This window comes from Salminus brasiliensis, chromosome 23 (genome assembly GCF_030463535.1).
Source record: "Salminus brasiliensis chromosome 23, fSalBra1.hap2, whole genome shotgun sequence".
In the NCBI taxonomy this organism is placed as follows: Eukaryota; Metazoa; Chordata; class Actinopteri; order Characiformes; family Bryconidae; genus Salminus; species Salminus brasiliensis.
Window position 1 is genome coordinate 25,282,543 of NC_132900.1, and position 144,179 is coordinate 25,426,721.

The 144,179-nt window shown below is 41.7% G+C and overlaps 4 protein-coding genes across 6 annotated transcripts; 2 read left to right on the forward strand and 2 right to left on the reverse strand.

Annotated features, from left to right (window-relative positions):
• Positions 1–15,260: 15,260 nt before the first annotated feature.
• LOC140545800 (alpha-(1,3)-fucosyltransferase 4-like) lies at positions 15,261–17,632 on the reverse strand. Its single transcript, XM_072668780.1, has one exon. The coding sequence runs from the start codon at positions 16,994–16,996 to the stop codon at positions 15,734–15,736; it is 1,263 nt and encodes a 420-aa protein (XP_072524881.1). The 5' UTR covers positions 16,997–17,632; the 3' UTR covers positions 15,261–15,733.
• A 4,213-nt stretch (positions 17,633–21,845) lies between these two features.
• ankrd49 (ankyrin repeat domain 49) lies at positions 21,846–29,840 on the reverse strand. The gene is made up of 3 exons (XM_072668816.1): positions 29,779–29,840; positions 27,401–27,632; positions 21,846–22,459 (listed from the first exon to the last, which is right to left on the reverse strand). Exons 2-3 carry the CDS (start codon positions 27,620–27,622, stop codon positions 22,007–22,009), a joined length of 675 nt encoding a protein of 224 aa, XP_072524917.1. The 5' UTR covers positions 27,623–27,632; positions 29,779–29,840; the 3' UTR covers positions 21,846–22,006.
• Positions 29,841–29,960: 120 nt separating this feature from the next.
• Positions 29,961–116,450, forward strand: mre11a (MRE11 homolog A, double strand break repair nuclease). Of its 3 annotated transcripts, none has more exons than XM_072668609.1 (20): positions 29,961–29,995; positions 31,037–31,116; positions 33,044–33,176; positions 36,056–36,216; positions 36,561–36,648; positions 40,615–40,756; positions 53,066–53,180; positions 62,000–62,185; positions 67,802–67,973; positions 73,434–73,514; positions 73,740–73,869; positions 75,195–75,298; positions 81,209–81,382; positions 88,728–88,787; positions 89,525–89,726; positions 97,914–97,994; positions 102,356–102,417; positions 113,249–113,313; positions 114,790–114,877; positions 116,119–116,450. In XM_072668609.1, exons 2-20 carry the CDS (start codon positions 31,094–31,096, stop codon positions 116,164–116,166), a joined length of 2,115 nt encoding a protein of 704 aa, XP_072524710.1. In that variant the 5' UTR covers positions 29,961–29,995; positions 31,037–31,093; the 3' UTR covers positions 116,167–116,450. The 3 variants fall into 3 exon arrangements, with proteins under 3 accessions (XP_072524710.1, XP_072524711.1, XP_072524709.1); XM_072668610.1 differs by lacking the exon at positions 29,961–29,995 and adding an exon at positions 30,007–30,197; XM_072668608.1 differs by lacking the exon at positions 29,961–29,995 and adding an exon at positions 30,007–30,193.
• Positions 116,451–124,050: 7,600 nt separating this feature from the next.
• LOC140545876 (G-protein coupled receptor 83-like) lies at positions 124,051–140,635 on the forward strand. The gene is made up of 4 exons (XM_072668904.1): positions 124,051–124,553; positions 125,743–125,868; positions 128,090–128,223; positions 129,263–140,635. Exons 1-4 carry the CDS (start codon positions 124,107–124,109, stop codon positions 129,924–129,926), a joined length of 1,371 nt encoding a protein of 456 aa, XP_072525005.1. The 5' UTR covers positions 124,051–124,106; the 3' UTR covers positions 129,927–140,635.
• The last annotated feature ends 3,544 nt before the right edge of the window (positions 140,636–144,179 follow it).

Consider the following 144,179-nt stretch of genomic DNA (forward strand, 5'->3'; position numbering starts at 1 on the left):
TCCCTCCCTCGCTCTCTCTCCCCCTTGATGTTTGCATCCGTCTGTCTCCTAATCTCTGTCACACACACTGATTCCCATCTTTCTATCTTTAAAGGAGAGACAGAAAACTTACCCAATGATGATGACGATAACAATGACTGTGACGACGATGGTGATTATGATGAAGATGGTGATGGTGATCAGTAACAGGAGCAGGCTTTCGGTGTTTAAGTTTTACAGTCTTTGTATAAACTCTTTGAGAGCAACTCAGTCTGTGGATCCACACTAGTCTGTGTGTGTGTGTGTGTGTGTGTGTGACGCCAAAGTGCCGCAAAATATGTGCCTCTGTTCTGACATGCCAAGTTCAACATGCACTCTCTTTCCCTCTCTCTCTCTCTCTCTCTCTCTCTCTCTTTCTCCCTCTCTCTCTTTCTGCCCAGACATGCTAGGATCAGCACCACACAATCAAAAGGCCTTGGAATGAGAAAACAAGAGGATAAGAGGGTGTGTATGAGTGAGAGAGAGAGAGAGAGAGGGACAGACAAAGGGGAAGAGATTGAAAATTAGGGAGAAAGAGGGAGAGAGACACAAAGAGAGAGAGAGAGAGAGAGAGAGAGACAGAGAGAGAGAGAGAGGAAGGACAAATCCTTTGCACGTAATCAACAACATGAAAGATAGAGTGGTGTTTGTTACTTAAGTAGAGCCACCCGCTCAACACAACCTCTCCCACTGACAGACAGGTGCACGTTGATTACCTAGGACAGAAAATCAGTGCCTCAGGAAACTGATCTGACAGTGAATCCACTAAGAAAACAAGTATGAAGAGCTGTTTATGCAATCAGGAAAAAATCCATAAAATAGTCATCATAATTACAATCAGATGTACAGTTTGCGATAGTGCTATTATTCTGTTATTACACTGTTATTGCTCCCATAGCTCTCACTGTGCTGTGATTGCTCCCGTTGCACTGTTATTGTTCCCATTGCTCCCACTGTGCTGTGATTGCTCCCCTTGCACTGTTATTGCTCCCATAGCTCCCACTGTGCTGTTATTGCTCCCATTGCACTGTTATAGCTCCCACTGTGCTGTTATAGCTCCCACTGTGCTGTTATAGCTCCTATTGCACTGTTATAGCTCCCACTGTGCTGTTATAGCTCACACTGTGCTATTATAGCTCCTATTGCACTGTTATAGCTCCCACAGCACTGTTATAGCTCCCACTGTGCTGTTATAGCTCCCACTGTGCTGTTATAGCTCCTATTGCACTGTTATAGTTCCCACTGTGCTGTTAAAGCCCACACTGTGCTATTATAGCTCCTATTGCACTGTTATAGTTCCCAATGTGCTGTTATAGCTCCTATTGCAATGTTATAGCTCCCACTGTGCTGTTATAGCTCCCACAGCACTGTTATAGCTCCCACAGCACTGTTATAGCTCCCACTGTGCTGTTGAAGCCCACACTGTGCTATTATAGCTCCTATTGCACTATAATAGTTCACACTGTGCTGTTATAGCTCATATTCCACTGTTATAGTTCCCACTGTGCTGTTATTGCTCCTATTGCAATGTTATAGCTCCCACAGCACTGTTATTGCTCCCACTGTGTTTTTATTTCTCCCATTGCACGGTTATTGCTTCTATTGCACTGTTATTGCTCCTATTGCACTGTTATTGCTCCTACAGCACTGTTATTGCTCCCACTGTGCTGTTACTGCTCCCATTGTGCTGTGACTGCTCCCCTTGCACTGTTATTGCTCCCATAGCTCTCACTGTGCTGTAATTGTTCTGCTTATAGTGCTTACAGTGCAATTGTTCTGTTATTGCTCCTACAGCACTGTTATTGCTCCCACTGTGCTGTTATAGCTCCCACTGTGCTGTTATAGCTCCTATTGCACTTATTGCTCCTACAGCACTGCTATAGCTCCCACTGTGCTGTTATAGCTCCTATTGCACTGTTATAGCTCCCACTGTGCTGTTATTGCTCCTATTGCACAGTTATAGCTCCCACTGTGCTGTTATTGCTCCTATTGCACAGTTATAGCGCACACTGTGCTGTTATTGCTCCTATTGCACTGTTATTGTTATTTCTCCTGTTGTGCTGTTACTGCACTGTTATTTCTCCCATTGCATTTCTCATATTTGAACCAGATACTAAATTCTTGACTAGGACAATATATATCAGTACTGCTCGATTCTGCATCTATGAGTTCTACATGTGCCTGTTATAAAACTGCTAACCTTCATAGCCCTGCATGGCCTTCAGATAGAGAGAGAGAGACACAGAGAGAGACCTAAAATTGTTGTTTTTTTATTTGGTGACGTGAAATGTACTCTTCACATGGGTTCCATCTTTTCTCTACTCACCAAATGACCAACTGTGTGCATGTCTGTGAGTGACATTTACTAAAGCAGTAATCAGCCCATCAGGGGAGTAATTATTGTCCTTTTCCTCCACAGGCCGCTCGTGCTTGATTTACTCCACTCAGAAAACTGAGCAGCAGAGCATTATACAAGGAACTGAAGGTGTGTGTGTGTGTGTGTGTGTGTGTGTGTGTGTGTGTGTGTGTGTGGCTGCATGTAGGTGTGTATGTGTCAGGCCTGCCCCTGTTCTGTCATGTCTGCCTCTTTTCTGTTGCCATGTGCTTCCAAGCACATGACTCTGTTTGTGTCTTGTCAGTTTTAGCCCCACCTGTTCATTAGCGCCTCCAAGCTCATCACACCGTAACAGAAAAACCAGACCTTGAAAATGGACATAGAAGGTAATCCTTTGGCTTGTTGCGCCATATGGCGGACCCCTTTTCCTGGCCAGCCTGTATGCTATACTAGGGAGGTAAAGGAGACCTCCACGATTTCAGGCCATAAGAATCGGTGACGGCGAAGCCCCCAGGTCTCATCACAGAAAAAGGCCCCCTTTAAGAAGTGGGGAAGATTTTGGGGGCGCGATTAGGCTTGATGCGGTTAGCCTTGAGCCTCTAGGCAGGAGGGGCAAGACTAACAGGGCTAATACCTGCGTCCCTTGGACCAAAGGAGCCCAAGGTCCTGCCTACCCCAAGGCCAGCGGTGCCCACCGCCTCTGCTCCAGTGTCAGCGATGCCAACCGCCTCTGTTCCTGTGATGAATGTGCCCACCACTCCTGTGATGACGGTTCCGGTCTCGTCTGTCTCAGGTCGTGCACCACGGCCTTTGCCCAGGCTGGCACCTCGGACTGCACCTCAGTCTTTTGCCAGTCCTGGGCCTAACTCTATGTTTATACCAATGTCTGTCCCTGTTCTGGTCCCTGTTTCTGGTTTTGGTTTGGTTCCTGTCACTGTCTTGGTTCTGGTACCTCTGTCCAGTCCTGTCGAGTCTCCAGTTATGTCTCATATCCAGTCCCCATTCATGTCCAGTGTCAAGCCCCATGTCCGGCCTTCTGTCCAGTCCTCTGTCCAGTCTTGTGTCTAGTCATCAGTTTTGCCCAGTGTCCAGTCCTGTGTTTAGTCCTGTGTCCAGTCTTGTCTAAAGTTTCCTGTCCAGTCCCAGCTCCAACCATCTGGCCATGTTTCGCCTCCTATCCAGTCTCGTGTTCAGTCTCCTGTCATCTCTCAGGTCCTGTCTAACTTCTTGTCCTGTCTCCAGTCTCCTGTTTCGTCTTTTGTCTGGCCCCCAGTTCGGGCACTCTCTGTGTGTATATATGCAAAATAAAATAAATATAAATAGAGCACTATTAATAATACAAAAATAATAAATAACTAATATTTATATAAGTGCAGTCTGTGTGTACAAATACAGTCTGTATATACAAAATGTAAATGATATACAAATAGGATATGTGTAAACATACAGAATTTAAATACATATAATACAATAAACACAAATACAGTCTGTGTATAAATACAGCATTTATGTAAACATAAATACAGTCTGTGTATAAATACAGAAACACACACTCTACTCCTTTCAGTGCTGTTGAAAAAGCATCCCAGGCGTCTCCTCATAAAGCTGCTTCAAAGAGCACCAAGAGTATAAAAATCTGCATGAAGATGGCGGGGTGGGGGGGCTGCTGAGAGAGCTAAACTAAAAGATAGCTTGGATTGAAGTCAGAGTGTGTTTCTTTAAAGCTTTAATGTATTCAGATCCCTGTTCCACTGTAAAATAAGGATAATCCTTCGTGTGTAGGTGTGTCCAAACTTCTGAGCGGTACTGTACGTGTTCATCCTCTCTCAGAGGAACATTTTTAGCTGCCCTGGAATTTGCTGGGCTCCCACCCTTTAACCGTAATTACACAGCAGATCCGGGTCTGCTCACACACATCCCTAGTTCTGCTCCAATGTGTGTGTTGTTTCCCAATGTTCTTAGTTTTGGCAGGTCAAGTTATGTTCTGAGACGTAGAGCAGCAGAACGTCTCTGGGATGTTCTGAAGTGAGTTGGCCACTTAAAAATCATCAGACACTGATCTGAACTGTGGTCACTGTTTAGCCTCACACTGATCTGCAGTGTCTTGTTGTGTAGAGCGTTCGCCAGTGAGTGAAGGGAGATTGGCCTACACCAATCAGAGGGCCCATACCCTACATTTTTCTGGTTACCCTCTGAGCTGCACTTGGATATATGTAGCAGAGATAGCCATTATTCATTTATAGTTCTCAACAAAAACACCTGGATTGGTAAATCAGTGCTAAATGATGGTAAATGAGGTGAGCTGGTGATGGAATTGAAAACATCCACGCTGTGCTGGCTGGGCTGGGTTGTGCCCAGGAGAAATCTAGAACCAGGCTTTGTTCTCCAAACTAGCTCACAAGATCTCACCCACTTTCGTCAACATGATAAATTCCCTTTCCTTTGTACTGTATTTATGTTTAGCTGCATCTGTTCTATCTATCTGTGTGATCTGGAGCTTCTCTTATTGCTGAAAGAAAGAGTTTTAAACAATATGCTTAGGTGCCTAAAGCTTTATTCAGGTTGAATATAAAAATAATACATTTAATGTATATTAAAAAGTAATACATTTAATAATACAAGTGTTTTGTTTACAGTAAAAGACTGAGGAAAAAAATAGATGCACTGTTAACCAATTTCAAACCTTAACATCTATTGCACCAAACTTCTCTAGTCCTATCCCTTCATTCCTTATCGACTTAAAAACTGACAGAATGACTCTGGGTTAATGCTAGACTTGACCACTGCCCAATATCCAAGGCTCTGACATCCTTCAACACAGAGGTCAGGAAGTCAACCATTATATAAAGTATAAATGTACACCCTAAAGAATGTAGCCTGGAAGGAATGACTACACACTGGTTATTAGTGAAGGGGTGGGGACACGTCCAATATGCAAATAGATGATACCAGGAGCCAATAATAAAATGCACCGAAGCCACTGTGTATTATTAAAACAGCAGAGCTGACTCAGTTCCATGTACTTGTTGAGGAACATCAACTTGTGGGAACTAATTGTAATGCAAAACAGCTAGAAATGTTGGCATGCATATAAATTGTACAGAATATTTCTGTTAACCACACAGAGCAAGAAAATTTAGCATTGGAATAATGTATTTTTTTCAGAAAGGAGATGAAAATGAGTGTTTTGGCTGATATATATACTGTTACAGAAACTGTATTCAACCTTTTTAGCATTTACAGTGTATTACTGTCATGATTTGACAGTTTCACCTTAAAATGTACAGACATTATTTACAGTAGGTTGCATTTCGTTCGACCAGTGCAGGCTAAAATACACTACTTATGACTTTGGTGGGAATTGGCAGGGGTACACTGCTGTAGACTTAATAGATATGTAAATACTTTCATTTTTCATTATTTTAGAATAAGACTTTTTATTTATTTTTTTAACTTACGAATAACAGAGGAGTTAAAATCAATGTTAAAATCATGTTGACATCAAACTCCAATGTTAGACAGATGTGAAATTTTGATTACTTAGCACCATGATGTAAAATCAACAGCATATCAACATCTAACAATGTTAGAATTTCACACTGTGTGGATGTTAACATCATTGTGTTTAGCAGGTGTTGAGTTTTGGTCACTACACCTCACAACTAAAGTTTGGTTACTCAACTTCACAGCTTAAAACTAACAAAATATCAACATCAGCTGATGTTGGCATTAGACGTTGTCCTAACACTGAATTTTGGTCATCTGATTTCACCAGCTACATTCACCCAGATGGACAATGGTGGTTAGCTGGGAAAATAGACAATGCAATGGTTAATGCTTATTTTTCCTTTAAAAGACACAGTTTTCCATATTATGTCATGATCATATTTGGTCAAATTGAATGTGCAGAAATGTGCAACTTGAATCTGGTGTCGAAAGGCAACTGTACAAAATGTACTCTTTTGATCTTAAAGAATGAAATTATGGTCTGTAAACACTGACATTATTGTTTAAGTGTTCATCTTTAGGTCAAAGCAGTTTAGAGCTGGACTTCTATGGACTTGGGTTTTTGCTGCTCTGGAAGTGAGGGATCTTGGCGCCCCCTGTTGGTGCTAAAGAAGGAAAAAAGTGATTGGGGCTAAAGTGGCATAAGAGTTCCTGAAGAGTGTCAGGCAGGGAACATTTATCTAACTACATATATATATATATATATATATATATATATATATATATATATATATATATTTCTCTCCACGTTTCTTTTAGATTGGTTCTGGTTGGATTATCAGTGGTGTAGATAATCTTCTCTTTTGACCAGCAATCACCACTTCTGAACTAAGTAATAACTAAGTTATTATTTCTAAATAATAACTTTATCAGAACCTCATTCTTTGGTTCTTTGGTTCGTTTTTTATAGCTTTTTACTCAGTATAAAACCTATAAGTTGTACAGGTGACCATAATACAATATTGTTTTGCATTTATCTGCCACCACAATTGTTTTACATTATTAAACAGTGGTGGCAGTGGGGCTCAGCGGTTAGAGTGCCGGGATATCGATAACAGTGTTGTGGGTTCGATTCCCAGGCTTGGCATTTAAACATCTGAACAGAAATTTCAAACTTCAAAGCTGAGTATAAACTTCGGAATAGTGATTTTAAACTTTTGAATGTTGATTTTAAACTTCTGAATGTTGATTTCAAACTTCTGAATTGTGATTTCAAACTTTTGAAGGTGACTCCAAACTTCTGAATGTTGATTTTTTCAAATTCTGAATGTTGATTTTTTCAACTTCTGAATGGTGATTTCAAACATCTGAATTGTGAATTCAAACTTCTGAATTGTGATTTCAAACTTCTGAATGGTCATTCCTGACATTTGAAGGTGATTTAAGACTTCTGAATGGTAATTTCAAACACCTGAATTGTGAATTCAAACTTATATATAATAAATAGTGAGTATAAACTTCAGAACAGTGATTTCAAACTTTTGAATGGTGATTCCTGACTTTTGAAGGTAACTCCAAACTTCTGAATGGTGATTTTTAAAAGTCTGAACAGAAATTCCAAACTTCAAAGGTAAGTATAAACGTTGAAATTGTATATTATTGTATAAATTGTATAAACTTCGGAACAGTGATTTCAAACTTTTGAAGGTGACTCTGAACTTCTAACGGACCAACAAAACATACTTGGCTGCTGGTTGAACATTATGTTTTGAACATAATTCAGGACGTACTGCTTAGCTACACTATTTTGAGCTATTCTGATTGTAAATTGTTATTCTAAGAATTAGGATGTAGGCTCTAGCGTACCCAGAAGCAGCTCCAGATGAAAGCTGGTCTCAGGCAAAACATCACTCAGCCAAAACAAACCCTCCTGTTCCACAACGCAGCGAGGCCTGCTAGCCAGCAGTCACACGCCACACCAAATCAATGTTCTCGGCGTGAGGACACGCTGGGCCAGCTGTGAAACAAATTTTAAGCCCTTTTAAACTGACCAGTCAGGCATGCTCTGAAGCACAATGCACTGTTCTGAATCCTTCTCACTGCAGAATCCTTCTTGTTGTGAAGGCTGGTTGAATTATGAAGATGTCTGTGGGGTGTTCTTCTTACCTACAGCATACTTCAGTCCGCGTTTATAGATTTCAGTATGTCATACAGTGACAGAAATCACATCAGCAAGTCTATGAGAAATTATTGAAGACCTCCTCACGATTTGAAGAGTGTGTTCAGACATGCAGTTAGCACCACTGGTGGGCTGTGAGCTTTCATTGAGTCTTCAGCTTCAGTGCAGAAGTACCTCCAAGGGGGTAAATAATACAGTCAGTGGAGTTCACCTACTGTTTTGATCACAGCCATAAAAATAAACCTCACATTCATATTCTTATTCATATTCCGAGACTTTAAAGCTGGCTGTAAGTTACAGAATCCACACATACACACACTTGGCTTTTACTCCATAAGGTCCCTCCAGGGCAGTTAAATCCCACAGAAGCCCAGCGACCTCGAAAAAGAGCAACGGCCTGATAGTCTTCTATGCTTTGATAATAAAGTGCAGATTATGTATGAGTGCAGACACTGATAGTGGTCCTGCAGGCCAGGACTGACCCAAATGCACTTTCTCATAGCTTCTGGTCATGCATTGACTGACCATAAAATGAAACGTGGTCACAGATAGCAAAGCTTAAAGGGCTTTCTTTTTTCATTCTCTGAAGTCTGTTATAGATTTGTGTGGTTTAATCTTTCTCTAATCCTGTTTTGTCCTTTAAAGTACAAACCGGATTCCAAAAAAGTTGGGACACTAAACAAATTGTGAATAAAAACTGAATGCAATGATGTGGAGATGGCAAATGTCAATATTTTATTCGTAATAGAACATAGATGACAGATCAAAAGTTTCATCTGAGTAAATGTAACATTTTAAAGGAGAAATATGTTGATTCAAAATTTCATGGCGTCAACAAATCCCAAAAAAGTTGGGACAAGGCCATTGTGTGGCATCCCCCCTTCTTCTTACACACTCAACAGACGTCTGGGTACAGAGGAGACCAGTTTCTCAAGTTTAGAAATAGGAATGCTCTCCCATTCATGTCTAATACAGGCCTCTAACTGTTCAATCGTCTTGGGCCTTCTTTGTCGCACCTTCCTCTTTATGATGCGCCAAATGTTCTCTATAGGTGAAAGATCTGGACTGCAGGCTGGCCCTTTCAGTACCCGGATCCTTCTTCTACGTAGCCATGATGTTGTGATTGCTGTGATGTGGTCTGGCATTATCTTGTTCAAAAATGCAGGGTTTTCCCTGAAAGAGATGACGTCTAGATGGGAGCATATGTTGTTCTAGAACCTGAACATAGTTCTCTGCATTAATGGTGCCTTTCCAGACATGCAAGCTGCCCATGCCACAAGCACTCATGCAACCCCATACCATCAGTGATGCAGGCTTCTGAACGGAGCGTTGATAACAACTTGGGTTATCCTTGTCCTCTCTGGTCCGGATGACATGGCGTCCCAGTGTTTCATAAAGAACTTCAAATCGTGACTCATCTGACCACAGAACAGTCTTCCATTTTGCCACACTCCATTTTAAAAGACCCCTGGCCCAGTGCAAACGTCTGAGCTTGTGGAGCTTGCTTAGAAATGGCTTCCTCTTTGCACTGTAGAGTTTCAGCTGGCAACGGCGGACGGCACGTTGGATTGTGTTCACTGACAATGATTTCTGGAAGTATTCCTGAGCCCATTCTGTTATTTCCTTGACAGTGGCATTCCTGTTTGAGGTGCAGTGACGTTTAAGGGCCCGGAGATCACGAGCATCCAGTAGAGTTTTACGGCCTTGACCCTTACGCACAGCGATTGTTCCCGATATCTTTCTGCGCAACAATGGTGGAATTGGTGATCCTCTTGCCATCTTGGCTTTAGAGAGACACTGACACTCTGAGAAGCTCTTTTTATACCCAATCATGTTGTCAATTGACCTAATTAGTGTTAATTGGTCTTTCAGCTGTTCGTTATATGCTCAGTTTCCTTTTTCCAGCCACTTATTGCTACTTGTTATTTGTTGACGCCATGGAATTTTGAATCAACATATTTCTCCTTTAAAATGTTACATTTACTCAGATGAAACTTTTGATCTGTCATCTATGTTCTATTACGAATAAAATATTGACATTTGCCATCTCCACATCATTGCATTCAGTTTTTATTCACAATTTGTTCCCAACTTTTTTGGAATCTGGTTTGTAGAGTATAGTTGAATTTTAATACAAAAAAAAATAAAAAATCAACAGACAAATAAATGATTATTGTATGTTTATTGTGTCCCAGAAAATGGTATAGGAGCATCTCTAAACCTTTCCACACCAGGATATACCAGCAACACCCAAGCAACCACCTGACATACCATGGCAACCACCAGCCAGCCCTCTAGCAACTGAATGTAGGATATATATTATAGGAACCACCTTGCAATACCCTAGCAGTCATTTTCAATACTACAGCAACCGCATAGCAACAGCCAGTTACCCATTCACCAACCTACAAGTACCTAAGCAATGACCAGGAACACTACTGTAACCACCTAACAATGCCCCAGCAACCACATGGAACAAAATACACTGTGTGTCCAAATGTTTGTGGACAGCCCTTCTAATGAATGCATTTAGCTACTTTAAGTTGCATACATTGCTGACACAGATGTGCAAATGCATGCACACACACACAGCTTATCTAGTCCCTGTAGAACAATCCTGCCAATAAAATAGGACTCTTGGAAGCAGATAAATAAATGCCAGGCATGGGCTAGAAGGTTGTAAAGCCACCCAGCATTGAGCCATGGAGCAGTGGAACTGTGTGCTCTGGAATGATGGTGCTCCATTCAGTACTTTTGGGATGAGTTGGGAGGTTGGGGATAAGGTAGGGTGATCAGCATCCAGCATCCTGTTCTCACTTATTCTCTTGCCATTGAATGCAATCAAATCCTCACAGCAATGCTTCACAATTCAGGAGAAAGACTTCCTGGGACAGTAGAGAGAGCTACTCTCTAGAATAAGATTTCGGAAGCTATCCCAATACTTTTGTCCATATAGTGTAGCAAATGCCTAGAAACCCTCTAGCAACCATGAAAGATGCCATCATAACCACATAGCAATACTATAACAGTCACCATAAATACCATATAAACCACAGAATAACACCCTAGCAACCACCCAGAATAACAAATTTATCTTAGATTTATCTTCAAAAATTTTAGAAACCAGCAAGGACTTTAAAGCAACTACCTAGGCACACCGGCGCATGTCCTTATAGCCCAATATCTTATTAACCACCTTGGATACCCTAGCAGCCCCAGAAAACACAGATCCTAGTAACAATTTGGTAACAAAATGTTAGCTACATTAGCCTCATACGTCCAGTGTGCCAGTTAACTGGTCCACAGTGGTTTGTCAATTACTCTGTACCACTCAGCAAAATCGCAGTCCCCCTCTGGCATCAATGGCCCATGGGGCACCACTGTTAATGCCGATGGGAGTGGTCAATCTCAGCACACTTTCACTACGATGGCTCTAGCACATTCTGCAAAGTTAACAGTTTCCAAGATGCTATCCACCTTCGCCCACTGTCACAGTCATATCAGAATATTATGACCACCCCCTGGTTGCTGGATGTGATTTTACTGATGACCAAAAGGGCATGGTAATAGGGTACCAGACGAAGGGTGGTAGCATCTCAGAAATGTTGATGGGACGTTCTAGAGCCGGCGTAGTGAAGCAGAGAATCAATTTCTCACACAGTTAGTGCCTCCCAATGGCATAACAGTGGTGCCCCCACCCCCAGCATTGAGCTGTGAAGTAGAACTGTGTTCTCTGGAATGAGGGATGGTGCTCCATCCAGTACTTTTGGGACGAGTTGGTGATCATGCAACATCCTTACCTCGCTAACAGTGTGCCAGCGAGTGTATTCGTCTCCGCCATCAATCATCAGCTGAAATTTAACTCTCGCTGGAATCGTATGGCCTCAGATGTTTACCTGCATGAAGAGCCTGTCGTTCATACTTTAGAGCTGAAGAACTAAAAAGGGGGATAGAGGGGAGGCTTTAAGTCATAGAAAACCTTCAAATGTCTTTTATGGGAAACTTACATTCAAACGTATTGAGCTAGAAAGTTCCTTCCGTTTTCATGTAACTGTTACACCTGTGTCTGTGTGTGTGTCATACGTGATGGACGTTTTGATTGTGGCTTGATGAAAGATATGATGCGCTTTCACTTTGACTAGATAATTAGGAACCACTTAACTCCAATTTGCATATGCAGAAACGCTGCAAATGCAGAAGATGGAGAGCACACGTGGCTTTACATTTGCAAATGAGCACAGCCCTGTCTCAATGTGACTGAACATGTGCGTAATTACAGGACAGGAAACAACATTCCACACACGGAGAGACCACACATGTGTCCCGTGTGTAGTGTATACATACTGTATAGGTATCTATATGTAAGAATGATGATAATAATGTAATATGACCCTATAAGTGCCATTATTTAATGGTGAAATGTATGTGGAAGTACCTATATGTGATAATATGCCCCAGAATATAATGACCACCCTTGGCTCAGATGACATCAGCGAGACTTCGTGACATGGACTGTATTAGGTGACGGAAGGTGTTATAGAGGTGTTATGGAGGTTAACTGGTCCACACGTCAATTGCTACGTACCACTCGGCAGAATTGTCACCACCCTCTGCCTTCAATAGCCTGTTGGGCATCACTGTTCAGCTGCTGGGAAGCACTCAATGTGCGACAGGTCCATCCTTGGTACACCTTCACTCGGCGGTTCTAGAACATTCCACAAAGTTAGCAGTTTCTGAGATGCTACCACCCTGCTCCCACTGTCACAGTCACATCCGAATAGTATGACCTCCCCTGATTTGCAAGGACTTCTGCCTGAGATGCAGATGCATACTGCATGTATAAATAATAAATAAATGAACGAGCACACCAGTCAGTTGTAGCAGAGGGCAAAACGATCGTCATGGGCAAAGGATGCGATTTGATTGATGTCCAAATGAGCATTATAATAGGGTACCAGGTCAAGGGTGGTAGCATCTCGAAAACTGCTAACTTTGTGGGATGTTCAAAGTTAGCCAAAGAGCCATCGTAGTGAAGGTGTCCCGAGGATGGACCTCTCGCACACTGAATGCCTCCCATTGGCATAACAGTGGTGTTCCCTTAGCAGTGAGCTGTGGAGCAGTGGAACTGTGTTCTCTGGAATCCAGAATACAATACTTTTAGGGATTTTTGGGATTTGGGAATGAGGTGGGGTGATGATCATCCCACATGCTAACCTCACTAACACTGTTGTCACTAAATGCAATCGAATCCTCACAGCCATCCTTCAAAATCCAGTAGAAAGCCTTACCTGGACAGTAGAGACAGTTACTCCTGATTTTAGAAAAAAACAATGAATGAGCAGGTGTCCCAATACTTTTGTCCAAACACAGGTTCTGTCGCTCTCTGATGGCAGAGCATGTGATGTACAGATAGCAAACCCATAGTGCACATACACACACAGACACACACACCACCATTACTGTACTCTAACCAGCCTTTGTAATTAAAGTCTACTAAGAAATGAAAGGCTCATAGAATTTTTGGCCTCTGAAGATGGTAGATCTGTGAAGATGTGCTGAAAGATCAGACAGTATCGGCCCACGCAATAATTTACTGAACTCACAGACACAGACATACACACACACACACACACACACACACACACTCACACAGAGAGATGATGAAAACACCATTCAGTAAATAAACATGTTCACAGCATTTTATACAGCACTCAGTGTAACCTTATCTCAGTGTATTGCTTTAACCTCTCAAACACACTCAGGCTTTGTCAAGTGTGTGTGAGCGTGTGAACCTACAGAATCAAATCAATATTGTGATATCTAGGGGTCAATTGTTTTATAAACAATCAAACTGAATCATAGTGACTATAACTGAATTGTTAACTTAAGAATCAACCCGAGTCGTGACATTTCTGACTGAATTATTTCCAGAAGAATGGAATCAAATCATGGTGACCTTTCGTCTGAATCTTTTTTTTTTTTAATTAATCAGAACAATTTTCTAAAGAACTGAACTGAATTGTGTTGACATTTCAGAATGAATCATTTCCTAAAGAACTAAACCTGAATTAGGGTAACATTTCTGACTGAATCATTTCATACTGAATTGAACTAAATTGTGGTGACATTTCTGATTGAGTCAATGACCAAATAATAATAACGATGATTCAAAATTGTGGTGAGAAAACACAGGACAGAAAACAAGGTTATGCTTTCTGAAGAATCAAATTAAGACTGTGGTGACATTTCAGACTGAATCAGTTCCTGAAGAATGGAGCTGAATCATGGTGACATTTCTGATTCAGTTTCCTAAAGAACTAAATTAAACCATGGGGACCAATACTTTTTTTAAATGACTCAACTGGATTGTTGTGACTTTTCAAATCTTTTGAATCTTGGACACATTTCTGATTAAATCATTTCGTATAGAATTTAATTGAATCATGGTAACATTTCTGATTGAATCAATGACCAAATAACTGATGATTCAAACTGAGTGAGAAAACACAGGGCAGAAAACGAGATTCTGCTTTCTGAAGAATCAGATTGAACAGTCTACATTTGAGATTTCATGAAATGTTGAATCATTTACCAAAGAATTATTATTAAATTGATTCAACATGAGACTTCCATCCCTCATATTTCTACAGATGGTCTGCTCTGGGAAGAGGAACAGATCTGTGAGCATAATGGGTCTGATTCATCATCCCAGCCTCCAGTAACAGCCTGACATGACTTTTGTTTCCTGTCCAATTACGGCAATCTGAGATCATTACCATTACACGTGAAAGACTGCAGAGTCTGGAAATGGGAAATTAAAGGTGTTTTTACACTCTAATTATGGCTCTCAACAGCTTTCTCTCTCTCTCTCTTTCGATTTTAACAAATAAATAACCAGTAAATGAAACACTACCTAATGTAGTTGGAGATTGCACTACCTGATCATTTCTCAGACACTATCGGACGTTTCATTAACATTCTAGGAGAGATGCATGACGTAGCCTGGTATGCCAAGTCCTTTAAAGGGATACTTTGGCAACACATCTAATTTACACACTTCTGTTCTTTGTTCATATTCAGAGGAATTTCACCAATTTTTAAAAATTCTCTGCATAATTAAATGTCTATGATGTTAACCAGTCTAGAGCAACGTACCAGGTCAGAATTGTTTACAGTGGTGGTGAATAAAACCATATGATTATGATTATAAAAACTTTTTTTTTTTTTTTTTACCATAGATTTGTATTAAATTTGAAGTTTAAAATGCTTTTAAAATATTATGTCATTAAAATTATTATTAATTAAATGGGATGTTGTGCGGCACAAAAAAAGTCCCCCAAAATTAATTTCTTTAGTCAGATTAGCCACAATTGTACCATCATCAACACTCCATATATAGATGAGGAAGTGTCGGTTCACTGGAGGGTTTGGATGGTAAACATAATGGCTATATTTGTAGTCATGGCTGGTTATTCTCACTACTACACTTCACTACAGCAGGATTTCTGCTGATCATTTGAGTTAGATTGTGATAGAGTCCTCATACTGGTCTTGTAGTACAATTTCCCTGCATAGCATTTAGCTGGTTAGCTGGCCCAGGCCTTAAAACAGGGAAGGACAGCAGTACTTCAGGGCACAAACCTGTCGACTCCAGTTGAACTGCACCGATTTGCACAACTGAGATGTTCATAACTTCGTATTCCTGTAAATCCAGCCTAAAAGGTCCCATAGCGACTGTTCCACATGTCCACACGTCAAGACTGGAACCAGAATTCTAAGTGCTGAATTGTTTTCCGCTGCTTGCGGCTGGCTTTTACAGCCCGACAGGCAGCACAGTAATGCTCTGCCCAGAATGAGGTCACATGCACACTATAATCACGCCTCCAGGCCAGGTAGCGGCGATACTGAGCTGGGTTTCGGTCCAGGTACATGAGGTAGGCGGCGAGGGCCCGGGGTGATTTGAAGTCGTGGACGTGGATGAAAGCATCCGGAGGCAGGAAGCGCTCGTAGTTCTCCCGCGATGGCCCCAGCACCACAGGCACAGCGCCGGACTGCAAGGCGTTTCGCCACAGTTTCTCAGTGATGTAGTCCGTGTGGAGGGAGTTTTCGAATGCCAGGTAGAATTTGTAGCCGGAGATGGTCTGGTGCATGCTGTCGTTAATCAGACTGAGCGCCCGGCGGCCGTAGATGTCCACCCGGATATACCGGCGAAGCCTCCAGTAGAACTGGACCCTCTCTTGCTCCTCGCTCCAGTTGCTGATCACCCAGGCAACCATCGCCCGCCGCCTGCGGACTGTCCGCACAGGAGAGGCATTGTTGCCATGAAGACTGCTTTCATTGCCGTGATGATCCACTGCAAGGTTGATGGAATTGCCATGGCGATCCACCGAGGCATGGATCTCATTTCTCCCATTGCTGTTGCCATTGCGATCCACCGGAAAGTGGTCTTCGATGCTACGACGACCATTGCCATTGCCATGCTGATCGATCGGAGGGAATACAATATTGCTGTGGCGACGGCGCTGGAGGTATCCATAGGGCAGGAAGATGTCAGAGCCCAAGCGATAGGACATGGTCAGGTTGAAAAGTCCATCCAGACCGTCCAGCCAGGGTGAGTGTGAGGGCGACTCGAAGTTCATCCAGATCCATTTCTGCCCCTCAGGCCGCGGAGGCTTCGGGAGCGCGTCCGGCTCGCTCACCAGGTCACGGTGGTGCACGATTACTGCATCGGCATGCTCGTACTCATGCCTGTCCAGCGTCAGCATGCACCCGCGTATGCCGTAGCTCGTGTAGCAGTCTGGGAGCGTGTGTGCTTTACCGAACGGAGGCCACCACATGAGGAGCAGGGTCACACGTGGTTCTGAGTATGAGTCTGGATCCGAGTTCAGCTGCGTGACCGGTGCGAGAGCACGTGGCACGGCGAGAACGAGCAACAAGAATGCGGGAATGAGCAGCACAAGGATGCGCAGTTGCTTCCTGCGCACTCTCCTGCTCACGGAAAGGGAGGAAACTGCCATAAATCCAAACACAGCCTTCTCAAGTTCTCCGCCAACGTCTTCCTTATTGCACCTTTAATTCCCTAAAAGTCATCCTGCACCAAAAATACTCCAAAACTGCTCCAGCAATCCTTGTCCTCTACCTTCTACCGTCCCACACAATACCCTGAACACTCCATTCTTGCAGTGTTTCGTTGATATACAGTCTCTCCATTTGTTGACACTCCTTTAATTCCCCCTGTCTTATCTTCAAAGTCCTATATTGCACCTTCAAGCATTACTCTTCATGGTTCCTCTTCTTGGAGCCATCCCACAGTTCTTAATACCCACAACCTTCCTCTCTTGCAGTCTTCCTTTCCTCCTATCCCTCCTCTAATACCCCCAACACCACAGTCTTCCTTCTACAAAATCCAAAAGCAGCACAGTCTTCGTCTGCTTCTTGCCCTGAGCTCCGTGAGAAAGGCCACACACACTCCGGAGTACTCTGCGTTTTCGCTGGACTTCACACCCTCTTCAGTCCTTGGCATTCGCAGTACCTGCAGAACCAGTTCTTCCATTGCTCTTTCAGTCTTGTTCCTCTCACTATATAGTGAACTGAGCTCAGCTAAACGTCCCGCTCAGCCACTCTATCTAGCCTGTTTACTCTCCCTCCACAAACTCCTCAACGTGGCAGAAGCGCCTGCAGAGCTGCAGCCTAAAGGCTCCTTTGTTTACTCTCTGCTCGGCCACAGCAGTGGGCAAGAAGAGGGAGGTTCCGTATCACGCTCAATGAGCCTGGCTTCACCGCACAACTGCTGGGCCAAAGTTACACAGTTAGTGAATACACTTTCATGAATGTGAGGGGACTCGGCTCCCTCGTCCAGCTGTGCTATTAAAGCCGTAGTTCATGCTAACGCTGCTAGAAATAAACAAAAACATCTGCTGCTTACAAATGATGTTGCTACTACAGAATCAACCCATTCATCCAACCGCAAAAGTTCAGTTAAAGGAGCATTATGCAAGAACTGGCATTTCTTGCTCCTGGGCTCCTTCTCGCAAATTCCTCTGACATCACTGGCGTTTGAACTTGTGTTGTGTACCTACTGGCATTGGAAATCTGGTGTGCAATATATTGTTGGCCTGACATTTTTCTACCCTTTATCCTCTGGGATTACTGGGCACGAGGCAGGAATACTCCTTGGACAGGGCCAACAGTTCATCAAAGGGTACCACAAACCCCCACCGCTGGTTCACACACTCACACCTAGGGGCAGTTTAGCACAGCTGGTTCACCTACACTTATAAAAATAAAGGTGTCACAAAGGGTTCTTTGAGCATTCATGGTGGGTGGGGGAGGTTGCAGTTATGGCCAATCTAAGGTCCTGTGATACTAAGACCGTTAGAGTAGTGGAGCCCAGTGTCATATCTTTTCATGGGGCCCAAAATCCCTGGAATACCCCTGGATTCCACAGAAGAACCGCTTTTGGGTCCATAAAGATCCATGTATGTAAAAGAGATTCGTGAGTGTGGAGAACCTTTCAACCTTTCAATCAGGTAAAGCTATTAAAGGTTCTTCCCACTCACCTGTCAGATCTTTCACAAACATGGTTCTGTTTGGTTCTGTAAGGAACAAAACATGGATCTACAGTGGCCTCTCAAAGAACCCTTTGTAACCCCATACACCATATGGTGGGAGGGCGGATTTGAGAGGTATGAAGAGAAAGCAGGAGTACCCACAGGAACACCATGCAGACACAAGGAGCATACATCAAACTCCCTACTGACAGAAACCAAAGCGAGAATTGAACCCATAACACCAGCTGCCCTTTTCAGCACTCACTACCTCCATGCTCTTTTTTTGTGGATTGTTATTGCAGTAATACTCATTGGTTATGATATATTACTTGCTAGACACACAGTTGGACTGAAATGGCACCCTAGAGCATAACTAATCAAAATCTAGTCTCATAGGTTCAATTGTGAACTTTAAATGTGTTACATGAGGCACATTACTTTCATCTTCTCATGGCAAAAAGTGCATAAAATATTAGTACAAATATAGAATAGAAAAATAGACTTAAAAAAAGAAGAAGTTGGACTAGGTGTCTGGACATGTCCTTGCAGGTACCACGCTGGTGAGAAGCAAGGGTCTTCGAAAGCTACAGTTCACCGTTAGTGCAACTGTGTAGACAATGTGCAGGCTCCTATCCTTTCCTTTTTGAAAATCTAGTTTAAGACCCTGTGGGGCCTCTGATGGCTTCAGGCTGTGAGACACTGCAGTTCAGCTGTTGTCCTTGACTAAAGGCCCTTAAAGTGCAACACAATCCCAGTGACAGCAGGCTGTCAGTGAGCGTGCACTTTCCCCGGGCGCTGTAGAGGAACACTGCACACATACACACACATTTGGGTGGTTTTCCACTTCCAAACAATAGCCCCTCAGTCCAGGCTGGAGGAAATGGATTCATAGCACTCTCTCTGTGGTTTGCAGGAAAGCTACACTGGCTAAAAAAGGTGTAGTAAATACATTAAAGGTTGTGTGTTTCATTTCTGCTTCATCAAATCTATCTATCTATCTATATTTATCTCTCACTTTCCCTCTATCTATCTATCTATATTTATCTCTCACTTTCCCTCTATCTATCTATCTATATTTATCTCTCACTTTCCCTCTATCTGTCTATCTATATATATGTTTGTCCTTGGACAGCGACATTCATATATTCTGAACATATAGGGGGCTCTAAGCGATGTTGTCTTGACTTCAACACACTGGAACTTGATATTAGGGCAAATGACCAGTTCCATTATTGAGTATCTATTGATTTGATATATATTTGTCAGAGGTAGCCTGTAGCTTGTGGGTCGTAGCTAAAAGTAAAATGATTACTACTTTAAATAAGTGAGAATGTCTAGAAATAGGTGGAATAACTGATGATATTCAGGTTAGATGCTTTGACTCCCTCAATGAAGTTTACATACACTATATAAAAAGACACATATGCATTTTTTCCTCACTGTCTGAAATAAAATCAGAATAAACTTTTCCCATTTTAGGTCAATTAGGATTCCCAAAATTATTTCTATTTACTAAACGTCATAATAATGAGAGAGGGATTTAATGATAATGCCATGTCTTTGGAAGCTTCTGAAAGCCAGAATAAAGTTTGCAAATGCACACAGGGACAAAGACCTTCATTTTAGGAGACATGTCCTGTGGTCTGATGAAATTATAATTGAACTGTTTGGTCATAATGACCATTGTTACGTTTGGAGAAAAAGGGGGAAGCTTTCAAGCCTGAGAACACCATCCCAACTGTGAAACACAGGGGTGGTAGCATCATGTTGTGGGGTTGTTTTGCTGCAGGAGGGACTGGTGCACTTCACAAAATAGAGCATCATGAGGAAAGAACATTATGTGGAAATACTGAAGCAACATTTTAAGACATCAGCCAGGAAGTTAAAGCTTTGGGGTAAATGGGTCTTCCAAATGAGCAATGACCTGAAGCACACTACCAAACTGGTTACCAAGTGGCTTAAGAAGAACAAAGTCAATGTTTTGGAGTGATCATCACAAAGCCCTGATCTCAATCCTATTGAACACTTATGGGCAAAGCTGAGAAGGCATGTGTGAGCAAGGTGGCCTACAAACATGGCTCAATTACACCAGTTCTGTCAGGAGGAATGGGCCCAAAGTCCTGCCAACTATTGTGAGAAGCTTGTGGACGGATCTCCAGAACGTTTGTCCCAAGTCATACAGTTTAAGGGCAATGGAACCAAATACCAAATATTTATATATTTTTAAATAATGTGTGTATTGTTAAAAACTCCAGATCCCACCATAACAGATGCAAGTAAACCTAAATACAGTACCCACTTTTGAAGAAAGCATGTGAGATCTTGCGAGTTAGTTTGGAGAACAAAGCTTGGTTCCAGATTTCTCCTGAACGCCCCCAGACAGCACATGGATTTGTGCTTTTATTCCATCAGCAGCAGTTCACCTGGTTTAACATTTAATATCAAACACTGATTTACCAAAGCAGGTGTTTGCTGGATGAGAACTGTAAATAATGCTAGTGGTAAAAAGTGTGGAAGGAGACATGTGAATGAGTCGTTTCTTGTGTCACCAGAGAAACAGTGAATTCAAAATGGGCTCAGCTTCCATATATGGACTGTGGGAGTGAATGGTGCTTTCTTTTTATACAGTCTATTATTAACTACAGCTATTGCAATCACCTTGCAGGAGCGGAGCTTGTATGAGAGATTTGAAGCTCGGCTCATATCCATACATAACATCGCAATAATAATAGGAGCTTTAAAGCTCTAATTTCAACAGTTTTACAGTGCATAATCAGCTTGCTTAAGATCAGTGTTTCGCCCTGAAACAAAATGCTATTATTAATGTTGCCAAATAGAATTGCACGAATTGTTAAAATACTGCAAATATTAGCTTTTAAATGATAAAGCCTGATTAGTTGCCTGGCAGCCACTTTGAAGAGCGATAAGCCCTAGATCTGCTTAGTACCTCATGCCTCATATAAAGGCTAGTATAACAGAGGTGGAGTCCAGTGTTAAATATTTACATTACTTCTCCAACTGCACTCTGTTTTAGAGTCCTGCTCCTGATGTAACCACAGGATAAAGATCGATACACAAGTCTTTGTTCCTCTACTCCACCACAACTGATTCAGTTGACAAGCTGAATCCTTGACTAGGCGTTTTCTAACATGGATTAACAGTGCACACACTCCAAAACCAGGATCTGAAAACAATGCCCTGTTGTATACTTAATCATAAGTGTCTCCTCTGCTGAGTTAAAGCGCTAGTATGGCAAAAAACAAACATACCACATCCGAGATAAGGGGGAAAAGAAACCTCACAGATCTCTTGCTCATCCGTTTTCATTTAATCAGCTTAAATATTTATTTTTAATGTAATATATTCCAGGGTGTTCCACAGGGTTCAGCTCTAGGCCCATTTACATTTGAGATTAAATAGAGGTCCGTTTGTCCTAGCTCATTACACAGTCATGTCACATTCTCCAGAAACTCGACGTCAGTGAACGTTGTTACACGGTTCCGTCATTTCGAACAGGCTGTAGTGTGCACTCGTTCGGAGTGCGATGTCATAAGCAGCTTCCCCAGCGCTGTTCTTCAGTCCGACTCGCAGGGGGCGCTGTGACAGCAGCAGCTCCAAAGTCAGAGCTGCCGCAGGGTTTCCCGCCGCAAGCTGCAGGGGTGTGAGTCGACCCGACGTCATGGCGTTGACTTCTGCCCCCCGGCGCAGTAAACAGGACGCCACAGCAGTGTGCCCCCAGCGGGAGGCACTATGGAGCGGAGTCCAGCCGTCCACTGTCCGCGCGTGAAGCTCTGCCCCCGCATCCAGAAGAGCCGAAACCACAGATAAATGGCCGCTGTATGCCGCACGGTGAAGAGGGGTGTAGCTGTCGTCGTCGCGGCAATTGACCAGGGAAGGGTCGCCCTCAAGGAGGCGCTTCACTGTGGCAAGCTGCGAAGGGAAGATAATAGAATTATTAATATTGAAGAAGGTATCAATATGAGAGGGGAAAAAAGGGAATGAGTTCATATTCATACATTGATATGAAATCGATCTGAGATCATCAAGAAGATTTGCCTCACCAATTTAACATGCTATTGGACACCTTCCCCAAATTTACGTTCACCCAGAACCAGGCCCTAGTCAAAGCTGGTGAAACGGTAAAACGTAGGGCTGCAAAAAACATTGATTTTTGCATGCTTTGCTGAAGCGTCACAATATGTAAAATATAACATTATGTTTTGAGATACTGTACTAATTCTTACACACACAGTATATACAGTGTGTGTGTATATATATATATATATATATATATATATATATATATATATATATATATATATATATATATATATATATATATATATATATTGCTTTTACCCCCCCGTAAAAGGCCAATTGTGCACTCTCGGGCTCCGGCTGCTGATGGCAGGCAGCATGACCCCAGATTCGAATGCCAATGCCTCTGAGCCATGCAGTATTATATGCTTTGGTTGTGTGGTGGCAGACAGTGGCTCATTGTCTTCATTGTGTTGTGATTAAACCCAGACCGCTAGATAGCAGTGTCGTACTCCCCACTCTTCTCATTTTCGTTCCCTCAGATTTTATGCATTAGTGTGTTTTTATGCTGAATTTTCATAAAATTTTATTTGAAAAAAATTGCAACATATTGTCTTGCTTACAATACCGCTGTGTATTGAATGGTAACCCCTGTATCGTGATGCGCATCGTACCACCATCATGCCAAAACACAGTCCAAGTAAAACACCATGGCGACTAATCATGTTGTTGCTATTGGAGAGCAGCTCATCACCTCCAGATATGGCCAGTTATAGGAATACGGTTGCTATGTGAACCAGGCGTTGTGATCAAAGCTTTTCCTGTGCCACAGAAGGGTAGCCCAAACTCGATGCTGGGAAGCAAACAGAGGTCGATTCTCAACCTGGTCTTGTCTGCACTTGTCTTCCTGTGGACCTGTGAAACCGTCTACCTCAGTCGAAGCCCAAGTACTGCACCATTCCAAAGTTTACATCCAGCCAAGTACAGTCCGAATGCCCGGACGTGTTCTTGTTCTACTCGTGTTCTCGAGGGTGCATGAGGACATGACTTGTGTGGACTTGGCACAGCCAAATATCCCAGAATGCATTACGCACCATGCTGCTGTTCCAATTGCAGACTTCCCGTACAGCATCCTCCTGCTCTCGCGAGTCGAACTTGCCAAGTGGGTACTACTAACTACCCCAGTCTGAACTTGGTGTACTTTGTATTGAGAATCCCCCAGAGCCCTGTTCTGGGCTTAAAGCTAACGCCAGCTGATGCTAGCTTTTAGCATCCACTCCCTCAAAAACAAACTGGACAACCTCAGCTGCACCAAACTGGAGCTAAACACTATGAAGGGAAAGCAACGGCTTATTGTTTTTACTGGCAAGACTGGAGAAAGCCGAACCTGGCGAGCAGGGGCAAAGCTAAAAGCTTACCGACTACAATCTCTATAGGTTACTAACAGCACATCATGCTGAGAGGACATGATGAGAGGACAGCAACACTAGGGAATAATTACAGTCTTTTTGTTCTTTTTGTTAGTGTTACTATGTTATGTGGATTCCACGAGACATCGCTGGTGACAAAGCAGTCGATAAAAGCAGAGCGTATAATCTCTTTCCTATGCAAATAATCATGCACATCACAATCACATTTGTTATTTATATTATAATTATTGTTTATACTTCAAAGAACAACAAATGAACTATTTGGTGCCTTCAAATTGTTTTTATAAGGAATCAGCCTTCAACAGCATCACTTTAAGGTCACATTTGTAATCAATAATCACTGCCCACCATGTGCTTTATTAAAAACCGCTGCCTCTACAGCGAATCTCAAACTGAGTGGAGGCAAAAGGTAGGCGTTTCAATAACGGTGACAGTGTACAAAGGTCTAATAATATAAAGCTGCACTCATTACACTGTTGGCATAAAGAGTGAGAACCACCCTTTTAAGGGTCTCAGATCCTCCAAGTTTTAAGTCTCAAAGCTTTGCCAGCTTGGGATGAAAAGCTTAAGAGGTCCGCTGGAACTTGCTGACATTTAACATAATGATGGCTTCTCTCCTCTTCAGAGATTCTAAACAACAGCATCATCATCATTATTCCCAGGAGAAATCTTTTACTGCCATAAACCAGAAAAGCAACACCTCTAAATAGATTCCCTTGCTCGGATGTTAATGACATTTTAGATTAGTCACACACACACACACACACACACACACACACACACACACACACACACACACACACACACACACACACGTGTCCACTCCTAATTAGTGAAATCAGCCATTTCAGTAGATGTAAAGTTCAACACACAGCTTATATAATCTCCATAGAAAAGCCCTGGCTAATAAAACGAGATGCTCCGGAGCAGCCGTAAGCACATGAGCCTAAGGTTAATGTACCCAATGCCAGGCATGGGCTAGAGGGGTAGAAAACCCTCCAGCAATTTGGGATGAGTTGGAGTGGCAGACCTACATCACCCAATATCAGGACCAGACCTCATTGATGCCCTCGCGGGGCTGAAGTCCTCCTTTCAGCAATGTTCCAGCACCTTGTGTAAAGCCTTCCCAGAGCAGCAGACAATCCTGGCTAATATACCATGTATTTCAGGCAAAATGCTGAAGGAGCTGGTGTCTATTAGGGTTGGGCAATATAACAGGGATAACAGCTGTATTTAAACATTTGGTGGCATTTAAAAATTACAACGTGTCGATGTGTCAAATTTCGGTGTCTATCTAGTACACGGCCAAATAAGAGCATTCCCACATGGCGCTGTGGGTTCTCACTGACCGGTGACGTCATGCTCTGAAACAGGTGGGGAAAAAACAAGTCCACCCTACTTGTGAGTTTAGCAACGAGCTTAGTTTGATTAAAAGGGAGAGCAAGCAAACTTGGATCAACCAGTCTACTAAATGTGCCTGTAAACAAAAAACGAAAACACTCCGATATGAGGCTTTATCCTCTACAAGTGTGTATTTGAGCTTCAGTTAGTTGGACCACGGTCTGCGCTGCGGTGTTTAGCCTGATAGCTAGCAGCTAGTCCCCTAACAACAGCCGTCCCCAGTATCGGTCACTTCCGTGTAGTGCGCAGTGGGTCAACTTTTTTTTTTACGGCAAATAACATTGGCTTTTTTTTTTTACTGACAGTTTTCGAAAAAAAAAAAAAAAACAACATACAAAACACAAAAAATACAACAAAACAACAACAAAAAACATTGCAACCGAATCACACAATATACTGAATCTATGGCTGCTGTGATTATTTGATGTAATATAACTGGACAGTTCTTGTGTATACTATGAAATGTATTCCTGTGGGTGTCGCTGGTAAGAAAAATAAAAATAATAAATAAATGACTAACCTGCTGACCCCCTTCAGCTCATAGCTCATACCTAATAGCGGGTTGTACTGTTTTGTTTAAAAAAAAATACAAAAATACAATGACAAACACAAAATATTTGCTGAAGGCGACCTTAGAGACATTCCCATTGCACCTCAGTGAGCCCTATTTGCATGCATATCACATTACAGCAGTCTGCGCAGGGCCACACCCACACACACACACACACACACACACACACACACAGCAGAGCACAGCACAGTAGAGCGACTTCTCCAACTTGCTAGTTAGTGTACAGACAGACAGAAGCTCACCTGTGGATGCACAGCTTGCGTTAGCCACCCTCCAACCCTTCAGTTTCTGACCACTGAGCAACACTGCTGTGCCTGATGCACTATTACCAGCGCCACAAAAACACACTACAAAGAGCGCAACCATGTCAGTGTCATTGCTGTGCATAGAATATGTGAGTATGTAAGTGGCCCTCTGGTCAGAAACTGACCAGTGATGAAAGGGGTATAGGGAGGCTGATAAACATAGTGCAGCAACAGATGGAGCTACAGCCTGTCACTGTACATCTAGAGTTGCAATCACAATTGTTCAACCTACCCCAGGTTTATTAGCATTTACATTTACACATTACATTTACAAACTTTCAGCTTTTCAACCAATAAAACAAAGCCAGTCTAAGAATTATTCGCCCAGTTCATTACAAGCGTCTTTTGGACTTAGTAGAGCACCCTTTTACTGTTTAGACCTACCGCAAATGTGATAGCATAGCCAGACACCAGCTTCAGGCAGCGTTCCTGAGAAATCTTAGCCCATTCCTCATGGACAGTGGTCTCCAGTTCACCAATATTCTTGGTTTTGCTGCTGCAACTGCTTTCTTTTTCTAAAATTTTCGATGTTTTCACAGCCGACTGTGAGGCCACTCAAGAATCGTCCAGGACTTCTTCTGAAACCAAGCTAAGGTGGACTATGTTTGAGATCATTGTACTGTTGGACGGCCAAATGATGTCCAAGCTGCATCTCCCTGTTACCAACTTCCTGATACTTGATTGATACCAAGATTACCATATTACCATACCATGTGCAACCATGCAATGCCATGGCTCTCTAAAGCCAGAGCCGTCCATCCTGATGTAGAGCTTATAAGGTTCCGCCTCCTTCACAGGAATTCTGCAACTGATTTAAAAGGCACTAACAGGAACCTTCATCATCAAACTGACTCTCGAAGCTCAAAAAAAGCTAAAAAACAAGGTGTTATAGACTTTACCAGCATTCTGCAAAAAATTTGACCAAAACTACACTACAGTAGCCAAAAACTGACCCAGAGCACAGAAAGGTCAACTGTACTCCCTATCAGACAAAAACAGGTACTTCCAATGAAAGCACCTTCCTGGCAGTGCAATTTGGTTCCCGCTGCTTAATTTGCATGTATTAGTGTATCTGTGAACCGCGGCTGTGTGTTTGTGTCTGTGCGAGAAGATAAACATCACTTACTCTGTTCTTCTCCGCAGCCCAGAGCATCAGCTCTGCTGGACTGTCTTTCATTTGGAGCTCCTGCTGCTCGTACCATTCCTCACTGTGGTGGCCTTCGTCATCGTCGTAGTCATCATCCTCGCCCGTTTCCTCCTCCCAGGCGCTCTCCGTCCCCACTGGGATCATATGGCCATGAGTTTGCAGCAAGTCCAGCTGGTTGAAACCTTCTGGAAACTCCATCATCCACTTCACACTAAAAGAGGAACAAACACCCTCATCAGACACATTGCTGTGATTATGAGCGAGGAACTACTTTTTCCTTCCACCTTCTCCTTTTGCTTCACACCCACATGGTTATGTGGGATGCAGTGAATGCCCTATAATGGCAAGTAATCAAGTTACTTGACTGAACGGTCTGTTTATGTGGCAGTTTTAAATAGCATTGCCCATGTGTTTTTTTCACAACAACAATAATTCAAATAATAATAATAATAATAAAAACAACAACTAGCAGATCCATTACTGGAGAAACTGTGAGTGTGTTTGCAGCTAAGTGTTGCTGTGATTCAGTTGCCATACAGTTGGTCCAATAGCTCATCCAAAACAGCTAATAGAGCTGTGTCACAAACTTTTGGCTAAAATTGTGGTGGTCCCAAAAAAAATCTTGGGGGTCCCAAAAGTTTGTCCATGCACAGACAGTAATTAATTCTCTCCATTGCTCTTTGCACGTTCTCTCAGCTGGTATATGGGAGAGCTGCCCACTGTGACACACCATTTCTGATAAGTCCACCATTCATTCCTATGGGCAAAAACGTACGATCATTTTACAGAAAAACGGAAGGAAAATCGATTTAAACAGCATAAAGCATACAATTGTTCCACATTCGGTGGCTGTAGCTTGAAATATGTGACTTAGTTCAAAAGTTTACAGACACATTTCAATGCATTCCTATGGGACTGTTTTGGCCACATTTTTTCCCCTTACTGTACAAATACTGTTTCACAAGTCCAAAGGTTGTTTGCAAGCACACTATCAGACTTATATAGCACCTTTCACAGACCCAAGGTTGCTGTTCAATTGCAAGAGAAAAGAAAATCTAGTCAACAGTAGTGGTTTAGAGGGAGGGGAAGCATTCGGAGAAAAGAGGAGCAGGTAGAAAAAGAAGTGCAAGAGCGAACAGATGAAGCTAAAGAGTTCCAGCGAGAGAGAGCAAGAAACACTAACAGCAACACACCCTAATTTGTGAGATGGGGGATGTGGATGGAGTGGTTTAGGCAGAGAAGTAGGTGTGAGACCTTGCATGGCTTTGAAGGTTAGCAGATTTTTGTAATGGACATGTTCTGTTACCAGTAGCCAGTGCGACTGTTGAAGAGAGAGAGAGAGTTGCACCAGCTTAACCTGAAGGTCAGGAAGACATGTAGCAGGATCTCAGCATCTTTTAAAGTAAAGGTGTGAGTGTCTGTCACTGTCACTCTACTTACCAATCAGTGAGCACACACACACACACACACACAGAGCGGTGGGCAGCCAACTCCAGTGCCCAGGGAGCAGAGAGGGTGGAGGGCCTTGCCCAACAGTGGCAGCTTGCTGAGCCCTTGTATCAAACCCACAAGCTTGTCATCAATAGCCTGGAGCTCTAACCGCTCAGCCATCACTGTCCCCATAAGTCAGCATAAGGTGTCAGGCAATGTTGCCCAGATGTAAATACACTGGATTTAACGTGAGGTTCAAAGGTAAAATGGGTTCAAAGAGGACTCGGATGAAAGGACTGATGGAAGGACATCATTGCGTTTACCTTTGGAAAGGTAGTGCTTGACCAATATGAGTGCCTGCAATATGAATGGTGAATCCGAGAGTTGTCTGCATAATATTGAAATGATGATAAAAAAATAATAATAAAAAAAACAGGGGGCCAAGAACAGAGCCTTGGTGGCTACCCTGAGTAACAGGAGCAGTACTAAACTTGTGCCTCCCAATAGAAACGAATTGGCAGATATCTGTTTAATGGGATCTTAACCAGCATAGGATAGCACTAATCATAATGGCTCATACTGGTTTATGACTGATCGTATCACAGGCTGAAATTACTAAGAGTCCTACACTTTTTACAATGACAGCTCCACTTAAAAATATAGTCCAGATATTTTCTGCTAGAACAGAGAAGAAAAGAGAGAGAGAGAGAGAGAGAGGTAGCTAGCTAGCATTGCTGAAGCACTGTCTGTCATGCTGTGCTTGCTTTGAGAATACTGCTGTCATGCAAATAAGGATCAACAGCGAGGTAAACAAGCCTATTCAGCAAACAAAACAAGTTCGTGCGCTAAAAAATATAGTGCATAAAAAGCTAGGACACATATTCTGGATATAATATCTAGAACTCGAGCTCCAAATAAACACTTACCGCTCTCTAACACACTGCAGAAAACCTTCCTTACAGCTGCGTGGTTTCACAGCCCGGGCTCCCTTTTGGCGCTGACCGTGTTGGGAAATGTAGTTTCAGAACAGCTCGGTTTCAGCGGTGCGTTTTACAATGAAAACTACATTTCCCATCATGCACCTTGCGCTCCGACGAATTCCGGGGGAGGGAAATTTCACGTGTTCTCTCTGGTCACTCTGAGGTAAATGGAATTTTGGAAACGAGCTGTTTGTATCGTTATTACCTGAATTAGCAAACTTTACCTGCTAAATATGCAGCCGTGTGACCGAGCGGACTGCTTCCTGTTTATCTACGCTGTCCTACAATGTCTGAGTTAATGGGTGTTTACAGTGAGTTCTGCGAGATGTACCAGCTAATGGAGGTGTAAACAATCCGAGAAGTGTGTGAGCAGGAGTCACTGATTCAATTTTGTCGATATATCGATTGGATTGTGATTTGTGCATTCATCAGGTTTTACGTTATCTTTGGTTTAATAACTAAACTGCACTAAAACAGACAGCATGACTCATGTTGAAAATGCTAAACCTTGAAAACACTAATTATCATCTTCCAGATTTTGTAAACAGTGCTTTAAAAACACAGAAGGTAGAATCTGTATTACATGATGTCTGTATGATGTCTGTGATGTAAAAGAAAATGACTTTTTTTTAATCACTGTTCAATTTCTACACAAGGATCAAATGCATATAACCATTAGGGGATGCCTTACTAGCACTGCTATAGAAATCTGTGGTCATTCTAGCTGTATTCTGTTAGGCCCATATTAGCACCGCTGGGTCAAAGCTGGGTTTCTCTTTTACAGAAATAAATGAGATAAAAAAAGGAGCTTTTATGCAGTGTGTGTGATCTTTGCTTGTTGCATGGATTATTCATATTTTCACTGCTAAATGATCTAGAGGCATTAGGAGGAATATGCAGTCTGGACAGTATGTATAGGACAGGGAACTTGTGTTCAGTTGTGATCCTCCAGATTGTCATCGGTGGATCAATGAAATAGGGCAAAATGAGAAATGGGACATACTATGGCCATAAGGCAAACGTGCAAATAAAAGGGCCACAAGACCTGAAGTGAGCTAACAGATTAGGCCGTAGTTTATACATAGTCTGTAGTTAAGCGGTGTGTGTGAAGACTGTGAGTTTGAGCAGAACTACTTGAAGTAATGTTGTTGTTGTTGTTGATGATGATGTACACTGACACATTCTTTGAATTTTTCTTCTTTAGGTTATTTTAACATTTTAAAACTGGTTAGCTGATGACCTTTCTGCCCACCCTCTCAAGATGACCTCAGCTGGAAATACAATGTAAGTAACTCATAGAAGTTTCTGAGTGATTCACTGTAGATACTGAATAATACAGAGAACATAGTTCCTATTGGATATATAATAATTCCTATTAGGTACTAGAGTTGCAAAGGGGTGGAAAATTTCAGATAGATTTCCAGGAAAATTACCGGTAGTTTCCAATGGGAACTTTAGCTTGGGAACTTTGGAAATATTTCAAAATCTAAACTTTCCGTGGAAACTTTGGGAATTTATTGAAAATTAATAGAAAATATTGGATAATTTAAAGGAACTATATCATGCACTATTATCATGGAGACATGGAGCATATGCTGCTCATGCTGTACATGTGATTGAGGAATGAACAGTGCATGCAGGGGCTGTGGTCTCAATAGCCCTTCATTGTGTAATGTGCCATGTGCTGGGATAGAGGAGCAGCTTTGCTATTCAACTGGTTTGCTGTCATATGTAGTTATTTTAGCCAAGATTATACTTGTATTATACTGTATATTTTTAACCAACTATATATACGTTTTTCCCTTTGCTCTGAACATTCCCATTTAATTCAAATTAGATACTAAATAAATGAGTCGATACTGAATAATTTACTGTAGCTACTGATTAATTCACAGTGGAAACAAAATAATTCATAGTGGATACTGAAAAATACTTTCTAAATAACTTCACAATAATTACTGAATAGTAAGTTTTGAGATTAATAACTGAAGAAAGGTTTTGGGTTAATTAGGAAAATGAGCATTTTCTATGGCAAAAGTAAGTTACTGGATACTGAGTAATTCACAGTAAATATTGAATAATTCCTAGTGGTTACTGAATATTGCATAGTAAATACTTGATAAAGGATAGCTACTAAATAGTTCATAGTGAATACTGGAAAATTCATAACATATCTTGGATAATTCTTAGTGTGTGCTGATTTCATAGTGGATCCTAAATCAGTTAAATGAGTAATTGAAAACTGGGTATGTTATGGGTAAATAAAATAAATGAGCCTTTTTGTTGCAAAAGTAAGTTTTTTGCATTCCGCAGCACATTTGTGCCTTCACTTTTGAGGGACGGACGTTTAAAAAAACAAACAAACAAAAAAAAACACTAATTGATTACCTTTTGTATAGCTTTATATGTCGTCGCTGTCCAATAAAATACATGTATCTCAAAAATGGTGACTTTGCAGGAGAATAAATAAGAGATTATGGCAGGTAATTTTCCAAGATTCAAAACCCTGACGCTGGCCTGCAAAGCCAAGAATGGACTAGCCCCTCCAAACTTGAATACAATGTAACCAGTAACCTTCGAGCTTCAAGTGCTGCTCGGCTCGACTTGCCATCCTTTAAGATCCACAGAAGCAGGCACCCAGGCTTTTTTCTGTGGTGGAACAAACTTCCCCTGGGTGTCTGAATGGCAGAGTTGCTCGCTGTCTTCAAACGCAGACTAAAAACCCACCTCTTCCAAGAGTACTTGGGGGAAGTGTAGTGTAGAGTATTATGGTCTCCATATTAACTTCTGTATTTAGTAGAATCAAAGCTTAGAAGGATCTTCTGAATCCTAGCCGATTAAAACGAGCTAACAGTATTTGAGTAAACAGTGAAGCACTTTGGTAAGCCGCTCTGGATAAGAGCATCTGCTATTTGCTGTAAATGTAATTTAGAACGTTTTCTATAGGTCTATTCATCCAGAATTATTAACCCAGTGTACAAAGCAGCTACAAAGTTCCATGAAGAAAACTAAAAACGTGTAGTTCATGTAGAAAAAGGTTTCGGATTTGCACATGAGCCATTTATTGTGCCAGCTATGCAAATGTTTAAATTATGTATGTGAATGAATGTAATGTAAGTAAATGAGTAAAATACATAGGTTGAATGTTATCATGTGAGGGCTTCATAGCGATGCTCTTTTTGGTCTCAGACTCTGTGTCTATTTATTGCAGGGAGGATGAAGACACGTTTAAAATTCTCATTGCCACTGATATCCATCTGGGATACCTGGAGAAGGACGCTGTCAGGGGAAATGATACATTTGTGACGTTTGATGAGATAATGGCATATGCAAAGGAAAATGAGGTGAGATGTCTGCATGTCTACACAAACACTTATTTCAGAGTCTGAATAAGGTAGATGACGTTCCCGTGGTGCAGATATCGGTGTTTCAGTAAATAAGGAAAGCGAAAATAGATAGTAAAAAAAAAAAGCATCTGGATTCAGTCAGTATGTTTTCTTCATGACTGGTTTGAAACATCCATCCATTCCTTCAAGCTATTTGCTTTTCTGAATTTATTATTCCATAATTTCCATAATTGTTTTAAATTATTGTTTGATGAAACACTGTTAAAGTTACCCCATTCCAGAAGTGCATTTATTGACACTTAAGATGGCACAGTACCCTTACTGAAACTGAATTTATTTAGTTTGGAAACTCCTATAGATATAGGTATAGATGAGAAGGGGTGGGTAAACATGATTTACATGGGTATTTATGTGTATAAATGTGTACAGATGGGAATGCATGGGTATACATGGGAGTGGGTGAGTATATGTGCAGTTTAAACCAGTTTAGATACACTATATAAAAACACATGCATTTCTTCTCACTGTCTGACATGAAATCAGAATAACCTTTTTCAATTTAAGGTCAATTAGGATTCCCAAAATTATTTCTATTTGCTAAATTCCAAAATAATGAGAGAGGGAATTTTGAAGGCACTTTTTTTATTAGTCAAAAGTTTAAAATACAATAAGCTTAACATGCCTTTAAACAATTTGGGTCATTCCATATAATGATATCATGTCTTTGGAAGCTTCTGATAGGTTTATTGGCAACATCTGAGTTAATTAGAGACACACCTGTAGATGTAGTTTAAGGCACACCTGAAACACACTGCTTCTTTGTGTCATGGTAAAATCGAAAGAAATCGGCCAAGAGATCAGCAAGGGAATTGCACAAGTCTGGCTCATCCTTGGGTGCAGTTTCCAGATACCTGAAGGTGCCTCGTTCATCTGTACAAACAATTACACACAAGTACAAACAAGATCATCATACCGCTCAGGAAGGAGGTTCTGTATCTCAGAGATGAACATGCTTTGGTCTGAAATGTGCCCAAATCAACCCAAGAAGAGAAGCAAAAGACCTTGTGAAGATGCTGGCTAAAGCTGGTGAGAGTGGGTCATTATCCACAGTGAAACGAGTACTGTATCGAAATGGGCTAAAAGGCCACTCTGCCAGGACTCAGCCATTACCCCCAAATAAAAACATAAAAAAGCCAGAATAAAGTTTGCAAATGCACACAGAGACAAAGACCTTCATTTTTGGAGACATGTCCTGTGGTCTGACGAAACTATAATTGAACTGTTTGGTCATAATGACCATCGTTACGTTTGGAGGAAAAAGGGGGAAGCTTTCAAGCCTGAGAACACCATCCCAACTGTGAAACACGGGGGTGGCAGCATCATGTTGTGGGGTTGTTTTGCTGCAGGAGGGACTGGTGCACTTCACAAAATAGAGCATCATGAGGAAAGAACATTATGTGGAAATACTGAAGCAACATTTTAATACATCAGCCAGGAAGTTAAAGCTTTGGCGTAAATGGGTCTTCCAAATGAGCAATGACCTGCCAGGAAGTTAAAGCTTGGGCGTAAATGGGTCTTCCAAATGAGCAATGACCTGAAGCAAACTGCCAAACTGGTTACCAAGTGGCTTGAGAAGAACAACGTCAAGTTTTGGAGTGGCCATCACAAAGCCCTGATCTCAATCCTATTGAACACTTATGGGCAAAGCTGAAAAGGCATGTGTGAGCAAGGCGGCCTACAAACATGGCTCAGTTACACCAGTTCTGTCAGGAGGAATGGACCAAAAATCCTGCCAACTCTTGCATAGATTGGTATAGATGTGTAAAGATGGGAATGGGTGAGTATAAATTGGTATGGGTGGGAATAGCTTGGTGTAGGTATATGGTAATGGATGGAGGTTGATGGGTGTAAATAGGAATAGATTGGTATAGATAGGTATGAATAGGTATGGATGGGTATATATAGATGGGAATAGATGGATATAGATGGTACTGCATAGTTATAGTTGGGTCTGTGCCAGACAAACCCAAAACATCCTAAATTAACCTCCACCATATTTGACTATAGGTTTGGCTTTACCAAAAAGCTGTATTTTTTTCCCAGAAGAAGGATTTTGGCTTACTCACATACATTTTGGCAAACTGCAGTCTATCTTATTTTGTGACTCCGTGTCAGCAGTGGGGGTCCTTCTGGGTCTCCTGACATAGCATTTCATTTAATTCAAATGTCAGCGGATAATTTGTGCTGACACTGATGCACCCTGAGCCTGCAGGACTGCTTGAATTTCTTCGGAACTTGATTGGGACTGCTTATCCACCATCTGGACTATCCTGCGTTGCAGCCTTTCATCGTTCTTTCTCTTCCGTCCACGTCCAGGGGGATTAGCTACAGTGCCATGGGTTGTAAACGTCTTGATTATGCTGCGCACTGCCGACAAATGAACATCTAGATCTCTGGAGATGGACTTGTAACCTTAAGGTTGTTGATATTTTTCCACAATTTTGGTTCTCAGACAGTTCTCTTCTTCTCTTTCTGTTCTCCATGCTTAGTGTGGCGCACACAGACACCCAATGCAAAGATTTCCTTTTCCTCTATCTCTATCTATACCTTTTTATCTGGTTTCAGGTGAGATTTTATATTAGACACGCCTGTTACTTGCCACACATGCTTGAAACTAAGTTATTTACAAACAGTTTTGAATAGGTCCCAGGTTGAGTTTTGTGTGAAATTGTCAAATTTGCCTTTTTTCCCCATCCACCCCCTTAGGGGTGCCAACACTTTCGGCCATGACTGTACTGTATATTGCGTATATTACACCACACCAACCGACCAATGAATCTCTCTCTATCTAACACATCACCTTTTCTCCTTGCCAGGTGGATTTTGTGTTGCTAGGTGGGGATCTTTTCCATGACAACAAGCCGTCTCGGAAAGCCACGCACAGCTGTATGGAGATCATGCGGAAATACTGCATGGGTGACAAGCCAATCCTGTTCGACATCCTGAGTGACCAGGCAGTCAACTTTGGTAACAGCAGGTCAGCATTTCTTGACCCCTGCTTCCATGACGGTGAAGTTAGGAATCTCCTGATCTCAATCAGTATGCATATGGAAGCATATTTTAATATATGTAACATAAAGTTATATTTTACATAACCTGTAGCACTCAGCGTGCCTCTCAAAGTATAATGTTGCCCCCTTTGGTTCCTGTAGTGTATCACAGTCAGGTTTATATAAACATTACAAAGTAATGTAGAGGGCTCCCTGTGCCTTCTGTAAGCTATCGCAGTGTCAAATAGTGCGTCACAGTCTGTCAGGATGACAGTGTAAATCATAAGAAAATGAAATAATATATATTTAACTCTCTTGTCTTTTGGGTCAGGTTTCCGTGGGTGAACTACCAGGATGAAAACCTGAACATTTCCATCCCTATTTTCAGCGTGCATGGAAACCACGACGATCCGACCGGGGTAGGTAGAGAAAGACTGGTCTACATGTTTGTACACTACACATGTTAGCTGAGCTAGCTAAGCAAAGGCTTGCTTAGAGAGGGGCTACAGATTGTCATCCTGCTAACTATGCTAATGCTAACCAGCTCCTCTCTCCTGATTCATTAGCTTTTGTTGCCAGGCTGAAGATTTAACATTTACTGAATGACTGATTTTGAATCATGCACAGTGTTCACATAGTTCATCACCCCATGCGCAAACTGAACTTTATATTTGCTTGTTTTTTCTGGTTCGAAAATAACGTGGGATGAGCCACGTAAACCTAGAACCACCTTACGCTACCTTCAGCCCCCAATAATGCAGCGTATACTGCAGTAATATTTTGAGACAGTATGAAAAAAGTAGATAACACATATGGGAAAAACACGAGAGACGGTCAGAGAAGAAAGCGAGTCATGGAAAAGCTAATTCACTTGAGCAAAGTGGAGTGAAAACTGAGCTTTTATTGAAGAATGATCAGATTCCTACATATTTATTCTTACAACAAACTCCTGTCTCCCGCGTGCCGAGATTACAGTAATTATTAGAAGCGTTAATGTTGAGCCGCAGTACGAGGTGGGTTACCTTCTGTTTACAGGACATGGCTCCGAATCATAATGCATAAGTCCGATAAGTTAGACTTAATGATATTTCAGACCTGGAGGCTTGAGGATTATCTTTTTTTTTTCTAACTGGATCTTTGGATCTCTAGTCTAGCCTATATTTTTGTCACAGTAGGATTTTCCTCTTTGCATACCTCCAGTGTAAATCAAGCTTGTGCAGTCTCTGATGGTAGATGCCAATAACCCATTCCTTTTTTGGACTTTTATGTGTAATTCCATCACATATTATTTTTTTAACCATGACTGTAATTGCTGTAATGACAGACTGAGAGCTGCCCATACACAGCTTTCCAAACAGTGGTCTTTAGACATGCTCCCAGGGAGCTCTAGCTCTAACCCAAACCCTAACACGTCCCGTGCAGCCAATCAAGGACTTCTACAGGCAGTGAGTAGTTGGATCAGGATTAGGGGCTGGATTAGGGATCTAAAGCCTACAGAAAGGTAGGTCTCTAGGGCCAGGGTTAGAGATGGCTGCTGTAGAATGACTCTGAAAGCCCCTTTGTAAGGTGAATGTAGCCTGTGAAGCACTGTACTGAGGAAATGAGGCAGAGTTTGCTGTATAGCACGGTCAGACCAGGCTGTTGCCTCTGGGGTAAAACAAGGCGATTATGTGCAGTCCTGGTGTGAGAAAGAACATGTAATTCACCGAACAGCTCATCTTGACTAGCTATGGACATTATGTTGGCTGATGGAGCTGTTCCTCTATGTGCATTTTTTTCAGAAAGAAGAGGTCACGAAAACACCCACCCTTGTGTTTTCTGTTGGCGTACTGGGTTAAAGGGGAAGTCACAGTTTTTGTGTAGGACCTTAGCAACTCAGATTTCCTTACAGTGGTGATGAATGAAACCAGGTGCCGGTTTCCATGACTACAACTCAAATATAACCTTTTAATTTACCTTCAGAGTCCACCAATGAGCCTCCACGTGTCTTCTGAGAGTGATGGTAAAATAGTGCCGAATCTGGGGGGGGGGGGGGGGGGGATTATTTTTTTTTGTCGCACAACACCCTGCAGCATGTATCCCTCCACCATTTTTATGATATGTAATTTTTATAAATACATTTTAGACCCAAAGTCTTGTCAGATCTTGTATTCATGGCCATTTGGTGTAATGCTTTTCGGGGAGGGAGCTTTTAGGGTGGTGAACACTTCTGACCAAACCCACTCTAATTGACCTTGGGAGGGTGTTAAAGGCTGTTATGGTCTGGTACCCCCCTAAGGAGCCTTCCTGTTTTGCACCTTGTGCAGTATTGTGATGTACCATTAAAAACAGTAATTGTCCCATCATAATCAATTCATTGCTGGTCAAAAGTTTTAGAACACACACATTGTTTTTTCAGTAGTCCACTGGCAGTGTTGCAAGGCCCAGGCAAGCCTGCTTTACTGGCTTTGCCGTCTGAGCTATGATTTTTTTTTTTACTGACACTCCACCTGTCAAACATGCACCTCCAAGTTGAAACTGAGACTTGGTCCAGTGTTGAGCGGAGCTACAAGGTGTTATCATGTGAGATGTCACATGCTGGTGTGGATTTGAGTGTGTGAGACTCTCCCTTTTCAGTTTTCTGCAGTTTTCAAGAGTCTTTTATTGGTGTACGCAGCTGTACTTTCCACACTCTGGCTTTATTTGTCATTTCCCTAAAGGAAAGAGCTCCACTTATAATAGTTAGAATGCTCTATCTGTGTACCTTTGTTAAGTATATTTTAATAGATGTTATTATAGCAATCCAGAGGTGCAACAGTATCTAACTACTGCGGTAGAGAGTGCAGTAACGCTCTCTGTTGCAGCACTGCTTATATACAGACATAAATTTTCAAAGCTTAATTCACTTCCATTGCCAATGACTTGCTCCCTAAAAAAAGGGTGGCAGTTGGCAGTACTGATTATCTTTTCACCATTTGAGGTACAGTTTAAATATCAGTAAAAACTGGAAAAAAATTGGGTGTGTTCTGAAACTTTTGACCTGTGAGTTTGATCAGTGGACTTTTGAATGGAATTTTGAAGCAGTTTTTCAGAGCAGTCTTTTTTCTGACATTGCATCACAGTGACCAATAGTGTGATAAAAGTAAATATTTAATAGATTTTCTTTCCCTAGAAGACAGGAAGAAAAAAGAAAGAGAGAAGGAGCGCAATAGAGTGGCAGGGTTTTGAAACATGAGGTCTGAGCAGTGATTCCGACTGCAGCTTGAAATCAGTAATAAAAGCACTCGTAATAAAGCTGGTGTCGGGGCAGCACACTCAGAGATGATGTAGAACGGATTTTGTTGTAGTGTGAGTAATAAGCAGCTGGGCCGCTGTTTGCCTTCACTGTGGTTTTCAGACTTTATAGAATTGCTGTTGCGTGTTGAATAGAGAATTTGTCACCCAGGTGGAGGAGCTTCTTAAGAAGCTTCATTACTGTTTAATTCAGTTTAATTCAATTCAACTTTGTCCCATGAACCCCTTCCAAGAACCCACTCAAACCCTCCCCAGAATCGCTCCAGAGAACCCCACCCAAGAACCCCTCCCGAAAGCCCCTCCCAATCTCCCAAACAACCCCTCCCATGAACCCCTCCCTTGAACCCCTCCCATGAACCCCTCCCAACCCATCCCTCCCAACCCATCCGTCCCATGAACCCCTCCCATGAACCCCTCCCATGAACCCCTCCCATGAACCCACTCAAACCCTCCCCAGAATCGCTCCCAAGAACCCCTTCCAAGAACCCCTCCCAAGCCACCCCTCCCATGAACCCACTCAAACCCTCCCCAGAATTGCTCCAGAGAACCCCTCCAAAGAACCCCTCCAAAGAACCCCTCCCATGAACCCCTCCCATGAACCCACTCAAACCCTCCCCAGAATCGCTCCAGAGAACCCCTCCCAACCCACACCTCCCGAAAACCCCTCCCTCCCAAAAACCCCTCCCAAGAACTCCTCCCAACCCTCCCAAGAACCCCTCCCAAGCCACCCCTCCCATGAACCCACTCAAACCCTACCCAGAATCGCTCCAGAGAACCCCTCCAAAGAACCCCTACCAATCTCCCAACCCACCCCTCCCATGAACCCCTCCCATGAACCCCTCCCATGAACCCCTCCCATGAACCCCTCCCATGAACCCACTCAAACCCTCCAGAGAACCCCTCCAGAGAACCCCTCCAGAGAACCCCTCCCTCCCAAGAACCCCTCCCAAGAACCCCTCCCAAGAACCCCTCCCAATGGCTTTGTTACTAAAAGCTACTTTTTAAAAGCAGATTGCAATTCAAATTAAAAACTCAAAGTTTTTGTTTTTTTCAAAGTGTGTGTGTGTGTGTGTGTGTGTGTGTGTGTGTGTGTGTGTGTGTGTTCACCCCAGGCTGATGGACTCTGTGCTCTGGACCTGCTGAGCTGCGCTGGTTTGGTGAATCACTTTGGCCGTAGCCGTTCAGTGGAGAAGCTGGAGATTAGTCCAGTTCTGCTGCAGAAAGGAGGCACTAAGATCGCACTCTACGGCATTGGTGAGTCACTGCAGTCTTTTTTTAAGTGTTTGACCACAGAAAACCATAAAAATATTTGATACATAACATAAGATACCTTACAAATTTTGGATACCCCAGAAACACCAGATTTAACAGAGACCCAGGAGACAGCAGAAACACACTGGTACAACATAAACACTGGACACCACAGAGTACACTGCATACCTCAGAAACTATGGATGCTGCGTAAACACCGGATAGTTTTGGATGTTTTTTTTTTTATTAGAGCTTTTATTAGAGCTCTTCTTTGAACCAGACCAAGATAATCAGACAAGTTTTGAAAAATGAATATACCCTGACCCCCCATCACAATGTCATTTCCTCTGTGAGTATGATGTCATTGAAAAGGAATGAATCATCTCACACCTTCAGAAACTTCATATATGTCCATTTTGACACTGCTCACCTCTCCACCTCGCCTTCGATTCCATCAGACGCTAAGTCCAGAAAGTCAGACTGGGCGCCTTTGAAGTGTTCTGTGTGTCATTTCTTGTTAAACAAACACACGTAAGGACGTAGATGACCCTCAGAGAGCTGGAGGCTGCTCTTTAATCTCTACAGCAGATTCATGGACATCCAAACAACACAGTCTGAGTCACTGTGTTTTCCCCTCACTCTCTCTGTCACTCTCTCGGTCACTCTCTCTGTCACTCTCTCACTCCTTTCTTTCTTGACTTCAGGGACTAAACATGCTGGAGTAAATAAAGCACCCCATTTCTGCTGATTGCCCTGCAGGAATTGTAATAATGGCGAAGTAAACCAAGATTTTTACAATTACCCGACCTACTAGTTGGTTCTTGCATATAATTCTGGCAACACTGGGAGAGTGAGGACTGACACATGCCTCCTCTGACACATGTTCATCCAGCCACCACCTCTTTTCGAACCGCAGCTAATGCAGCATCACTGGGCAAACAACGTGCTGGGCAGGAGATGCCCGTGCCGGCCAGCATCATGTGCCATCAAGTTATGTGAGGGGCGAGTGAGCCATCTACCCACCTAGATCAAGGCCAGTTGTGCTCTCTCAGGCTCCGGCTGCTAAAGGCAGACAGCATGACCCAGGATTTGTACCTGCGATCCTCTGGCCATAGTAAAATAGGTGGACCATTTATTGCTGGTCCAGTTATTAAACTTTGTTGGACCATTTGGAGCCCCAATATTAGACTTATCCGACACATGCGCAGCCAGCCTCTTTTCAAACTGACAATACAATAAACACACTCGAAGGAAACTGCCCCAGACATCCAGCATCACAGCGAAGTGATGTGAGGAGAGAGTGTGCCATCTACCCACATGGAAGAGCAAGGCCAATTGTGCTCTCTGACTCCGGCTGCTGATAGCAGGCAGCATGACCCAAATTTCGAACCAGAGATCCATGGGTCGTAGTGGCATGGCATGGATCGGAGCTGTTGTTCCAGCGCCTCCCACAGGTAAACGTGGGAGCTGTGAAATGAAAAAAGGACTCATTGGACCTGGACCCCTTCTTCCATCACTCGAGATACATTTTCGATGCTTGTGTGTCCATTGTAGGTGACTGTGGACAGAGATCAGCATGTCCGCTCTGGTTGATCTGCGATCATGCAGCTTCAAACGCAGCAGGGGGCGAATGAATGCTGTCTTCTGTCCTAATCACCCAGGGGACGTCTTTCAGCCCACACTGGCAGCTTCTAAAGCCATAGTTGGGGGGAAAATGAAATCTCTTGTCCCGAGTGTAGTCAGTGAGCCAGTCAGGATGTGTTTGGTGCTTTTTTACTTTCACACTGGAGCTATAAGGCTTATGTAGGTAACAAAAACGGGACGATCACACCCTAAGGATTGTTAGCGCTATGGGGATTTGCCCTCCCTTTGCTCTCAAAACAGCCTTAATTCTTTATGCTGTGGACGTCTTTACCACTTTTCTAAGCAGGGGCAACAGGACTGTTTGGTGGGAGGGCTTAATAACCGTGGTATTTGCTGGCTTCGTATTTGGTTGGCTCCAAGATCCTGGGTCTTTTTATTTCAAGACAACAATAGTTCCACTGTAGCGCTCTTCAAGTACACTGACCATTACTGGGGAGACAAGTACACTATAGTGCACTGTAGCACAATAAAGTGGCTATGGGCCTCGTCCAATATCACTGCCGTGGCGTTAGCATGGCCTGGTGTTAGCGTGGCCTGGCTACCGGGCTTGTCCAGCATTGCTACCATAGTGTTAGTGTGGCCCGGCTACCGGGCTTGTCCAGCATTGCTACCATAGTGTTAGTGTGGCCCGGCTACCGGGCTTGTCCAGCATTGCTACCACGGTGTTAGCATGGCCCGGCTACCGGGCTTGTCTAGCATTGCTACCACAGTGTTAGCGTGGCCTGGCTACTGGGCTTGTCCAGCATTGTTAACATGGGGTTAGCATGGCCCGGCTACCGGGCTTGTCCAGCATTGCTACCATAGTGTTAGTGTGGCCCGGCTACCGGGCTTGTCCAGCATTGCTACCACGGTGTTAGCATGGCCCGGTTACCGGGCTTGTCAAACATTGCTACCACAGTGTTAGCGTGGCCTGGCTACTGGGCTTGTCCAGCATTGTTAACACAGGGTTAGCATGGCCCGGCTGCCGGGCTTGTCCAGCATTGCTACCACGGTTTTAGCGTGGCCTGGCTACTGGACTTGTCCAGCATTGCTACCACGGTTTTAGCGTGGCCTGGCTACTGGGCTTGTCCAGCATTAAAGGTGTTCCCATTGGATTCAGACCCTGTGACTAAAGAAGACTGAACTCATTAGAAGATGTTCCCATTAGACGATAAAGAGGTGCATTGTGGTCATTAAGGGATGCACGTGGTCAGCAACAGTACTCAAAATAGACTATGGCATTCAAGCCCAAAGTTTACCAAGACAACATTCCCCTCATCATCACACCACCTCCACCAGCCTGGACTGTTGACACAAGGCCGGTTGGGTCCATGGCATCATGCTGTTAGCCAGATTCTGATCCAACTAACTGTGGCTCAACGGAAGCTGAGATTCATCGGACCAAGCTATGTTTCTGCTTCAGTCTTCAACTGCCCAGTGTTGGTGAGCCTGTGGCCCCGCCAGCCTCAGCTTTCTGTTCTTGGCTGACAGAAGTGAAACCTTCTGCTGTTGTACTCTTGCTTGATGTAAGGATTCTTTGCCAGTTTGATGGTTCTCTTTTGAAGACAGGTTTCTTCATGGAGGACAGAAATGTGTGAAGAGCAAAGAGAGGATGGAAAATGGGTGCCTAAACGGAATTAATTTCGGCTGTTTGTGGCTCATGAACTCGCACAAATACCATAATAGCACTTACAGTATGTAATATGAAAAATGGGGATAATAGGCTCTTTAATACAGAATCTGAAAATGTATCACTTTACAGTCTCCACTCTCTTTTGTTAATGGAGTTTTTTTGTACATGTGGAAAATGTCACAATGTTCTTACAGTTAATGTGTTTTTGAACCTCCAGGTTGCTGCATGAGTCACTTAAGGTGTGTGTGTGCTTTAGTGGGTATATTAGCGGCATCTTTTTCTATTTATAACATCTGTTCTTACAGTATTGTTAATATACACTGTGTCCAAAAGTTTATGAACACACTTTCTACTTTCAGTTGCACCTATTGCTGACAGAGAAGGACACACACACACACACACACACACACACACACACACACACACACAAACACAGCTTTCACAGTCTACTCCCTGTAGAGACATATTGCCAATAGAATAGGGCTCTCGGGAGCAGATAAACAGGACCTAAAGTCTAAACTTAGCCCATAGTCTAATTTTTAGCCTATTCAAACTAGCTGAGGTTATCAGGTTGGGTAAACAGCAAAGCACTTTTGTAAGTCGCTCTGGATAAGAGCATCTGCTAAGTGCCTTAAATGTAAAAGTAAATGATCCTGTTGGAACCATGCCTAATGCCAGGTGTGGGCTAGAGGGTTGGAAAGCCCTCTGTGGAACAGTTTGCAACGATGGTTGGTGCTTCATCCAGTTTTGGGATGAGTTCCGACCTCTCTAATACTCTAATCCTCACAGCTCCTCCAAAATCTAGTAAAAAGCATTCTTCCCTGGGCAGTAGAGACAGGTGTGGAGGTGAGGAGGTGTCCCAATACATTTGTCCATTTAATGTAGAAACGCAGGTTTCTGTTATTTTGCTTTTTAAAAATGGCTATTATTAGAAATTCTTTCTCTTCCCATTTCAAGGCACCGTAACACTAACACTTGTCCTGATCCTAAGCTTTTGGTCAGCATTAGATTTTGCAATTTGTCAACTTGATGACCACCATTATGGCATTGAGGAGAATAAAACCATATGAAACACTGGAAAACCCTAAAAGGCTTATCTCAGTCAGCAGTGTAGAATGTCGTTAGGAAGAGAGAGAGAAGTGGGGACCACTTGTGACAGGTTATGGACCCAACCTTCCTACCTCTAAGCATCCAACCGGAGGGAGGGAGACATAAAGACATGGAGAGGAGAAGAGAGAAGAATAGATCAAACCAGCTAACGTTAAATTAGACAGGTTTTACAGTCGAAAGCAACATTCGCTCGCAATGTAACGTAAAGCCTGTTGCACACCAGACACGCTCCTCTGCACTATGCAGCGTCCAGAAATGCATTGTATTGTAATATATAATGCCTATTGTAATATATTCATGTAATGCTTGCACGCACGTCTGCTCCGGTACCACACCTCAAGACGCAGACGTCTCATTACGCAGAGCACTTTTCAATTTCTCAACATGCAGCTTTTTGGCAGTACTACTTTAAATTAAAGCCATATTGAGACCACAGAAAGCCTCAGTAGCTCACTTGTGCCTCGCAGTGATCATGGAGAAAGGCTGGCATTCTGGTAAACAAACAAATGCTAATGCCAGGTGACCTCAGCTAACCTCTCTGTCTTAGCCCTGTACAGCTTCAGCTCGCAACTTTCAGCTCAAAAACAGCCAGTTCACAGTGGGTGAAAGCTGCCAAGTTTATAAAATGCATCTTAGTAAATACAAACACAAAACAAAGTTATGTTTTGCAGACTAGTTTCAGTGTATTTCTACCAGAAGTCTCACTGGGGGCAGTAATTCCTAAATGTAATTGTGACAGATAATGACATGGGAACAAGGTTAGCGAGTTAAAACTGTCGTCAGCCCAGGTCTTGCAACATCAGGACAATAGGACTACTGATGTCCGGCAGCCCTAATCCGAGCCCAGTGATCTGCCTGCAGTGATCAGGCAGCGGTGAACTGGCCGCCAGTGGCCAGCAGCCCTGATCTGCCGCATTGACCCCGCTGATCTTGCCCAGAAATGTGGCTGCAGTGATCTGCTGCGATGATCACAGCGGTGAGCAGACTGCCCGTGCCTAGAAGCCTTGACCCGGCTGCAGTGATATGGGCCTAAGTTAAGTTGGCCTACCAGATCCGGCTTTAGCGGTCCTCTCGCAGCTCTCCAGCTGCTGGATCCGTCTGGATCCAGTGGTCAGGGCCAGATTTGCTTTGTGCTGCTTTGCTTTGCACAACTTTGCGCCTGGTCTTATATGTATGATGCAACAATCTTCTGATATTTGAGCATGCCTTTGTATAATAAAAGCCACCAGTTTGCTTAGTTTGGGTACACACCCTAACAGATTTTGAGATTGCAACCTGGGCCTCCAGGATTGGTTCATTATCTGGCTGGCCACGGTAGTGTTGAGAAAAGACTTCAAAAAGGAACAAAGCCTAGAGAGCTTATCTACAGGCAGAGACCCAGCATGCAGGCCCCAAAAAGTTCTGAGAAGTGGAATGATCAAGGGTTTTGTCCTTAGAAAGTGAAACTGACAAAAATGTGAGGGCTGCTCTGGCAACCAAAAGGGTGCCATGCGACAAAATAGAAGCGAGTAGCCTATTTAACATTGAAAAAAGTCCAGTTAGAAGGGTCAAGGGGAAGGATCTTAAAAGCATCAGTGATATCTGCCTTAGTAAGCAGCACACTGCTTGAGCCAAATAGCATCATCCACTGAGGCATAAAACAAGGAAAATAGCTTGGCCGGAATACATTTATTAACACTAGCAGTGCAATCAGAATGAGGCAAAGGCATGTCAAAAATCTAATGTTTTTTCCCCCAAAATATGCAATATAAAAATAATAAAATATACAACTGTATTAAAATGCATGTGGGTGTTTGCTTATTATCTGTACTAAAGAAAAAAAATAAGCCAACTGATAATCACCCATGCATGCACAGCTCCGCTCTGCCTCGGCCGCCCCTCGGCCACTGGCACCACGATCAAGCACACAGCGACAGATTTAGCCAGTCTCAATCCCCCTAAAAAAAATCTAAACTAAAATCAGCGGTGTGGGACAGCTTCTGAGACCCCCAAAACGGACGTGAGGACATAGAATGTGGACGTAAAGCTGCAGATCAAAGGAGGGAATACCTCAGACTTGTTCTCCCATCTATGAGAACACCCTCCCTCTGAGCAGATCAGAGTAGGTTTCCCGTTAATAACTGTCTTCCTCACAAAATGCATGAAATTTCCACTATAAAACCTCTCTCTGTTTCCTCCTGCTCAATCCACACGGTAAGCACCAGCAAAGGTGCTGAGTCATCCGAACGTATAGGCACGCTGGTGCTGGAAATCTTGTTCACATGGCTGTGAAATGTCCGTGTTGAGGCCCTTTCACATTGATTTGGATTTTTCCAGACCCAATGTGGAAGAAGCTGTTAAATCACGTGCGTTCATTTTCAAAATTTGATGTGCCAATTTTTTTTTTCTCTGTTAAATCTAGACTCTATAATGAGGATCATGTCAGAAATTATCCCTCTGTCTGCAGTATCTGGTTATTTCCCACTAACTTAGCAGTAGAACAGATGCTAACAACAGTAGTTGATCAGACACTGACCCAGGTTCAGTTTCTCAGATATTAAATATTTTTTCTGGTATATTTATACTTCCATAATTGTACTAAACACTAAATGCATGATCTTTACTTTTAATGTAAATTGTGGTATTAGTGCTTTTACTATTTCTATCATTTTTATTATTATTCTGTTCATTCTTAGCTAGCTGTGTAAAGACACTTCCTGACACTTCCTTCCACTTCCTTAGCCTACTGTCACACAGTTATATTCAAAGGGAATTACGTTAGATCCCTCATCTAAACAGGCCAAAGAATTAAATCATGCTGTAGCATATTTTACTGCCAAGGACATTATGCCTTTAAGAGCGGTGGAAAAACCTGGAAAATACTGTGATCCCACAATAACCGTGATACTGCGATATTTAATCGTGAAAATTTCAAGCCGTTGCAACCCTACTCTCTAGCGGAGCGCTTACAGGTTCAGCACCAGGGAGAGCGCCCAAGGACGTTGTGATCTGTCATTTCGTGCCTTTTGTCAGATTTTCCAATTTTAGTACCTTTTCGCAACCTCTCCGTGAAAAGGAAGGATCCTGGAAGAAACACTAGCAGAGTTGCAGGGTTCTAGAAAAAGTCCTGTTGGAAGTTGAGATGAACTTGTTTCGGAGCAACAGCGGAAGCAAAAGTATAGAAGTGCCCGATATCCAAAGAGAACTAGCTCATCTGTTAAGCATGGTGGTGGGAGTGTTATGACCTGAGCCTGTATCACTGCCACAGGTGCTGGTTCACCGATTTTCCCTGAAGATTTACTTGCGGAAGGCTGTAGCACAATGAATTCTGGGGAGTATAGTAATTTCTCACCAGCTCAACCTCAGGGAAAAGCTCATTGGGTGACACTTCATCCTACAGTAAGACAGTGGTCTCAAACCTCCTGCCAAAGCAACATGGCTGTGTATCACCACCAAAAATAGGAAACTGCTTCTCGGGTCAAGTCAGTCATCTGATGTAAATTCAGTCGAATGTGCCTTCCCTATGTCGGAGGAAGACCCTAGGAGCACTAGCCCCTGAAGCTTGTGGAAGTTCCATGTCATTTCTATATATCTATAAAGGCTTTATTAAAATTAGACCGGTGTGCACTTTGGGAGTTCAGAGGGAAATCCAATGGAAACGTGGCTTTGTCTCAGACATTCAAGGAGGGCACAGTAATGGAGTGAAAGGGACAGAATAGATGAAAGTGGAGAGAGGGAGTGATGTTCCTCCTCAGAAACCAGAAGTGATTCTTCTTTTTCTCTCTGTTCACAAAAGGCCTTATCCTGCCACATCTCCCTTGCTGCCTCATTATCTGACTGTCCACTGTGTTCAGTCAGTGGGCTCTCTCTCCTGTGGAGGTTTCGGTCCTGAGAAGTAGTAATAATGTGTTTGTGGAGGTGAGAGAAGTACAGGTAGGTAGTGTGATGATATTAGCGTGAGAGATTTCCCCTTTTGCCGGGTCACTGGTTGCCTTACCTTGGAGCACTTTTGGTAGGTACTGACCACTGCATATCGGAAACACTTCACAAGACCTGTCTGATGTTTGGGATAAGTTCTTACCCAGTTGCCTAGCTCTCATCATCTGGGCCTTGTTAGAGCCTTGTCAGTGACTGGAACATGCTGATTTTCAGCTTTTTTTTTTTTTTGGACCTTTAGTCTCAAATGAAATTTGCATACTGTACAATACGTCACTTTGTGAAATAGTGGTACACACACCTGCAATGGAGTGATTGTGGGAGCGATAAAAGAGGCTGCAAAGAGGCTAAAATAGCAAGAGTGCAGACTTAAAGTAAACCTGATCCACCCAATCAGACATTCCTGTGTATGTGGGCTATGTATTGACAAGAACCTGGTAATACAATATGTCTCATGATACAGGGGTTATTCGAATATATTAAGATTTTTAATTTATTTAACATTTTAGGAAGACTATCATAGTATAAAAACTAGGAATGCACCCATCCTTTTCTCTGTTCTGAAACAGATACATAAACTTTGATCTGCTACCACAGTGGATTTAATAAACCATATATCTCACCATGTAAAACTTGATGTTACTGTAACAAATGAACACAGATATACATTGTGCTGGACCATGGCACATTGTGAAGTTTGAATAGCAGCAGCTTCTTATATGTGGAAGACCAGCTTTGGCAGTGACGTCATTACCCCCTCCCTCTTGCTCTCGGTTCTCCTCCATTACAGTCGCAAGTTTTCAACCAAACAGTTCAGCTCTTGTATCTCTCCATAGCTGAAAAGCAGCAGAAACAGAAAAGCTGTGGCTTGTAAAAATGGCGACAGAAATTTACTAATATTAGTGAAAAAGTATGAAAAGTCTGCTGATTGTGGTTTTTGTAATCTGCTGATTGTGGCACTGATAAGTGTAAGTCTTGCTGTTATGATTATGTATGTGTTTACTCTGATCCTGAGTTATGAAGTCTATGTTATGAAGTCTTGTGGTGCGGGAATCGGGTTCAATGAAAAAATCTGCCTTATTATCCGATACCTGATCCAGCATTTATGTCAAAAGATTTCATACCATTGCAACCTTACTCTCTAGCAGAGTGCTTACACATTCAGCACCAGGGAGAGCGCCCATGGACGTTGGCTAAAGAAAGATGCCGTTACATTTGAGTCTCCTGATGGAACTCTTGCTAGAGCTTTCATTTCGTGCCTTTTGGCAGATTTCCCAATTTTAGTACCTTTTCACAACCATCTCCGTGGAGAGGAAGAATCCTGGAAGAAACACTAGCAGAGTCGCAGGCTTCTGGAAAAAGTCCTGTGGGAAGATGAGACCAAGATGAACTCTCAGAGCAATAGCAGAAGCAAAAGTATGGAGGCGCCCGATATCCAAAGCGAACTAGCTCATCTGTTAAGCATGGTGGTGGGAGTGTTATGACCTGAGCCTGTATCACTGCCACAGGTGCTGGTTCACCGATTTTTACTAAAGACTTACTTGCTAAAGGCTGTAGCACAATGAATTCTGGGGAGTATAGTAATTTCTCGTGATGAATAAATTGGCCTACTTAACCGATACCCGATCCAGCATTTATGTTAGAATGGGAACTAATATCCAATCCTAGAATCGGATCGGTGCATCCCCACTAAAAACGCAGTAAAAGAAAACTTTTTATCCATTCAGACCTGAAGACACCGTACAACCCTGCTATCTAGCATCCGGGCTGAATGAACCACTGTCTGCCACCAATCTTGTTCAATCGATTTTTTAAAAATCCATATTGAAGTTTTTGAGAAGTGATACATTACTGCACAATGAAATACCACAAAACTCTGGTGTATAAGGATTCTCTTACACCCTTACTTTCCACCCCCTACATTGCACAGCTGTTTTGCTGGTCCCTGAAAAGCTGAATATTGTTCTAAAAATATATATGGCCAGTGTTGATGTTTTGTTATTGCTGTAGAAACAAGAGGCAGCTGTGAGAGCAGAGTGTGTGGAGGAGAGAAGATGAGAAAAGGCAGACCTTGTGCAGTGGTGTGTGTTATGTGCTGGACAGGTTTGTTGTGGTTCCTCAGAAAATAGACTTTTTATTCCGCTCTATGAAACCCCAGCAGCCAGTGTGAAGAGGCTGTGAACATGCTTGTGGAAAGTAGCAGTGAGCCTAAAGCTTTCCGCGGTGCCTTTAGCGTTTGTGAGCACCATTAAAAACCTGTATTTTGGCAAAGTTTGGGCTTAGGTCAGTGACTGGGGATTAAAATCTGGAGTTTACTGATATCTAGTGAAAAGAAACTTAGTGGTCTGATGATTTTGGACACTTCCTGTACTCAAAACAGCGTTTGTCTGTGTCTGCCTGCACGTGTGCCTGTGTGTGAGAGCTGCCCTGCTCGCCCTCCTCCCCGCGCTGCTCTTTGGTAAACAGAGCAGGCTGCTTTACCTCACCCTTAAATCTTGAGCCCAACCAAAACCCTAAATCTTAGCATAACACTAAACTTATAAAGGGGAGCTGCATCCTGTTTACAACAAAGCTCTGAGCTCAAAGCTAAGTTAAAGTCGTCCTCGCACCCGAACTTTCCGCTCCACCTTAAATGACAACAGTTGCAGCAGACTCAAAAGGGAGCCCAGCCTCTTCTGGTCGATACCGGTTGGCACCACAAATGACCGAACAGCAAGATTAAAAATGGACAAAAAGCAGTAGAGAGTTATTAGTTGTGACATTAGTGATGAAAATGTGAGATAGATGTGAAAGTCCATACAGGTAAACAGTCATGTGCACAGCTATGCAGTGAGGTGAGCATTAACCAATGTGAAATAAGGTCACAAGTGAACACTGTCTAGGGTAGTTTTCGAAAAAACTGGGGCAGCTGAGGATCATGATCACGAGGATCACGAACTGGGTCGGAACATTAAAAGCAGATACTTGCTGATACTGGTGTTTTAAAGGTCTGTTGGTGTGTCTTATACTATGTCAGTTTAAAAAAATTATCAATAGATCGTCTTGCTTACAGTATCGCAATATATCTCAATATATTGAATCGCAACCGCTGTATCATATACACAGCCCCAGTTGTTCATTTGGTGATTCATTTATTTCATGTAAACCAAAAAAACCTGAACTCTACACTGTATGCCAAAAGTATGTGGACGCCTGACCATCACACCTATAGGGTTTTTGTTGGACATCCCCTTCCAAAACCGTGGGCATTAATATGAAGCTGTATGGAGTTACAGCCCCTGCTTTGCAGCCCCTGCCACATTTCTGGGAAGCTTGTTTACAAGATGTTGCTGTGTTTCTGTGGGAATTGATGATGCCTTCCTACATGTTCAACAAGATGATCTGGATCTCAATCAGCATTCCAGGTCATCCCGAAGGTGTTCAGTGGGGTTGAGGTCGGGACCCTGTGCAGACCACTGGAGTTCTTTCATCCCAGCCCAATCAAACAGCGCCCGTGTGGGACTATTTTCCACTCCAGGCTTTGCTTGCGAGTAGCGATGTGTCTCTATACCCTCTGAAGCAGAGGAGCAGATGATACATCCAGAAAATAGGCCAGCGAAGTAATATCTCCATGAGTGATTTATGCTAAGCATCTTTTAGTGAATGCATTGAAGAGCTCATGCATATTTAACACAGTAAGCTGAGGGTGTGATGAACTGTTCCCATGCTTGCAGTTATGCAACACCATTGTGAAGCTGAAGCTATGGGCAGTGTTTATGCCCATGGAGGCCTGTGGGAGGTGGTGTTGATGCTGTGTCTTTCCACACAGAAAAATGTTTATTTTTTCAAATATTTTTTAAACCCCAGACAAACTTGTATTTTTACTCTGGCGAATTATGTTTAGCTGTGTCTGAGAGCCATTTTTATTCATTTGCGGTTCATATTTTGTGTGAAGAAAGGCCTCTTTGTGCTGGCAGTACTGGTTAATAGAGTGAGTTCCTGTGAAGCGGCTGATTAAGGCTTTATTGAGTTTGGCTTCCTTTTTTTTTCAGGTTCTATCCCAGATGAGAGGCTGTACCGGATGTTTGTAAACAACCAGGTGACCATGCTTCGCCCACGAGAGGATGAAGAAAGCTGGTTCAATCTTTTTGTCATCCATCAAAACAGGTATATCCTTTTGTTTCTCCTTCTTTCTCTTCCCTTTCAGTTCATTTACATTTCTGTTCTGCTCCATTTTCTAATTTTCTTTTTATTTCCTTAGCTTATTCTTATTTCCAATCCTTTTTCGATCCCATCCTGTCCCATCCTTTCCTTTTCTGTACGTTTTATCCTATTATTTTTTGTTATGTCCCATCCTATCTTTTTCTTTCCTTTTCTTTACATTTTATCACACCATTTTCTGTTCTATCCCATCCTTTCCTTTCCTTTACGTTTTATCCTAGCGTATATTCCGTTCTGTCCCGTTCTATCCCATCCTGTCCTATCATTTCCTTTCCTTTCTTTACATTTTATCCTACCATATCCTATCCTATCCCGTCCTATTCCATCTTTCCTTTCTTTACTTTTTATCTTACCATATCCTGTTCTAACCCATCCTGTCCCATCATTTCCCTTCCTATTCTTTACCTTTACATTTACATTTACATTTACGGCATTTAGCAGACGCTCTTATCCAGAGTGACTTACAAAGTGCTTTGCTATTTACCCAAGAAACTCCTTAGCTAGTTAGAATAGACTAATAATACAAAAGATACCTCTAAGCTTAGACATTGCTAAACACAAAACAATAAGGCGACCATAGAACTATTCGTCCAAGTACTCTCTGAAGAGGTGGGTCTTCAGTCTGCGTTTGAAGCGAGCGACTCGGCCGTTCGGACACCCAGGGGCAGCTCGTTCCACCACTTTGGTGCCAGGACAGAAAAGAGCCTGGACGCTTGTCTTCCGCGGATTTTGAGGGATGGCGGGTCGAGCCGAGCCGTACTTGAAGCTCGAAGGGCTCTTGGTGCGGATCGGCTTTTGACCATTGCCATCAGATACGGAGGGGCTGGTCCGTTCTTGGCTTTGTAGGCCAGCGTCAGGGTTTTAAATCTGATGCGGGCAGCTACAGGAAGCCAGTGGAGAGAACGCAGCAGTGGAGTAACATGGCTGAATTTAGGGACATTGAAGACGACCCGTGCCGCTGCATTCTGGATGAGTTGCAGTAGTCAAGTCTGGAAGTGACGAGAGACTGCACAAGCACCTGGGTGGCTTCTCTAGAGAGGAAGGGTCGAATTCTCCGGATGTTGTACAGATGTTGTACATTTGATCCTACCAAATGCCGTTCTATCCCATCCTTTCCTTTCCTTTACATTTTATCCTACCATATATCCCGTTCTGTCCCGTCCTGTCACATCCGTTCCTTTCCCCTTTATCCTAGCATATCCCATTCTATCCTATTCGATCCCTTTCCTTTTTATTGTACCAATCTGCCCTATCCAATCCTATCCGTTTTTCCTTTTCTGTCCATTCCTTTTTTATCTGCTGTATCCCATTCCTTTTCTTTTTTGTGTTATCTTATTTCTCCTTGCCCCATCAATTCTTCTCCAATTCTTTACTGTATCCTCCTACTCTTCATTTCTATTCCTTTCCTTTGCTTTTTATTCTGTTCCTTTCCGTTCGTTTTATTTCATTGCATTTTTTATTCTACTGCATCCTTTCTTACCTTTCCTTTTTACTATATCTTATTCTACCCCAGCTCACCCATCCCTTCTTTTCTTATTCTACCCCAGCTCACCCCATCCCTTCTTTTCTTATTCTACCCCAGCTCACCCTATCCCTTCTTTTCCTATTTTACCCCAGCTCACCCTATCCCTTCTTTTCCTATTTTACCCCAGCTCACCCATCCCTTCTTTTCTTATTCTATCCCAGCTCACCCATCCCTTCTTTTCTTATTCTATCCCAGCTCACCCCATCCCTTCTTTTCCTATTTTACCCCAGCTCACCCATCCCTTCTTTTCTTATTCTATCCCAGCTCACCCCATCCCTTCTTTTCTTATTCTACCCCAGCTCACCCTATCCCTTCTTTTCTTATTCTATCCCAGCTCACCCCATCCCTTCTTTTCTTATTCTACCCCAGCTCACCCTATCCCTTCTTCTCTTATTCTATCCCAGCTCACCCCATCCCTTCTTTTCTTATTCTACCCCAGCTCACCCTATCCCTTCTTTTCCTATTTTACCCCAGCTCACCCTATCCCTTCTTTTCTTATTCTACCCCAGCTCACCCCATCCCTTCTTTTCTTATTCTACCCCAGCTCACCCTGTCCCTTCTTTTCTTATTCTACCCCAGCTCACCCTATCTCTTCTTTTCTTATTCTACCCCAGCTCACCCATCCCTTCTTTTCTTATTCTACCCCAGCTCACCCATCCCTTCTTTTCTTATTCTACCCCAGCTCACCCTATCCCTTCTTTTCTTATTCTACCCCAGCTCACCCTATCCCTTCTTTTCTTATTCTACCCCAGCTCACCCTATCCCTTCTTTTCTTATTCTACCCCAGCTCACCCCATTCCTTCTTTTCTTATTCTACCCCAGCTCACCCATCCCTTCTTTTCTTATTTTACCCCAGCTCACCCCATCCCTTCTTTTCTTATTTTACCCCAGCTCACCCCATCCCTTCTTTTCTTATTCTACCCCAGCTCACCCCATCCCTTCTTTTCTTATTCTATCCCAGCTCACCCTATCCCTTCTTTTCTTATTCTATCCCAGCTCACCCCATCCCTTCTTTTCTTATTCTACCCCAGCTCACCCTATCCCTTCTTTTCCTATTTTACCCCAGCTCACCCCATCCCTTCTTTTCTTATTCTACCCCAGCTCACCCCATCCCTTCTTTTCTTATTCTACCCCAGCTCACCCTATCCCTTCTTTTCCTATTTTACCCCAGCTCACCCTATCCCTTCTTTTCTTATTCTACCCCAGCTCACCCCATGCCTTCTTTTCTTATTCTACCCCAGCTCACCCTATCCCTTCTTTTCTTATTTTACCCCAGCTCACCCTATCCCTTCTTTTCTTATTCTACCCCAGCTCACCCTATCCCTTCTTTTCTTATTCTACCCCAGCTCACCCCATCCCTTCTTTTCTTATTCTACCCCAGCTCACCCCATCCCTTCTTTTCTTATTCTACCCCAGCTCACCCTATCCCTTCTTTTCTTATTCTACCCCAGCTCACCCCATCCCTTCTTTTCTTATTCTACCCCAGCTCACCCATCCCTTCTTTTCTTATTCTACCCCAGCTCACCCATCCCTTCTTTTCTTATTCTACCCCAGCTCACCCTATCCCTTCTTTTCTTATTCTATCCCAGCTCACCCCATCCCTTCTTTTCTTATTCTACCCCAGCTCACCCTGTCCCTTCTTTTCTTATTCTACCCCAGCTCACCCATCCCTTCTTTTCTTATTCTACCCCAGCTCACCCTATCCCTTCTTTTCTTATTCTACCCCAGCTCACCCTATCCCTTCTTTTCTTATTCTACCCCAGCTCACCCTATCCCTTCTTTTCTTATTCTACCCCAGCTCACCCTATCCCTTCTTTTCTTATTCTACCCCAGCTCACCCTATCCCTTCTTTTCTTATTCTATCCCAGCTCACCCCATCCCTTCTTTTCTTATTCTACCCCAGCTCACCCCGTCCCTTCTTTTCTTATTCTACCCCAGCTCACCCCGTCCCTTCTTTTCTTATTCTACCCCAGCTCACCCCGTCCCTTCTTTTCTTATTCTACCCCAGCTCACCCCGTCCCTTCTTTTCTTATTCTACCCCAGCTCACCCCGTCCCTTCTTTTCTTATTCTACCCCAGCTCACCCCGTCCCTTCTTTTCCTATTTTACCCCAGCTCACCCATCCCTTCTTTTCTTATTCTACCCCAGCTCACCCATCCCTTCTTTTCTTATTCTATCCCAGCTCACCCCATCCCTTCTTTTCTTATTCTATCCCAGCTCACCCTATCCCTTCTTTTCTTATTCTATCCCAGCTCACCCCATCCCTTCTTTTCTTATTCTACCCCAGCTCACCCTATCCCTTCTTTTCTTATTCTACCCCAGCTCACCCCATCCCTTCTTTTCTTATTCTACCCCAGCTCACCCTATCCCTTCTTTTCCTATTTTACCCCAGCTCACCCCATCCCTTCTTTTCTTATTCTACCCCAGCTCACCCCATCCCTTCTTTTCTTATTCTACCCCAGCTCACCCTATCCCTTCTTTTCTTATTGTACCCCAGCTCACCCTATCCCTTCTTTTCCTATTTTACCCCAGCTCACCCTATCCCTTCTTTTCTTATTCTACCCCAGCTCACCCTATCCCTTCTTTTCTTATTTTACCCCAGCTCACCCTATCCCTTCTTTTCTTATTTTACCCCAGCTCACCCCATCCCTTCTTTTCTTATTCTACCCCAGCTCACCCTATCCCTTCTTTTCCTATTTTACCCCAGCTCACCCCATCCCTTCTTTTCTTATTCTATCCCAGCTCACCCCATCCCTTCTTTTCTTATTCTACCCCAGCTCACCCTATCCCTTCTTTTCTTATTGTACCCCAGCTCACCCTATCCCTTCTTTTCCTATTTTACCCCAGCTCACCCTATCCCTTCTTTTCCTATTTTACCCCAGCTCACCCCATCCCTTCTTTTCTTATTCTACCCCAGCTCACCCCATCCCTTCTTTTCTTATTCTACCCCAGCTCACCCTATCCCTTCTTTTCTTATTGTACCCCAGCTCACCCTATCCCTTCTTTTCCTATTTTACCCCAGCTCACCCTATCCCTTCTTTTCTTATTCTACCCCAGCTCACCCTATCCCTTCTTTTCTTATTTTACCCCAGCTCACCCTATCCCTTCTTTTCTTATTTTACCCCAGCTCACCCCATCCCTTCTTTTCTTATTCTACCCCAGCTCACCCTATCCCTTCTTTTCCTATTTTACCCCAGCTCACCCCATCCCTTCTTTTCTTATTCTACCCCAGCTCACCCCATCCCTTCTTTTCTTATTCTACCCCAGCTCACCCTATCCCTTCTTTTCTTATTGTACCCCAGCTCACCCTATCCCTTCTTTTCCTATTTTACCCCAGCTCACCCTATCCCTTCTTTTCTTATTCTACCCCAGCTCACCCTATCCCTTCTTTTCTTATTTTACCCCAGCTCACCCTATCCCTTCTTTTCTTATTTTACCCCAGCTCACCCCATCCCTTCTTTTCTTATTCTACCCCAGCTCACCCCATCCCTTCTTTTCATGTTCTCATCTCATTCTTTTCTTTTTACTATATCTTATTCTATTCCACCTCACTCATCCCTTATTTTCCCTTTCCTATTCTGTCTCATCCCATCCCATTCTACCTTTTCATTCTTTTCCATTCCTTCCCTTTCCTTTCCTTTTCTTTTCCTTCCCTTCCCTTCCCTTCCCTTTCCGTGCTTGCAGTGTCATATTTATAAAAAAAAGAAAAAAAAAAAGAAAAAAAAAGAAACTACTGATCAACTGTGTGTTTCATTAAAAAGAGGTTTAGAAGAGGATCCCAAGTGGTGCATGCTTTATTATGTCCGGTTCATTGGGACTAGTTGTGCTCCCATGCACACCTTGAATTGTCTGGACAGTAGCACTAAATCTAAGACACACAGGGGCCTCTGCTAAATCTCATTTTAATGAGGCCCACAGCACACATGCTGATCATAGTGTCATTTTATTGTGATAAGTATCACATCCACATTATTGCCCCAGGTATTTCACACATTTACTCTGGGCTTTCTCCTCAGCGTTCACTGGGCACAGTTTAATACTCATGGTGTTATCCGCTCTCTTAAATTCTGATATACAGCTCTGTGTTTGTTTATTTGCATTGCTTCAGTCCAGGTGAGGGAGTCCACCCACAGACCCTGACATTAATATTAGCTGCCTCAGGCACTTGTACATTTTGATTTTGATTTGTTAAGGCCAGTTAGAGAGGCAGCCCCATGCACAGAGCACAGGGTGGGTTAAGTACTTGACTGCAGGGCCACGTGGCAGGTAGCAGGATGTTTTTTTTAGCTGAGATTAAACCTTTCAACTTGCTCTGTAACCACATTCTCCCACCAGGGGGGTTGTTAGAGCTTTAATAACTCTGAATACATTATACAACAGCTTAGATTTTATATTTCTCAGTATCTGCAATTTCTCTATCTAATCAGTGTTTACAATGAAATATTCACTGTCCACTATGACTTATTCAGCATCTATTATCAACTATACATTATTAAGTATCCACTGTGACTTATTCACTGTCCATTATGAATTATTCACTGTCCACTATGAATTATTCAGCATCTTTTAGCTATTATTAACTATCAACTGTACATTATTAAGTATCCACTGTGACTTATTCCACATCTACTATGAATTATTCACTGTCCATTATGCATTATTCACTGTCCATTATTAATTGTTTGATATCCACTATGAATTATTTATAATTCTGTCAAGCAAAACAAAAAATCTAATTAACTACCAGCCCTGTGATTAATTAATCCAAATGAATCACATTCATCACTTCTTGCTATTAAGGTTTTTTTTTTTTTATCTACAAGTCAAATAAATTCTGCAGAAGAGTAAATCAGTGAAATAAATAACTGGTATAGACTATTAGTATTGGGCTCCCACTACTACGCCGAAGTTTTCAGTGTTGTAAAGTTGATGAATTTTAGACACAATTGTGCTCCTTGACGGTGGCTTGTAAGCTGCGTCAGAAGATGCTATCTGTAAAACCTCGACTAACCCTTGGTCCTCTACCATCAAAACTGGTCTGCAGTCCATAGCAGTCCATTTTGCAGTTGAGTTTGTTAGTTGTTCACTGGTAGTCTTACGGAGTCTGCGTGTAAAGGCCTGGTCCAGTGTGGCTTGACGAGGTTGGCTGCTAGCTGTAGCATCATGCGCTGTGCTGGCTTGGTCCACCAGTTTCACGGATAGGTACTTTGCGATGAGGTGATCTTTCAGGCTTGCAGTAGACCGGTGTTAAAAAAATTCCGCCATTAAGGGCGCCAAGTAGAGCGGTTTCTTTTGCCTCCATCATGTTATTAGTGCCCGAAACAGCTCAAAATGCGCCAGGATTAAACAGCGTTTTTTTTAACGCTTTATTTTCTTTGATTAATTAATTGAAATTAACACGTTAATTTGACAGCCCTAATTGTTCCACCATGAATTACTATGAATTATTCTGTGGCTTTTATGAATTACTCAGTATCCACTATGAATTGCTTAGTATCTACTATGAATTTTTAATATCCACTATAAATTATTTAGTATTTATTATTAAGTATAGACTGTCAGGCCCTCGTTATCGCACCCTCCCCAGGGGCAATCCCGGGCTGCCGCCCACAGGCCCATATAAGGACTTCCGCCTTGTTTTCAGTTCATTTGTGTTCATTCCAGTACTTTGTGTTGGATTCACGTTCATGTGTTGCACCTGGGACTGGGAGCATTTAAGCAGTTCACTGACTGCTACTCGCTGCTGTAAATTGAATCTCCTTGACTCTCCACGTTTCTCCACGCGTCGGTGGCGTGTTCATGTAGACTAGATGTCTGATCTGATTCGAGAGATATCCCAGTCTGATTCTAGAGGAAAGCACGTTGCTTCGCTTTCTGCTCATGCTCCTTGGATCCCCGCTCACGAGGCAGTCACAATGTACTCAGGTTGGGCTTGCCTTGCTGTCTAGTCTGGCAGCTGGTTCTCCAACTACTCCCTTTGTTTACTCAGAACACGACTCTGGATTTCAGTTCAAGTTTCCCCCTGTGTCCCCAGCTAGACTCGTGGTTTTGTTTATTCCCTTTCCCTTGTGTAAATCCTTAGTTTAGTCTGGCTCATTCCCTGTCACTCCCCGTACACGCCATGACATAGACTACAAATTAGTAAGTATCCATGATGAATGATTAAGAATCAGTTATGATTTTTTACTTCCCATTATTAATTATTTAGTAAATATTATAAACTATCAACTATGAATTATTCACTGCCCACCATGAATGATTTAGTGTCTATTATTAACTCTCAACTATGAATTTTTTACTGCCCATTATGAATGATTTAGGATCTGTTATGAACTTTTCACTGCCTATTATGAATTATTTAGTGTGTATTATTAACTATCAACTATGAATCAATTTTTCACAATGAATTATTTAGTTTCCACTATGATTTACTCAACAGACACTAATAATTATTCAGTAATTACAATGAATTATTCAGTGGCTATTGTGAATAATTCAGTGTATTATCCACAATGGATTATTCATTATTCTTTATAAATGATAGATAGATTTTGTTGCCACTATGAATTATTTTGTATTCACCATAGAATCTCCTCATGCGTATAATGTCACATCCTGACATCTTTAGCCCTGTCCATTCGTCATCCATTCGTCAATTTAGCATTCAGCCTACATTAGTGTAGCCCTGCTAATTCAGCCTGCAGCAGTATAGCCCCGGGTTTTAGTGTTCTGAGGATAAAAGGAAGGGATCCACTCCTAAACGACCGTTCAGTTCTTTTCTCTGTGATTTGTTGTGTGCTGCAGTGGACAGAGCTGTCAACTGTAGTTTGAGTACAGTTAATGAGGGCAGTTTATGCTTGTTTTAATTTGAATAGTAATTAACTATAATAACACTGCCAATTCCACCAGCGCACCGAGAAAGCTGGAAATTAGAATCTTTTTTTTCTTTTTGGTACCTGCCCCACTGTTATCTATAACAAAGGCATTCATCATGGCTAAAAACTCACACTTGCTACGCACAAGTTCATTTCCCTAGCTGATTAGGAGCAGGAGCAGCCAAGCCTGGATTTGATTCACATTTTTTTTGTCTGTTATCCAGTTTAATTTGCATTTAACCCTGAATGTGTTCTGCAAGATAAAGACCAGTTTTACAGTTACTTCTTTAAGCATGGCATTTGCAGGAAACTAATTTATGTGTCTCGTGTCTCTCTCTTTGTGTGTCTGTGTGTGTGTTTCTGTAGGAGTAAGCATGGGGCAACCAACTACATCCCCGAGCAGTTCCTGGATGACTTTCTGGACCTAGTGGTTTGGGGTCACGAGCACGAATGTAAAATCACTCCGGCGCGAAACGAGCAGCAGCTTTTCTACGTCACTCAGCCTGGCAGCTCCGTGGTCACGTCCTTGTCGCCGGGGGAGGCTGTTAAAAAGTAGGCACAATAGCAGAGCAGAAATCGTGGGTATTTTTTAGATATTTACCATGCCTTTTACATCATTACATTGCATTTAGGCCTTTTAGCAGAGGCTCTTATCCACAGCAGCTCACAGAAGTGCTTTGTTGTTGCCTCTTAAGTCGGCTAATACATAACAAATGACAAAACATGGTTCAGAGCGAAGATATTTTAAGTGCAGTAAAAGGCCCTTATTAAAAGCCTGATTCAGCCATTCAGCCAACAGCAGTTTAGCCCCGACCATTCAGCCTAGCACAGTGTTTTAGCCCACAGCAGGTTAGCCTTACCTATTCAGCTTACAGCAATTTAGCCCCACCCATTCAGTCAACAGCAGTTTAGCCCCACCCATTCAGCCTAGTGCAGTTGAATCCCAACCTTTTAGCCCAAAGTAGGTCAGCCTTACCCATTAAGCTTCAAGCAGTTTAGCCTACATCATTGTAACCCTGCAACCTACAGCATATTAACCCTGCACCTACCACAGTTTAGCCCCGCCCATTCAGCCTGTTCCAGCAGTTTAGTCCAGCAATTTAACCCTGCCCATTTAGCTACTACAGTTTAGCCCCACCCATTCAGCCAACAGCAGTTTAGCCCCACCCATTCAGCCAACAGCAGTTTAGCCCCACCCATTCAGCCAACAGCAGTTTAACCCCACCCATTCAGCCAGCAGCAGTTTGGCCCCACCCATTCATCCAGCAGCAGTTTAGCCCCGCCCATTTAGCCTACCTGGATGAAATTCCACCCATTCAGCCTACAACATATCCCTAAAGTTATCAGTTTGTTTTACACATTTCAGCCCAGCTTACATTCTAGCAGGGTTCCCACCCCAGTGTTTACCTCAGCTTTCTGACGACAGATCTCTGGATTCTTGCTCAGTTGTACCCTTTTTACACATCCCAGCGTAACATGCTTCAGATTCAGTTGCTATTTATCTAAAAGGAGTTCCAATGATACCTCTTAATAATGTATTTATCCTTCCATAACATTAAATCAATCGAGACTGAGCACGCAGCTGGCTTAGGGAGATGCAGTACACACCGCAGCAGTTGTAGCTGGTAAGCTCTGATCTAATATTATGTAATCTGAACTTGCCGTCCTCCAGTCTGGAAATCAATGAAAAGACTTTTCTTCTTATGTCTGAGTAAGCAGATGTTATAAGTGGAGTTTAGAGACAAAGAATTCAAGAAAAAAAACCCCACAATAATTATGGGCTCTTCAACACACTCAGAGATATTTGCACAAATACAGTAATGCCTCACCCTATTAGAATGCATGGCATCTGTTGCTGCCTTCGCGCCAGCAGCCAGCTCCCTGCTCCCAAATGTTCCAGCTGTGTGTTACTGAAGAAGGGAGACTCCATTAGAAGCTGTCAGAATAGCAGGTAATTAACAAGGACTTAATAAATGCAGTGCAGTTCACCAACGCTGCAACAGTGGCACGCTGTCCATCGGACAGGGTCTCATTAAAAGCCACAGGTGTTGTGGAATTTTTAATTGGCCCTTCGCAATTACCACCTCATACATTGCTAATAATTTGCTCACCTGACTCATAAGGGCGTAAACACCGGAACGAATTCATTTCATTTTCCCTCTCAACCTTTTTAGTTGCTTTTTGTCCTCCCTCTTCGGAGATAATGGCAAATCTATTTGCGTAACAGTTCAGCTCGGCTCATCGTTTAACTCTTTATTACCACGGATAGATTACTTCACCTTCTCTGATGAAAAAGCTGCGCGGATGTGAATGCCATCTAGAAAAAGGAGCCGCGTATAGAATATCTGTGCACTCTGAAGAACCTATTTCCTGCACTGTGTTGCGTTTTCCCCCTGAGATACTCACACAGACTTAATTAATTGAATAATAATTAGAATAATTATAATAGAATTAAACAGCCTTAAAGGCACAGTAACAAAATAAAACAAACAAACAAAAACATCAACAAAAACAACACAGCGCTTATGTATGTAAATGAGCTTTATTCTGATTGGTTGCTATAATTTTGCATCATTCAAAATGCAGCCTTTTCTTGAAAGACTCCTTATAACATCGGTCTGAGTGGGTGGGGCTAAAACGCTGCAGGCTGAATGGCCAGTTATGTGTAAATGTGCTTTTATTCTATGATGTTATACATTTCAAAATAGGCTGTATTTGCAGGGCCGTTTGCATATATGGGCTGTATGGGCTGGGGAGTGAATGCTACATGTTGAGACTTTGAAACACTTAAGGGCCAGTATTCTACTTTTACAGATTTTTTTACATGGGTTTCAGAACCAAAACCTAATACATAATTCATTTCATTTTCACATCTCTGAATTAAACAGTCTTATAACCATGGTAACAAAAAAACAAAACATTCTTGATATCTGCACACAAGCTCTATATAAATCATTAACATGCGCAGTTCATTTTATTTGAACCTTCTAAGGAGCCTAATGGCATTTCCTCGATTTTTGCATATCTTCCTATGTTCGCCTTTAAAGGCATGTGCATATAGCGTAATACCCACATGTTTTTTTGCATCAAAATGTTCAGATCAATTTCAAATCTCACCAATAATGAGACGTGTATGAAGAGATACTCCGACCCTGAACCTGAATACTTGAAGTCAGATTTTAGAAATTCTTCATATCTCTTGTGAAAACATACTTTTACTCATGTGCATGAATTGTTTTGGTGTCTGAAATGGGGATTACTTAGTCTTAGCTTCACAAAAGTAGTGGAATGTAAGGATTTCTTACCCCCTCAAATAATACAGTCCCACGTATGTGAGATGTCCCACTCTCACTCCATGTGTAAGTCAAGTCAGGAGGCTTTATTGTCATTTCAACTATATACAATGTACACAGTGAAAAGATACAGTGTTCCTCCAGGACCATGGTGCAATGCAACACGTTGCTGACAGATGTCACAACGCAACACGTTGCTGACAGATGTCACAACGCAACACGTTGTGGACAGACGTAACTGCGCACCGCGGCGCAGACAGACGTCGGCACACAACACGGCGCAGAGAGAACAACACAGCGCAGACAGACAGAACAACACAGCACAGCGCAGACAGACGTAACAACACCACACATAACAAAATGACAGTACAACACAGTGCAGACACACACTACAACACAACACAGTGCGGATAGAACACAAGTGCAGACAGACTGTACAACACAGTGCTAACAGACAGTACAACACAACACAGTGCAGACTAAAAAGTGTAAATAAATAAAACTGAGACTGAGACAGTAGTGGGATAATAGGGTAGGGTTGTGCAATAATAATATTGAATATATTAAAAACAGAGTGCAGCACAGTTTAGTGCGGTAGTGTGAGTGAGTGTAGAGTAATAATTTGTCGTAGAAAGAACACTAGGGGCTGTGGAATTGTTGACCCTGCGCTGTGGGTGGCTCAGAAGCATGACTAGATGTATTAAAGAGTACTGTTAAACGCACTTGATCTGTAAATGGTTAAAAAGACTAAAAGACTGAGCTCTGACTGGGGGTTTCATAGCCTGCACACCTCACGGACAAGAAATCAGACATTTTGTGGACTATATATGTTGGCAGAGAGTGATTTGAGGAGCAGCTATGTGTGTTTTGAAGCTCCCGCGGTATTGCGAAAAGCCTTAGGTATCTACACTGCACGATTAAGAAACAATTAGCAATGCCACTTTCTGTGTGAAATACTCCACACTTTAGATGCACACGGGAGCTACATCTAAAATCGTCATAATTTCGCAATGGATTAAGTTTAATTAAGTTAGATTAAGACACGTCGCCCCAGCCCTAGAAGCCAATTTTAGTGACTGGAGTTGGATTTCTGATGGGAGAAATGTGTAAGGGAGCTCTGTTCTGATCAGCTGCCCTTATTGGGCATTTCTTTTGCCACACTATTTTACTTGAACTATTGGTTACTTGAGTTCACTTCCATTACTGACTCCAGTTGAGCACGATCAGAAGTGCCTACTTGTCCAGCATTGACCATATCTTCCTCAGCTTTGATGCTAAAATACTAGCAGTGGGCCCTAAGTAGGCTGGTGAGTGAATCAGTGTTAAGTGCAGTGGTGGGCGGGACTGCGGGACTTTTAGTGCTCTGGGAAATGAATTCATTTTCACTGCTGTCTGCTCTTGCAGAGCTTTCTCTTGTCAGAAAACACCTTCCTTTTCATGGAGTCACTGTGGACACTGTCATAGCTGAAGTCATCTCGTAAGACAGAACATGCCAATGCCTTCTAAGCTGTCCTGTGGTTCCTGGAACCAAGACTTTAGAGGCAGACCTTTTAAGAAGTCCTGTAAGTTGTAAGGTGGGTATCCATGGATCACCTCGGTAAGCATTGGGTGCCCATAACCCTCACTGGGTCACCGCTGTCCTTCCATGGATCACTTTGAGTCCACTGCAAACAGGAAACACCCCACAAGACCTGCATGATGTGTTGAAGATGCCCTTACCCAGTTGTCTACTACCCGGGAACAGTGGTGGCTCAGCGGTTAGAGCTCTGGGCTGTTGATGACAAAGTTGTGGCTTCAGTACCTGGCCTTGGCAAGCTGCCGCTTTTGGGCCTTGAGCTTGGGCAAAGCCCTTCACCCTCCCAACTCCCTGGGCGTTGCAGCGATGGCTGCCCACCGGTCCGGGCACGTGTGTTTCACTGGTGTGTATGTGTGCGTTAACTAGACATCACAAAGTGGCTCGGATTCTTACACTTGCCCGTTGTTCTTTCTTCCAACACATCAGCTTCAAGAACTGAGTGTTCACTTGCTGCCTAATATATCCACCTCTTGGAACCAGATAATCAGTGTTATTCACTTTACCTGTCAGTGGTTTTAATATTATTGCTGTTGCTATATAATTTTGCTTGCTTTGTTCTGTGTGAGGTAATTATTTAGGGAGTCTACAGCTGCCTACATAACGACCACATGTGGGCAGCGTGTGTGGAAACGGCAGAATTGCAGATTACCTTCATTTGACACCAAATTTGTGTTAATGTAGGCAGAAATGAAGCCCAGAATTGCTCGCCGTGACTGAGCCAGAACAGCCTGAACCTCTTCTGAAAGGGGTTTTTTGGAGATCACTTTGCTGTTCATCCATGGAAGGAAAAATAGGCCCAGATTACTCTGGATTTATTGTTCTCCTAATGAATGTATTGGAAAAGAAGTTTCTCAGAGCCTGTCTGTGTTTGTGTGTGTACATTTTCCCTCTACAGAGTTTACTACATATTCAATACATATATTTTAACATACATAAAAAAATAAATAAATAAATAAATAATAATAAATATAAAAATAAATAAATAATAAATACATTTAAATGGACATTTTATCAGCTGCACTTAGCATATACTGCTGTGTCTGATCCACTCATATCAGTGCAACACACCCTAACACGCCACCACCATGTCATGTCACTGCAGTGCTGAGAACGACCCACCACCCAAATAATACCTGCTCTGTGGTGGTCATGTCATGGGGGTCTCAAGCATTGAAGAACAGGCTCAAAGGAGAATTAGTATACAGAGGATCAGTAATTACAGAACTACAGAGTGTGCCTGTATGGTAGGTGGAGCTGATCGAATGTGCCGAGTTCATTCCTTCCTGTGCTTGTCTGCAGACACATTGGCTTGCTCCGGGTGAAGGGGAGGAAAATGAACCTGCAGAAAATTCCCCTGCAGACAGTCCGACAGTTCCTGATTGAAGACGTGACGCTGGCTGACCACACTGACCTCTTCAGCCCAGAGCAGCCCAACGTTACACAAAAAGTGCAGGCTTTCTGCCTGCAGAAGGTAACATATATGTGTATATACTGTGAAAGTACTTACATACACAGACTAGAACCCCCTGCCTTATAACTAACTCCATTATATTGGTGTACAGTTATAGGCTGAAGCTTATCTGTTGCTGCACAGTTTTAGTCCCCCTCTACCTAATTCATCACTGCTCAGTTTCTGAACACAGGACTGTGGTTGATCGCATATTATTGGGGTGGAACATTTTCAGCATAGCAATGACCCTGACATAGTAGTGTTAATGGCATGTCTGTCCAGCCAAGAGCTCTGTGGTCATGAACTGACTACTGTTGAAGGTCTAGAGGAGGCTCTGTACCTCAGCAAATTAGCTACAGTCACAAGGAGGAGATGCATAGGAGGGGTGGCATGCAATTGAGAATGGAGCTCTATCCAAACATTGGCTAGTCTGTGGTGGTCCTGTGGTGGTCCCTTTCCATTTGACATAGGGGGTGGTGCTGATAATGTTTACACCTAGTCACCTACAAGTAGGTGTTTCTGATCATTTGGCCAAAGAGTGCAAATACAAGGTAAGAATATAGTCAAGACTTGTTTAGAAAATAATGTGATTGAGAACTCACTGGTCACTCCATCTACAGAAGCATGAAGCCTTGGTGGAGTCATGGATGATCAGCTATTGTTCTCAGGTCATGTTGCAAATCTGACTTGGTCATGCAGATTTCTCTTTTACAACATCTGAAGAATTCGACCCTTCCTCTCTAGAGAGTCACCCAAGTGCTCGTTCAGTCTCTTGTCACTTCAAGACTTGATTACTGCAGAGTAGAGGTATTATGGTCTTCATATTGACTTGTGTTTAGTAGTATCTAAGCTTAGAGGTGAATTTTTAGTCTATTCAAACTAGCTGAGGTTATTCTTGAGTAAACAGTGAAGCACTTCTAAGTAGCTCTTGATAAGAGCGTCTGCTAAATGCTGTAAATGTAAATAATACAATTAGTGCTGATTCCATAGTGTCCATACACATGCACACACGTGCTGAGCACATGCATGCAGACCCATACATTTGTCCAAGACCCTAGTGGGGACACACACGCACACACACATCCTATATCATTACATTTAAATTCACATAGTCTCTCCCAGCTCCTGCAGAGTGTGCACTGCATTACCATTTCACAGCGTGTGAGCAGACTGAGAGTTCTGTCACGTTGTTCTTGACACCGCTGGTGGCAGGTACTTAATACTTTAACAGGATTTTGGTGGTCACTGCAGGCTGGGATGTGCCCTACTAAACCCGGCGGGCTCAGCCAAATTCGTTTAGCATTCACAAGTAATCTGCTTTGAGACAGAAGCTCCCTCACAGTGAGTGTAAACATACAACCACAAAAGCAGCTCTGGCCCCCTTGACGCATGGCTGAGAGCCCATCACTCAGCCCAGTACAGCATCAGAACACTAAACTGATACACACTAAGAGCCCATCACTCAGCCCAGTACAGCATCAGAACACTAACCTGATACACACTGAGAGTCTATCACTCAGCCCAGTACAGCATCAGAACACAACAGAACCTTTGCTGTCACCAGCCGCTAGACCTGTGGTGGCTTTACTTTTAGGAGACGGTGCGCTGTCCATGTTTTTCTACAATCATTGGTTGCACTAAAGTGGTGCACACTATCAGGGACATGTGTCAAAGGACCGTCTTCATATGAGCAACAGTAAGCGCCAGTAAAGGGACCAGGGTCAATGTTTGGTGTTGTGCTGCTTAAGACCTTCAGCTGCTTCTGTTTCAGTACAAAGGCCTGGATTTTGAATATGGTCCAAAGCAGGATCACACTGGTGGTTGAGGTGCATTAAGGCCACATTTTTGTGCTATTGTTCAGACAACAGTGTGCAAGGAAGCTCTTGCTGTGCGTCCTTCATGTGACTGGCAGTGTGAATGAAGATGAACATCCTCTAGTTAAAGGAATAAAGTACTGCGTGGGTCTGTCTCTTTGAAGATCCTCTGGGCGTCTGGTTTGCTTTTGTTTGCGAGCTTGCTGCAGGTGGCCTTGGGGATGGGATGGGGATGGGGGGGGGCTTGACTCTTTCTAAGAGGACTTGTTGTGTGTATCTGTTTAGAACCATATACAGAACCCAAAGAACCACACATCATGACATGCTTCAGTGAAGCTTTAATAACATTAATATCCAGCATGAAGTTCTAATACCATTAATATCCAGAATGAAGCTCCAATAACATTAATATCCAGAATGAAGCTCCAATAACATTAATATCCAGCATGAAGTTCTAATACCATTAATATCCAGCATGAAGCTCTAGTACCATTAATATCCAGCATGAAGCTCCAATAACATTAATATCCAGAATGGAGTTCTAATAATATTAATATCCAGAATGGAGTTCTAATAATATTAATATCCAGAATGAAGCTCTAATAACATTTAACATAGTATAAACAAAAAATGGGAACCCAGAGGGTCCCTGGAACCCTAACATGTTTTTAAACAGAGCAGCTGCTCTTTACACTTTTTGAAAATGTGAAGATAAATAGACCAATAGAAATGCTAACACTGGTGGTAGATGTTAGTATATAGCAGTGATCTGAAATACTTATGGGACACAATATTATTGCATACTGAACAGATATTGACATACAGTGTGGGACAGGTGTATGACCCCATGGTTGACATTGTGTTGGTATAAGGCACCTAACTAACAGTGTGAGGCGGTGTTTCCAGGGTTACGGATGTTGGCAGGGTTGCAGTTGAGTTTTGGACTTTGATTTAATGAGGGCTTTAGTGCCCAATAATACACACGCAGATAAATGCACTGTAATCTCCAGCTATGTGTGCCTCATTTTTAAACACACAGCAGGTGCTTGCCCTTTCCCAACAGTACATTCTGTATCTGAGGCTACTCTGGTGGTGGAACAACATCACGTTATTGTTCTGTTGACCTTGGCTTCCTACGACTGCGGTGTAAAACAGTTTCTTCAGTGCAGAAAAACAAGTCCTATTAAAGTGGAAGTATGTGATGCCCACACTGCTGTCAGCGCTCAGTGTTGGGTGGATTTTTGAAGAAATATAAGGCAGCACTGATTGCAAATGACACAACTAAAAATGTAATCAGTATAAGCAGAGGGTGCCAAATCCTGAGGGCGTCAAGCTTAGAGCTGTTTAAATAGAAGCATGTAAAATCCTGAAACAGAAATTAAGAGTTGTGAGGGAAGAGCAGAGTTGTAGCTGATTCTAAACTGACTGAGAAACTGTAAAATATCCAGCATGAAGCTCTAGTTACATTAATATCAGAATTAATCTTTAAATACGTTAATATCCAGAATCAAGTTCTAATAACATTAATATCCAGAATGAAGCTCTAATAACATTAATATCCAGAATGAAGCTCTAATAATATTAATATTCAGAATGAAGCTCTAATAATATTAACATCCAGCATGAAGCTCTAATAACATTAACATCCAGCATGAAGCTCTAATAACATTAACATCCAGAATAAAGCTCTAATAATATTAATATCCAGCATGAAGCTCTAATAATATTAATATTCAGAATGAAGCTCTAATAACATTAATATCCAGAGTGAAGCTCTAATAATATCAATATCCAGCATGAAGATCTAATAATATTAATATCTAGAATAAAGTTCTAATAAAATTAACATCCAGCATGAGGCTCTAATAACATTAATATCCAGAATGAATATCCAGAGTGACGCTATTCTAAAATAAATGTAATTACATTTACGTTTGTACATTTATGTATTCATTTTAATACAGTAAACCAGAATGAAGCTCTAATAACATTAATATCCAGAATGGAGCTCTAATAACATTAATATCCAGCATGAAGCTCTAATAACATTAATATCCAGAATAAAGTTCTAATAACATTAATATCCAGAATGAAGCTCTAATAACATTAATATTCAGAATGAAGCTCTAATAATATCAATATCCAGAATGAAGCTCTAATAACATTAATATCCAGAGTGACACTATTCTGATATGAATTAAATTACATTTACGTTTGTACATTTATGTATTCATTTTAATACAGTAAACCAGAATGAAGCTCTAATAACATTAATATCCAGAATGGAGCTCTAATAACATTAATATCCAGCATGAAGCTCTAATAACATTAATATCCAGAGTGACACTATTCTGATATGAATTAAATTACATTTACGTTTGTACATTTATGTATTCATTTTAATACAGTAAACCAGAATGAAGCTCTAATAACATTAATATCCAGAATGGAGCTCTAATAACATTAATATCCAGAATGGAGCTCTAATAACATTAATATTCAGCATGAAGCTCTAATAATATTAATATCCAGAATGAAGCTCTAATAATATTAATATCCAGAATGAAGCTCTAATAACATTAATATTCGGAATGAAGCTCTAATAACATTAATATTCAGAGTGAAGCTCTAATAATATTAATATTCAGAATGAAGCTCTAATAACATTAATATTCAGAGTGAAGCTCTAATAATATTAATATCCAAAATGAAGCTCTAATAATATTAATATCCAAAAAGAAGCTCTAATAATATTAATATCCAGAATGAAGCTCTAATAACATTAATATCCAGAATGAAGCTCTAATAACATTAATGTTCAGAATGAAGCTCTAATAACATTAATGTTCAGAATGAAGCTCTAATAACATTAATATCCAGAATGAAGCTCTAATAACATTAATATCCAGAATTAAGTTCTAATAACATTAATATCCAGCATGAAGCTCTAATAACATTAATATCCAGCATGAAGTTCTAATAACATTAATATCCAGCATGAAGCTCTAATAACATTAATATCCAGAATTAAGTTCTAATAACATTAATATCCAGCATGAAGCTATAATAACATTAATATCCAGAATTATGTTCTAATAACATTTAATATCCAGAATTAGGTTCTAATAACATTAATATCTGGAATGAAGCTCTAATAATATTAATATCTAGAATAAAGTTCTAATAAAATTAACATCCAGCATGAGGCTCTAATAACATTAATATCCAGAATGAATATCCAGAGTGACGCTATTCTAAAATAAATGTAATTACATTTACGTTTGTACATTTATGTATTCATTTTAATACAGTAAACCAGAATGAAGTTTTAATTACTTTAATATGATATGAAATCCCTCATATCCTGCTGGTGGCTCAGGCTGCTCACTCCAGCATTGATTCTCATTCTTCTTCAAACTGAATGGCTCATCACGAAATTGTGGAGAGGACTCAAATATCAGGCTCGTTGAATCCACTCTCAAACAGAGAACAGATGAGCTCATGAAGCACTTGTGTCTGTTTCTACTGGCCTTCAGACAAAGTGCCTAAAGTGACCGTGTGAACAGCTGCGAGTGAATAATACTCCTGCTCCCACTGAGGAGAATGTGTTTGTGTTAGATGCTTGTTTGTTTTTCTGGACGGTTATTTGTTTGTTTTTGTGTCTCAGGTGGAGGAGATGCTGGAGGAGGCGGAGAGAGAAAGACTGGGAAACTCGCGGACACCCGAAAAGCCACTCATCAGACTACGAGTGTGTGTTTTAGAAACCATACAGGCCTACAATACACTGCAAAACACTGTGCTTAAACACAACCTACATACATTAGAAAAAGCTGCATCCAAATAATAAATGTATTTTATTTGAAATCTTGCCAGACTAAGCAACAGTAACCAAGAGGTGGGGTTTAACAACCGATCAACTGTATACACAACTAGAATGTATTGAAATCTCTCTCTCTCACTCTCTCTTTTGTAGGTGGACTACAGTGGTGGGTTTGAGTCGTTTAATACGATGCGCTTCAGTCAGAAATTTGTGGATCGAGTTGCAAACCCCAAAGACATCCTGCACTTTATTAGACACAAAGAAACCAAGGACAACGTCAAAGGCAAGACACACAGAGACACATGGACACACACACACTGCTGATATGTATGCAGTTTAATGAGTTTTTAATTTTGGTGAGATGTTTTATATACAGTATTTCATTTTTATGAGCCAATCAAAACAACAAAAGATATTGGGACAGAATAAACTCACATTCACTCTTTAGTAGCTCTGAAACAGTGAGTCATCAAAGCTAAATGGTTGTTTATTAGCATTGCAACTTGTTACATTCCTACAGGAAAACTCCAATATGCAATAAATGAAATAAAATGAAATTCTGATATAGAATTACACAAGTGTAACAAGTTCTAAATTTCTGATATGTAATTACGTAAGTGTAAGAAGTTCTAGAATTCTGCCATGTAATTACACAAATATAGAATTACACAGGTTTAACCAGGTCTGGAATTGTGATATGTAATTACACAAATTTAGAATTACACAAGTGTAACAAGTTCTGGAATTGTGATATGTAATTACACAAATATAGAATTACACAAATATAGAATATAGAAATATGTAATTACACAAATTTAGAATTACACAAGTGTAACAAGTTCTGGAATTGTGATATGTAATTACACAAATTTAGAATTACACAAGTTTAACCAGGTCTGGAATTGTGATATGTAATTACACAAATTTAGAATTACACAAGTGTAACAAGTTCTAGAATTGTGATATGTAATTACACAAATATAGAATTACACAAGTTTAACCAGGTCTGGAATTGTGATATGTAATTACACAAATTTAGAATTACACAAGTGTAACAAGTTCTGGAATTGTGATATGTAATTACACAAATTTAGAATTACACAAGTTTAACCAGGTCTGGAATTGTGATATGTAATTACACAAATTTAGAATTACACAAGTGTAACAAGTTCTAGAATTGTGATATGTAATTACACAAATATAGAATTACACAAGTTTAACCAGGTCTGGAATTGTGATATGTAATTACACAAATTTAGAATTACACAAGTGTAACAAGTTCTGGAATTGTGATATGTAATTACACAAATTTAGAATTACACAAGTGTAATAAGTTCTGAAATTCTGATGTGTAATCCTGTATTTGTGTAATAACACAAGTTTAGCCAGTTCTAGAATTCTGATATGTAATTACACAAATATATAACAGGTTGTAAAATTAAAAGATGCAATTATGTCATTGCAACAAGCAGTGGAAGTCTAGTATGTAGCTGCACAAATGTAACAAATTGTGTAATTCTGTTATGAAATTACACAAATGTAACATTGTGGAATTCTGGAACAAGATGTGGAATTTAATATGTAATTACGCAAGTTTCTGTGTTACAGAGGAGGCTATAGACTTCGGTATGCTTCTCTCTCGACCATCCGCGGACATTCTGCAGTTACGAGTGGAAGATCTCGTTAAGGAATACTTCCAGACTGCGGAGAAGGTGTGTGGGTGGTTGGGTGTGTGTGTGTATGTGTGAATTGTTTAATTCATAGACAGTGTAAAACTAAACAGAAACAATGTGCCTGTTTAAACAGTAATGGACTGAGCTGCATTTTCTCACTGCCTAACTTTCTGTCTGTCTGTCTTTCTTACAGCTCACTTACCAAATCAATACAAAGGTGTCCTAGAACGTATCTTAAATAAAATTCAAAGTTTGGCAGCGATCATTTACAATTATCAGCCTTTTGATCAGGACGATTGTTGAGACTTCTTTTCTTCTTTTCCTTTGACAGAGTTGATCACATTTTTCTGTTTGACACTTAATGCTTTTGGATTCGGCCCAATTTTTGTATCTTATAGTAAGCTGTAAACTGTATACTAATACTCATATATATATAGTTGTGCTCAAAAATTTACATACTCCGGCAGAATTTTTCTTTCTTGGCCTTTTTCAGATAATATAAATTATATATTTTTTTCCACTCATGGTTAGTGGTTGGGTGAAGCCATTTATTGTCAAACGACTGTGTTTTCTCTTTTTAAATCATAATGACAACCAGAAACATGCAAATTACCCCGATCAGACGTTCACATACCTTGGTAGTTTTGGCCTGATAACATGTACAGAAGTTGACACAAATGGGTTTGAATGGCTACTAAAGGTAACATCTTCACCTGTGACCTGTTTGCTTGTAATCAGTGTGTGTGCATAAAAGCTGAGTGAGTTTCTGGGATCCAGACAGACTCTTGCATCTTTCATCCAGCCACTGATGTTTCTGGATTGTGAGTCATGGGGACAGCAAAAGAACTGTCAACGGATCTACGGGAAAAGTTGGTTGAACTGTATAAAACAGGAAAGGGATACAAAAAGATATCCAAGGACTCGATAATGCCAGTCAGCAATGTTCAAACTGTGATTAACAAATGGAAAATCAGGGGCTCTGTAAAAACCAAACCACGGTCAGGTAGACCAACAAAACTTTCGGTCACAACTGTCAGGGAAATTGTTCACTGATTGTAACATCAGCTGAAATACAGGACTCTCTGAAAACTAGCGGTGTGGCTGTTTAAAGATGCACAATAAGGAGGCACGTAAAGAAAAATGGGCTACATGGTCGAGTTGCCAGAAGAAAGCAATTACTGCGCAAATGCCACAAAGTATCTCGCCTACAATATGCCAAGCAGCACAGAGACAAGCCCCAAACCTGCTGGAACAAGATCATTTGGAGTGACGAGATCAAAATCAAACTTTTTGGCCACAACCATAAACGTTACATTGACCTATGATGAAAGGAACACCATTCCTACCGTAAAGCATGGAGGTGGATCACTGATGTTTTGGGGATGTGTGAGCTACAAAGGCACAGGAAACTTGGTCAAACTTGAAGGAAAGATGAATGCAGCACATTATCAGCAAATACTTTGCGCTGGGACGTACTTGGACGTTCCAACATGACAACGATCCGAAACACAAGGCCAAGTCAATGGCTACAGCAGAACAAAGTGAAGGTTCTGGAGTGGTCATCTCAGTCTCCTGACCTAAAAATCATTGAGCCATTCTGGGGAGATCTCAAGTGCGCACTTCATGCAAGACAGCTCAGGAATTTACAAGAACTGGAAGCTTATTGCTAAGAGGAATGGGCAGCTTTACCATCTGAGAAAATACAAAGCCTCATCCACAACTACCACAAAAGACTTTAATCTGGCATTGATGTTAGAGGGGGCAATACATGGTATTAAGAACTGGGGTATGTGAACTTTTAATCAGGGTCATTTGGAGGTTTTTGGTTGTCACTATGGTTTAAAAAAGAGAAAACACAGTCGTTTGACAATAAATGGCTTCACCCAACCACTAACCATGAGGGGGGAAATACGTTTTTGTGTTATCATTCATATTCTCTGAAAAAAAGCCAAGAAAGCAAACATTCGGGGTATGTAAACTTTTGAGCACAACTGTATCTTAATAATAAAAAAAAAACTTACAAGGCCTTTCCCTGTTAACGGTGGAATACGCCAGGTCTGCGATCTCTCACCACTATTACATACCAATGCCATTCCCATCTTTGTGGCCTTTCGGAAACAGCTCAGTGGTTTTTCAATTTAAAGGTCCATTACTGGGAAGAAGGCAGCAGTGAGACTGAGTGCGGACGCTGATGATGTGACCGTCCCATTATTAGAGATGGGAATGATGTCAAGAATGTTACTCCGAGTGCCTGAGTGAAAAGTTCCAGACAGCTACACCAGCACAGATAAACTGGAGTGAAAGCACAGTCTTGCTTTTAAGACCGTGGCGTGGGGAGAGTTCCCCTAGGCTCCCCCTGCAGAGCTCCAGGAACGTGGAGGGTTTTAATATTCTTGGTGTTTTCATTTTTGGTACAGACAGATATTTGCAAAAGAACTTTGATGGATTAAAGGCAAAGATTCTGGGGAGACTCTAGAGGTGAAAATTGATCCTTTCCCAGCTGTTGGACCGTGCTGGTGGTTAGTAACCTTGCAGTCTCTATGCTGTGGCACCGGGTAGCTGTACTGGATCCTCCTATGGATTTATTAAATAAAGTTCAGAAGATGTTGATATTTTTTCTTTACATTTTTTTGGAACGGATAACACAGGCTTCCACCTGGTGGTTTATAGTTGGCCTTGGCTGACGGAGGCCAGGCGCTTTTAGAGGTTGCAGCCAGAATAAAGACTATGCGTTTACAGGCTGCTCAAACACTGCTTTTCGAGGATGACGTACCCCTTGGATTGGCCTTGGTTTGGCACTGCTTGGAAGATTAGGTGGACTGGACCATGATAAGCAGCTTTTCCTAATGCCACAGAATGTATTCAAGCAGTTAGCGGGTTCCAGTTTTTGTGCTTAGTTTTAAATGCTTGGGGACTGTTTAGAGTGGAAAGGAAAGATGATGATTATGGATTGGATGGACCCTTGTTTTGAACCCCCCTTCTCCTCTGTCACATCTAGCAGTTTAGCATGGCTGGCAGAGGCTTTTCTAAGGCAGGGGTCTCTTGTATAAGATATTTGATTGACTTAAAGGTTAAGAAATGGCACTTAAAGGTTGGGAAAATAGTTAACCATGCTCTGGCTGGTGGTTTGACCCAAGCTCCCTTTCCAGAGTTACTTATTGAGAAGAGTGATGGGGAGCTTCTCCTCATTGGCAGCTTACAGAGGTTGCCGTTCTTAATGGCTGGTAAAACTATGCTGTAGCAGAGCTGTGTAAAGTGCATACATACATTTCCAGGAGTTGAAGGGACGTTGTGACTCCTAGTGGAGAGCCCTGGGGGTGTGAAGCCTTCATGGAGTCTACTGTACAGAAGCCCTCTAAACAGTCTGGGGACCTCCATTGGAGGGTTCTGCATTGTACTGTACCCACCAGTGTCTGGGTTTAACCCTTCTGTTCTTCCACGCTGCAGTAATGCTGATTCTGTGCTTCACACCTCCTCTGACTACTCCCGACTGGTTCCCGCGTTTGAGCTCCTGGGCCGAGTGCTCAGGGGAATGGGCTCTCTGTTCACCCGCACTCTGTTTAGGTATTCTGTTTGGGTGTGGGTATTCTAAAGCCCAGAGGGTTAAGTGCACTCTAGCTAATTTCTTAGTTGGACAAGCTAAGCTGGCCATTTGGAAGTCATTTCTGTTGATGTCTGAAGGACAGAGCACAGACGTTCTTAATTCAGGCTTTAGTGGAGTGGAGTCTCGTTTTTTTTTATCTAAATACCCATAATATCTCATCATCACTCTTAGGATAAAGAGGGGTAATGGAAGCTTTGTGGCTGTTGATGAAACAGGGGTGTTACAGTTTTACTGGTGAAAATTTAAAATCTGTCTTTCTTTTGGTCTTTCATCTTCCTCTTTCTGTCTGCCTTCTTTTGGTCTTTCATCTTCCTCTTTCTGTCTGTCCTTCTTTTGGTCTTTCATCTTCCTCTTTCTCTGTCTGTCCTTTTGGTCTTTCATCTTCCTCTTTCTGTCTGTCCTTCTTTTGGTCTTTCATCTTTCTCTTTCTGTCTGTCCTTCTTTTGGTCTTTCATCTTCCTCTTTCTGTCTGTCCTTCTTTTGGTCTTTCATCTTCCTCTTTCTGCCTGTCCTTCTTTTGGTCTTTCATCTTCTTCTTTCTGCCTGTCCTTCTTTTGGTCTTTCATCTTCCTCTTTCTGCCTGTCCTTCTTTTGGTCTTTCATCTTCTTCTTTCTCTCGGTCCTTCTTTTAATCTTTCATCTTCCTCTTTCTGTCTGTCCTTCTTTTGGTCTTTCATCTTCCTCTTTCTGTCTGTCCTTCTTTTGGCCTTTCCTTCCTTCCTTCTTTCTTTCTTTCATCTTTTCTTCTATATCTTTCTTTCTATCTTCCCTTCTTTCTTTCTGCATTTCTTACTGTCTTTTTGTCTCTCTTTCTGTCTTTCTCTTTCATTCTGTCTTTCTTTTGTCATTCTAGCTGTCTTTCCTTCTTTGTCTTGCTTTTCTTTTTCTTTCTGTCTTTCCTTCTTTCTTGCTGTCTGTCGTTCTGTCTGTCTTTCATTCTCTTTCATTCTGTCTGTCTTTTTTTGCTTCTCTTGCTTTCTGTCCTTTCTGTCTTTCTTTTTGTCTTTCTGTGCTTCTTTCTTTCTGTCTTTCCTTCTTTCTCTTTTTGTCTTTCTTTCTTTCTTTTTTCTTTCTCTTTCTTTCCTTTGCTTTTCTTTTTCTTTCTTTCTGTCTGTCCTTCTTTCTTTTTCTTTCTTTCTGTCTATCCTTCTTTCTGTCTGTCTTTCTGTTTTGCCAGTCATTGGAGGTTTGTTTTATCTTTCAGAGGGGTGGGGTTGATTTCACGGCTGATATTTTTATATTTGGGGCTGGCTACAGTCAGAAGGAACTGAGTTATATATCTGGTCAGGAGGTCTTGCCATTGTTTCTAGCTCTGGTGGAGTCCAGGATCCATTGGTTTTTACAGGCTCATGGCTCCCATTGAGGTTTTGGAAATGGAATGGTGCCTCAGTAATATTTTAGTGTAGTGTGGAGGAAGGGGAGCTGGTCTTTGCCAGCCCTTGGAGTTGAGTGTGTGAAAGGGATTCATGCCTTGGTGGTGAAGTCGTGTTTCGGTGTTTAGTAATCGAATAAAGTTGCTTTTAAAAATAAATGTCTTTCGGCCTGTTTTTCTGCTTATCCTTTTTCAATTCTTTGCCAGTCCTTGCAGCTGACTGGTGACTTTATATCGGTTACTTTTTTCTTTCTTTCTCTCATTCTTTTTTTTTTCTTTCTTTGTCTTTTTGTCTGTCTTTCTTTCTGTCTGTCTTTCTTTCTGTCTCTCATTCTTTTGTACTGTATTATATTTAAAAAAAGTGACTTTTCATGGTAATGGGGGCGTTTCATCAAAACAAATCTTCTTTTGAAATGTCAGAAATATTAAGGAAGCAATCTTCTTCTCTTGTGAGGAACTTTATATTTAGCAGCGGAGGCTGTGAACGTGCAGCATGACGCCCTTCTGCTGTGCGACATGCAGATGGCGATGATGCCTAATTACTGCACTGATGTAGCTTTGCACAGCACACACTACTAACCATTAACTAAAGTGTCCTTAATTGCCCTTAGTGAGACTTCAAGTCAAAAGAGACAGTATTACAGTGTGAGTTTAAGACTCTTACCTAAGCCCCACCCCATGGTTAATGTAAAGTCTGCACAGTGGACAGGGTTGTGGGTTCAATACCCAGGCTAGGCAGCTGCCACTGCTGGGTCTTTGAGCAAGGCTCTTCATCCTCCCTGCTCCCCTGGCACTGCAGCAATGACTGCCCACCGCTCTGAGCACGTGTGTATGTATGTGTTCACGGGACGGATGGGTTAAAGGCGCAGAACAAATTCCACCTGTGTCCAACACAAATAGTGAATAAGATGTCTTGCCATGTCTTGCCTTGTCTTGTTGTCCTACTGATGTTTTTATGTGTGTGTGCGTGCAGAACATGCAGCTGTCTCTGCTGACGGAGCAGGGCATGGGGAAGGCCGTGCAGGAGTATGTGGATAAGGAGGAGCGAGACGCTATAGAGGAGCTCATCAACTACCAGCTCGAGAAGACCCAGCGCTTCCTCCGAGAGAGACGAGTGGAGGCCAGTGAGGAGAAGATCGACGAGGAGGTGAGCGAGATTAGGACGGGGGGGCAAGGGAAAAGAGAAGGATAGGAGGAGAGGAGATAAAGAGTTGAGATTGATGGGGAGATGATGAGGAAGGAGAGAAGGTGAAGGAGGAGAGGAGTTAAGGGGGAGCTGAGGGAAGAGAGGATGTGTTGGTAAAGAAGAGTTAGATGAGAAGATATAAGGGAGAGCAATTGAGGGAGATGAGGAGGTGAGGAAGAATATGTTTAGGAAGGAGAAAAGGAAAAGAGTTGAAGGAAGAGAGGAGATGAGGGAGGAGAGTTTAAGGGTGAGAGGGAGTAAGGGAGTTGAGGGAGGAGAAAGAGAAGAGTTGAGGGGAAGAGTTGAGAAGAAGAAGACATAAGGAAGAAAAAGAGGTAAGGGAGGTGAAGGTGAAGAGGAAATGAGGGAGGTTTTAGGTTAAAAGAAAGCTCAGGGAGGAGAGGAGTGAAGATGAAGAGATGAAGGTAGAGAAGGGAGGAGAGAAGGTAAAGAAGAAAGAGTTGAGAGGAGAAGAGAAAGGATAGGAGTTGAAAAAGAAAGAGTTGAAAAAAAAAAAGAAAAGAGGTGAGAGAGGAAGAGGTAAGGGTGGGGAAGCAATACGGGAGGAGAGGAGGTGAAGAAGAAAGAGTTGAGGGAGAAGGTTTAAAGGAGGGGAAGAGGGAAAAGTTAATGGGGGGAAGAAGTGAGAAGAGTTGAGGAAGGAGATGCAATAGTGAGCAGAACCTTACAGATAGACAAAGCACCTAATTATTAAATGAAGTACACAGACAACCTTTATACCCTTTAATATAAGAGATATGATCAACGAGTAATCGTGGAGGCGGTACAGGCAGTGCAAGATTACCTTCTGCCTTCTGCTCCTTTAGTCATCTCCTGCCATCCATCAGTCTGCAGCTCTGTTGAGAAATTCCACTCAGTCCTAACCCTGTTATTTCCATCGCTGCTTAATGGCTGCTGTCAGTTTACAAACACAATCTAGTGTTATTGATCAGGGCTTCTGCGACATGGGGTTTGAACACTGCTCTCTTATGAAAGACTTGATCAGTGTGGGAGATGAGCATCGCTGTAGGGATCTGAGCGAATGCGACTGCCATGCCAATGTGCCTGGTTTCTGTTCGCTATGTATTCTAATGAGTTTTGCAGATAAGGCTCTGCAAACAGAGAACAATAGATTTCATATCACAGTGAAATATGCAATGTGATATTGGTAGTCATTTAAGATTTTTAACACTTTATTTCAGTATTAAAACTACACTATATGGACAAAAGTTTTGGGACACCTGCTCATTCGTTGTTCATCTGGAAAGCAAGGGTCCAGAAAAAAGAAAGAGAAAGCTTTACTAGATTATTCTGTATTTTATTGCATTCAGTGACAAGTGAATGTTAGTAAGGTGAGGATCTTGGTCGCTCACCACCCCACCTTATCTGCCAATTCCCCAACTAGTCTCGGAAGTACTGGATGAAGCACTACCATCATTCCAGAGAACGCAGTTGAGCTGCTCCACAGCCAGTCTAATTCTTTTGGCAGTAATTCTCTAGAGGAACTAGACAAGCTGTGTGTGTACATTTGCACATCTGTGTCAGCAATAGGTGCAACTTAAAGTAGCTGAACGCATCATTAAAATGAGTGTCCAGAAAGAGTGTTGAATTTTGAACCCTGAAGGTAATGAAGGTGTGTTCACCTTTCTGGGTCTATGACTGTAGATCGCAACCTTCACCTGGGGTGCTATTTAGAGCTTTTCTGTAATCATCTGCAGAAGGTATTCTCTGTATTTAAAAAAACAATGTACTTTTCAGCTCACAGTTTGTCAAGTAGCTGATGTACATTTCTTTGGCAGCCAAAGAAGTCCAGTTTGTCGCTCTGCAACACTTAAAAACGCCTTTCAGTATTAAGATGACCACTGTTGTGATGAAGTCCCATGGTCCCAAGGTTTTTGTCTGATGTCTCTGTTGACTTCCAGATCATGCTTTTGTGAGCAACGCTGCACAGTTGGACCGGTGCTGTGTGGGCTGCACCATCCTGCCTGTATTTGCTCTCATTTTAGTGTTCGCTTTGTCTTTCTGGTCACCATATAAGCAACTATCCTTGGTCTTACTTTTCATTTCTAGCTAACTGTGATTCAAGAGTAAAGATTTGGCGAGAGTCTAATTTCCCCATGTTTTTTTTTTTTTTGCTATGGGCAAAATTGTCAAAGACATAGCATCTCAAATACTGCCAACTCTAAACTGTCTGCTAATGGATCCTAGTGCTAGGACAGAGCAGTAAAAACTACGATTTGGGGCTGGATCTTGCTCCGCTAATACCTAGTGCTAGAACCGAATGGTAAAAACAAAGGATCAGAAATAGAACTGGCTTTGTAAATGGATCCTAGTGCTAGACCAGAGCGGTAAAAACAAAGGATCAGAAATAGATTTGGCTTCGCTAATGGATCCTAGTGCTAGACCAGAGCGGCAAAAACAAAGGATCAGAAATAGATTTGGCTTCGCTAATGACTCCTAGTGCTAGAACCTAGTAGTAAAAACAAAGAATTGGAGCTGGATCTGGCTTCACTAATGTATCTTAGTGCTAGACCAGAGCGGTAAAAACAAAGGATCAGAAATAGACCTGGCTTTGTAAATGGATCCTAGTGCTAGACCAGAGCGGTAAAAACAAAGGATCAGAAATAGACCTGACTTTGCTAATGGAACCTAGTGCTAGAACAGATTGGTAAAACAAAGGCTTGGCATTGGATTAAAATATACAACCAGTTCCAATGTACCTAAATTGGCGATAAAGATTTTAAGGACATGTTGGAAAGATGGGTAGAGACGAAGAGAGAGCGACAGAAGTGATGCAGTGCAAGAAAGGCGCAGATGAAGAAGGCTAGGGAGAAAAGACGAAGAGAAGAATGGGCTCTTCCAGAAGGAAGCACAGACACAAACAAAGGTTGTGAAAGGATGTTCTGTTAACCAATTACGGTTGGATAAAGCTGAGCAGGAGTGTGTGTGTGTGTGTGTGTGTGTGTGTGTGTGTGTGTGTGTGTGTGTGTGTGTGTGTGTGTGTGTGTGTGTGTGTGTTAAATCGCAAAATTAATGTACAGAGATGTAAAGAAACTCATTATTTGCCTTCAAAAAACATGTCCTAATTGTCTCTGAGAATGAGCGTTTATCTGCCGAGAGTGCAGGGATTCTTTGAGTTGTGTTTTTTTTTTTTTCTTTTCTTTTCTTCTCCTCGTCATGGCCTCCTGCTGATATGTCTGCTTCAGACACCGCTCTGTAAAAGCCTTGACAGTGTACATAGGTGGTGAAAGAAAGAGGGCCTTGAAAGATTTAGAAGAAAGTTTTCTCAAGTGATTTGAGCACAAAGTGGAGGTGCATAGCTTTCAGTTTATGCCTAAAGCCCAGTTCTCCAGGAATGCTCCTCCAAGGACTCTTTGCCACTGCTCTTCCATTCAAAAGCTAGGAGTCATTGTTTTCAGTGAAATGCGCCCTGTTTGGTTTCAAATAAAGTACTGTTCAGTCAAAGACCTCCTATAAGATCCTGAAGATGAGGAGATCTGAGATCTGAGGAGATTAGAATATGAGAAAGAAGGACTTCAAGCAAAGATTTCAAGAAAGCAAAAATAAGCTCCACTGATGCTTCAGATCTGAAACATTCACAGGTGTTTGTATTAAATGACTCACTGCTGTGGGCCGGAAAGGAAGCTCATACTGAGAAAAGCAAATAGACAAATCAAACAGAAGAAGTTGCTGCTGTTCTACGAACAATGGACTGACCACCCCAGAGTCCAGATTTGAAATTATTTATTGTGTATGGAAGGACCTTACTAAACCTAACCTTAACCCTTACCCTTACCTTAACTATACTAAACCTAACCTTAACCCTTAACTTAACTATACTAACCCTAACCTTAACCCTTACACTTACTTTATCTATACTAAATCTAACCTTAACCCTTACACTTACCTTAACCATATTAACTAAATCTAATCCTTACACTAACCTACAGATGGTGTGTTTGAAAAGTATGGTTTCCCATAGCAACTGTCCTATTCTTCATGGTTGTTGAGCATATGTTGTTTGTTGTATAATGAGTTATTTCTGTCTTGGACATTGCTTCTCCTGGTTCTAGATTCATTCTGTTGACAGGTCAGAAAAATGCAACATTCATAGGTTTATTAATCTTTCCTCAATCTAAAAAATATAAAACTGCAACACAAATTCCACAGAGAAACTAAATGTCTGCACTTAAAATGGGTCATTTTATGAAATCAGGTCAGAAACCCATGTGTTCGTTAAGGACAGATGAGATGTTCCAGTGTCTGGTGTCGTGTGTGTGTGTGTGTGTGTGTATCTGTATATGTGTGTATCTGTATATGTGTGTGTGTGTGTGTATTTGTGTGTGTATGTGGTGTTCTCAGCTGCTAGATTGCTGGTGGAACTCTTTATAGACAGCGGAACAGAGCTACGGGGAAGAATCATCATTCATTAAAGTGACGAAGTAGTAAGCATGCTGTTCACACACACAAACACACCACCCGGAAAGAGGGAGCGATGTCGCCCAGTACTTTGAATGTTAATGGCAGTGCAAGGTCAGTAATTCTGATTTTGAGTTAAACCACAAATCAATATTATTGACCAACCAACATATTGATCAGAATGTAGTTGGTATGTTAAACCTTGCCTGATGTAGCCATACGTTTCTATGCAACCCAGACCTTCATCCATGCATCTGTATTAACACTGCTACCCACCTTCACAAGGCATACTGGGGGTTTGATTCTGTGGCAAGGCATTTGCACCACATTACCGCTACACAAGCAGGGGCGTTCCCAGCTAATTAATGTAATTTGACAACTAAAGAAGGAGGCTCAGGTTAGAATTAGAGTCAGGATTAGGTTTTGTGTTGATGTTAAGATTAGGACCAGGGTAAGGGTAAGGCTTCAGTAACATGATCAAACTGTAACACCAGCACTACATTCTCCTTCTTCAGTGACATGGTTAAACTGTAACTCCAGCATTATGTTCTTCTTCAGTAACATGGTTGAACTGTAACTCCAGCATTACGTTCTCCTTCTTCAGTGATATGGTTGAACTGTAACACCAGCACTACATTCTTCTTCAGTATATTCGAACTGTAACACCAGCGCTACGTTTTCCTTCAGTAACATGATCAAACTGTTACACCAGCACTATGTTCTCCTTCCTCAGTAACATGATCAAACTGTAACACCAGCGCTACGTTCTTCTTCAGTAACATTATCAAACTGTATCACCAGCTTTACGTTCTCCTTCTTCAGTGACATGGTTAACTGTAACTCCAGCATTACGTTCTCCTTCTTCAGTGATATGGTTGAACTGTAACACCAGCACTACATTCTTCTTCAGTAACATATTCGAACTGTAACACCAGCGCTACGTTCTCCTTTAGTAACATGATCAAACTGTTACACCAGCACTACGTTCTCCTTCCTCAGTAACATGATCAAACTGTAACACCGGCTCTATGTTCTCCTTCAGTAACAAGATCAAACTGTAACACCGGCTCTATGTTCTTCTTCTTCAGTAACATATTCGAACTGTAACACCAGCGCTTCGTTCTCCTTCAGTAACATGATCAAACTGTAACACCAGCTCTACGTTCTCCTTCTTCAGTAAAATGATCAAACTGTAACACCGGCTCTATGTTCTCCTTCTTCAGTAACATATTCAAACTGTAACACCAGCACTACATTCTCCTTCTTCAGTAACAAGATCAAACTGTAACACCGGCTCGATGTTCTTCTTCTTCAGTAACATATTCGAACTGTAACACCAGCGCTACGTTCTCCTTCTTCAGTAACATGATAAAACTGTAACACCAGCTCTACGTTCTCCTTCTTCAGTAACATGATAAAACTGTAACACCAGCTCTACGTTCTCCTTCAGTAACAAGATCAAACTGTAACACCGGCTCTATGTTCTTCTTCTTCAGTAACATATTCGAACTGTAACACCAGCGCTACGTTCTCCTTCTTCAGTAACATGATAAAACTGTAACACCAGCGCTACGTTCTCCTTCTTCAGTAACATGATAAAACTGTAACACCAGCTCTACGTTCTCCTTCTTCAGAAACATGATCAAACTGTAACACCAGCTCTACATTCTCCTTCTTCAGTAACAAGATCAAACTGTAACACCAGCTCTATGTTCTCTTTCTTCAGTAACATATTCGAACTGTAACACCAGCATTACGTTCTCCTTCTTCAGTAACATGGTTAAGTGTAACTCCAGCATTACGTTCTCCTTCTTCAGTGATATGGTTGAACTGTAACACCAGCACTACGTTCTTCTTCAGTAACATATTCGAACTGTAACACCAGTGCTACATTCTCTTTCTTCAGTAACATATTCGAACTGTAACACCAGCACTACTTTCTCCTCTTCAGTAACATGATAAAACTGTAACACCAGCTCTATGTTCTCTTTCTTTAGTAACATGATCAAACTGTATCATCAGCTGTATGTTCTTCTTCTTCAGTAACATGATCAAACTGTAACATGTTCAGCTGTTTTTTACTTGTTTACCTGAAGTATCTGTAAATGTTTACCTGAGCACTCAATGATCATCTAACAGGTCCACTACAGACCATCTCAGCATTCTTATCGAGCCGTTATAGACCTCCTGCTGCTAACACCGGTCTGAAACTGGAGCTTAACTGGCTTAGGTTCAAATGGTTACCAGCGCTACATTATATTGCCTCAGTTACTTGATTGACCAGCACTGTGTTCTTCTACCTCTGAAACAGGATTGACCTCTAAGACCTGTACTCGTAAACACTCTGTACCCTTTAATCAAGCCGCTGAGGCTAATGAATAACGGGGGTAAACACACTTTATTCCGGGCATTTTATTTCTTGGTATGATGTTCTTCACTCATAGCAACAGTGTAACACATCTCTCGCGCTTTTCAGGGTGTAATTTGTCATTCTGTTGTTGTTTTTCCTGGTGTCTGATGCGAGAGCAATAATGGAACTTCACTCTTCTTTTTTTCTCTCGTCTTTTGTGCTTGTGGAAAAACAAGCCTGCTGTGTGAACTAATGGTCAAAATGCCACAGTAGCCTTTTTGTTTTTGGTCCCCAGCCTAGGATTTCAGTTTTCCCCACTAGTGACCTCGGTGGGCTGAGGAATGAGTGTTTTAATAGCAGTCACTACAGAGTGCGAAGGCAGTAATCTACAGGGACTGTTTTTAGTGTGACTCATAGAGCAAGTGCCTTCAGAAGTACTTTACCTGCCCAAATATATTCTGAATAATGACTCTGACTGTGTGTGTGTGTGTGTGTGTGTGTGTGTGTGTGTGTGTGTGTGTGTGTGTGCATTCTCAGATTCGCCGCTTTCGTGACTCAAAGAGAAACACAACAGAGGAAGATGAAGAAGTCCGAGAGGTTGGTTAATTTCTTAACATGCAAATGTTTCAGTGAAATTGAATAGGCTTGAGGTGCTATTCCGGGTCATTTATTAAATGATTAAATAATTAATTAAATTATTACATTTGTAAATGCATATATGTAAATGATCACTGTTGCAAGCAAAAAGAGACAGTCTTTAGCTTTCTTTTGTAATTGATGTAGAAAATATTGATTTCTATGCATTTTCATAATTGCTGTGAGAGCTGAGCATCTTCTAATTACATTTCTAGTAGCAATCATTCGGGTTCCAGGCACCACAATTATAGAGCCAGTAGAGTTCAACTAATATGGCATTTTATTTTTATAATACGTGTGAGGTCTCAAAGGGGATTATTGGGCACGATTTGAATTGACATTGTTGTTGAACACCGTGAACTGAATGACTCCACAGCAATTACAGCTGTATTTTGGCCTGTGTGCACCAGAATATGTTTTTTTTTTAATCGCTATTACAAATTAAGAACAATGCTGCTGAAGCAGTTGCAGTGGTCTGGTCATATCTGGACATATCTTATTGTTTAATAAATGTAAAGTAGTGATAAAAGACTAAAATATTAAATTGCTCAGCCAAAAATATTGTGCTACTATGTTTTACTGAAAAAAAAAAAACTGAAACAATTCGAATGAATTTCTGAAAAAAGTCATGTAAGGCCTCTACTGTGTGTGTATGTTCAGGTGTGCGACTATATTCCTGAGCACTATATTCTGTCCAGGCTATTAATCGGGCAAAAGCCCACAGGGACCAGGGCGATTCTGTTAGAAGCGATGACGTCAACCTGTCAGATGAGCCTGCTGACGTCGCCATGGATTCGGATGAGGACTCAGTACCTGCTCCAGCGGTTCGAGGAAGAGGACGAGGGGCAAGAGGCCGAGGCGGAAGAGGCCAAAGCACTGCGACGAGAGGAAGAGGAAGAGGTACACACACAAACGCAATCAGTCCGAATTTTTTATAAAAATTAGGAGCTGTAGTGAAAAAGTGAAATCACCTCAGGACCCCTTATATGTATAATGTATAATATAATGAAGTCCTGCACCCAACAACTAGGGTTACACATTCCCTTCCCCCTATACTTTGCTCACCCATTACATTGCAAGCTCCACTACTTCCCTATGTTGCTGTTGCCGTTTATGATCCGATCAGAAACACTTTCATCAGTCGTTTCACTACATGCAAATTAGACCCTACACCTAAAAATGAAGGTTGCTGTGGCCTCTTATGATCCAATCAGAAACACTTTCATTGGCACAAGAAAGATGACAAGATTCTACACCTGTCTACACCTAACAGTTAAAGTTACACACAACCTCCCAGTCACCATCCACGTATCACCCACTACATCACTGGCTCTTCACAGGGATCATCAGGTAGGCACCTCCCTTCTTAAGCGTTTCCCTGATTTAAGCCCATGACAGTGAAGTCTGCTGCCCCAGACATACTGCTCTCCAAGCTCACTTCATGGGATTTCACAAGGAATTTGAATCACTCACGACCTCAACACCATTATACCAAGCAGCCTTTATCTCCCTACCGTACCACACCTTGCCACACTCTGCTCTTCCATCCCTTTTTGGTGGGTTTAGGACAGAAACCGTTAAGCAATTATGTCAGTTGCCCTCCAGGGTGAGAATTAAGGGACAACATTGCAGAAATGATACAGTGTAGAAACACTCACACAGAGATGACAGAGATCAGAGTTCTACTAATGATAATTACAGTCACAGTGTGATTTTGGAAGAAATGGGGGGCAAACAAGTTCAAAATATTTGTGTAGATGCTTTCTATTATTTTTTCTATGATTTTTTTCTATTATTTCTAATTAGCTATTGTTCAAACACATCTTATCCAGAAATGCTGAGTCATCAAAAGGTGCATCAAAAACCTCTTTTACAGCATGAGCAAGTATAATTAAGAGGAGCTAAGACTCAGAAGGAGAACCTCACTAGGAGCATGAAGAAAAAACACTGAGCAAAACCAAAAAATTCAAAAGTTGAACGTGAGGAAGAGCATGAGGAAGAACCGGTGAGAGGAACATTCTCTAAGAGCATGAAGTAGAACTGAGAGGAACTAACATCTAACCAAGAGAATCTAAACTAGAGGAACCATTGTGGGGATCTAAGCCCTTAAAGAACTTTCTCTAAGAGCTGAGAAAGAACTGCTGAGAGAATCAAAAGAACCTCTTTCTGGGAACCTGAAGAGATTCCAAAACATTTGTGAAAATGCACCAGATATCTGAGGTTGCCCCCAAAGGTTCCAAAAACTACATGTAAACACCTGTAGTTCTCTTTAGTGTCTTTACGAGGTTCCCCAGTCACAGTGGAAATGCACCAGTTGTTCCAGAGCTCCCTTAGTTCCTTTAAAGGATCTGCAGCATCGATGGAAACCTTGTGAATGAACCTAAGTGGAAACATGCCTACAGATTTGGAACACTGCTAATCATACGGTTCTAGACATGTGCAGTACTGTTAAATTCCTAGAAAATTTCTGAAATCTCATTGCGTTTGCATTTAAACACGGAGCTGCGAAAAAGCCAGTGTTCAGAAATGGTTGAAGTGCCATCAAACCTGAACGACGGCCTCGTTTACAGCCAGCTGTCATCATTCTCAACTCCCAGTCCTCACTCGTCTGCAGTGTTTCAAGTGGAACCTTTTATAATAAAAAAAAGGTAGAAAATGTAGGCCTTTTAGCACTCAGCACGTTCCAATCAAATGCTTAAATGTCAGGTTTTACTGCTGTGAGGCGGCCAAGTCTGACTGCAGGTGATTAGCAGGAGTGGGAGACTTTCATGATGCAACTCACAAATACAAGTGGCAAAAGGAAAAGTGCTCCTGGAAATATCTTCATTTAATCCCCACTTCACAGGCAACCAGAGAATAGGCTCTGAAAATAGGGACCGCAGCCAGAAAATAGGACTGTGTGGCAGCACCATCGTCACGTTACCACGCACGCCTCCGGGAGCATGGACATCATTTCCATACTGTAATTGCTAGATAACATAATTATAAGATATTATTATTATACAACTCATCTGGATCTTCTTAGGCTGAGATAAAACGAAACATTTGTGACGCGTCACAGATTTCTCACATTTCCATATTGGAAACCTTTTGCAAAGTTCAGGATCACAATTATACAGTGATATATGGGAAGAAGTGCTGCACTGTGAGATGCTGCCACTGCTGTGTTGTGGTCACAGACTCAAGGGCAAAGGCTGGAACTTGAAAAATGTTAGCAAAATATGGACATATCAGCTAATAGCTTGGGACGAACTGAAAATAAGGAGCGTGTTAGCTTCAGATATCTAGCTACATGCTGGACATGCTCTAGTGTACTATAAAGCTCTGGAAAAACCACATAATTTTTATATTTGCATCTCTACATGTATGGCAGTTATTTAATTCCAGGCATTTCATCAAACAAAGCTGAGTTAGCCGAATTTACAGACATTGAATGGCATAAAGTCACCCAACAGCAATGTGAAAGACTAGTAGAGAGCCTGCCAAGACATGAAAGCTGTGATTGGCAGTCGAGGTTATTTCACCGTAGTGATTTTTGAATGCTCTAAAGTTAAAATATTAGTACTGTGTTTTTTACATTTCAGTAATAACTTCTTTGCATTATAAGAATTATATAATAATTGTTTTGAGCAGTTGTCATATAAATTAATGCAAATATTTATATTTGTCCATGGTTTATGAAATACAATGCAAATGTTAATTTCCATATAAACTGCCTATAAATAGTAGAACCATAGAAACTGATAATGTAGGGTTGTCTTTTCATTTTTTCAGAAGCTGTGTTAGGGCGATATTTGAGCTTCCACTGTGACGCGGAGATTGTGAGTTTGAATCCCCAGCCATGCCACTTTGCCATCAGCAGCTGAAGTCTGAAAGAGCACATTTGGCTGTGCTTATCACTCTTAAAGTGATGTTGGCTGGTACAGGCGGCCGAGCTTTCCTCTGACCATGTACATTATGATTTTGGGTTGATTTCTTGGTCCATCCATCATGAATTGTTCAAACATCTGGCTGAAACAAGCATAAATTCCATGTTAATCTAAATTGGTCTAAATTGTTTTTTGCTCATCCGGTGCTGGCCTGGTTGGCTGGTGTATGCTAGTATTTCTAGCAGGGAAGTGCAAAGGGCTGCTGGCTTTTTATGTGATTATGTTAGAAATTAAAAAACATCAAAGTATCTGAGGTTTCATTATGCCAGTAAGGCTACATAAGATTTAGCTTACACGTTAATGTGATTAATGCTGTTAGTAATAGCACACCTGCACACTCGTTTAGCAACAGGAAGAAAGCGTCAAGCAGTCAGCTAATCATACAGCAGTCGTGGGCTCAGCAGTCTAATGTGCTGCCACTATGGCCTGGAGGTCGCGAGTTCGGATCCCTCCGTGCTCCCTCCGTGTGAATAGATGGTGCTGTTTCCCCTTGTCGCGCTTGAAGCGATGTTGGCCGACACAGGCATCTGTTGGCTAGTGTGGCGGAGCTGGAGACCCGCAGATGCTGCATCGGCAGCAGCTCATAAAAGGTGGTGGCTGGCTTAGCATGTGTCGGAAGAGATGTGTTCCTTACCCTCCTAGTTTCGAGAGCATTGCTAGTGCTGCGGGGGGCTGCAAAAGCTTGGGTTAATTAGCTATACATATGTATGTATGTGTGTGTGTGTGTGTGTGTGTGTGTGTGTGTGTGTATAATCTTAGGCTGAAATGTGCCAATGCTGTGCCTCTGCACCTTTGCTGAAAAATCAAGCTACCCCAATATACCCACAAAAGAAAATCTCTGGTGGTGCCCCTTGGAATCAAGCCTTAAAAAGAGAACCTCCCTAAGAGCATGAGGAAGAACCCATGAGAGGCCCCAGTCCTCTATTATCTCTCATTTTGGTCAATGTCCTTATAAGTGGAAGGGTCACACAGCTCTCTGTACTCCACTATGAATTTGTTGATCCTCATTAGGAACCATAGTAACTGCCTATAAATAGTAGAACCATAGAAACTGATAATGTAGGGTTGTCTTTTCATTTTTTCAGAAGCTGTGTAAGGGCGATATTTGAGCTTCCACTGTGACGTGGAGATTGTGAGTTTGAATCCCCAGCCATGCCACTTTGCCATCAGCAGCTGAAGTCTGAAAGAGCACATTTGGCTGTGCTTATCACTCTTAAAGCGATGTTGGCTGGTACAGGCGGCCGAGCTTTCCTCTGACCATGTACATTATGATTTTGGGTTGATTTCTTGGTCCATCCATCATGAATTGTTCAAACATCTGGCTGAAACAAGCATAAATTCCATGTTAATCTAAATTGGTCTAAATTGTTTTTTGCTCGTCCGGTGCTGGCCTGGTTGGCTGGTGTATGCTAGTATTTCTAGCAGGGAAGTGTAAAGGGCTGCTGGCTTTTTATGTGATTATGTTAGAAATTAAAAAACATCAAAGTATCTGAGGTTTCATTATGCCAGTAAGGCTACATAAGATTTAGCTTACAAGTTAATGTGATTAATGCTGTTAGTAATTGCACACCTGCACACTCGTTTAGCAACAGGAAGAAAGCGTCAAGCAGTCAGCTAATCATACAGCAGTCCTGGGCTCAGCAGTCTAATGTGCTGCCACTATGGCCTGGAGGTCGCGAGTTCGAATCCCTCTGTGCTCCCTCCGTGCTCCCTCCGTGTGAATAGATGGTGCTGTTTCCCCTTGTCGCGCTTGAAGCGATGTTGGCCGACACAGGCATCTGTTGGCTAGTGTGGCGGAGCTGGAGACCCGCAGATGCTGCATCGGCAGCAGCTCAAAAAAGGTGGTGGCTGGCTTAGCATGTGTCGGAAGAGATGTGTTCCTTTCGAGAGCATTGCTAGTGCTGCGGGGGGCTACAAAAGCTTGGGTTAATTAGCTATACATATGTATGTGTGTGTGTGTGTGTGTGTGTGTGTGTATAATCTTAGGCTGAAATGTGCCAATGCTGTGCCTCTGCATCTTTGCTGAAAAATCAAGCTACCCCAATATACCCACAAAAGAAAATCTCTGGTGGTGCCCCTTGGAATCAAGCCTTAAAAAAAGAACCTCCCTAAGAGCATGAGGAAGAACCCATGAGAGGCCCCAGTCCTTTATTCTCTCTCATTTTGGTCAATATCCTTATAAGTGGAAGGGTCACACAGCTCTCTGTACTCCACTATGAATTTGTTTATCCTCATTAGGCTTCCAGTGAGAGGCACCAGTAGCAGGTGGCCTAGTCTAATCAGCTGCTGTACAGCATCACAACAGCTGTGAAGGAAATAAAAAATGGCCTCAAAATAAGCCAATCAAAACAGTTGATCAGTGTTTATTAGCATTAACAGTATCCTCGATTAGAAAAGCATAACCGTTAACAAAAATGATCAATACGATAAAATATCATCAGATTGTCTAGCTCTACGCTAACACACCACCACTGGAGCTCAACTTGCTCAAAGGAGCTGTTTTGAGCCCTGGCTTGGTCATTGGGAGGTTGCCAGATCAAACCCTGAGTGATGCCACAGTCATCCATGTCCAGGAGTCCCAGAGGGCATAACTGTCTATGCTCTCTCTGGGTGGATATAGAATGGTCCTCCCTCTCCCCCATCGCTCAGTGTGGACGATGCTAACCAGTGCGGGCATCTGTTAGCTAACAGAATTAGCAGTTAGCAGAAGCAGAATGTTGAGCTCCAGTGGTCTTTGCGTTAGCGCCAGTTTGAAAAGATAGAGAGACGCGTCACAATGTCTGGGGGGAAGACTGTGGTAGCCATCGCTGATATCATTGCGTGATGGGGGAATGCTAGATTGTGGGTTGGGATTTGGAAATTGGACAACGTGTGTTTTAAGGCTTCAGGATGTAGGCTGTCTTAATAATAAGCTTGAAAGCTTTTTTTCAATTTTCAGATTTAATCTGTTTTCATCATGTCACAGTTGCTGTTGACAAGTGTTTTTTCTTATTCATTTCTTTGGCCTGATTTAACAATTACTCTGATTATGTGTTTCTGCTAATGAGCACGTGTGTCCTGCTGTGGGCAGAGCAGAGTCAGACGCAGTTTGATTGGAGGAGACTGAAGAAACAGCCTCGTTAAGTGCAGTAAAAGCAGATGATGGAGGAGATGGCATACGTTTCAACGTCTCTTGAGTTGTAATTAACAAGTAAAAGCCTATAGTGGAGAGTGAGTGAGCGAGAAAGCCTCCTAATAAGGACCCTACTGACCGCTGAAGAAGTGTAGTGGCCGCCACACTGCAGTCTTAAGTGAGTGCTGTAATCATCGCTCCAATGTTCTTCAGCATCCAGATCCTCTCAGTCCATCGGTTTCGCCTTGACGAGAGGAAAAAACAAGCTTCACTCTTGCTTTAGATCAAAGAACATCCATAACCGTTCCATATGTGTCCATCCTTCTAATGTGAGGGTAGTAAAGGACGTGGAGAAGCTCAAGATCAAGAAGCACTTAGTGAGGAAGACACTTTCCAGTTTCAGTGTGACTGCGCCCCATAAAGGTCTGTAAAGATCCAGGTTTGGTGTGGAGCATCTCTAGTGGTCTGCACTGAGCCAATAACTCAGCCCCTTCAGGTTGGATGAGGAGCGTTGGTACACAGCCAATTTTAGCTCCTTCAACAAATCAATGTTCAATGGGATTCATGTCTGGACTGGTAAACCTTCGCCCCAGTCTGAGGTCCAGAGTGCTCTGGAGCAGGTTTCCTTCTCGGTGTACTTGGCTGCATTCATCTTTCCTTCACCATTCCTTCACGGGCTCCGGTTAAGTTGTGGAAACATCTCGAGCAGTATCAGTGGAAACAAAATGCACCTCAGTTCACTTTTAGGTGTCATTTATACCCCTTTACACCCTTTGCTATTTTGAATAAATTAGCACAAATGTCTAAGAACCAGCTTTTACTTGGTCGTTGTGAGCTGTTTTGTGTAGAAGACGAAAAAGACGTGCGCAGACTTTCTGGCTTGACTGTATGTGTGATGGCTACGTGCCCACACACTTTCAGCCAGGTATTGTAGATTAATTTAAAATGAGTGACATTCCTGGCGGTCACCAGCAGTCAATACAGAGTGTGAAGGCAAAAATCTGTAGAGACTTGCTTCGTTTTATTAACTGCTGATTCCCAGTGAGTTTTTCTCTTGTCCAATTACCTCCACTGCTGACACAGTGTGTACCGGAGAGACGGGCAGGCCTAAACGAAAATATCATGTTTTGTTCTCCCAGTGCAAAATAAAACGCCATTATATGACAAAGCTGCCTGCATGGTTACCTACCTGTCCAATGTTACCCCCATGAACCTTAAAATTCAGACAGTCAGTCAAGACATGTTTGGTGTTTAAAGTTTCGTTTCTGTAGTTTCAACACTGGAGCTTTGAGGCTAAAGTAGCTAACATGGTTAAATTGTATACACTTGTACACGTTCAGCCCTGTTGAATGGTTAAGTCATCTCAAACAGACTGGCTGCTCTATATGTTTTTACTGTGTTTGTTACCCTCTACAAATAAATGCAGGGATGGTGTATTTGTGAGGAAAAGTAAAAGTAGACCAAATAAATAAATAAAATAAGAATAAAAATACACAGAACAAATGTAGAACAAAAATAAAGTAGAAAATACAAAGCAACAATGGGCAAGCAACATAAAGAAAATAAATAATTAAAAAAGATTTAATAAAAGTAGAAAATACAAAATGTTCCTGAAAAAATATATAAATACATAAAAATATTAAATAGTTTAAATAAAAGTAATGACACAGTCATGAAATAAAATGAAATAAATGGGGAAAAAAATAATTTAATGAAAGTCGAATAAGTAATATAAATAAATAAATAAATGAATATATAAATCAAATGTAAAATCTTATTAGTTAATTTATACAGTAGACTACATTTAAAAAAAATGTTTGGTATTTTTTTTTTATTAGATTGCTGCTGACGCAGGATGGTCCCTGAAATGCTTAAAAAAAAAACAAAAAAAAAACATTGCCATTCACCTGGAGCAATAAATATTGATATGGCCACTTGTATAAGTATTAGAACTGAATAAGCCGTATTCACTCAACAAGGCCTACCTGCTTTCAAGGCCCTATTTTTTGTTTCCACTGACGGTCTGTTTTGTTTTTAACTCTTTAGGTTCTGGTTCCCAGGCAGGGCGCGGAGCTCGAGGACAGAAGACTTTATCAAGTCCTGTTAAAACCAAATCCATCATGGACGGTGAGTAAGCATGTCTGGCAGATATACAGAATTAATTAAAATCATTAAATAAATAAATGAATGAATAACAAACAGGTGAAAAGAGTGGCGATTATAACTGGCTATATTTGGCACACTGAAAAGTGCAGCTTCGATCGGAATCGTTCCAAATCAGGAAAGTGGATCAGCTTTAAAAATGTGAAAATGCACAGTACTGCAAGTGTTTGTTTTTTTGTTTTTTGTTTTATTGCACCTGTGAACATTATATTGAAAAATCTCCTTATCTGGGCATTAAGGGTTTGTGTACTCAGTAAAACACTAATATTAGAATAAATTCTTATTTTACATTAATACAAAAGTTAATCACATTAATATGAAAAGTAGTGGTTCTACATCTGTGTTCATTAAAAAATCTGAATTTGCAGACTATGAATGACATAAAGTCACCCAAAAGCAATGTGAAAGACTAGTGGAGAGCCTGCCAAGACATGAAAGCTGTGATTGTCAGTCAAGGATATTTCACCATAGTGATTTTTGAATGCTCTCAAAGTTCAGATATTAGTGCTATGTTGCTTAAATGTCAGTAATAACTTATTTGCATTATAATTACTATAATCATTTATTTGCAATATTTGAGCAGCTGTCATTTCTGCAAATAAATGCTCTAAATAGCAATATTATTATTTTGAATTTAGGGCAAATGTTGTCCATGGTTTATAAAATACAATGCAAATGTAAATTTCCCTTAAACACACTGCTTATAAATAGTAAACCCAAAGAAACTGATCAAGTAGGGTGGTCTCTTCATTTTTCTTGGAGCTGTATTTAATACTTTTTGCCTAAAAGTTCAGCATATTGCTTTTACATTACTTTAAAAGTAATTTTTACATTTCAAATGCTAAAATATTGCCCGTTATTAAATATTTCAATTACTTTATGTCCTCATAAGTTAGTTTGGTGCAGTCCTAAATGGCAAATGGCTTTCAGGCAATAGTTAACCCTGGATACGCACTTAAATTTCTTCACAAAACCCAGAAATGGGATAGCATTATGCACTTACCATGGTTGGCTATTTTAATGCTGTATTACATTTCTTTTTTGATAACATGTAATAATATATAGTAAAAATGTACAAAAAGATATTAAAATGTATTATGATAAATTATATTAAAATCTATATAAATGTATTAAATGTTTAATATATATAAGTATATTAGAAGTATATACATATAAATATACATAAATTTTCTTACATTATTGAAGTGTACAACTGTTACATTTCATGTGATTAGTTCATTATTGGGAAATTATTACAGTATTAAGTGCTGTAAGAGTGTTTACCAAACACTCCAATATAAAACATGTCCAATAAATCTGAATCATAACCACATGCTTTAGGCAAATGTAGGTTTCCAAAATTCTGGAGGACTCCCCCACTTCAACCCTCCACCCCTCGTCTTGCTCACTTGTAAATGGGCTTGTAAAACTGAATCCTGAGTGTTTCATAAATGCTTAACTTTTTAATAAAAATAGAACACCAGACTAACGTTGGATCCCATTTCTTAAAAGCTTCTGTCAAACCTGTGATTGTCTTAGGCAACCTCCTTTTAGCAGTTCTGACCTTATCCTTGAAGTGTATTGGAAGTGGAGGAGGTTGAGGTGGGAGTGAGAAGGGCAGTGTTTGGGATTGCTTTTCATTTCCTTTTTGTTGGCCTGTTTGTTTGTTTGTTTGTTTTGTTTGTAATAACATGAAGGGAATGCATTTAGAGTGACCCCATATAACCTCCACTCAGCTTCTGTGTGCAGGTACTACTCTCTCTCCACCTGCCTTTTTAAGGGTTAGAATGATTTGTCTGTTTGTCTGTCGGCCCGTCTGTCTGTCCTCTTTTTTCTAGCTGTTAAGAGAGCAGTCCGAACACAGTAACAGCCTGTTCCAGCACTGCTGTTACAAACAGTCTTTCATAGTTATTAGCAAAAGACATCTGAATTGTTTGCATTGATTTTCAGATTAATTTGCTTCCGTTGCAGAACAGCAGTAAGTTGTTAACCCATGCCTTTGTAATTAATGTAAAAGGCCTTGAGCTATGAAAATTGTTTTTTTTTAGTTTTTGTTTTTTAAACTCTGGTAGTCTGCCACTCACCTATATTATCAATAAAAACAGAAAAAAGTTATTAAAAAATAAAAAATTATAATGTACTTCAAAACCTTTCAGAGGAACAAGACGTTTCTGATGAAAGTCCTCTGTCAGCTCTGAAAGGAAAGTGTTTACAAAGCTAAAAAGACATTTCTGAAACACTTTGCTTGCACAGATGAATCAACATTCTTTTCGTTTGAGTTTAGTATATATAAGCTCCATGTGTGTCACCTTGCATGTTTAAGGTGGTAGTAACTTCAGGCTCCTGCAGATGGCGTTGCACGAGAAGAAGTGGTACAGTGCAGTGAATGTCTTGTTAGATGTGTGGAAAAGTCTGAAGGAAGTAGTTGAATCTGCAGGTGTAAGGTAGCATACGGTCGTGCAGGTCTACCAGCAGTGGCAGAAATCACAGTCTACAGGAAATTCTCTTCAGAATTGTGGGAGAAGGACAAAACTGATGGACAGGGACCACCAGGGTGTTTCACAGCTTCCAAGCAAGAATTTCTTTTAGAAGTCGGTGCAGGTCCTTAACAACCAACTTCTGAAAGAACACTCTGCGGGTAACTGCATACCATCAACATATAGAGCAGAGTGACACACAAGATCTTTGCTCACTTCTGCCCAAGAATGACGAGAATATCCTGTAGACTGGGATTTTTGTCACTGCTGGTAGACCTGTTCGACCATACGCTTCCATACACCGGCAGATTTAGCTGCTTTCTTTACAGCACATCACACACACACACACACATACACACACACACACACATATATATATATATATATATATATATATATATATATATATATATATATATATATATATATAGTAAATAAAAGTGTTTGTCCCCTTCCTGATACACACTTAAATGTTTCAGATTATCCAACAAATATTAAATATTACACAAAGATAACACAAACACAAAATGAAGGTTTTTATTATTATGGGGGAAAAAATCCAAACCTGCATGGCCCTGTTTTAAAAAGTGACTGCCACACTTGTCAAGAAATCACTTAAATAGGACCTGCCTGACCAAGTGAAGTAAACCAAATATTCTTTAAAAGTTAGCTATTATGGTGCGAAGAACAAATTCAGGAACAAATGAGATACAAAGTAATTAAGATCTGTCAGTCTGGAAAAGGTTATTAAGCCATTTCTAAAACTCCAGGACTCCAGCAGACAACAATATCCACAAATGGCAGACTTGCTCTGGTAAATGGAAACAATGGAAATGGTAAATGGAAACATCCTGAAGGTGAATGTCTGGCCATCTGTTTGAGACCTAAAGCTGAAGCGCACTTGGGTTCTGCAGCAGGACAATGATCCAGATACACCAGTACGTCCACCTCTGAATGGCTTAAGAAAAACAAAATGACATTGACAAAAAACAAAAAGACTTTGGAGTGGCCTAGTCAAAGACTTCGAAGGGCAGTTCATGCTCGAAAACCCTTCAATATGGCCGAATTACTATAATTCTGAAAAGATCAGCGGACCATAATTCATCCACAGCGCTGTAAAAGACTCATTGTCAATTATTCGCAAACTCTTGATTGCAGGTGCTCCATATAGGAGCACTTTGTTGTTCTGTAATTACAGACAGAACTCTGTTGGCTGGATAGTTGTGTTTGGTGGACTGTTCTCCGTCCAGCAGTGGCACTATGGTGTTTAGAAACTCCAGTAGCACTGCTGTCATCTACTCAAATATACTACATCTATAATGGACATGGAATGGATCATCTGCACACCTTATTCACATAGTTATCTAATTAAAGCCAATTGTGAGTCATTGTAAATGTTGACAATCAAGAGGCATCTTTATGAATTCAGGATTTATGGGTCGATGCAAACCACTGGTAACACTCACAAACAGAAAGGTCAGATTAGAGTGCTGGAAAACATTTGAAACACCTGATCAGTTCTGAAAGCCAATATTCATTTATGAGTATGAAGAAGGAAAGGAAGGATTAATGATCTAAAGCAATACCATATCATCTGTCAAACATGGTGGAGGCAGTGTTACACTATGGGCATGTATGGCTGCTCATGGAACTGGGTCAGTGGTGTTTATTGATATGACTGCTAATAGGAATAAAAGGAGAAATTCTGAAGTGTATTGAGCTAAACTTTCTGCTCAGATAAGAGGCAAAATCACTACAATTCTGTCACTGTCCAAAAACTTTTGGACCTGAATGTAAAAACATTTATTTATTTATTTTTATTTATTTACTTATTTATTTTCTCCACAGCGTTCCAGGCTCCAGCCTCAAGAGCGTCCCGTGGTGCTGCCAAAAAGTCATATGTTGAAGAGGTATGCACACACACACACTAAGAGAAAAATATTTTTAGGCGTATTTAATAAGAGTGCAGCGACTAATCAATTTAATCCACTAAAAATTGACTACCAAATTAGTTCACTACTAATTTCTCGCATGTTGTTTGCGCTAACTATGAATGGGTTCGGAACTTGCATGAACCATGAATTTATCAACATGGCAACAGAATAAGTCCCGCCCTTCAAATTAAAGAGCCAGTCAGTTTGCTGTCTTACAGATAAAGTCCTGCCCTTCAAAAGGAAGAGCCTGTCAGTTTGTTGGCTAACACATACAGCCCCGCCCTTTAACAAAAAAGAGCCAGTCAGCTTGCTGGTTACAGATAAAGCCCTGTCCTTCAACAAGAAGAGCCAATCAGCTTACTGGGCGCGTATAATGTCCTGCCCTTCAAAAGAAAGATTCAATAATCCTGCTGGTTACTCTGCAAGTGGGGGAGGAGCGGCTCGGGCTAAAATAAAAGTTACTAATTCAAACAAAGCAGCAACACAAAATTACTATCTCACATTTTTGTCCCCGTTTTCTTTTTTGATGATGAAAATTATTGGAAAACTGATTTACTATTGCTGCTACTTTGCACATCCCTGGTTATTAAATGTTAAACATAATTTTTAAAAAATATATTTGTAATTGGTTATATTTGTAATTTCATTCATAATTGGAAAAATCGATTATTCGTTTCAACAGTCGACAGATTATTCGATCCTCAGAATAATCGCTTGTTGCAGTCCTTGTGTTTACAGAGTTGTGATTGGAGGAGGTGGGCGACTGAGGAAAAGCCCAAAACTGTGCTGGAATCTGGCCCTCCAGGACTGGAGTTGCCCACCACTGGTCTAAGTCCAGTGTTTGTTAGCAGTGTTAGCCTAGCATCTCTAATTGTAAACTAAAGAAGCACATGTCAGATACTAAACATCTTTACTAAACATGTTACTGATGGACTGTGTCTGTGGCCAGGGATCAACTGTGTTTATTTGATTAAGCTTATTGTTAACATTAATACATGCCTCTTCTGATCACATCGCTCTTTTTAACATTGGCCAGGCCATTGATTTCCAAACTTTAGGACTGTTTCCAGTGTACTAATGTATGTACTAATGGATGTGACCTTCTTTGCAATTGCTGTATTTCTTCCTTTACTTTATGTGCTTTCTTTGATGAAAACAACAGCGCTCTGCTAATGCACTCAATCAGCATTCAAAGCTCTAATCAGAATGATTTTAGATTAACGATCAAGCAAGATACACAACAACATTCTTAATGCCCTCTCTAATCCAGAGCATGTGCGCTGCTTTATGCTTATAAAGCATCGCCGCAAATAAACCAAAGTAAGTAAATTAGTAAATTAATTAAAGTATTCATGCAATACAAATCCCTTCATTGCAATTACAGCACAGAACCAGTGATCCAGCCACAGCTTGGAAATCCAGTCTTGATGAACAAAGCTCAGGCTTTATAATGGTTGAGAGCCTGACTTGAGAACAGACTTTGTACTCCTATGATTATGAGGTCTTATGTATGATGTCAAGATTGAGGTCCCGATGATATTACATGTACAAATGTAAGTGAATAAATACACATGTATTATAAATAAATGTTAACAGATTATAAATAAATACTTCCTGCATGTTTCAAAATAACCAACATTATTAAAAACCCAGCTCCAGCAGTTAGACATCTGCATTTTGTGCCTGTGCAACCTCACTAGCTGCACTTAACCTTGAAAAATAATCATTCAGATCATTTAAAATGTTATTTTTGCTTTAGCCTGTGAAGCCGGTGAACATCTCTTGCTTAAAACATTTTTCTTGAGTCATCCATCAATGGGCATTTTTGTAGCATCTTTCAACCTTCACTCAGCCCTAATTAATTCAGTAGATTATTCATTAACATGAACACATTTTAAGGCCAGAGCACACTGACCAAACGCTCGGCCAGAGCACACTGACCAAACGCTCTAAAGGCAAGAGCACACTGACCAAACGCTCTAAAGGCCAGAGCACACTGACCAAACGCAGTAAAGTCCAGAATATACAGACTAACCATTCTAAATTCCAGAGCACACCGACTAAACACTCTAAAGGCCAGAACACACTGACTAAACGCTCTAAAGGCCAGAGCACACCGACTAAACGCTCTAAAGGCCAGAGCACACCGACTAAACGCTCTAAAGGCCAGAGCACACAGACTAAACGCTCTAAAGGCCAGAGCACACTGACCAAACGCTCTAAAGGCCAGAGCACACCGACTAAACGCTCTAAAGGCCAGAGCACACCGACTAAACGCTCTAAAGGCCAGAGCACACTGACCAAACGCTCTAAAGGCCAGAGCACACTGACCAAACGCTCTAAAGGCCAGAGCACACTGACCAAACGCTCTAAAGGCCAGAGCACACCGACTAAACGCTCTAAAGGCCAGAGCACACCGACTAAACGCTCTAAAGGCCAGAACACACCGACTAAACGCTCTAAAGGCCAGAGCACACTGACCAAACGCTCTAAAGGCCAGAGCACACTGACCAAACGCTCTAAAGGCCAGAGCACACTGACCAAACGCTCTAAAGGCCAGAGCACACCGACTAAACGCTCTAAAGGCCAGAGCACACCGACTAAACGCTCTAAAGGCCAGAGCACACCGACTAAACGCTCTAAAGGCCAGAGCACACTGACCAAACGCTCTAAAGGCCAGAGCATACAGACTATACGTTCTAAAGGCCAGAGCACACTGACCAAACGCTCTAAAGGCCAGAGCATACAGGCTATACGTTCTAAAGGCCAGAGCATACAGGCTATACATTCTAAAGGCCAGAGCACACCGACCAAACGCTCTAAAGGCCAGAGCACACTGACCAAACGCTCTAAAGGCCAGAGCACACCGACTAAACGCTCTAAAGGCCAGAGCACACCGACTAAACGCTCTAAAGGCCAGAGCACACCGACTAAACGCTCTAAAGGCCAGAGCACACTGACCAAACGCTCTAAAGGCCAGAGCATACAGACTATACGTTCTAAAGGCCAGAGCATACAGGCTATACGTTCTAAAGGCCAGAGCATACAGGCTATACATTCTAAAGGCCAGAGCACATCGACCAAACGCTCTAAAGGCCAGAACACACTGACCAGACGTTCTAAAGGCCAGAGCACACTGACCAGACGTTCTAAAGGACACAGCACTCTGACCAAACGCTGTAAAGGCCAGAGCACACTGACCAAACTCTCTAAAGGCCAGAGCACACAGACTATATGTTCTAAAGGCCAGAGCACACAGACTATACGTTCTAAAGGCCAGAGCACACAGACTATACGTTCTAAAGGCCAGAGCACACAGACTATACGTTCTAAAGGCCAGAGCACACAGACTATACGTTCTAAAGGCCAGAGCACACAGACGACTATACGTTCTAAAGGCCAGAGCACACAGACTATACGTTCTAAAGGCCAGAGCACACAGACTATACGTTCTAAAGGCCAGAGCACACAGACGACTATACGTTCTAAAGGCCAGAGCACACAGACGACTATACGTTCTAAAGGCCACAGCACACTGACCAAACGCTCTAAAGGCCAGAGCACACTGACCAAACGTTCTGAAGGCCAGAATTCAGACTAAATATTTGCTGTGCAGCCAACATGCTCAGAGAAAAGCACAGAATCCCCAGTTCCGCCACACCAGCTTTTAAAGCAATGAGCTTTTAAAGCATCTACCCACCCCAAGAGAGCACGGCCAATTGTGCTCTTTCGAACTCTGCTGCTGAGGAACTCTGTGCTGATTCGAACTTGCGACCCCCAGGCTATAGTGGTAAAATAAAATCTTTTTACTTTGACTTCCATTAAAAGTTCAGAACGCTTTTTCCTTCTCTTGTGAAGTTGGCATTTTGGAAATACAAGGTGTTTGCATGACTTTGGCACGTGTTTAGGAAGGATGAGTGAATTTGGACTTCGGGCATCTTATTTGTCCCAGGTTTTGTTGTTTCTGCAATTCTGGTGAATTGACTGCAGTGCTCTGCTGTGCTTCAAACTGTTGGACCTGTTGCTTTAAAGATCGGCGCATGTCTTATTACATTGATTTATGAAGCACATATATTGTTTTTGCGTGTCAGGCAGGCATGACTGGGCGGTTTTGCTACTGTGATGAAATTCTGTGTCTGATATGTCCTTAAATGCGCTTACATAAACACACACTCACACACGCATACATTAGCCAAATGATTTTGAAGCCGTTTGGACAAGCAGGTGGTAGAACATTGTGCCAGAGTTATACACACGATCTCTCTCTCATACTGACACTCGTGCACACATTTTTTTTTTGCTCTTTTTCATTACATAAATACATCACTATTGTGGCCTGGGCAAACATTTGGGCACCTTACAGAGTCAGAACTTAGTAACATCTTCTTTTGACAGATACCTTTGTTGCTAGAAGTCTTTCAGTTCTTGTAGTTGGATCTTTTTCCCAGTCGTCGTAACAAAAGGCCTCTAGTTCTGAGATATGCTTGGGTCGTCTTGCTGCACAGTTTGGTTAAGGTCTGTTATTATGTGGACACATTATTTGGCCTTGGTCTTTTTATTGGTTTCTTTATACTTTGCTTTAGCAATTTCTTCCAATACGGATTGCGATACGTATCTCTGAGGTCTGTTACCTCACTATCCCGCCGCTGAAAACCTCCCTCACTGCTGTCAAGTCAGATTTATTTGTATAGCGCTTTTTACAACTGTTGTCGTCACAAAGCGGCTTTACATAAATAGTACTTAATAAAAAACAAGGAAGAAAGAAGTAATAGCGTAAGACATGAAGGATCAAAGACCCCCTGTGAGCGAGCCAACGGCGACTGTGGCAAGGAAAAACTCCCTCAGAGCTGGAGGAAGAAACCTTGGGAGGAACCAAGACTCACAAGGGGGACCCGACCCGTCCTCCTCTGGTCAGAACTATTTAAACATTATTGATGAAAATTACCAAACCAGATACAACAGATAGTTAATAGTGGTGATATTAATAGTGGCAGATAGTTACGAGTCCATTTAGGTTTTAACATGGTCATTAAACAGGTAGCAGTGGTAGGAGGGTGAGCCGCTGGTTTTGCTATGGGTGGTGGTGGGTGGGGGGCCTGCTGGTCAGACTGGTAGGTGGCAGCTGGTCTGACGCAGGTAAAGGGGACCTCAGCAGGCAATCTTCCAGCAGGTTTGGCTGGATGGCCATTTACTCTGAGAAGGTATAAACAGAGAGAGTTAGTTCTGGGAGGAATTTTATGGAGAGCAGAGAATGTTAAGCAGTGAATATGGAATTCTGTCGTCCATTTTTCCATCTCCTCGGCGAATGTGTAGTTGGATTGACCTAAACGTTTGATGAAATTCCAGATTGGAATTGAAAATGTCAGATTCTGTGTGTTTTTGCCTTTGTCACATATGACAAAAAGAGCCTTAAAAGAGACTCTCGATTTTCATGGTTCACCTGAACTGCCCTTTCTTTATTCTCACTGTAGAAATTCAGGGCAAGACCTAGTTATAGTCTTCCCGTACCATGTGGGCATTGATAACTTTTTTTTTGGATCTTTGGAGTGTGTGTGTGTGTGTGTGTGTGTGTGTGTGTGTGTGTATCTGTGTGTGTAAATATGGAATTCTGATATACCCCATATGCATTATACTGTGTTGGTATTTTTTAATGTTTTCTAAACACATCCACACACACTTAGAAAATTCAAGCTGATGTGACGACGAAAGGATGCATCCAACAGCAGATATTTCAATTCCTCATCCACACACTCTTGCACCTGCTCACACATCAGAGACATTCACACACAAGTAGCACAACTGCACAGACCAACATCGCTCGGCTCTAATGCCAGCATTAAATTTACACCCCATGCAGTGGGAGCAATCAGTCACACTCTGCTGTGTTTCCCCCAGAGGGACGCGGCACAAACCACAACAAACCTTAAAGCGCGCTCAGAGACAGCACAGTTACGGAGTAAGACTGTGTATTAGGGCTGGAGTGGAGATAAGGGGTTGTGGGTGAATAGGCCGAAAACCTGCACACACAGTCACATTCACAGATAATGAACAAGTGGAAAGTTAGTTGATTTGTGTTGTGAACTGAGAACAAAGTAAAGATGTGGAAGTGGGATGTTGTGGATATTACAGCCATACAGATTAGTTTATTATTGAAGGTGCTGTATTTGATCCAGGAGAGCGACAACACTAATACACTCCCTCTCCTTTAGACCCCCCACCCCCAACCTAATGTTGCAGATGTTGGACCATAAAATCCTATTATATAACGTTATATAACATCGTCCTGGCAAGTAATTAGCTGTAGCTGGGTTAGCATTAGCATGCATACTATTGCTGCTGTTAGGAAACTCGTTGTGATTATCTATCACTCACATTCACTATTCGCAAAACGGGACAAAGCAATACTGACCTATTTCTGTAAAATAGCAGAATTAGGTCAATGTTCCAATCCAGCTGGAATACAGCAGCATTTCATTTAATGTCTTCTCACGTTCTGAGGTCTCTCCACCAATGTTTAAACGTGTCTTTGCCCTTGAATGAACTGAGAACTTTTCGTTCGTCAGATCTTTTCCTGTTTGGCCATCTCTCCTTGAGTAGTTTGTGTAGTACAACACGTAGCAAGTGCCAGATAAGCAGTCTTCCCTGCCCTTGTCCTGTGCATGAGCACAAATGACCCCTGTTGCTGATTGGCAGGAAAAGTGTTGTGTTTCTTGGTTTGAGTCACTTTCTTCTTTCCCGTTCACATGAGTCAGGGCTGAGGACAAACACCAGAGGTGTTCAAACTAACTAAAATATTTACACTTCAACTCCTATATGTGAATAGATTCAAAAATTCATAGTAGATAATGAACCAATTCATTGTGGATACTGAATAATTCACACTAAATCATGAACAAAGTTCATACTAATACTTAGTATGCAAAGTGCATACTAAATAATTTACAGTAGATACTGAATAATCCATAGTAGTTACCTTATAATCTATGGTAGTTACTAAGTAATTCATAGTGGATGCTGATTATTATTTTGTACTAAATTATTCATAGTAGATTGTGAGTAATGTATAGTGGATATTAAATAATTTATAGTAAATGCTGAATAATTTGTTGTAACTACTAAATTATTAACTTTAGATGCTGCATTCTTCATGGTTGTTACTATACAATTCGTAGGTGGTACTAAATAAGTAGTTACTGAAAAGTTCATAGTAATTACTGAGTACTTCATAGTAAATAATTAACAATTCATTGCGGATACTGAATAATTCATACCAAATTATAAACAAATCACAGTGCATACTAAATCATTTACAGTAGATACTGAAAAAATCATAAGATATTTTATTCTTAGTGGATGCTGAATAATTTGTAGTAGCTACTGAATTATTAACGGTAGATAGTGAGTAATTCATAGTAGATGCTGCATAATTCATACATAATTCATAGTTATTATCATAGGTACTGAACAATTTATAGTGGATACTGAATAATTCATAGTTAATACTGGATAATAATACTGGATAATTTGTAGTGAATGCTGAATAATTATTAAGACATACTGGACACTTCATAGTAGCAACTGAATAATTCATAGTGGATACTGAGGGGGGGAAGCCTGTAGTTTAACAGTGTTGATAAAGTTATCATTCATAGCTTAGTTTAATTAGGAATAATGTCTGAGCTGTGTGATTTGTTTCTTGACAGTGGCTTGTAAGCAACGTATGAAGTTGAAATAGGGCTGCAGTGTCCAGATGTCAGACATAGTCTGCATTTCAGCATTAGGTGGTGTTGTGCCCTCAGTGTGCAGTGCCAGGTTTTCCTGTTACTGCTAATGAATGATGCCCAGTGTTCATTAACAGCTGCAGAAACGCAGCCATACTCAGTTTGGAGCGGTTAACATGGTCGTCTAAATCTGCCAGTGTGTCGTGACACATAGAGCGGGTGCTTTGTAGCTCACTGTCCTGATGTCTGAGAGATGTGTCGGCATGGCAACAAGTGTACATTCTCTGTTAGACAGTTGGTGTGTTTGCTGTGTGGTACCGCAGCATGGGTAACAAAACATCCTTACACCTGCATCGGTTTCTCTGAATTTATGCATACCCGACCTTCACTGCTCACAGATTTGTGATTTGGGTCTTTACTCTTATTACTTGTACTCTGAGATAAAGATGGTTCTGTATAGCACTGGAAGAATTTTTTGACTTTGTTCTAGTTGGAAGGAATCCTGTGAAATCCTGTAACGTGAGTTTGGAGGAAAGTGGGTCTAGGATGCCAGACTTCACTGTTGAACCTTTCCCAGAGGTGTCGTGGGCTTTATGCTGCGAACCATTGAACCACCTACCTGATGTCCACTGCAAAGAGCTTGCGATGCGATGGGTGATTAGTATATGGACAAAGGGAAGGTTTTACATTTACTAGTAGGTGTAGGGTCTTTCGTATTAGTTTACTTAAAAAACAAACTAATTGATTAAAGATAGGAAATGTTGCTGAATGGGTCGTAAATGGCCATAGCAACATAAGAAGGGCGGTGCCTACCTGATTGATCCAACAGCTTGAGATGTAGTGTGTCGAGATGATGTGGGTATAGATAGAGCTATAAGAGTGTAGGGGCCTAAATGTAAACCCAGTTGTTAGGTACAGGATTTTACAAAAGTTTTTTTTGTTGTTTTTTGTTGTTTTTTGTTGTTTTTTTAACCAATGTGAATAACCCTCAAACCAAGCTGGACCATCTATGAGTCCAAATGTTTTTTTGAGTGTTCTCAGTTTCATATAAACCTATTGGCTTGACTAAGAAGGACATTTAAAAAAAAAAAAATGTTTAAGAATGCAGGTTAAGTTTGTCTTTCATTAACTTTTATTTATTTTTTATAATAATTAATAATAATGGCAAATACTTAGAGTCCCCATAAGACTTTAATGTAGTCAGTAATGTAGGGAGGGCAACTAAGGCAGTTAGCAGCAGCTAGAGGGTGGACAGCTGGTCTGATGCAGGTGGAAGGATAGCCCAAAGGTCAGTCTTCCATTGGTGTCAGGCCGGACAGGCGGCCTGTCCTTATCTTGAAAAAGGTAAAGTGATGGAGATGGATTAGTTCTGTTTCGATTGATGGAGTAGAGATGATGTGAACATTATCAAAGCGTGGCTTACAACTCTGACTAACAGCCTAACTAAAAAGAGAGAGCCAGAAGGTAACACAGACATGGGAGCACCCTAAAACACTGGCATCCATACGCTCCACCTCCCATAAACCTGCCTTATATACTCCATTACATTGCATTGTTGCTTTATAACATTGCTAGAAATGTAACACATGTTGATCAGACCCCTTATGACCAAATTAAGTCATTTACTTCATAAAATCTTTTTGTGTCATCTTCAGATTACCGGCATAAGCTGTTCATAATTATTCAAGTATTGCTTTGAGAAACGCCATTCAATGCTTTTGCAGGTGTTAGGATGTAGTTTTATAAGATGTTATTTATAAGACTGTTATGAAACATTATTCCCTATTAACTGTGTGTGTATATATATATATATATATATATATATATATATATATATATATATATATATATATATATATATATATATATACACACACAAATAAATGGGGCAAATGTTTAAACAGACATCAATACTTCCATCAATACGATCATTTCCATCATAAAACATTGTCATGTTGTGATTATTGGTATAAGCTGTGCATGCATTTTCAAGTGTTACTTTATAAATATGTTATAAACTGCTTGTTCGGGTGTTTCTTATGTTTGTTCACCTTCAAATAAGTGATTTAATTACTAACACTGTCTTGAGGAATCATTGTTAAACGTGTCCTATAATATATGGCTTTATATCATTCAAATAATTATGTGCAAAGATTTTTAACCAGTGGATGCTTTATCCTTTCCATTACATGGGACTGATACTTTATAATAGTGTTATGAATAGGGCAAATGGTGATAATGTTCATTCTGTCAATTCACTGTTATTCTCTTCATACAATATCGTATATCGGCATCTTGTGATTACTGGCATAAACTGCTCAGGTACGACTTTATGAATATTCAGTTATTCAGTGCTAATACATGTTTAATAAAGTCTCTGTGTAGGTGTCCCTTCAATTATAATGTTACTCTCTGTTATGAATAATCCATATCAGAGTTAGCTCTAATGCATATCTGGACGGTAGTGAAGTGTCTTGCATACTTATCTGTGGTACCGGTCTTCAAGTGGTCGGTTCTTCATGTTCTGCTGTTTTTGTTTATGGAGGATATTTTCCAGACGGCTCCCGTTCATTAAGTCTTGCTAACAGAGCTTCAGTTTCTGGTCTGGCCTCCACATCTGTATGTTCTTCAACAGAAGGAGAACACTTTGAAGGTTTTTTTTTTTTTTTTTTTAAGTGCACCGTCTTCTAACAACCTTCCGAAGAAACATGAAGATGATTCTAAAAATCGCTGAGCATCTGAAAAACAGAAAGGCGGTCAAGTGTAGGGGTTTTGCTTTCCCTCTTTCTTAATGAAGCTCTGTCGCTATGGAGAGAGAGCAAGAGAGAGAGATAAGTGGATTCTGCATTGTTGTGCTCAGTTAAATCTTTAAAGAGCTTGAATGAAGGACTATCTGCACAGTTTCATTAATATTAAGTGCTGACCTTCCACTTTGACACTGACGGATAAAGCAAAACAGAGAGAGTAAATCTTGGGCGCTGTTTGTTAAGAAGAAGAGAGTTAAGAACAGAGGGTGGTTCTGCACTGCAGTCTTCCTTTTATTTTGTCCTTTCATCTCAACTTTCTTGTTTCTTTCATCTCTCCAGGTCATTATAGATGATAGTGACTCTGGAGACGACTCCTCCTTTGCTCCATCCAAGCCTGTCCCAAGGTACGTGTGTGTGTGTGTGTGTGTGTGTGTGTGTGTGTGTCTGTTTACCTGAATATAAAAAAAAGAAAGGTTTTCAGGCCTTCAACTAAATCCCTTTATAATGTTCTTGGCCCATTTTTCTCTTATATTCATGTCTTTATTCTTATCATCCAGAGTGTATAATACACATAAGCAGCTTAGGCGCCTTAACTGTAGCACAGTTTCTTCATTCTGTATATGGAGAACCACTGCCCTTGATTTTCCCCATAGAATTACATTCAACTCTACATTTGTCTGCATTTCCTGCAGCTGTTGCTGGGCTGTTGCTACATGAGAGACTAATGAGAGACGGTAGCTCCACCTCAGTATATACCACAATACCTACATTTAGAGTATTATTAATAAACATTAATAATACGCTGGTCCCCTTATGCTCTTGTTTAGTTCGGTAGTCTCCTAGACTCTAATCCCCCTGCTCCAGCACACAACAGCATAAAAAATTACACTTGACACCAGCAAGAAAGCTCTCAGGAGCTGACCTCTCAGACCAAAGCATTTCATCCTCTTCAAGAAGGCCCTTCTGGCTCATTCCAACATGTCACACAGACATACATCCAGGTAGACATTAACCACCTCAGTGTTCTCACCCTATATGGTGTCAGAAGTTGGAGCTGTTTTTTTATTTATCAGAAATCCACCAGAAGCTCCTTTGCCTGCCTGGTGTTATAGTGTTAGTCGTAGATGGTTGCACTTTGTCCACCAGTCCACAGAGCTGTTCAGCATGCACTTCTACTCCTCCTGGTTTTCCTCATTAACACACCCCGCAATAACCGTGTCCTCTTAAAAAAAGCTTAAAAAAGGTTAGGTGACCTGTCTGAGTCATTCATACGATAATTCATAGGTGTTAAAAAGTGAAAAAAAAGGAGCATGGACGTTCCCCTGTGGAGCACCTGTGCCTACATCTCATTATAAATAGAGAAGAGTCGATGATCAAAAGACAGAAATAGCTGTGATTTAGGGTTAAAGCTTTAATGAGCTGTGTTAAAGCAGGGAGGCACTGGAGCAGTGCAGGGCAGGAGGTCACCACAAGCAGGACTAAGAAAGTTCTGGTTCATTCATGAAGGTTTCATGAATAAATGTGCAAACCCTCTGCAATCCAAGACAGGCTGCTTCACTGTGTGGAGTTCTGATGTGCATATGTGATGCCTGAATCTCCAGTGATCCTTTTCAGCGCATTAGGAATATAGACGGGCAGGTGCTGAGTTTCAGTGTAGCTACTCCAGCCATATCCAGCCAACTTAGGAAGGTGTCAGAAGCGAACTTCTCTTCATATGGAACTTCTCGTTCCGATATCCAGAGTGACATTGCAATGACCTCTTTACGTACTTGTTTTAGAGCAGCGTCCAGGTCATTACAGCAGATCCTGAATCACTGTGTAACTTTCCAAAAGTCCAAACCCAACAAAACAACCAGTAACTCTCATCTGTTGTCTTATAGAACCTCCTCCGCATCTTCCAGTAGGAGGAGCTCCCAGAGCCAGAGCCAATCATATAAAGGAGTTTGCTTTGATGATGATGACGATGAGGTAAGGGCAAGACCCATGCACATGCACATTCTGCGTTTTTGTAGCTTATACAGTGTCACGACATGAAGCTATGCCCATGTCCCATATAACATTTTCTGGTTCCAATGGCGCCTGTCAAGGGGTGAATATGTGAGGCAGCAAGTGAACAGTCAGTTCTTGAGGGGGATGTGTTGGAAGCATGACAAATGCAAGACACTTTGACAGGGGCCAAATTGTGGTGACTAGACGACTGGGTCGGAGCATCTCCAAAACATTAGGCAGGCCTTGTGGGGTGTTCCTGATGTGCAGTGGTCAGTACATACCAAAAGGGCTCCAAGGAAGGAAGGACAACAGCTGGTATAAGGGTCATGGGGCCAAAGGCTCATTGGAGGCCCCACCTCACAACTTACTGGATTTACAGGAAAGGCCCTGCTGCTAACGTATTGGTGCCAGATACCACAGGAGACATTAAGAGATCTTCACAGGTCTTGTAGAGTTCATGCCTTGATGGGTCAGAGCTGGTTGGGCTGCACATTATTGGGAGTAGAGCAAAACAGTCCACCAACCAGAAATATCCAGCCAACAGCGTCCTCTGGGCAGCGTCCTGTGACCGCTGATAAAGGACTAGAGGATGACCAACATAAACTATGCAGCAACAGATGAGCTTATGTCTAGTGTCTAATAGAGTGGATAGTGAATAGACACATTGTTTAAAAACTCCAGCAGCACTGCTGTGTCTGATCCACTGGTACCAGCGCAACACACACGTTGGTTAGTGTTATTGCAGTGCTGAGAATAGCCCATCACTTAAATACTTCCTGCTGTTGGGTTCAGAACATTGGAGAACAGGGTGTAAGGAGGCTAATAAAGTATGCAGAGAAACAGATGGACTACAGTCTGTACAGTCTTTAGTCTAATGTGACTGGGTATTTATGCACAGTACATCATCACTATCATGCAAAGTGAAAAAGTGAAAACTGTCAACAGTGGAGACGCATGTTTTTTGCCTGACAGCAACAATATGTATGTATGTATGTATGTATCTATATGTAATAATAATGTTCTAAACCTAACCCTAAGCTTAGGATTAGGTTCTTCAAAAACTGCCATGATCATAAGCTAATCCAGCCCTATTTTCTGGTTTTACCACAAAATCTGGCTATTTTTGTCCTCAAAACATAAACAAACACTTAATTCTTGATTGTTGCACTTCCATGTGGCTTGAATTTCTCTAATCTATTCCATTTCTCTCTCTCTTTCAGGATGAGTATGACCCATTTAAAAGCACAAGTCGACAGGGCAGAAGATGAGTGGACCAACCTCTTCAAAACACTCCTACCCAATCTCAGTTCTGTTCATTTCCTAAACCTGTTGTGTTTTTGGGGTCCTCAAACAGTTGGTCACGATCAACAGTAGCCTCCTATCAGCTTGCGTGGAAGTTGAAATCCTACCAGCTTCCCACTTTCTAGGTTATTCAGTGTACATCCGTCTTGGCTCCTGGCATCTTTGGCATAGCTGTGCTTTCCAAAAAGTAAAGTTTATTCCAAGTCCACAAGCGATCCCTTGAAATAGGAGGTGATCGGCTACAAGCTAGCACACAAAGAAAAGTTCAGATCATTGGATCTAACCTTGGTCTTTATTCTTATCTTGAGTCCTGATAGTAGAGTACTGTGATAAGCCTTGGACCACAAGCTTCATCATAACCTCTTAACCAAACCATCAGTAAATATAAAAAGTTTGATTTTTCAGCATTGTTTTTTTTACTGTAGTTCAACAAAAAGCAAGTTTATGCAATAACACTTAATTAATATATTCAGGAAATGTTCAGTGATTTCTGAAATAGTCTTCTAATCGTAGTTCCAACATCCCTGCTCTGATGACATAAGCAATGCTGCTCCGATTATGCCTTTGCTTGTTTTTTGTCTTCACAGACATACACTGATGCACTTGGCCAATAATCTGCAAGAATCCATCCCTGTTTGAGTAAACTTTCTCAGATTTCCTCTTTTTGTCTTTTGTCTTCTTTTATGAGTTCTAGTTTAGAGTTCGTTATCCCTCCTGTATGCTGTGTGTCAGATTCCAGCTTTGTCTGTCCGTTCCTCTCAGGCTTTTATTGGAATAATTGCGCTGGAGGTTCTGAAGCCAGCACTGAGCTGTGCAGTAGCACCCTGTTAAAAGAAAGCACCTCTCCCATGGCCATAATGATTAGAGGGTGTTTCAGTTAAGGAATCATGTGCTGGAGATATATAGGGTATCATTTCGATCCCAGCCCTGAACTTAGAACATTCTCTGCCCAAGTCCAATGCGGTCAGACCTACTGCTAAAAGTTTAGAATCAAAAGTGTGAGACAGGCTTTTGCCCCCTCATCCTAAAAGGAAGAGAGAGAAATTAAATAGATTAGAGACGAAAATAGCCAAAAAATAGCACAAAAAGCCAGGAAGGTAGGGCTGGACCAGCTTATGATCATGGTAGTTTTTGAAGAACCTAATCCTAAACTTATGGTTATTATTACATATAAATACATACATACATATTGTTGCTACCAGACAAAAGAATCCAGATCCAGACGACACACACAGAAAGACTGTCTGCTTCTAACTGGAGCCTGAGAAAACGCTGTCTGATCCAGACCTTAGCCTGGCAAATACTGTCAGATTCCCACTGTAGCCTGACAAAACTGCTTCTAATCCCGAGTAGAGCCTGACCAAACACTGTCTGATTGCGACTTGCGATGCAGTTCAAAACAATTCTGTCTGAATCAGACTACGGTTCAGCATAATTCTGTCTGAATCAGCCCATTTCAATGAAGCTTCACAGGCTTGTTCAGCACATGATTCTGACGTGGTCTGTCAAGTTTGGCGAACATACTATTAGCTACTTTCCAGACAATCCCAGGCCTCATGTTTTCCAGCTTAAATGGACAGAAGTCAGGAAACACAGGTTGTATTAACCCAGCCACATTTAAGAAGCTCCACAACCCACTATTATCTACTTCACACATAATCCCAGGTCTTGCCTTTTCGCACCTAAATAGACAGAAGATCCCTCGAAATAGGAGGCAATTGGCTACAAGCTAGCTCTTAATCAAACCAGCAATAAATATGAAAAGTTATATTTTTCATCATTGTTTTTTTTACTGTAGTTCCACAAAAGTTTAAGCAATGCTGCTCCCATTATGCCTTTGCTTGTTGGCCATTAATCTGCAAGAATCCGTCCCTGTTTGAGTAAACTTTTTTCCGATTTCCTCTTTCTGTGAGCCATTATGGCTGTACTGGGTGTCATTATGGCTGTATTGGGTGTCATTATGACTGTATTGCAAATACAACTATGTTAGAAAATGTGCAATGAATCATGTGTCTGTGTTGACAACCTTAATAGATCCGTACATATGAAATTAAGCATAGATCATGTGTGAAGAGCACTGCTCAACAATTTTGGCCACTGAAAGCCTTTTCATAAACTTCTAATTGACGTAATTGCATCATCATTATCCTCTTTCTGTCAATAAGACCAAAACAGCTTGAGGCCATTTTAAGCCTAGTACTGCGTAAGGCCTCATTGTGCTGATTCGAGCTTGAACCCTCGGGTTGCCACTTGCGCCTATATGTTTTATTCTGGTATTTGCAAACTGCGAATCACAAACTCAGCCTTGTGCTAGGTCCATACAGGGCACACTGTGAGAAGCAAATCACAACAGCCTTTGCAAACGTTGTGCACTTGAAGTATCTCTGCTTTAAAAGACATTAGCAACTGCTTTAGCTCCGTCATAAAGAGGCCTCATCTGGTGATGCTTTCAGTTGGAGCGTGAATCACAGTCTGTGAGTCTGATCTGATTTGATGTGAATATAGCCGTGATTAGTCTTGAAGGTTTGAAAAGAATGGCCTTCGCCGGACTTCAACGTGCTTTCATTTTGCAAAGCCATGCTGGCGGCATCTAATTTAGCCAGGAATGTTAAGAAGAGATGAATTATTTTAATGGCCTTTTTTCAGTTTCCTTTAAATGCCAGAGCACTTGGCCTGGACGTATGGAACAGCAGAAGGTCCTGACACACGTCAAATAAAATGGAGCTATGAGAGGGATTAAAATACATTACTGGAATGTATACATAGAGCGACTGTCTCGCTACACTGGCACCTTTTAAAAGATTGACGGGACATATTAGGCTGCACATGAACAGTCAGTTCTCGAAGTTGATGTGTTGGAAGCAGAAGAAATAGGCAAGTGTAAGGTTCTGAGGTACACTAATGTTCGTGGACACCCCTTCTAATGAATGCATTCAGCTACTTTAAGTTGCACCCATTGCTGACACAGATGTGCAAATGCACAAACAAACAGCTTGTCTAGACCCTGTAGAGAAGTATTGCCAATAGAGCATGTCCCTCTGGAGCAGATAAACATCAACCTGTTGGCACCGTGCATGGGCTACATGGGTGTAAATCCCCCCAGCATTGAGCTGTGGAGCAGTGGAACTGTGTTCTCTGGAATGATTGGGTTCTGTCCAGTATTTTTGGGATGAGTTGGAGGGATGTAATCTCATTAACACTCTTGTTGCCGAATGCAATCAAATCCTCACATCAGTGCTCCAAAATCTAGTAGAAACAATGAATGAACAGGTGTCCGAATACTTTTTGTTCATAGAGTCTACTTTGGCCAGATTGTGACGTCAAAACCACTGGGCCAGAGCATCTCCAAAACATCAGGCAGGTCTCGGGTGTGCATTCTTTTTCTGGTGTACAGTGGTCAGTACCTACCAAAAGTGCTCCAGGAAAGGAAAACTGGTGAACCGGCAGAAGGGGCATGGGCGCCCAGAGCTTGGTAATGGCCCTGTCTCACAACTTACAGGACTTAAATGATATGCTGCTAACTATAGTCTTGGTGCCAGATACCACAGGACACCTTCAGAGGACTTGTGGAGCCCATGCCTCAACGGATCTGTTTTCTTGGAACGAGGAGGACCTACACAGTATTAGGAAGGTGGTTTTAATGCTATGGCTACTCATGAACAACAGCAGCCTCGACTAACCTTACTAGGGGGTATATTTTTGGTATATTGGTATATTTTGCTATAAATAAAAGTGTGGGACGTCACCATTACAAGAAACTTGTGATCAACCACTAGATGTTGACGCAATCCTTCCGAACTCAGCAGTGTGTGCTAAGATGTGTTCTGTATTGCTCATAGGGGAAGAACTGAAAAGACAGAGTGAGATTTAGCCCAAGGCCAAAGCATCACCCCTCATAGAAGAATATGTTGCGTAAGCAGGGCTTCTAAAATAACATGAAAGGAGAGGAAACACTTGTTCTTTCACATGTTTACTTTTTCCCCCACAAATGTGCATTAAACACGAACTAGGACATAAGGAGTACACAGAAGAAGTCACTCATGACACTCACACTGGTCTTTCGAGTGGCCTAATTTCTACAGCAATTAGCCTCATTAGCATGGCTAATTAGACAAAATCACATGACCGCAGTACAGTACAGACCGAAGTTCAGTAGTCATGGAAACAGCTAAATTTAATCTTAGAAACGACCATTTAATTCAGTGCTGTACCTGTGTAAGGCTTTCTTTAGAATTACTGTCCTGCACCGGCCTGTCCAGAAATATAGAAGCACACCCCCAGGGACTGATGCTGATGTGAAACTCGAGGAAGAACCACTGAGAGGAACCAGGACTCAAAATGAGAACCTCTATCAGAGAACGAGGAATAACCACTGAGACCAATATTTATAAAAAGAACCTTTCAAAGAGCATGAGGAATCAATGAGAGGAAGCAGGATTTGTAAACAGAGCATCTTAAAGAGCATAACACACTGAGTTGTGTGTGTGTGTGTCATTAATATATCTTTAAATTATAGCTGCTGAATAGCAACCATTTAGCAATACCATAGTAACCCCCTAGCAAATACTTAGCGACCCCATAGCAACCACTTTGTATACCACAGCAACAACCTAGTAACTGCCTGGGAGTGGGAACCTGTGCAATCATTTCCTGTTTCCTTCAGGAAGTGCACTGTTCAGGTGTTCACTTGGAGTTTGAAATCAAGAGAAAGCAAGAATCAAAAAGGAGAACCTCTCAAAGAGCGTGAGGAAGAACCACTGAGAGGAACCAAGATACATAAGAAAGCCCATCAAAGAGAATAAGGAGGAACACCTGAGATCAACTGAGACTCAAAGGAACTGAGACTCAAGAAAGCCTGACAAAGACCCACTGAGATTAACCAAGTGGGACACTGCAGAATATATATATATTTTGGGCCAGTCCATAGCTTCAATGCCTTCATCTTGCAGGAACTGCTGACACACTCCAGCCACATGAGGTCTAGCATTGTCCTGCATTAGGAGGAACCTAGGGCCAACCGCACCAGCATATGGTCTCATAAGGGGTCTGAGGATCTCATCTCAGTACCTAATGGCAGTCAGGCTACCTCTGGCGAGCACATGGAGGGCTGTGCGGCCTTCCAAAGAAATGCCACCCCACACCATTACTGACCCACTGCCAAACCGGTCATGCTGAAGGATGCTGCAGGCAGCAGATGACTCTCCACGGCGTCTCCAGACTCTGTCATGTCTGTCACATGTGCTCAGTGTGAACCTGCTTTCATCTGTGAAGAGCACAGGGCACCAGTGGTGAATTTGCCAATCCTGGTGTTCTCTGGCAAATGCCAAGAGTCCACAACCCCCATCTGTGGACGTCGGGCCCTCATCCTCATGAAGGTTTCTAACCGTTTGTGCAGACACATGCACATTTGTGGCCTTCTGGAGGTCATTTGCAGGGCTCTGGCAGTGCTCCTCCTGTTTCTCCTTGCACAAAGGCAGAGGTAGCGGTCCTGCTGCTGGGTTGTTGCCCTCCTCCACGTCTCCTGGTGTACTGTACTCCACATCTCCTGGTAGCGCCTCCAGCCTCTGGACAGTACGCTGACAGACACAGAAAACCTTCCTGCCACAGCTCGCATTGATGTGCCATCCTGGATGAGCTGCACTACCTGAGCCACTTGTGTGGGTTGTAGAGTCCGTCTCATGCTACTACAAGTGTGAAAGCACCACCAACATTCAAAAGTGATCAAAACATCAGCCAGAAAGCATAGGTACTAAGAAGTGGTCTGTGGTCCCCACCTGCAGAACCACTCCTTTATTGGGTATGTCTTGCTAATTGGAAATAATTTCCACTTGTTGTCTACTCCATTTGCACAACAGCATGTAAAATTGATTGTCAATCAGTGTTGCTTCCTAAGTGGACAGTTTGATTTCATAGTTAAAAGTTTGATTTACTTGGAGTTATATTGTGTTGTTTAAGTGTTCCATTAATGTCTAAACCACCGGCAACAAAAGTGAGTACACCCCTTAGTGAAAGTTCCTGTAGTGTCAATATTTTGTGTGGCCACCATTATTTTCCAGAACTGCCCTAACTCTCCTGGGCATGGAGTTTACCAAAGCTTCACAGGTTGCCACTGGAATGCTTTCCCACTCCTTCATGACGACATCACAGAGCTGGTGGATATTCAAGACTTTGCGCTCCTCCACCTTCCGCTTGAGGATGCCCCAAAGATGTTCTATTGAATTTAGGTCTGGTGACATGCTTGGCCAGTCCATCACCTTTACCCTCAGCCTCTTTAATAAAGCAGTGGTCGACTCAGAGGTGTGTTTGGGGTCATTATCATGCTGGAACACTGCCCTGCGACCCAGTTTTCGGAGGGAGGGGATCATGCTCTGCTTCAGTATTTCAAAGTACATATTGGAGTTCATGTGTCCCTCAATGAAATGTAACTCCCCAACACCTGCTGCACTCATGCAGCCCCAGACCATGGCATTCCCACCACCATGCTTGACTGTAGGCATGACACACTTATCTTTGTACTCCTCACCTAATTGCCGCCACACATGCTTGAGACCACCTGAACCAAACAAATTAATCTTGGTCTCATCAGACCATAGGACATGGTTCCAGTAATCTATGTCCTTTGTTGACATGTCTTCAGCAAACTGTTTACAGGCTTTCTTGTGTACAGACAGGCTGACCCCCCACCTCTTCAATCTCTGCAGCAATGCTGACAGCACATCTGCACCTATCTTTCAAAGACAGCATTTGGATGTGATGCTGAGCACGTGCACTCAGCTTCTTTGGATGACCAACGCGAGGTCTGTTCTGAGTGGACCCTGCTCTTTTAAAACGCTGGATGATCTTGGCCACTGTGCTGCAGCTCAGTTTCAGGGTGTTGACAATCTCAGAGAGTTCTTTGCCATGAGGTGCCATATTGGAACTTTCAGTGACCATTATAAGAGAGTGTGAGAGCTGAACTACAAAATTGAACACACCTGCTCTATATGCACACCTGAGACCTAGTAACACTAACAAGTCACATGACATTTGGGAGGGAAAATGACAAGCAGTGCTCAATTTGGACATTTAGGGGTGTAGTCTCTTAGGGGTGTACTCACTTTTGTTGCCGGTGGTTTAGACATTAATGGCTGTATATTGAGTTATTTTTAATTTACACTGTTATATAAGCTACTACTTTTCATTGTATCAAAGTGTCAGTTTGTCAGTGTTGTCCCATGAAAAGGTATACTTAATATCTGCAGAAATGTGAGGGGTGTACTCACTTTTGTGATACACTGTGTGTGGTGTGTGTATATATATATATATATATATATAGAGAGAGAGAGAGAGAGAGAGAGAGTTTATATACTTAAAATAAACTATACATCCAATGGTTTGTAGACATCAAAGACACCAAAGCAACAACTTGGGATATCATAGTAACTGCCTAGCAACCACTAAGCATCTCCATAGCAACAACCTAACAACACCATAGCAACCACCTGGGATATCAAGCAACTGAATAGCAACCATTGAGCAACACTATAGTAGCATCTACTTAGCAACCCCGCAGCAAGCACTTTGTCTACAATAGCAACAGCCTAGGAAATGCACTGTTCAGGTGTTCCCATGGAGATGTTTGACCACTGTAAATATACACCTGCCCTGGAGTCCACCCGGAGAAGCCCCAGATCATCTCACACAACTACATCTCCATCACAGAGACACAGGTGGAAAAGTCTTACAACGCTCATCCAATAGAATCTCTCTCTCCAGGCTGATGCACCGGCTGACCAATCACCGAGCAGCAAGCGCTGCGTTTAAAAAGCGGCGTTCGTGCAGTAACCAGACCAGTCGCGCGCACCCACCATGCCGCGCGAAACGAACACCTGAAGGACGAGGGGTTGGGACTCACGCGCAGCGGACCATGCTGCTGCACGCGACCTACCTGGCGTACCTGGCGCACGTGAGTGCGAACGTGGCGCGCGGAGGTCCGTGGCGCGCGCCCCACAACTCCAATGACCACGCGCCCCACGGCAACGGCCACAACGCGAGCGCGTTGGATGTGGACGACCTGCTGCTGGAGGCCAACGGCTCGAGCCCGTACACGCTGGACGAGAGCGCGCTCGCGGACTGGCGCTCCCTGGCGCGCGGCAGAAAGCGCGAGGGCGCGGAGTCTCAGCACGCGGCCACGGTGAAGGCGCTGCTCGTGGTGGCGTACAGCGTTATCATCGTCATCTCGCTGTTTGGAAACACGCTCGTGTGCCACGTGGTGATGAAAAACAAGCGCATGCACTCCGCCACGAGCCTCTTCATAGTGAACCTGGCCATAGCGGACATCCTGATCACCCTCCTCAACACACCCTTCACCCTGGTACAGACTGTGTGTGTGTGTGTGTGTGTGATTATACAGTCATTGATTAAGCTGTGCTCTCTGTGAGGATGTATTGATTAGATATCAGTGGTGATGAAGCTACACACCGCGTTTAGCTGTTCATATTTGCTATCGTTCAAAAGCGTCGTTGGTTTATTTGTCCTGATTATTATTATTAATAATAATGATGATAGTAAATGATTCAGTATTGATTGATTGGACAATGGAAGACCTCGTGGAAGGAATGTGAAGGAGTCACGATCAGTGTGTGTCTGATGAGTGTGTTTAACTCTTAATAAAACCTGCAGCTTTTATGAAGAGATGAAGGAGAGATGAAAGAGACACAGAGGAGTATTATTACTGTGGTTGTTGTTGTTTATTTGTTACAGTAGTGTTATGATTATAATTTATAGTTATGTATATAATGTTAAAATAAGCCACCAATTCACCACTGATTTATTATTATTAATAGTATTGTTATTAGTGGTATTGTTATAGTATAGTATTGTTATTAGTTATTAGTTATAGTTGTTTTTATTGTTATCTTCTTCACTGAAATATGTTGTTGTTTTTATTATTATTATTATTGGTGTATTCAGTTTTCTTGATAGTTATATTTGTAGTGTTATTAGTAGTAGTATAGTAATGGTAGTAGTATTATTATTAATAACACTACTGTTATTATTATTACTGTTATTATTAATTATTAACTACTGTGTTATTATTAATAATTTTAATAGTGTTATTATTATTAGTAGTAATAGTGTTATTAGTAGTAGTATTAATATAGTAGTAATTGTAATAGTGTTGTTAGTTGTATCATTAATAGTGTAATTTGTTGCAGTATAATAGTAGGGTTATTAATATTAGTAGTAGTAATAGTAATAAAAAGTGTTATCATTAGTATTAGTAATCGTGTTATTAGTTGTAGTAATAGTGTTAATAGCTGTAGTAGTAGTAACAGTGTTGTTATTACTAGTAGTAGTAACAGTGTTTGTATATTAGTAGTAGTGGTAGTGTTAAATAATATTATAGTAGTAATCCTTATTATTATTTTGTATTAATAGTAATAATGCACATTCTGTTGTATTAATAAATAAAAATACACACACATACAGCAGCATTTACACACACAGATCATGTAAACACACACACTCAGAAACTGTGTGTGTGTGTGCGTGCTCTGCAGGTGCGTTTCGTCAACAGTACATGGGTGTTTGGCCGAGGAATGTGTCACATTAGCCGCTTTGTGCAGTACTGCTCTCTTCATGTGTCCACGCTCACGCTGACCGCTATCGCGCTGGACAGACGACAGGTAAACAACCTTCACTCACAACCCATTGCTCACTGAGGTCCTGCTGCGATTCTGTGTGAGTGGTAGGTTCTCTAAATCAGGTGGAGGAACTGTATGTAAACCTTTCCTCCGCCCCGACTTCAGTGTGTGTGAGAGCAGAGGAGGAGATAAAGCAGACTTTACTATGATCTAAATCTGATGACCAGTGTGTGAAGAAAATGTACAAATATGTTTTAATTTATTCAAACAATAATCACCAAACTCATAACCATCAAATAGATCATAATAACCCATCTCCTCCTCTCCACACACACACATAACCAAGAGGTGAAAACTGAAAGATTTGAGGTGTTGATGCCAGTGAGTGGTTTGAGGATGGACACTCTGTACGGGACCTGTAAGGGGTTAACCTTTGTGAATGTGGTCTTCAGCCAGTCAGTCCGAGTTAAAGGCTGTTTTGAATCCACTGAACTGAACCTGTAATTAAGAGGTGCCAACCAAAATGCTCCTTAAAGCAAAACACAAAATCAATAAATCAAATACAGGAAACGGGTGATGAGCCACTGTGTGGATACATCTGCCCATGGTCTCAGTGTTTGACATTTAGTGTTTATGCTTCGTTAGGTCATGGATTAAAGGTTTTAATTTATATTTATTTCTTTATATATGCTATATATTCTATTATTCACTTATTCACTGGATTACTTATTCATTCACTCAATTAGTCACTCAGTTCATTCACTTATTCACTGAATTAGTCAGTTCACACATTCACACATTCATTCCATCATTTATTTTTTCACTTACTTTTTCATTCCGCTATTTATTTGCTCATTCTGCGATTATTCCTGAACTCTCATTTCCTTTGCTGCTGCTGTGTGTTTACCACAGTGGTTCATGATGTTATGTTCCAGAGAGTCCTGTTCTTTGGCTGTACTTTTTTTAGGGACTAGACAAGCTGTGTCAACAGTGGGTTCAACTTAAAGTACCTGAATGCATTTATAGTCCATATAACATTTGGACATTATACATATATATATATATATATAGAGAGAGAGAGAGAGAGAGAGAGATAGATAGGTAGGTAGGTAGGTAGGGGAACTGGGCATGATTCGCACAGAACTTACACACCATCAGAACAGCAAAGACGAGACACTGAGCTGGTTTTGCCTTTGGACAGCTCAGAGCTCCCAGGCTGCATACAACCTCCTAGATCTTGGAACTGAGTTGTGAATCACAACCAGGCGACCTTGTCCTGTTGTATTTGAGGACAGCGACTACAGCCTGATTGCGGAGGAGTGCTGAACTCTGTGTGTGTGGTAAATTTGTAAATCAGTTCAGCCAAGTGGTCTGTTTTTCTGGGCTGAATTCATACCTGCGGTTTCAAAGGTGGCAGCAATTTTGCCTGATGTGTCTAATGTGTCTGGAAAAGCTCAAATAAGCGCTCATTTACACCTTAAATTACGCAGTATTTCAACAAGTGTTAAAATGTTCCACTGCCTCTCTCTAATGGAGCAGTAGGGACATTGACAGTGTGTGTGTGTTTGTGTGTGTGATGTCAGCTGGTTACATCACTCCCATACAAATGATACAAATACAAAAGCATACAAATGATGCTTTTTTACTCCCAGGACCAGCCCTGCAAGTGAACATATCATCACTATCAGTCCAAAACCCCAAAACTCAAGTTTTACCCTCTGCTGAAGCCTTCTAGAGATCACATTTTGTTCTGACAGTGATGAGATACAGAGATCTGTTCTGTATCACAGAAGCACAAGGCAAAAACCTTGTATCTCCAAAACAGCCATTTTACAGGAGAAGGAAAACACCTTCTTACCTTTCAATGGAAGTCAAATAATATATATACAAATATACAAATATTTATTACAAATCATTTTGGAGCGCTTCTATTGGTCCATACATCATGTCAATGTCATCATCTATATGTCTCTAATGGTCTCAATACACAGCCTCAAATTCAAAAAGCAGTCCTGCCTGAAACACTTATTCAACTTCACAGTGAATGGGTGGAGCTTAACTGATGTAGGCTGAATAGCCGTAGGTGCATATATACACTGTACATGGTTTTCTGTTTGTGGGACTGGTTTCCTTATATATATATATATATATATATATATATATATATATGTATATATTTTTTTCCGTGCTAACAAAAGCATGGTGCCAGATGTGTCCTAGTTTTATGCAACTCCTGTATGTGTGTTTGTGTGTGTTTGTGTAGGTCATTCTACATCCTCTGAAGCCGCGGATGTGCACAGGTCAGGGCGCAGTGTGTATCGTCTTCATTTGGTTGATGGCCACCTGTTTCTCGCTGCCTCACGCCATCTTCCAGAAGCTGTTCACCTTCGTGTACAGGTACACCACCTGCTCAGGTGTGTGCATGGAAGCGTGGGAGTGCATGTGTGTGCTCTACAGTCTGTCCGTCTGTGTAAAACTTTGAAATGGCTCTGTGATTAATCAGAGAAGTCCTGCTGACTGAGGGGGCGTCAAAGTCTGAGGAGGTAAAAAATTTAATTAGGCCTCTGTTTATTCCGTTCTCAGACATTCAAACAATATCAGATCTCCTTGTCTGGTTGGTCAGGTCTGATCTTTCTCTCTCTGTCTCTCTCCTTTACTTGCTTTCAAAGAATAAGAGAGGAATTCTGCACTCTGTGAATCTGCTTACGATAGTTTCTATTTCTGTAAGCTCTGGAATGGTTTTCCCAGAGGGGGCTGTGTAATATACAGCCTCAGACTTCACACAGCCCAGGTTCATTCTAGACCATTATCACTCCACAGTTATCACTGCACTCCAAAAACTATAATGGTTTTATATAGTACTGAAACAGTGGAGTTCTTTGACTCATAACAATAGATGAACCCTTTTTAAAATGATCTAGTACAAATGGATAGAGAAAAATAAATAGAGAACTCAAGCCTTCTTTGAGTTGTAATGGATATATATTCAGAACCACTTCATTTACTAAGAACCACACAAAGAAAACACACAAAACGAACTACTGCAGATTCATACAGGATAAAAACACTTCACTGTTATTACTATAAGATTCTAAATATTAACCACTGCAAATTCATACTGGATTCAGACCACACCAGTTATAAATGTTAGACAGTAAAAATTAACCACTGCAAATTCATACTGGATTCAGACCACACTAGTTATTAATGTTAGACAGTAAAAATTAACCACTGCAAATTCATACTGGGTTCAAACCACACCACAGTTATTAATGTTAGACTCTAAAAAAAAAGACCAATGCAAATTCATACTGGGTTCAAACCACACCACAGTTATTAATGTTAGACTGTAAAAACTACACCCCCCCATATACACACACACACACACACACACTCACTCTCACTCTCTCACTCTTTATTTCTGTCTGTTTCTCAGTAAGGACATTGTCCGCTCACTGTGTGTGCCGGACTTTCCTGAGCCGTCTGAGCTGTACCGGCAGTACCTGGACTTGGTGACCTTTATCCTCCTTTACGTGCTGCCGCTCCTCATCATCACAGCAGCATACTGGGCCGTGGCCCGCCGGCTCTGGCGCAGAAACGCCATTGGCGACGTGACAAGCGAACAGTACTTCCTACAGCGCAGGAAGAGGAAGCGGACCATAAAGATGCTGGTGCTGGTGGTGGCCGTTTTTGCGGTGTGCTGGTTTCCGCTAAACTGCTACGTGGTCCTGCTGTCCAGCCAGGCCATTCACTCCAACAACGCCATCTACTTCACTTTCCACTGGCTGGCTATGAGCTCCACCTGCTACAACCCCTTTATCTACTGCTGGCTCAACCAGGGCTTCAGGGCTGAGCTCACTTACCTACTGAGCATGTGTAGAAACTGGCGGGGCCGGGGCCGGGGCAACAGTTGTCGAGGCGACGACCCAGATCCGATGGCACCTCCTCGGGACGGGGGGCACAGAGCGGCCTGGCCAGAGAGCCAAGCGTCCTCACAGCAGTCAAACCCCAAGGAAAGCCACGCCCTCCGCTCCACCTCTCTCGGACACTCAGGGAAGACCGACATCCTCTCTGTGGAGCCAATCGTGGCGGTTAGCTGACGCCGCGAGGCGCCTCAGGGGCCAGGCTAGTAAAAGCTGATTAATACTTCTGCAAAGATCAACCTAAACATATCTGCGTACAGACGAAGAGAAGGGAGCTGAAGTGCAGAGGCTTCAAATTCACAACTACATATCATGTAGACCTAAATCTGTGGTGCTGTGGATTTAGCACTGATTAGTTGATTGTTTGGGGGTGGGACAAATTCTGATGCTCGTATTTCCTGTGATGAACTACACCACTCCAAAAATCCCAAACAGATTTTTACGTGAAAGCTATGATTACCCATAAACCAAAGATGGACTGGGATCAAAATTTGTCCTGCACTGTTAAAAGTATAACATACTTAAGGAACTTTTCAGTTTGAAACTGTGAAGGAACCTCTTAAGGTGCTTTGAGAAACATTTAAGGAATTGTTTTCTTTTAAAAAAACATTTCTTGAAAGTTCCTCAAAGCACCATAAGAGGTTCCTTCACAGTGTTAAATTGAAGAACCTTCAAACGTTCCTCGATGATCTTGTACTTTTAACAGTGTGGATTGGCCCAACACAATTACCTAGACCATAAATATAAAAAAAGCTAAAAATGAATACTGAAATATTTAAATGAATATTTAATGAATATTCTGTTCTGTGACCTGGAATTTTGTCATTTTTCACAGCATAATTTTAGGAATGTTTATTTATTTTAATGCAGCTAATAAACAAAGTGACATTTAGTCACAATAAATGATATATATATATATGTGTGTGTATATATGTATATAAGTTGGGCTTCTCAAGGAAACCATTCTGGATATGCTGGTCAGTTTGTCTAGACAGCTGTTTTTTTGGAAAAACTAGTTAACTAAGGATTCTGTATAGTACCTAGAAAATTTGGAACCCATTTTTGGTGCTATGTTTGACCACTTTAAAAAGGTTTATCAGTTTCTCCATCACAGAGAATCTGAGCTCATGAAACATGTAAAGATTCTGGTTATTGTCTGAATATTAAAACCATTTCCTTGACTCAAGAGCCTTTGAAGAACTCTTTTATAGGGTTCTAAGCTTCCAAAGATGACAAAACTAGCTGGTTCTCTTCATCTCTATGCAAACATGTTTACCCACATTCGCTTGCAGAAGTGTGAATCAGCCTTAACTCACAGACAGTCTCGTTCAAGCTGGCTGATAGTATTAGCACTCAAGTATCTTCATCAAAAGGGAGGAAACCGGCTTCAGCAGGATCTGCAGTAGGTGCAACTCTGCAGCTCTAAGTTGTGTGTATAGGATGTAAATACCCAAGATGTACCCTATGTAAGTATATGACCAAAGGATGCAGTCGGTACTGCTCTAGGATGCGGACAACAAACGTGTATGTTATGTGGGAAGAGTGGAGCAGTGGAGCTTGATCAGGGCAAATTATCCGTTGGCTAGGCTGTGGAGGCTCTAGTGGCACTAACTTTGCATCACTGTGTCACTGTTTTGCTACTAAACCACTGTTCCCCAAGTAAGCCATTGACCTTTTCAGAATTTCCAAGTGCTCCAGATATGAAAAAAGTGGGTCCAGTGAAACATCATTCAATCAGACGTGCAACTGAATTACTGGCTTTGTCTGTTTGGCTCCAAAACTGTAATTTCCTTTAGCCTTTCATCTTCTCAGCAGAACAGACGCGAACAAAGGAACAGGCTTCTGCAGACGAGAGAGCGTGCGCTCACCAAGGCACGGAATCTGCGTTTATGATTACTGTGAAAATACTGTACATACGCTTTAGTAATCTTCAAGCTTTCTCCATGATTAGGAGAAAAGATGTGCTATTTTTAGTCACAATCATGACAGTTTGCTTCGGCTGTGCCTCTAAGGTTTCACTTCTTTTTGATTCACTTACCTGAAGTCCTCCAACAGGGTTCAGCGCTTTTTTTTACAATGAAAACTGGAATATAACGAATGACTGGAATGACTGGCTGTGGCTTTAAAGGAATTGAAATGGAAAAAATCAGACAGTTTTTACACCTAACCAAACGTAGAACGCTTGGCGTCTTTAGCTCAGCTAATTTTGCTTTTTTAGTTTACCACTGAAGGGACGAGGCTAATGTTGCTAGCAAACACTGGAAGTCAATATATTACCCCAAATATTTTTTTTTTGGTAAAATAAATTTTGGACAAATTTCTCTTAAACCGTATTAAGATCTTTATCCAGATGGCGGATGACTTGTGGATGTAGTTTAGGATACGGTACGACTGTGAGCTATCAACATTAGCTAACCATCACCATGAAGCTGAATACTGGGGACAGTCTTTATAGAGGTGGTGTTGTGCTGAATATTGATCTGAATCGCCCCCTCTCCCTTGCAGAATCCCAGAATCCAACTCCCATTTTCCAATTAGTGGCATGGAAGCATAAAATGCGGCATGCTTACGGCACATTTTATTGATTTGACTGATGTGTAACATTTATTAAATATATAGAAATGGTGTGTACAGTGTGCACAAACAACAATCATGCTGTTGTACGCAAAATACCAAATACCAATAATACCGCATTAAAAACCCTGTTTAGCAGGGGTAACAAAACTTTTGAACTCCCAATACCTTATTGCACTGATTTAGCAACCCCCCCCCCCCAAAAAATAAATGAACAAATATTTATAATAAGTATTTAAAACTATTGATGTTGAACTTCATAGCTACCTCCAGAATAGTGCCTAACAAACAGATGAGGTGGAAAACTGTGTAAATTCTGAATTCTTTGAAAAGTGTTAAAGGACTCTTTGAAACTAGAGTGAGTATTCAGACTGTATTCAGACAGGGTTTGCTGCTTCTGACCTTCAGAGGCTTTCTTCAGCTTTGGAAGATCCACATTCTTTTACTGTTGATGTTCAAAGCAGGTTAAGTTGAAATCCAGCCACTACTGGAGTCCATCCTCTCCTGACAGATGGCTTCTTCTCCTCTGACTGAGAAATTAATGGCGGGTCTCTGCCTGACCTCCTTCATGAGCTGAACATTTGCTTTCTCATGCTGTACCATTCTCCTTCCTCCCCACAGCTGACCTGCTTACTCAGAGGTGACCCGCTGGTGCCCCTTTACTCAGTCTGGACACTGTACAGCTCTGTGCCAGACAGGCCCACTAGAAAATCGATACTGGTTGGGGAGACTGATGCTGGCTTTATGTGGTGAAGCAGTTGCGTAACTTCCATGGAAGTCACGACAGAAGTCCATGGCACTCACATCAAGCTTCATATGAAATATATTCATGATAGATAATAGCATTGTCTACTACCCATACTGTTATCCCAAATATTAGAATCTAATATTTCTGTTATTATTATTAATATTATTATTATCAGTCTGTAAATGTCTAAACCTAATTAAAAGCAATGACACATCTATGCTAATGCTAATTTTCCTAGCAGTCCAATTGGAATTCTAATAGTATGCTAATGCTAAGCTAGGTGCTGGTACATATGTGTGTGGTCATTCTATATTAAAACTGAAGCTTGTAAAATACATTAAAATGTATTTGCATTAGCATGTAGCAGTTTTGCAGGGACTCCCTCTGAAAAGAGCCCCATTGTAGAAGGCTCACTGTTGTCTTTAAACATGGACTAAAGTAGGGACACAGTTGAAGCTTCAATCTGGATGCTGCTGTTTTTAGCTATGCTAACACACTTTATCTCATGTTTTTTAGATATCAGTGAGTCATGCAGTGTCAGAGACCATATAAGCAAGCCTGTTACTAACTGAGCCTTTCAGGAGTTCAGCTGTGCTGATGCGACTCTCCAGAATTTCACGGTTTAGGCCTGTGTTTAGCACAAGTTCTCACATTAGTTCCTATTCAATTGAAAATTTCACCAAACTGTCTCTGTGAAAAGATCTGTTTGAGATGCTTGCTGTACAAGAATAATGAACCCACCTTGAATAGCGAGCAACATGACCACCTTATGTAACCTCACTGGGGTGGAAAGATTTGACTAATGAATCAAAACCATGGCAGACTGTGGGATGGTTTGAGTGCAGTTTGAATGAGGTCTGTATTATTAGCAGCACTGGAAGGGGTATTGAAACCCCACAGTTCCATTAATGTTTTAAAGATTTTGCATAATTCTGTCCTTAAGATGTAAACAGAGGCATTCTGTGGGTTTGGTGTGAAATGCTCCTTTGTAGAGAAACCTAGACAGCATTGTTCATAGTGGTGAGGACCTGAACTAGATGTCTGGAGAGTTTAATGCTCTGTAAAAGCTCCCTCAGAGGAAAGTTATTATACAACATGCTTATAACTAATATAATTTACACTATCATTGTTTTGTTGCAATTTAGCAATTTTACCATCACCAACATTCCACATAAAGACAAGACAAGACAAGGCTAGTTTCACTGGTGAGTTTGGATAGTAAATAAAACAGCTATATTTGTCTTGTAGTCACGGCCACGCCTGTTTTTTCTCACAACTCCTGTAAATAAATCTTTTTCTCAGTTTTTTTCTCAAAGTTTCATCCAAGTCTCTTTTCAGTGAACCACAATTTCACACCAAACCCTCTCTGTGTACATTTCAATCACTGAATTATGGAGAGATTTAGGAAAATCTATGGAAATTCCCATTAAATAAAAGTACTGCTACATTCCTGACTGCTAAATGTCTGACTCATGCCTCCTTATGTTGGAAGCTAAGTCATTGTTACAGTTATAAGTGAGTGGGCTTCAGTTAAAATGACTGAACACATCACATTTCTCTTCTGCACACTGCTCTGTACGGAATGTTGAGTAAACAGATCGAGTTTAGCACGTCTAGTTTTGCACCCGGGGGGCGTCCAACCTCATCAGCTCTGAGTAGGCTGGTGAGCACAGCATCAAAGAGGCTTGTTTGGCCATCCTTGTGATCGATCTTCAGTGAAGCACAGAGAGTTGTGCTGGTAATTTTGCCTCTGCTCTTTGGGGGCCCTTTTAATGAGCTAATTAGGTCAGTGTTGCTTCTTACTTTGTGAATAATGGAGGTTTTGGCTCTTGCTCTTTTGTGACCTTCATCTTTCCTGATGCTTAGGAATAGGAAAATTGGCTTCATTCACCCCTGACATTAACATGCATTTTGATTAAGCCGATCTTAAATAGTCAAGTCCAGTGCGACTAAATGACCCATTTACCAGTAACTAAAAACACCTTTTCAAGGGGGTCAGACAGGTTATGAACACATTACATTTGTAGTGAGAGACTCTAAAACGGCCACTTCATGTCTGAACAGGGCCTAAAGGGGCTGTTTTACTATGGCATTTGTAGAGCATCATTAACAAGACTGCCTGTATCTAGCTGATACAAAGGCATCTAAATATAGGTAATTATTTAAATAAAAATAGTAAATAATAAATAAGTAATTGAAACAGAATGTACAGTGAGACATACTTGTGTGTGCACAACCTTGTTGCCTGTTGGATATTCGTTATGTGTCTGAGGTTCATCCTTTTGCCATTATGATTTCTGAGAACTGCTTGTGGTTATTATGTTTTTTATAGTTGTAAATGTTCTTGTGTTCATCAGTGTCATTTTATGCACATCTTTGTATTTTTATGCAGAATTGTCCAGTCACTGTCCTGCCATTTTCCCACTTTTGACATCATTTAAATATTTACGCTGTTCTTTACACTGTGCCAGAATATAATGATGAACGGACCTATAGAAATGCTCCAAAATGACTTGGACTTGGTAAACTGGGTAACACTTTACTTGAGTGGTCCATTACAGATGCCTGATAGATGCTCACCTGACTTTCAACTGGTTTGTGTTTATTGTATTAAATGCAGTTGAACTCTAAGTTGAATGTAAAAGACTGTCTAGTGAATGTAACCCTGCAACTAACCCCAAACCATATTCTTAACTGTACCCCTGAATCCACCCTAAATCTGTCCCTAAACCTAACCCTAAATAGGTAAAGCTAAGGGTTAGGTGTAGGGTTATGTTCAATAGTCACTCAACTTAGAGTTCAATTGCATTTAATAGACATTTAGAATGTTAGTTAAACGTCTGCTGAGCATCTATGAAGCATCTACAATGGACCATTCAAGTCTTTCTCCTACAAAAGTTGCCATTTTGGAAATATATATTTTTTGCATTACATCAACTATATATAGATATAAAGTTATCACACACACACACTGTATATTTATATATGCTGTATATATGTATGTCTTCTATATACTGTATATATGTACGTATGTATGCTTAAACACATTCCTTTGGATGAATATAGATTTTTTTTGGAGTTGTACATATTGATTACAATCAAAAGACCTTGGATTGAAGACATTTTTTTATTATTTTCAGGATCAAAGGTCTCGGCCTGGACGTGCTGTTGTCAAAGTATTGATTTGTCGTTTGTAGATTCTGCCTTTTTTTGCCTAACATCATTCACATTCTCCACTTACGTGAATTTCTGCTTGGAGATGTTAGCCTTCAAATACTGTTTTCTAGTATTACAAAGCTGTATTGCTGACCTCAGTAGCCTTTTGCTCTACACACACCCTAGTGCTGCTACAACTCTTCTTCTTTGTTGGAAGTGAAACGATATTTCCAGTATAAACAGTGTTCTAGCGAATCCTGTTACTCTCGCGTTTCAATAACGCGAGAGTAGCCAACCAGGTTGTAGCTTAAAGCAATGGTCAGATTTACACAGTCCCCCCTCACACCAAATGTAGCTAATCAGCCAAGGCGTCCGAAGCTTGTTTGTTTGTGTGGTGCTTTCGGTCTTACCGGTGAAGTTACGAGGCTAACGTTGCTAACAAATAGTGAAAGCTTACAGCTGCCGGATTAGCACTGTGCTAACTGTATGCCTAAATCAACACACACTTGTATAAAACCAGTCCTCATGTAGTTTCTCACATTATATGACTTACAGTTCTCTATAAACATGGACAAAAGTATGTTAGCATAGCTACAAACAGCAGTATCAGGCTGGAGGCCTGGATTTCGCCATGCTTTGGTCTATGTTTATGTGTAACAGGGTGTCATACAGTATCAGTAACCCTACAAACAGGAGTATTAGGGATTACAGAACACCTCCACACGGTTTGATAAGAGTGATAAGTGATGATTTAGGGGCTTAGCATGATGCTAACTGGTGCAGTATAACCGTATAAGGTTCCATTCGTTTTTGTTAGCTACGTCAGTCTCGTAGCTCCAGTGTGGAACTACAGAAGCAAACTTCGGACACCAAACCTGGCTTGGCCAGTCATGTACATTTGAGGGGGGTTAAATGAGATCCTTCACACGCCCATTTACAAACTGCAAGTCACGTTGTTGAACAGGCCAGTGGTCAGGTGGTTGAGTAAGACAAAGAGTATTAAATTATTCTTAATATTTAAAGAGTTAAATTCAGGGTTTTAATGATGAACTGCACAAACACTGAAGACCTCACAGAGTTGCTTATGTGTCTGTTTACGTATTTATGTATATCTGTCATAAGAAAAATGTAAACAAGAACTTTTACATCTAATTGACGTACTAAGATTTTATTTTTCACTTTAAAAACGAATTAAAAGTCAGGTATGGTGACAGGAGGGAGATTAAGCATCGCCTTGTGAACTGTTATTAAAGCAAGGTCTTTATGTGCTGTTAATGGTGATGTTCTCGTGATAATCTAATGTAATGGACTTCTTGTACTTGTGGCTAATAAAAGAATTATCATTAATAAAACGTGAGCACTTGCTATCTGACGCCAGCTTGTTCCGAACAGGCAGTTAAAGCTGGATAAAGTTAGAGCCTCTGTAGAGACCATGCCTTTTAATGCACAGAGGAAAGCAGCGCTAGCAAGGTCATATTGTAGTTAATTAGCTAAATACAGTTTGACTGAAACAGTAAAACTCTTTACGCAGGTGGATTTGATCAGCCAAGACGTGTTGTCTGAAGTCTGCTTCTTCAGTTTGGCACTGGAGCTACAAGGCTAGTGTAGATATTTTTTTATCGTCTTGTAAAAGTTTTACGCTGAGAGCAAAAGCGACCTCTAGTGACTCCTAACTGAGAGCGGACTCCTCAAATCCAAAGTAACTGTAAGCAAAAACTCTACAAATGTGAAATCTAATTTGACTACCTTAATCTACACCTAAACCTACACCTTAATATACACCTAAACTTACACCTTAATCTACACCTAGACCTACACCTTAATCTACACGTAAAACCTACACCCAATCTACACCTAAACCTACACCTTAATATACACCTTAACCTACACCTTAATCTACACGTAAAACCTACACCCAATCTACACCTAAACCTACACCTTAATCTACACCTAAATATACACCTTAACCTACACCTTTATCTTCACTTTAATCTACACCTACACCTTAATCTACACCTAAACCTAACCTTAGCCTACTCTTTAATATACACCTAAATCTAACCTTAAGCAACAACTTAATTGACACTGTAATCTAAACCTAAACCTAACTTCAACCTAATCTTAACCTAACATTAACCTACAACTTAATTTACACCTAAACCTAACCTTTACTTACACCTTAATCTACATTTAAACCTACCCTTTATCTACAACTTGATCTTAATCTAACCTTACCTTACACCTAAACCTAAGCTACAACTTAACCTACACCTAAACATAACATTAACCTTAATCTAATCTTAACCCTTCTTCTAAACCTAAACCTAATTTTTAACCATAATGAAATGAGGAATCCTCACAGTTTCTGCAGTCAGTCCATTTTTTTTTTTTGCTCTAAAACATTCATAAACAGAACAGGGTTGTGTGAGTGTTTGTGTGTTTTGCTCAACTAAACCTCTGGTAGACGTGTGAAAAACCTATGTGGACGTTTATTTGTGAGATCATGTTGGTAAAAGCATAAAACTCTCCAAGAGCATAAAGAAGAACCACTGAGAGGGGCCAAGAATTACAAGAACGTCTGTGGGACGCATGTGGGACCAAGAGCAAGTCTTGATGGATTGCAGTTCTTAAAGAATAAAGAGTTATCAGACTATAGCGAAGGTCTTAGAATCAGTATTGGGAAGAGAAGTGCTATGGTTTCATCTTTACAATAAACTGCGACTCTATGAAGTTTGAAAAGTCTCTCACGCTCATGAGTGCTATCTGCCAGTGTTTTGCGTTGGAGGGTGAACTTTGGCTTTCATATATGCTTTCACACGTCTCAGTATCAGAATGTGCGATCAGCCAGCCAATTATCAGCCTTCACAGGTTCCAGTCTGGTCTCTGTTAACAGGATTTGAGTATTTTATCTTTTTAAAAGAGTTGATGACAGGTACAGATCAGAAGGCATTTTAATTGAACTGCAGATTACTGTGAAAGGTAAAGGAGAAGGATAAATAAGCAAGCAGTTTAATAAAAAAACCAGAGAGAATACTGATGAATCGTGGCAGGATGACAGCATCTCTCTCAAAGGTGCATTAGCAGTGAAAATGATTGAGCTTGATGTGAAAGGCTCTGCTGAATACTGAATCATACCCTTGCCAACTTTGACTCGGCACTTGAACATGCGTCATACCAGCGCTAGCGAGCGAGGGGAGGACGATGATGGGCAGAACTTGTGTTTGGAATGCATTGGCCGAATCTAGGCCATATCACATTTAAAACTGCAGCGTCGTATGTTTTTTGTCTTGCTGTTAGCGGAGTAGCCTTTAGCTCAACCCAAAACTCAGCAAATACAATATAATTGTGTTTGTACTGGTAGCAAAGAGTTCTGGGTAAGCTCTGCTGCCGAGCTCAACAGTTGTTTGCTGGATTTCTTGTCCCTCCAAGGGCCCATAAGCTGGCACTAAGAAAGTTGGACGAGGGTGTGTTAAAACTGAAATGCAGGGATCTCTCTGTAAAGGCTTAGCCCACATCTGTAAACCTCTGGCACCCCTGGTGAGCTCCTTCTTCTACATGAAGTTTTGCCCGTTTCCCTGCACGGTAGTTGTTAAGCCCTATCACACATTCCACTCATCATCAGACTGTCAGAGAGCTCATTGTCATGGTTGGTTAGGCCAGACACCGAGGGATGAACACTTGCAGAGATGGGTCCAATGCAAGTACATTTAATAACATAAAGGGGTACAAGGGCTTAAACAGAAAAACATTGTAAACTCGACAACCAAACGGGCGAACACAAAAGAACACCTGAGACCGGGGGGATTCTGGGAGCTGAGCTGGGTGAGCAGGGTAGGGAAAACGGGGAAAATACAAAACAACCTTCCAGGCAGTGCCTGGGGAGACTAAGGGGAAAACTAAGGACACGCGTGAGCCACACAGACATTACTCAAAACTGGGGGAGAGAGCTGGGGAACCAGCCGCTGAACCATAAATGGCTAGGCCGAAAACGCGCAGTAGAAGAGGGTCGCCTAGTTGGAGCGAGAGTCGCGGATATATTATATATAGAGGACCTGAACTATGAACCAAACTGGCCTAAACAAACTGTGATCCGTGTATCGAACCTCTCGGACTACCTCGAGGCTCTGAACTTACAATCCAATTCTCGGCGAGGAGCTCAGTTTCCAAGCTCCAAACTTCAATGGAAACACAACAAAAGTCTATCTTTGAGTCTGTGGGCGGAAGCTCGGAATCGCCCCGGGGGAGGGCGCGTTACCGAGGGGCTGACACTCCTGATTAAAAATGAGCGTTTGATCAGGCCTGAGCCTACAATCACACACACACACACACACACACACACATCTGACCCTGTTTTAAACAGCTGAAAGATTCCATATGCAAATATTCTCCCGGTTTTAGGTATTCGCAGTCTCCCCACTATCTAGTACTGCCCCATAGATGGCTAGTGATGGCTAGCATGGTCTTCCTCCAAGACACGTGACGCTCCACCACGCCTGTAGATGCATTAGCGAGTGTCTTTTAGCTGACATAACAGAATTAGCGGTTAGCGTTCTCCTCACAGCGTGTTAAGCTCCAGTGGCGTTGTGTTAATGGTAGTTTGAAAAATGAAAAGAAAAAAAAAAGTCTGGGAGGAAGACCATGCTAGTGCAATGCTACTGTCCCAGTGCTACATTTATTTATGTATTTATTTATGTATTTATTTATTTTTTTAACACAGCCGTGTTGTTGAACGTATATGTATGTGAGGAAGTGTGGGGGTGTTCCGATATCTCTAACAGACTTGCTTGCACTGATTTTGACACTTGGTTCTGCTACTGCTTTGTATACAATCAAATAGCGCTTTTACTTACACTACTCTACTGAACTCGACTCTGTTGTTCCAAGCAAGCCGTGTAAAATGTGACATGTAACCCTTGCAGAGCACTGATTGACCAGACTGAACCAGCACAAACTAGCCATTTCGTTTGTTTGAGGTTGTGGAAAACGAGTGGAGTCGAGTCCAATAGAGTAGTGTAGTTACAATGGAGTGGAAAAACGCAGAAAGCATCATGTGATTCTCGTCATTTGGTGCTATGTAGAACCATTCAATCATTCTGGGTGCAGATCACCCCTAAAAGTTTTTCAGCACTTTAGTGGCAAATTAAAATGTAGGAGTGCTTCTGATTTGAGCGTGTAAAAGCAATCAGCAGCTCAGCAATCAGCAGCAGCAGATCACCTCCAATTTACCACTCAGCCTCTCTCACTTTCAATCTCTCACTCTTTCATTCTCTTTAACAATGGCTCTTTCTCTGTCCTTCCTGTTTTTTCTCCATGCATCAAGTTAAATGAAAAAGCAGAGTGTCCATCAGCTCTCTACGTCTACATCAGTCCATATGGGAAATAAGGACTAAGATTAGCTCTGACACATGCATGAACATGTTTTAGCAACTCTTAAGGATTAGCATAGGCCTAACCGAGCGTGACTGAGATGAGTTCAGAGCTATTATACAGCGCTCAATAAGCAGACAACCTCTCACATGAAATATATGATCAATTGCTGTTGTTCTTAATGCTGCAGTTTTTTATTAAAGCAATCAGTAACTCAAAGTTGATTGAGTTCCCAGCTCAGAGTTGTGTCTGTCTCGAGTGGCTCATTGCTTTAGAACATCACAAGACAAACATAAAACCGTATACCTGGATATGTAAGCTCCCTGAATGAAAAATTAGTCACCTTGCGTGCTTATGATGGTAAGATGGTGTTGCTCGAGGATGATCGGGCTAAAAATTTCTGCTATCTATAAGTGAGCAAAAGCCTATGCTCCATATGTTGGTGGTATGCCATTCCCTGTGGAGTGTTCTTTCAGAAGTTGGTTGTGAAGGACCTGTGATGACTTCCAAAAGCAATTCTTGCCTGAAAGCCATTAAACACGCCAGCGGTCCCTGTCCGTCAGTTTTGAGACAAGAATTATCTGTAGACTAGGATTTGCCACTGCTGGTAGACCTGTATGACCGTGTGCTTCCATGCACCTGCAGATTCAGCTACTTCCCTTTACACTATGAAGGCTTCAAAATGGGGGCGCGCAGTAGTGCAGTGGATTCTCGCGCTCCCAGCAAAAACCCAGTTTTTAGATATTTTTGCATCGGTTCTGAGCCAGACTTCACGCACCGTAAGTGTGTAAATTATAGCCGAACTGAACTTTAACGGACAGATAAAGGACTACAACTCCTTTCCGGACACCGGCGTGGTGGAGCAGAACGCAGTGGACAAAGGGCAAAAGGAAGCAGAGGCAGCGGAAGAGGGGGAAACAAGGTGGCTTGCTAGCCAGGCTTAAGGCTAACGCTGACCAACCCCAGATTCCATCTCTTTTCCTGGTCCCTGCATACCACCCTCCACTGCGATGCTCCAGACCCACACAGAAGACCATTACTTCAGGAAGGCTGCTGAGAGTGAAGGGGGAGCTGGATCTGGAGGATTACACATCAGCTGTCCTGAGGTACGTCAGTAAGTGTGTTGCAGATGTCACCACCACAAAGACTGTGCTTGCTACCTGAACCAGAAACCCTGGCTGAATGCAGAGAAGCGTTCTAAAAGCCAGGGATGCTTCCTTCAGGTCTGGCGACTCACGTGAACTCAAAACTGGGGGAGAGAGCTAGAAGTGAGCTGACTGCAGATGTTAAGAGGGTCAAAGCTGCATATGCTCAGAAAATCCAGGGACATTTCTCCTCCCAGGATCCACGGAGAATGTGGAAGGGCATTGAATGCATCATAGACTATAAAACCAGGGATGCACAATCCTCCACAGTCCCCTCTCTGCCTGAGGCTCTCAACAAATTCTATGCCAGCTTTGAGCACCCTGTCACCTCCCCCAGCATCAGACTCACCCCTCCACCTGGAAAAGAACCCCTCAGTGTGACACCAGCAAAAGTAAGGAGGACCCTCAGCCGAAAAGCTGCTGGTCCGGACAACATCCCGGATGGGGGCTAAGGGAGAGCACCGATCAGATCTCTGAGGTTCTGGCAGACATTTTCAATGTCTCCCTCATCCAGGCAGCTGTTCACACCTGCCTGAAGATTGCCACCATCATCTCGGTCCCCAAGAGTTCCACAGTGACTGGCCTGAATGACTACCATATAGCCAATAGCCCTTACGCCAATAGACACAAAATGCTTTGATAGACTGGTTATGTCCCACATCAAAGCCACCATCCACTTCACTGTGGATCCACACTAGTATGCTTACAAGAAGAACCGATCTACAGAAAATGCTGCTTCCTCTGTGGTCCACACTGCCCTCACCCACCTGGAACAGAAGGACTCCGTATGTCTGTATGCTCTTCGTAGACTTCACATCTGCTTTCAGCACCATGATACCACAGACCCTGACAAATAAACTCTCCTTACTTGGTCTGAGTTCATCCCTTTGCAACTGGGTCCTGGACGTCCTGACCAAAAGGCCACAGTCTGTGAGGATCTGCAACTTCTCCTCCTCCACCACAATCCTCAGCACTGGCTCTCCTCAGGGCTGTGTGTTGAGCCCCCTTCTTTTCACTCTGCTCACATATGACTGCTTGCCTATCCATCCAGGCTGTCATATTGTGAAGTGTGCAGACAATGCGGCAGTGGTTGGATGCATCACAAACAGTGACGAGTCCGGCTACAGGCAGGAGGTGGAATACCTGGAGGGTTGGTGTATCGGAGAATCTGCGGTGGCAGTGGTCTCCAGCTACAGGTACTTGGGTGTGCACCTGAGCAACAACCTTTCACCTGAGTAACAACACTTCCAGTCTGGTCAGGAAGGCACATTAAAGACTCGAAGGCTGAGGCGAGCTAGTCTTGGGAGCTCAGTCCTCACCTCCTTCTACAGATGTGTGGTGGATAGCGTCCTGTACTCCAGCCTTAACGTGTGGCAAGGAAGCTGCTCTGCAGCAGACAAAAAAGCTCTGCAGAGGGTGGCGAAGGCTGCACGGAGGTCT

Excerpts from the sequence above, each read along its gene's own strand:
- LOC140545800 (XM_072668780.1), bottom strand. The coding sequence starts at position 16,996 with ATGGCAGTTTCCTCCCTTTCCGTGAGCAGGAGAGTGCGCAGGAAGCAA.
- ankrd49 (XM_072668816.1), bottom strand. The coding sequence starts at position 27,622 with ATGATGGAGTTTCCAGAAGGTTTCAACCAGCTGGACTTGCTGCAAACT. Across the intron at positions 22,460-27,400 it reads GGGCTGCGGAGAAGAACAGA|CTTGCCACAGTGAAGCGCCT; the intron begins GTAAGTGATGTT and ends TTCCCTTCGCAG.
- mre11a (XM_072668609.1), top strand. The coding sequence starts at position 31,094 with ATGACCTCAGCTGGAAATACAAT. Across the intron at positions 40,757-53,065 it reads GATCGCACTCTACGGCATTG|GTTCTATCCCAGATGAGAGG; the intron begins GTGAGTCACTGC and ends TTTTTTTTTCAG. Across the intron at positions 67,974-73,433 it reads AGGCTTTCTGCCTGCAGAAG|GTGGAGGAGATGCTGGAGGA; the intron begins GTAACATATATG and ends TTTGTGTCTCAG.
- LOC140545876 (XM_072668904.1), top strand. The coding sequence starts at position 124,107 with ATGCTGCTGCACGCGACCTACCTGGCGTACCTGGCGCACGTGAGTGCG. Across the intron at positions 124,554-125,742 it reads TCAACACACCCTTCACCCTG|GTGCGTTTCGTCAACAGTAC; the intron begins GTACAGACTGTG and ends CGTGCTCTGCAG. Across the intron at positions 128,224-129,262 it reads CTGTTCACCTTCGTGTACAG|TAAGGACATTGTCCGCTCAC; the intron begins GTACACCACCTG and ends TCTGTTTCTCAG.